General features: G+C 43.9%; 4 protein-coding genes across 6 annotated transcripts; 1 reads left to right on the top strand and 3 right to left on the bottom strand.

The window, feature by feature from the left end:
- Positions 1-2,653: 2,653 nt before the first annotated feature.
- On the bottom strand, positions 2,654-6,039 carry LOC139390931 (transcription cofactor vestigial-like protein 2). Of its 2 annotated transcripts, XM_071138331.1 has the most exons (5): positions 5,935-6,038; positions 5,773-5,837; positions 4,506-4,717; positions 3,957-4,352; positions 2,654-3,688 (listed from the first exon to the last, which is right to left on the bottom strand). In XM_071138331.1, exons 3-5 carry the CDS (start codon positions 4,696-4,698, stop codon positions 3,651-3,653), a joined length of 627 nt encoding a protein of 208 aa, XP_070994432.1. In that variant the 5' UTR covers positions 4,699-4,717; positions 5,773-5,837; positions 5,935-6,038; the 3' UTR covers positions 2,654-3,650. The 2 variants fall into 2 exon arrangements, with proteins under 2 accessions (XP_070994432.1, XP_070994431.1); XM_071138330.1 differs by having other exon boundaries at positions 5,773-6,039.
- A 1,578-nt stretch (positions 6,040-7,617) lies between these two features.
- Positions 7,618-19,788, bottom strand: LOC139390896 (adhesion G-protein coupled receptor G2-like). Its single transcript, XM_071138284.1, has 20 exons — positions 19,714-19,788; positions 19,546-19,604; positions 19,128-19,182; positions 16,415-17,052; positions 15,696-15,732; positions 15,416-15,441; positions 14,371-14,513; positions 13,970-14,099; positions 12,636-12,742; positions 12,236-12,440; positions 11,918-12,083; positions 10,637-10,786; positions 10,010-10,129; positions 9,764-9,916; positions 9,536-9,657; positions 8,911-9,179; positions 8,535-8,640; positions 8,138-8,424; positions 7,898-7,999; positions 7,618-7,778 (listed from the first exon to the last, which is right to left on the bottom strand). Exons 1-20 carry the CDS (start codon positions 19,786-19,788, stop codon positions 7,618-7,620), a joined length of 3,111 nt encoding a protein of 1,036 aa, XP_070994385.1.
- Positions 19,789-34,476: 14,688 nt separating this feature from the next.
- LOC139390522 (ensconsin-like) lies at positions 34,477-82,085 on the top strand. The gene is made up of 21 exons (XM_071137688.1): positions 34,477-34,554; positions 49,457-49,612; positions 50,175-50,255; positions 50,618-50,781; positions 52,520-52,628; positions 53,402-53,482; positions 54,617-54,724; positions 57,521-57,625; positions 58,147-58,245; positions 61,591-61,713; positions 65,114-65,256; positions 70,951-71,081; positions 71,232-71,524; positions 73,658-73,784; positions 73,871-74,051; positions 74,141-74,245; positions 74,506-74,553; positions 74,701-74,791; positions 77,864-78,041; positions 78,155-78,438; positions 78,577-82,085. The coding sequence occupies exons 1-21, from the start codon at positions 34,509-34,511 to the stop codon at positions 78,582-78,584; spliced, it is 2,661 nt and encodes an 886-aa protein (XP_070993789.1). The 5' UTR covers positions 34,477-34,508; the 3' UTR covers positions 78,585-82,085.
- Positions 82,086-82,129: 44 nt separating this feature from the next.
- On the bottom strand, positions 82,130-104,315 carry LOC139390521 (four and a half LIM domains protein 1-like). 2 transcript variants are annotated; one of them, XM_071137687.1, is made up of 6 exons: positions 103,496-104,315; positions 88,758-88,939; positions 88,127-88,304; positions 87,817-87,986; positions 83,111-83,297; positions 82,130-82,911 (listed from the first exon to the last, which is right to left on the bottom strand). In XM_071137687.1, the coding sequence occupies exons 2-6, from the start codon at positions 88,911-88,913 to the stop codon at positions 82,757-82,759; spliced, it is 846 nt and encodes a 281-aa protein (XP_070993788.1). In that variant the 5' UTR covers positions 88,914-88,939; positions 103,496-104,315; the 3' UTR covers positions 82,130-82,756. The 2 variants fall into 2 exon arrangements, with proteins under 2 accessions (XP_070993788.1, XP_070993787.1); XM_071137686.1 differs by lacking the exon at positions 103,496-104,315 and adding an exon at positions 92,454-92,680.
- Positions 104,316-106,648: the final 2,333 nt, after the last annotated feature.

Genomic DNA, 106,648 nt, shown 5'->3' with positions numbered 1-106,648 from the left:
CCTGCCCGTCCTCTTCCTATACTACTGCCTCATCTGTCTGTCCTCTTCCTATGCTACTGCCTCATCTGTCTGTCCCCTTCCTATGCTACTGCCTCACCTGCCCGTCCTCTTAATATGCTACTGTCTCACCTGCACGTCCACTTCCTATGCTACTGCCTCATCTGTCTGCTCTCTTCCTTTGCTACTGCCTCACCTGTCTGCTCTCTTCCTATGCTACTGCCTCGCCTGCCTGTCCTCTTCCTATGCTACTTCCTCATCTGTCTGCTCTCTTCCTATGCTACTGCCTCATATGTCTGCTCTCTTCCTATGCTACTGCCTCACCTGTCTGTCCTCTTCCTCTGCTACTGCCTCACCTGTCTGTCCTCTTCCTATGCTACTGCCTCACCTGTCTGTCCTCTTCCTATGCTACTGCCTCACCTGTCTGTCCTCTTCCTATGCTACTGCCTCACCTGTCTGTCCTCTTCCTATGCTACTGCCTCACCTGTCTGTCCTCTTCCTATGCTACTGCCTCACCTGCCCGTCCTCTTCCTATGCTGCTGCCTCATCTGTCTGTCCTCTTCCTATGCTACTACCTCACCTGCTCGTCCTCTTCCTATGCTACTGCCTCACCTGCCCGTCCTCTTCCTATGCTACTGCCTCACCTGTCTGTCCTCTTCCTATGCTACTGCCTCACCTGTCTGTCCTCTTCCTATGCTACTGCCTCACCTGCCCGTCCTCTTCCTATGCTACTGCCTCATCTGTCTGTCCTCTTCCTATGCTACTACCTCACCTGCTCGTCCTCTTCCTATGCTACTGCCTCACCTGCCCGTCCTCTTCCTATGCTACTGCCTCACCTGACAAGACTCTTCCTATGCTACTGCCTCATCTGTCTGCTCTCTTCCTATGCTACTGCCTCATCTGTCTGCTCTCTTCCTATGCTACTGCCTCATCTGTCTGCTCTCTTCCTATGCTACTGTCTCACCTGCCCGTCCTCTTCCTATGCTACTGCCTCACCTGTCTGCTCTCTTCCTATGCTACTGCCTCACCGGCCCGTCCTATTCCTATGCTACTGCCTCACCTGCCTGTCCTCTTCCTATGCTACTGCCTCACCTGTCTGTCCTCTTCCTATGCTGCTGCCTCACTTGTCTGTCCTATTCCTATGCTACTGCCTCACATGTCTGTCCTCTTCCAATGCTACTGCCTCATCTGTCTGTCCTCTTCCTATGCTACTGCCTCACCTGCCCGTCCTCTTCCTATGCTACTGCCTCATCTGTCTGTCCTCTTCCTATGCTACTGCCTCACCTGCCCGTCCTCTTCCCATGCTACTGCCTCACCTGCTCGTCCTCTTCCTATGCTACTGCCTCACCTGCCTGTACTCTTCCTATGCTACTGCCTCATCTGTCTGCTCTCTTCCTATGCTACTGCCTCATCTGTCTGCTCTCTTCCTATGCTACTGCCTCACCTGCCCATCCTCTTCCTATGCTACTGCCTCACCTGTCTGTCCTCTTCCTATGCTACTGCCTCACCTGTCTGTCCTCTTCCTATGCTACTGCCTCATCTGTCTGCTCTCTTCCTATGCTACTGCCTCACCTGCCCGTCCTCTTCCTATGCTACTGCCTCACCTGTCTGCTCTCTTCCTATGCTACTGCATCATATGTCTGCTCTCTTCCTATGCTACTGCCTCATCTGTCTGCTCTCTTCCTATGCTACTGCCTCATCTGTCTGCTCTCTTCCTATGCTACTGCCTCACCTGTCTGTCCTCTTCCTATGCTACTGCCTCACCGGCCCGTCCTCCTCCTATGCTACTGCCTCACCTGTCTGCTCTCTTCCTATGCTACTTCCTCACCTGCACGTCCTCTTCCAATGTTACTGCCTCATCTGTCTGCTCTCTTCCTATGCTACTGCCTCACCTGCCCGTCCTCTTCCTATGCTACTGCCTCACCTGTCTGCTCTCTTCCTATGCTACTGCCTCACCTGTCTGCTCTCTTCCTATGCTACTGCCTCACCTGCCCGTCCTCTTCCTATGCTACTGCCTCAACTGTCTGCTCTCTTCCTATGCTACTGCCTCACCTGCCCGTCCTCTTCCAATGTTACTGCCTCATCTGTCTGCTCTCTTCCTATGCTACTGCCTCACCTGCCCGTCCTCTTCTTATGCTACTGCCTCACCTGTCTGCTCTCTTCCTAAGCTACTGCCTCACCTGCCCGTCCTCTTCCTATTATATTGGCTCATCTGTCTGCTCTCTTCCTATGTTACTGCCTCACCTGCCCGTCCTCTTCCTATTCTATTGGCTCATCTGTCTGCTCTCTTCCTATGTTACTGCCTCACCTGCCCGTCCTCTTCCTATTCTATTGGCTCATCTGTCTGCTCTCTTCCTATGTTACTGCCTCACCTGCCCGTCCTCTTCCTATTCTATTGGCTCATCTGTCTGCTCTCTTCCTATGTTACTGCCTCACCTGCCCGTCCTCTTCCTATGCTAATACTGAAACACAATGCAACACCCCTCTAGCTGTCGTTCCTCTCTTTTAGTATCATTGGATAAAGAATTTGACAGTTATTTTTGACGCCTTTTAGCAAAGTACCGTTCAAAAACATTTACAGGGGGGGAAGATGCTTTGTCATGGCCACTTTGTTCTAACCAACATTTTAACAAAAATGCTCTGCCCAGTTCGGAGCGGAAAAAATATTTTATTTGTATTACTGAATATAATCCACTATGCATCAATAAAATATCCACACATGAAAAATGAATGAGAAAACAAAATAACATTTTAATAGTCTAATATTCATTTCTAGTGACATTTTGTACATTTGGCACCTCTTCCCTCTTCATGTTTTCAGCCATATGGTGGCAGTATGGTCAAACTTGTTCTAAATGGCTCGAGGTCTGTTCCTGTGAGAGTAATGTACACTTTCCAGGCAAAAGATATTTAATCTAATCCAGATCAATCCAGATGTCCAGATTTTTTTGCACTTCATTAAGATGTAGCAGATAAAAGTTTTATGTTTAATCCAAAGTCTTACAACTCAATTATTACAGTAAAAGAGGTTTGTGTCAATGCCTACAGTGCAATGCAGATTGCTGCTGAGCATACAAAGTAGGCAATCTCTGAATAACCTATTTCAACAACCTCTCCATAAACCCCTTTCATTTTCATGACAATCATAAGGATATCAACTGCATTTCATTAATTTGCTATGAGCTAAACCTTATTAGCTGGTTCCACATCACAAATGAAGATCACATCAAAAAAAAACTCCTTCCGAAGTGCACACATTGAAGGAAGCAACAGCTATTCATAAACACTCGTATTTCAATAAATGTTTGAAATTGTTAAATTGTAAAAAAAAAATGTATTTTTTTTTTAACATAGGAACTTGATGTAAGTATTTAATGTAAACTTTCTCCACAGTCGAAACAGGTTATTTTTGACACTGATCCCCCACCCCCCGACTCCTTGAATTATAATCTGGTTTGCAAACAGGTTAGTCAGAAAGTGTTTTGTTTCTGAGAGGCCGTTCCAGCTGTTGCATTTCAAGGAACTGATATCCTTCTGAGAGTGGCTGTGGAGGAGGCAGGTTTGGCAGGAAATTGTCTGATTACCAGAGGAGGGAGCACAGCATGAATGTGTTGCAGACTCTTCTCTCTCTTCCCTGCGCAGTGACACTTCATTTAATACCAATACAGGTCCTTTTTCTCCAGAACTATTCCTGAAAGAGGGAGGAATAGGTGATGAATAACTCAAAACAGACCTTTTGAAAACCAACCAAACAATCAAATGATATGAAGTTGAGAAAAAGTACTGAAGCACAGGTACTGTGAAACCTCCCTAATCTTCACAACACCAATTCATTTTGGATGGTAGATTTATCTGACAGTGATCTAGGCTACAGTTCACTATCTAATCTGTGTAAGAGAGAAGTCTTCCTTTTCCTACACATGAATAGTGATAAGGGATCTGTGTTGAGGCAGCCATACCTGAGTCAGGGTTCATGGGTTCTCTGAAGACCGGGTGACCCGTCCAGCTAGGGAAAAGCTCTGGTTTGGAGCCTGAGACCATGTCTGCAGCCACCTCTGACCGGTCACTGTGGAGGAGATTGAGCAGGGAGTTGGTGTAATGCTGTCCAGTGACCCCCAGGCCCTCAGGGGACATGGCATGGGGATAGGCCATGGCGGGAAGGCCCAGACCACCATGTTGCCTGGAGGCAAAGGCCCAGGGGCTGGGGCTCTCGTCTGGGGAGTCGAGGGCGATGGGGTGGCTGGAGCTGGACTCCTTGGTGTTGCTCAGCTGAAGGGAACCAGAGACAGGGGCAAAGTGGCCTTCAGACCAGGACGGGGTTGAGACACCCCACCGACAAGACGTTAAGTCAGACTCTGAAACAGATTGAGAAAAAGTATCTAGAATTTTATTTCATTGTGTACATTTCACATGTCAGTGAACACCTGTTTTCTTGTTTGGTGCACACAGCATCAGGATGATAAACTTAATTGCACAGTATGAGATATTGTGCAATATTGTCTGCTCACCAGATTTGACAGCTTTGCGGCTCTTTTTGCCCTTCCCGCTGGGGGCCTTGTTCTTGCCGGCCTTGCCGAGGGCACGGGTGAAGTGTTGGTCCACCATGCTACCAATGTCACCCTGGAAGTAGGTGAAGATGACTCTATCGGACTGCACCTCTGTCTTTACAACTTCCTGGGGGCTACCTGAACGAACTGCCATCGCTGACTCAACTCAGATCCTGGTGGAACATAGTAGAGTACAGTGGAGGCTGCTGAGGGGAGGATGGCTCATAATAATGGCCGTAAGGAGCATATTGAATGGCATCAAACACATGGAAACCATTTGTTTAATGTGTTTGATACCATTCCGCTCCAGCCTTTATCAACGAGCCCGTCCTACCCAATTAAGGTGTCACCAGCCTCCTGTGGTAGAGCACAATAGTTGAAAGGTAGAGAACATTGATATTGTGAATAGCAAATCCATCTGTAGGCTAGGCTACTCATACAGCATGTGACTGTTTCATTCATTGGAATTATGCCGTTTGTAAGTCTATCATTTAGGATATGGATTTAATTTGCTTTGCTTTATCTTGGCCAGGTCGCAATTGTAAATGAGAACTTGTTCTCAACCAGCTTACCTGGTTAAATAAAGGTGAAATGAAAATAAAAACAATTTAATTTTTTTTATAAATCTCTTGGTTTGGATTGGATTTCCTGACTTGGATCCAGCATCCAGGGGAATTAACAAATCATCTCGCCATGAAGTAGTCAAATAGTTATTTTTTATTTTGTTTTCATCAAAAAAAGGAAAGTATCCTGGTGAACTTATTTGATTCACCGACAGTTGAGAAATCCCCATCAACCCTGTATGTATGACCGTAATAGAACGGGCAGGATAAGCTTTCCAAAACGTGACTGAAATGACATCTTTTAATTAGCAGATATCTGTTATTTAAAAACAATGTCTGCTTGTCAGTACACACATTATAGGTACAAAGTAAATCAACGCTCATTGCTGTCCACATATTACAAGCTACATACCTTTTTATCACAACTTTGTGATAGACAGATTTGTATCTTTCATTCAGTCAAATTGTATCAACAACCACCTAATATTGAATGAAAAAGTTCCCAAGTGACATAAGTTAGAGAATAATAGATAATTCACCATAAACGGTTATGGTGAATTATAATAATCAGACATGTATCTGCAAATATTGTTCAAACCATATATTACATTGACAGTATTCTTAGATTATATCAGAAGAAAGGAATACATGACATGTACTCTTACCTGAGCAGGTGAGCTCCTCTGACCAAGGACCAAGTTCCTGGTTGGATTGATTGAAGGAACCTTTGCTGTTGTTGATTACATGCAATTGCCAAAAATGAGTCAAAATATCATTCCTCTGACAACAGCACTGGCATTCTTCAAATGCTGCTGATATAATACAACCTTTGAAGATCGTCGTGCTCTTTCAAGTTTCCAGATTGACGGAGTACACATCAAACTATCTGCTTATTGGAGTCAGTCAACACGCCTCCCTACAACACATCCAGCGCTCCAGCTGCCTGCTGTGCAGTAGACGTTGGGAGGGAGGGTGTGACGCGCTATAAACTCGGTATGATGAGAATGTAACTCAACAAGTTCCTCCACACACTTGCAGCACCTTATAAAAACATTCCTTAGTGAACTGCACTGCCAAAAACGTCTGTTCACTTTTAAAGAAGAGTTTATGGGAACACATTCTATATGGGAAGGGTTGGTCAGTTAGAAAGTTTGGAAATATCTGCAGTTTGACATTGGAAGGGTTAAAATAAACAATAGCATGGTTATAGAAGGCTATTGCTTTGTGATATTTACATGATCTTACTTTCTGTGCACTGTGCAAGTAATAATCCTCATGTCAATCTAAGACAAGCATTTTATGCTCAGTATAGATGTTTTCCTATGGGCAGAATGCAGACAGCTGACCATTTTCAGACAGTAAGGTAATTGCAATAATGCAATAAATAAATATTCTATATTAGTCTTGAAATTCTAATTTGAAACAGCTCTCTTTAGAAAAGGAGACGGTATTCCATATTCATACAGAGAACTACAATGAAAGTCACAGCCACCAATGAAGATGTGATGCAGACATCTTTTCACTAGTCAACACAAGGACACATTGCCTTGTAACCATACAGCTGAAACAACATGAGATGTTATGCTGTCATATGCTTGACACAGATCCTCCTTGTCAGATGTCGTTCCATTGAAATGTCCCCAAGTTTACATTCGGCACCTTTTGAATGGACCACGTAGCCTTATCTTTCTGTCAAAATGCAAGTGTGGGAAGAGTGCTATTCATAAGGTGTATTTTAGATGGAGAAATGGAGAAAAGATTCTCCGCTATGCTAAACAAACCACATTCATCAACCTTCAAGTCTTTTGGAGGTGGCGGTAAACATAACGTGTTTCATTAAAAGTCATGGATTGTTTCCTCTTAAAATGGTGAGAGACAGCCCAATGGAATGCCTACATTACGAGGCTTTGAAAATATATGTTTCTATGAAGTCGAGAAAGGTTTTGAAGTGTCGTTGACTCTTTACACTTCAAGGTTTTCATTCCTCTTCTTTATTTGCAAAAGTTTTTAATTTAACATCGTGAAAAGATAAACAGAAACACATTATGGAGAAGAGAAATGCAATTTACCAAATAGAATGCACAAGGTACCAACATATTGATCATTTACTACAACAATAGTCCACTTACAATACACATCATTCATAGAGTTTGTGTCCTTTAATGCACAGAACAGGCTAAACCTAGATTATGTTTATCTCCTGAGGAAGTTGAGACTGCACTGCAGAGAGACATACGACAGTGCAATTCAGAATGGACTGAACTCAGGTGTCTTCTATGATGTCCTGAGCTCAAGCTTTTCCCATTGTTTCAGGTGAAGGATGTTATAGCATATGTTGTGTAAAGTTCAGTGTCCCTGTCCTGTGAGCCATGCTAGACCCCCTGGTGGAGCTAGGCTAGGCCCCCTGGTGGAGCAAGGCTAGGCCCCCTGGTGGAGCTAGGCTAGGCCCCCTGGTGGAGCTAGGCTCCCTGGTGGAGCTAGACTAGGCCCCGTGGTGGAGCTACAGTAGACTAGGCCCCCTGTTGGTAGGGTGTGCCAGAGCTACAGCTAGCTGTAGTGGAGTCATCAGAGATCTTCCTAGAGGAGATGTTGACAGACTTGACAGATGGAGAGCGGTGCACCAGCTGGTTCTGCTTGGTCTTGCTGCCCATCGTCATGGAGTGGCTCCAATCTAAACCCGGGTCAAAGGCAAAAATGAAGCAACCTTCAGGAACACTCTCTATGAACCATATTTACATTTACATTTGAGTCATTTAGCAGACAAACTGCTTGCAAGTCCATCGACTGTACCTGAGTAGTCATTGAGCCTGAATCGGCCACAGCACAGATGGATCCTCCACTGCTTCCTCACATTCTCTTTCATCAGGCAGTGGAAGACAAAGATAAAGAACCCTGAAACACAGACAGAGAGGAGATAATGGGGCTTCTCTCTTTCTATCTCTCTCTCCGCCTGCCTGCTTACTTGCCTCTCTCTCTCTCTCTCTTCCATACCTTCTTGTACAATAGACACTATTATATTGGTTCCCTTACCTTGCAGACTGTTGAGGACTGAGAAGAGGTAGAGCATAGGGACCCTGGCTGGTCCCCAGGTAAAGAAGGCTATTGGCCAGGTGAGACCCAATAGGAAGGTGAGACTGGCCACTGCTCTCAAATCATGCATGGCACAGCGCTTGTTTCCTGTTGCTGCAGGCTTATTGGTCTGCATGTGGCGGATTTGAACCAGAACCACAATGAACACGACCACGTTAAAAACCAGGACCAGCAGCACGAACGACACGACCGTGACGTAGAAGAAAACATTACTCTGCATCCAACAGCTGAGAAAGGGAGAGGGATGATAAATAGCATGGATGTGATGAACTGCCACACACCCCTATCAATAACCTGTATCAGTAACACTGGTCAACTGGCCGTGCAGCACACTCACAATGGCTCAGAGCCCTGTAGAGAGTCAAGGGAGACCTCAGATAGAACATTGCCATAGGCATCCTTCTCTACGGCTAGGACCATGCTGACAATCACCAGAGGAATGCCTGTGTGGAGACAGAGAACTTTACCTCTTCATTCTATTCCCTCATCAAACATGGTCAGCTAATCCGTTAGATCAGGGCCTGTGTAAACGTTTCAATCACTGTCATTTACCTTGAATTGATTGATCTTTTTTGTTATCGACTCAAGGCTCTCAACACATATTAGAATGTTATTCCGAGACAAGCAAATAAAAAAATATTATTGTAGTCATACAATTCTTGCTCTAAAATATTTTAATACAAGTGTCCTTAATTTGCTTCAGACTGCCTTACCCCAGCCGAGGGCGCAGAACTTGTGGATGTAGAGGGGGACATAGACGTTGAAGACCTTGACCAGAGCGAAGTACATGTGGATGGCCTCCAGGCCCATCCAGGTGAATGAGGCTAACAGGAAGTAGTGCAGCGTGGCTGCCGTGCTGATGCAGAGACCGTAGCTGCCGAAGGAGGACAGCCAGGAGTCCAGCAGGAAGACTAGGTTCAGGCCCAGCAGAGCCACAGAAAGGTTGATGAGGATCTTAGATGGGTAGTCGCTACGCAGCTTCCTGTGACGGAGTGGAAGAGAGAGAGTGAGAGAGTGAGAGAGAGAGAGAGAGAGAGAGAGAGAGAGAGAGAGAGAGAGAGAGAGAGAGAGAGAGAGAGAGAGAGAGAGAGAGAGAAAAATATATTGGGAGATGAATGGAAAGAGGGTGAGAATGAGAAGAATAGTGTGAGTGGCAGATGAAGCACATGAGGAAATAAGCCAATGACACAGAGAGAAAGGAGGAGAGGTGGAGAATGTGATGTGAAAGGCTACAGAAAAGTAGAGAACATAGTGTGTAGTAATATCACCAAATAGTCTGCCCTGTCTGTCCCATCCATGAATCTGCCTCCTTGACTATCTGTCTAGATGCTGACTTACTCAAAGACCACGTAGGTGAGCAGGCTGATGCCCAGGAAGATGGAGGACACACCACAGCCCAGGTAAGAGATGACCGTCAGGATCTCCTGGTCAGCCTCACCGATAGGAGTCCTGGACACATCCTGTAGGACACCACAGAGGCCAAAGGTCAATAGGAGCCTCATATCAGTCCAGATGCAGTGCACTAATGTATTTTGTTTCCCTCAATCGACGACAAAAGTGACTCACCAGGAGCACGCCGAAATGGGTCAGGTGGTAGCATTGGCAGGTGGTCTGATAAGCGGAGATACTTGGAAGTGTCTCACAGCCGTTGCTGTCCCATCCACCGCTCCCATTGTTCTTCTGGAAGTCCCAGTACACACACTCCACCTTGTCGTTTTTCTGTTGGGGAAGCAAAGGGTGCAGCTAGTCAGGCTCTAAAGCAGAAACATCACTATGTTCAGTGGTAAGATGAAGCTATTTTTCATTCCTCACCTCTTTAGGCTTGAGGTGACGAAGTGTCACCACCACGGGTTCCCTGAGGTTGCTGACATTGCTGTTGTTGACACTGGCAGACACCACATAACTATTCAGCGTCCAGTTGGTTGCTGGGTCCTGTGAATGATCATAAAATTTTAAACACTGAACTACTGTATGTTTGCTGTAAGCTTCCCTTCGAAATAAGTAAACCATCCTTCCATAGCTTCCTGCAGTCAAGTGACCACACCGCCCTCTAGTGGCCTCATGGGTGGAACGTTATTAATATTGTTCATCATTTCCTAAATTACTTTTAAAAACTTGCTGTTTCTATGTCAAACGTTTAAAAATATATATATTTCAGTTTTCTGTGATATATATTAAGTGTAATATTGGGATGCAAACTCAAAATGTAATACATTTCAACTCTATATCTGACATGGAACAGGTGTCTTCTTTTTTTAAGCCATAACCTTGTGTGTGAGGTGTATACTTTTGTTTCGGAGTAGATTTGCTTAAGACTACCAAGAAACACTCTGTGTGACCATGATTTAGCCCACTGAGGTAAAAGGTTATTAATGAATAATTAAATCATGATGCACCTCATACGTTGTTAACGACATCAAGTCATTCTTAACCAGGTACCTTGAAAAGCTCTTGTATGCCATAGAAGTGGAACTGAACTCTCTTTTTTTTGTTTCCCTGGGGGAAGAAGTTGTGAAGGGACTGCGGAAGGGAGATGGATGCGACTGTGCCATCACAAGGCCGACTCAAGAACGTCTGGTTGACATAGGTCTATAAAAGAAAGTGGGGTACAAATAATCAAAACGCATGTACAATGATTTATTCAAGTGGACAGATATAACTACATTTCATCATGGAACTAAAGGTCATTGCACCACAATGAAAACAATGGACACGTGTTGGAATAAACAATGTTCTTGTTTCTGTTAATCGTCATCTTTTCATTACTATTTGCTGTTTCAGCACAGTTGAAATGAATGCTACAGATGTAGGATCTTAATTTGACCACCCTGTTGCAGGAGAGCTTTTCTGCAGTGCAGGAAATGTAAAACTTGGAATGTCCACATAATAATTCACATTTTCTGTTATGCAGGATTATTTATATTTTCCTTTTTCCATATAACATCTACATGTGTCATATAACATCTACATGTGTCATATAACATCTACATGTGTCATATAACATCTACATGTGTCATATAACATCTACATGTGTCATATAACATCTACATGTGTCATATAACATCTACATGTGTCATATATCATCTACATGTGTCATATAACATCTACATGAACCATATAACATCTACATGTGTCATATAACATCTACATGTGTCATATAACATCTACACGTGTCACATAACATCTACATGTGTCATATAACATCTACACGTGTCATATAACATCTACATGAACCATATAACATCTACATGTGTCATATAACATCTACATGTGTCATATAACATCTGCATGTGTCATATAACATCTACATGTGTCATATAACATCTACATGTGTCACATAACATCTACATGTGTCACATAACATCTACATGTGTCATATAACATCTACATGTGTCACATAACATCTACATGTGTCATATAACATCTACATGTGTCATATAACATCTACATGTGTCACACATTTCTCTGTTCCCTTAAGGACATGTCCTCATTTAAATGGAATAAAAACAGTCCAGTTAATTATGTCATTTATTTTTAGTACTAAGGGCTCAGTATATCACAGGGAGCAATAAAGAACGGGACATATATGGACATATTGACAGGACAGGAAATTGGCTGCGCTGCTGGAGCATGGACACTGTATCTCTGAGTTGTGATACTCACTGCTAGTCAAATCCAGAAAGTGCTTGACCAGACAATAGGGTCATGTTACAATTTTACCTCTGGAACAAGGCCAGTCGAAAACGAGGAGACACCAAACGTGAGGCCCTGGAACTGCTCTGGATCTACGTTGATCATGGAGAGGGCCAGGGAAGGGACGGTCACATTTAGTGACTCCTCAGGGAAATCCATCTGGTCCCCAATGCTGTCTGTGATACTCAGAATTCTGTTGGGAACATGATGGAAAATGTGAGTGACAAATTTGTCATAAAGAACAGCAGAGGAGGAGGAAAATACACAGGTGACATCAGAAAATGAGGAAAAATTACACGAAATCTTGCAACCATATTCCCTCTCCCCATTGCCCCTTCCCCTTACTCGTTGGCGACCGCTGACAGGTCAGAATTGGACACCAGGATGTCAGCGACGATGTTGACAATATCTCTGCCGAGCTGAGGGGTCACCGTGCTGACCCACAGAACCTCATCCAGCTTCTGGACCACGGTGGCCAGCTGGGAGTCACTCAGGTCCCCCTCGTCACTCAGGAGGTTCTTAATCATGTCCATCACATCTGCTGAGTTGTCTGGGAGGAAAATGCACAAAGTCCAATGTTATGTAGCACACTGCACTGTGGAATATTTCAATATAATACTACTGAAAAACACAGGGGAAGAGGCTAGGGAAGAACATGCATGCCATAGCTACAGTACAACATAACAAATGACTGTTATTTCACCAAAACCTAGTGACTGGAATTTAGACTGCACAAGGCACTCACTTGCTGTGACGGTGACTTTATCCAGATCAGAGATGGTGATTACCGGCTTGCATGCCTTCAGGTTTGGCTTAGCCCATTGGGCTTTCTCAGTCACTCCATCTAACTCACTAAAGGGAAGAAGGGGGCCAGGAGAAAAAAGAGATGAAGGTGAAATGAGCAGAAGACGAGAGGACCAGTCTTGTCTTGTTCTGATCTGTAGTCAATAAACAATTTGTTACTATTTTGCATAATTGCACACCTCTTTTTACGATGATTAAAAAAATATTTTGTGTATTGACGTTTCAGGGAGAAGGGTGGACTACGGAGGCATCATGGGAAACGTGAGTCAAAGGGCTTTCTTTCAATTATAGGTGATGGTCCTTTTCTTTCCCTTCAATGTTTACTTCCTACAGACAACCTTCCCCTGGTAGGCTTAATAAACATTGGCATAATGTATCACTGCTAGCATAATACACGCTAGGACAATGTTTACTTCCTGCAGACAACCTTCCCCTGGTAGGCTTAATAAACATTGGCATAATGTATCACTGCTAGCATAATACACGCTAGGACAATGTTTACTTCCTGCAGACAACCTTCCCCTGGTAGGCTTAATAAACATTGACATAATGTATCACTGCTAGCATAATACACGCTAGGACAATGTTTACTTCCTGCAGACAACCTTCCCCTGGTAGGTTTAATAAACATTGGCATAATGTATCACTGCTAGCATAATACACGCTAGGACAATGTTTACTTCCTGCAGACAACCTTCCCCTGGTAGGCTTAATAAACATTGGCATAATGTATCACTGCTAGCATAATACACGCTAGGACAATGTTTCACTCTGACACCAGAGGCGTTCCGTCCACCCAATTCAATTGAAGGAAATGGATTCTTGCTCGCACTGAGAGATCCACCAGAGTCATCTCTGTGACTGAGTGATTGTGTGCACATAGGTAAGAGCGTGTGTGACAGGGTTGCACTGTGTCTAGAAGACATTTGAAGGATCTCTTCGCTGAGCCGTCTCTATGGCAACGGGTGATTTTACCCATAGAAATATGATCTTGCCCTTTGACCGTAGTCACAGCTCTGGTATTGAACAGGTTAAAAGACATATTCTGAATCCTCAGAAAGACGTATAGCGCTAAGATGATTCAGCAAGAAACTGTTTGAATAAAGATAACAAGATCTACCATACCATGGAACATAATGCACATCATTTTACTTCACAGTATCTACTATATAAACCACCATTTATGGTACTCCCACCATCATCACTACAGCCATGAGATTTTCCGACCCCAATTAACAAGCATTATTGCAAATGTAACGTTAGCTGGGCCTTCACCATTTCCTGGAAGCCCTTGATCCAAGGTTCTTCTCACAGATCATAGTTATTGTCACCTGGACCTCTGTGATTGGCCATTTATACACGCCCCAGAAACTCTCATGGGTGTCCTTAGGACAGCTCCCAGGATCTGGAGAGGGGAAAATAGGTTAATAAGTCAGGCACGTTCCGTCCTCCTTTCTCTTTTTCCTCCTTTCCTCCTTTCTTTCTTTCTTTCTTTCTTTCTTTCTTTCTTTCTTTCTTTCTTCCATGCGTCATATGACACATATAGATGTTATTGGAAGTATCTGAGAAAGTATGATTGGTGACAGTAGTTGGGTGGACACCATTCATTCACTCTAAAATAGATCGGAAAAATCGAATACAGATGGAGGAAAGTTCAAAGGTCAGCCATACTGTACCTATATGTGAAACGTGGACATCTCTGCGGTCAACCTGGATCTCTTCATCAACATGGTTCCCAGACAGAAGGTCAGTGATGAGTGTTTGAGTGGTCGTGACGTTACGTGCATCAGCATCCTCAACCTGGAAGGTACATCTAAACCTACAGATAAAATGTGGGATGAAAACCCAAAACCAACCTGGTGACCAACCTTGGGCAGCAGGTAGCCTAGTGGTTAGAGCGTTGGGCCAGTAACCGAAATGTTGCTGGATCGAATCCTAAGCTGACAAGATAAACATCTGTTGTTCAGCCTCTGAACAAGGCAGTTAGCCCACTGTTCCCTGGTAGACTGTCATTGTAAGAATTTGTTCTTAACTGACTTGCCTAGTTAAATAAAAGGTACATTTAAAAAAACAGATTCAGTAAAAAAAAATGGTTACTGAAATGTCAACAGCATACTAAAACCAGTTGGGAAAAAACAAAACACAACATGTTTGTATCAATATCTATCAAGTCTACATAACAAAATGGCAACTGTTTTTGTGACTTTTTTTTAAAGAATCTCTTACCTTTTTATCCTCTTACCTTTTTTATAATCTCTTACCTTTTTTATAATCTCTTACCTTTTTTATAATCTCTTACCTTTTTTATAGTCTCTTTCCATTCTTATCATCTCTTAACTTTTTGATCATCTCTTTCCATTCTTATCATCTCTTAACTTTTTTATCATCTCTTAACTTTTTGATCATCTCTTTCCATTCTTATCATCTCTTACCTTTTTTTTTTATAATCTCTTTCCATTCTTATCATCTCTTAACTTTTTTATCATCTCTTAACTTTTTTATAATCTCTTTCCATTCTTATCATCTCTTAACTTTTTGATCATCTCTTTCCATTCTTATCATCTCTTACCTTTTTTATCATCTCTTAACTTTTTGATCATCTCTTTCCATTCTTATCATCTCTTAACTTTTTGATCATCTCTTTCCATTCTTATCATCTCTTAACTTTTTGATCATCTCTTTCCATTCTTATCATCTCTTACCTTTTTTATCATCTCTTACCTTTTCTCATGTCTCAGCTCAGCAGTCTAACAGAGAAGACACCACAATGAAATATGCACTATACATCTTACTTAACCAAACACAATTCATGGCTAGTGGGCAATAAATTTAATACTCATATTGAAAGCCATAAACTTACAGTGTGGTAATAAAGATTATGCTCATTAATTTTCGCAATAGTATAACTGGTTCCTTACTGCTGCGATTATGATTAAATGTAGTTACACCCTGAATCAATTTCCAATGTTGATACAGTCATTTGTTTTTAAAACAGCCTCACCATCTCCAGTTCTTGAATCTTTTTATGATCATTGACTCTACAACAAAAACACAAGGAACAAGAGGCACACCTCAGGGTCTTATTTTTCTTATGCTACACAGCATGTCATAATGCAGTTAATGCCAGGACTTACTTATAAGTCGAGTTTAAAATATTGATGTTTAATACGTTCATCTTGACTTTCCCAAGGTTTCTCTGAACCTGTAACCCAGACAAAAAGACGCTGTGTCGACCGTTAGGCTGAAGAGAATGTTGTTGTACGTTTATCATCCTCCAGTGCCGATGCTGTTGTTGTTGTGTTTCTTACCCACTTCTGAATGATCTCCCCTGGGTCGTTGCCAGTTACAGTCGTTGTCATATTCAGTTTCATATTAACTCTGTAGAAGGTGGATGCAATGCCTAATAACAGCATAACAGTGGAAATTATTGTACATTTGAACAGCCTTCATCTCTCAACCTAGGTCTTACACCTATGGAAAATAAACTTATTTTAGAGCCACTGATATTTTTCTATGAAAATTAAGCTTATTTGTAGCGTTAGCAGACAGGTAATCAAATGTGTCATATTGGCTGACCAGGGTCTACAGGAGAGCCAGGGTCTACAGACAAGAAAGGAACCAGCTTCTTTAGAATAGATTGGTGAAAATGGAATGGAATCCAATTTCAGGTCCTAGTGCATAGCAGTCCAGCATTTCTATTTTATGAAATAACTGTGTCACCTGATGCAGTAGTGCTGGTTGGTGAGCAGGTAGTAGTTCTGGTTGGTGAGCCAGCAGTGGTGCTGGTTGGTGAGCCAGCTGTGGTGCTGGTTGGTGAGCCAGCAGTGGTTCTGGTTGGTAAGCCAGCAGTGGTGCTGGTTGGTGAGCCAGCAGTGGTTCTGGTTGGTGAGCCAGCAGTGGTTCTGGTTGGTGAGCCAGCAGTGGTGCTGGTTGGTGAGCCAGTAGTAGTTCTGGTTGGTGAGCCAGCAGTGGTTCTGGTTGGTGAGCCAGCAGTGGTGCTGGTTGGTGAGCCAGCAGTGGTGCTGGTTGGTGAGCCAGTAGTAGTTCTGGTTGGTGGGCCAGCAGTGGTTCTGGTTGGTGAGCCAGCAGTGGTGCTGGTTGGTGAGCCAACAGTGGTGCTGGGTGGTGAGCCAGCAGTGGTTCTGGTTGGTGAGCCAGCAGTGGTGCTGGTTGGTGAGCCAGTAGTAGTTCTGGTTGGTGAGCCAGCAGTGGTGCTGGTTGGTGAGCCAACAGTGGTGCTGGTTGGTAAGCCAGCAGTGGTTCTGGTTGGTGAGACAGCAGTGGTGCTGGTTGGTGAGCCAGCAGTGGTGCTGGTTGGTGAGCCAGCAGTGGTTCTGGTTGGTGAGCCAGCAGTGGTGCTGGTTGGTGAGCCAGCAGTGGTGTTGGTGTCAGTGGGAGGAGAAGCTGTTGCATTGGGGAAAGCCCCTGTGAGGAATGAGCAAGATATTACACAACAGTGTGCATAACAGCGTGCAAAAATATGAATGTGCAATCCATTTGAATCCATGTGCATGTGTGGGCATGCTATTTGTAGGTGTATGTGTGAATATGTACAGTACCAGTAAAAGGTTTGGACACACCTACTCATTCAAGGGTTTTTCTTAATTTTTTTACTATTTTCTACATTGTAAAATAACAGTGAATAAATCAAAACTATGACATAACACATATGGAATCATGTAGTAACCAAAAAAGTGTTAAACAAATCAAAATATATGCTATATTTTAGATTTTTCAAAGTAGCCACCCTTTGCCTTGATGAAAGCTTTGCACACTCTTGTGCTTTCTCTCAATAAGCTTCATGAGGTAGGCACCTGGAATGAATTTCAATTAACAGGTGAGCATTGTTAAAAGTTAATTTGTGGAATTTCTTTCCTTCTTAATGGGCCAATCTGTTGTGTTGTTAAGAGGCATGAACAATGGTCATTAGACCGGTGGAAATCTATCTTTTGGACTGATGAGTCCAAATTTGAGATTTTTGGTTCCAACCGCCATGTCTTTGTGAGATGCAGAATAGGTGAACGGATGATCTCCGCATGTGTGGTTCCCACCGTGAAGCATGGAGGAGGAGGTGTGATGGAGCCATGCTGCTTTGCTGGGGACACTGTCTGTGATTTATTTAGAACAAGTCACACTTAACCTGCATGGCTATCACAGCATTCTGAAGCGATACGACATCCCATCTGGTTTGCGCTTAGTGGGACTATAATTTGTTTTTCAACAGGACAATGACCCAACACACCTCCAGGCTGTGTAGGGGCTATTTGACCAAGACGGAGAGTGATGGTGTGCTGTATCAGATGACCTGGCCTCCACAATCACCCGACCTCAACTCAATTGAGATGGTTTGGGATGAGTTGGACTGCAGAGTGAAGGGAAAGCAGCCAACAATTGCTCAGCATATGTGGGAACTGCTTCAAGACTGTTGGAAAAGCATTCCAGGTGAAGCTGGTTGAGAGAATGCCAAGAGTGTGCAAAGCTGTCATCAAGGCAAAGGGTGGCTAGTTTGAAGAATCTCAAATCTCAAATATATTTTCAACACTTTTTTGGTTACTACATGATTCCATATGTGTTTTTCATAGTTTTGATGTCTTCACTATTATTCTATATGCATAAAATATAAAATAGTAAAAATAAACAAAAACTCTTGTACAGCTAGGTGTGTCCAAACTTTTGACTGGTACTGTATGTGTGTGTATGTGTGTGTATGTATGTGTATGTGTGTGTGTGTGTGTGTGTGTGTGTGTGTGTGTGTGTGTGTGTGTGTGTGTGTGTGTGTGTGTGTGTGTGTGTGTGTGTGTGTGTGTGTGTGTGTGTGTGTGTGTGTGTGTGTGTACCCACCTATGGGGCGTACACTGAGGCTGCTGGGGTCTGCAATAAGGGTGACTTGGCCAGAGGTGAAGGCTAGACACAGCTTTCCAAAAATATCCTTCTGGGCCGCTCCAACATCAGTCTCAGGACTAACACTCACATAGACCAAACAGCTGACACTATGGAGAGAGACACTACAGTGAAGCAACACAACATCAGACTAGAAACTATAATGTCCATTATGCATCCTCATGCTGGCATATTATTGACTTTCCTGAGGAAGATGACTTATGCATTCTCCTCATACCACTTGTCAGAAGTTGAGTTGAACTCCATTTTTCTTGCTTCCTGGAAACAAACACATATTTATGATTTTAGTTCTAACTTGTAAGGTCTCTTAATTACAATTCTCCCACTTGTTCATGAGTTTACCTTTCCCCTCGTCTGTGACCTGACAAAAGGGTTTACGATTAAAGCCTGTCTGCCAGTTTCCTGCCTGTCCTGTTGAATAACAACGTTATCTGGAGCCCTTCAGTGCTGTCCCTATCAGCACGGTGCTTCTCTGAGGATATTGCAATCCTCGTTATGGAAAATCAAATTGAGGCACTGGACAGTGACGTACCTGAGCTTTCTCTGTGTTTCGCACACTAGGATTATAGCCCACTTGACAGATCTGGCTGTGTGGGAACACAGATAACACTAGAGATTAGGCTAAGGGGCATGTGTCCACGCAGTGTTCATTTCAATGTTCTAGGTTGCTTCAACACACACATACACACATCATCTATATTCACACAAGATGTGATGTATGTTGAAAGTCTAGACAGTTTTGTTCTTTATGTTGGTTTCTCATATAGATATGGCTTCGCTATAGTACACGCACATACAAGCACCCACAAACATACACGCACACTTTCACACATGTACGCACATACGCATGCACACACACACACACACATACAAAAACACCCTCCCCATTCAAGCAATGCTGTACATTATATTCCAATGGACAATTCCGTTCAATTGACACATGAAACTACCTTGGAGATGACACAAAGATGTCACGCACAGAAATGTTCCCAGGAAATATGGTCCCCAGCTGATGGAAAATGACAAAAGAGACAAATAGGGTTCATATTCAACTGGGATTGAATATCATGGCACCTTTATGTAATGGAAAAAGCAATTCTTTATCACATTCTTCTTACCCATTTGCGTATGATGTCCTCTGGGGAATTGACAGGCTTGTCAAGAGGGTGCCGTTGTGCTATGACGGCCTTCATTTTAATTTTGAACATTGACCATGCTAAGAAAGGTGACCGAGACAATCCAACCGGAGAAGACAGGGCATTAACCAGATATTCCATTATAGAAATCACATACAGATGCTCCCTCACATTACCTACAGATGTTCCCTCACACATTATATCAAGAGGATGAAATCTCCCTACTTACTCAAAGAATACATATTTTGTCACAATCATTTTTTCCACTTCACTGTACATTTGTTCAGTGGGGCCCTTTGAATAGAATAGAATGGTGCCCAGGGCTGACTTTCTCAATAGGACTCAAAATAGAATACAGTAGAAGACAATAAGTATGGAAGCTAACCACACTGGAGGCTAGTGTCATCTTCAGGTAGGCAGCTCTGGTAGTCCCAGTCACGGGTGTCCCAGCTCACCACGTTCCCATCGGCACAGCTATGGGCCATCACCTCCTCAGCCGTTTGCTCCTGCCCCCACATCCTGAACAGGCTTATGTCCCCCAGGAAGTTCTTCCCATCCTCAAACTCCATCACCCCATCTACTATGTTATGGGACACCCCCAGGGTCAGGGTGCCATTGTGGGCCAGTTGCCGGGACAGGCTGGCGTTAACGTGGGCGTCCAGGCGACTGCTCCCATTGATGTAGAGTCTGAGCCTCTCGGAGTTGCTGGACCAGGTGAGGCATACGTTTTGCCAGTGTTCCAGGGGCAGGTCCTCTGGTACCGACCACTCCTGCCCAAACAGCCATGCCACCAGGAGCCCTCCCCGGCCTGCAAGCCCCAGCTCTACCTGCCTGTTGCCAGGTGCCTTGTACACAAAGCCGGTCCACTCAGGTGTCGCGATCTTCCGGCACAGGTGCACACACACACTGAGCTCTTCCAGGAGGGGCATTACACACTCCTTACCCAGCTGCCACACACATGGACGGCCCAAGAACACCGCCTTCTTACCCCACAGGCTGGGGCTCTGGGAGCCTGGCACAAACACAGAACCAACGTCACACACTGACATTGGACATTTTGGGGACAATTGGACAAAACCTCCTCTAGTGGAGTTCAGTCTTCAGCCATAATGCATTCTATTGACACTACTTTTACACTAGCGTTTATACAATTGCTTCATAATCACTTCATTAAATATTTGTATATGACCAATACAATTTGATTTGATTTATTTATGGCCATACCGGAATATGGAAGACAGGTGGTTGCCAGTACCCACAAACACACGGTTATGAAACAGGGCCTCCTGGCAGAATCCATCACCAGTCTAAAACAAAAGATGAATATCTCTCCATGTAAATATCATGTCAGAAAAGGGGAACAATGAAGTCTATCTGCAAATAGAACCGTTATCAGACAACAGTACAATATGCAGTACCAGTCAAAAGTTTGGACACACCTACTCATTCAAGGGTTTTTCTTTATTTTACTATTTTCTACATTGTAGAATAATTGTGAATATATCAAAACTATTAAATGGAATCATGTAGTAACCAAAAAAGTGTTAAACACATCAAAATATATTTGATATTTTATATTCTTCAATGTAGCCACCCTTTGCCTTGATAACAGCTTTGCACACTCTTGGCGTTCTCTCAACCAGCTTCACCTGGAACGCTTTTCCAACAGTCTTGAAGGAGTTCCCACATGTGCTGAGCACTTGTCGGCTGCTTTTCCTTCACTCTATGGTCCAACTCATCCCAAACCATCTCAATTGGGTTGAGGTTGGGTGATTGTGGTGGCCAGGTCATCTGATGCAGCACTCCATCACTCCCCTTCTTGGTCAAATAGCCCTTTCGTCCTCCATGCTTCACGGTGGGAACCACACATGCAGGGATCATCCATTCACCTACTCTGTGTCTCTCAAAGACATGGCGGTTGGAACCAAAATCTGAAAGTTGGACTCATCAGACCAAAAGATAGATTTCCACCGGTCTAATGTCCATTGGTCGTTTTTCTTGGCCCAAGCAAGACTCTTCTTCTTATTGGTGTCCTTTAATAGTGGTTTCTTTGCAGCAATTCGACCATGAAGGCCTGATTCACACGGTCTCCTCTGAACAGTTGATGTTGAGATGTGTCTGTTACTTGAACTCTGTGAAGCATTTATTTCGGCTGCAATCTGTGGTGCAGTTAACTTTAATTAACGTATCCTCTGCAGCAGAGGTAACTCTGTGTCTTCCTTTCCTGTGGTGGTCCTCATGAGAACCAGTTCCATCATAGCGCTTGATGTTTTTTGCGACTGCACTTGAAGAAACTTTCAAACTTCAAGAAATTTTCCAGATTGACTGACCTTCATGTCTTTATTCATTTTTTTATTAACCCCTCTTCGGAGGACAAATATCTTAAATTTTTTTTACATCTTTTTTGCAACATATATATTGCTTATTTGAGCTGTTCTTGCCATACTATGGACTTGGTATTTTACCAAATAGGGCTATCTTCTGTATACCACCCTTACCTTGTGATTGGTTCAAATGAATTAAGAAGGAAATAAATTCCACAAATGTACTTTTAACGAGGCACACCTGTTAATTGAAATGCATACCAGGTGACTATCTTTTTTGGTTACTACATGATTCCTTTTGTGTTATTTCACAGTTTTGATGTCTTTACTATTAATCTACAATGTAGAAAAATGGTAAATGGTCAAAAAAAATTAAAAAAATAAGAAAAACCCTGGAATGAGAAGGTGTGTCCAAACTTGACTGGTACTGTACATGCAAACAAAACTATGACTTACCTGTGTCATCCCCCAGTCCAAAAAGCAATGTCCTTCGCCAGATAAAACAAGCAAATTAGAATTGAATAAACTGTCTCTTACATGTCTATAACACCAAATGGAAGGTTAAGAGAAAAGGTTGACCTCCTGGGATAATAGTCTTTGTTGAATGAGGGAGACTACAATGTCTTCCTCTTTAAGAAGACCTCCACGCCCTCTCCTTTTGTATCCTGGCTTACTTATTAATCAGACACAGAGCAATAAACATAACTAAGGCAACAGAGGGCAGATTGACCATGATATCTACAACTTTAGTTCTTCAAATATGGAAATAGGTATATACAACTTCTACCCAATTTAGAATTCTACTAAATGTATGTGAAAGGCTTTGGGTGAATGGTTTTGGATGATTTACTTGGTCCTGTCACTATATTCTGACTATAACACATGTTCCTTTTGATTGGTATGGAGCTAACAGACAGACATGTCCAGAGAATCAGTAAGGAGTGTTGGGAAACTGACTGATGCCTTGACATCTTACACAATGTGTGTTTCTAATCCTGGGTGCTGATTGGTTAAAACCGCATTCCAGACGGTGTCTATTCCACAAGTTACCACCTGCTAAACCTATGACCTTAAAATGCCTATTTACTCTGTTCCATCTGACTGCGCAATCCACTGTCTCATCAACTCAGCCAGGCAATTTATATACTAGATATACATTGTAAAAAGCATCTAGACATTATCTACCATTTCTTTTAGATTAGCATTTGGTTGTCAACAGCAGAGATTTGTAATAACATTGCTCTCTGTATCGCTGAAATTGGCAGCATTGCTTCAGTATTGAAATTTGATCTCCGCTAGCATGTCGTGGTACACACCTTCCACATCCATCATTATTCTCCATAGAACGCAAAGCCTCTTGCTGATCATCCCTTATGTAATGTACAGAGCGTCTGCGTTTATCCCTTACTTATCTAGTCACTTTGCCCTACTATAACTAAATACAGTGCCTTCAGAAAGTATTCAGACCCCTTGACTTTTTCCACATTTTGTTACGTTACAGCCTTTTTCTAAAATGGATCAAATAAAAACAAATCTTCAGCAATCTACACACACAAAAATGTTTTTTTAGAAATATTTGCAAATGTATTAAAAATACCTTATTTCAACAAGTATTCAGTCCCTTTGCTATGAGACTCAAAATCAAAGTCAGGTGCATCCTGTTTCCATTGATCATCCTTGAGATGTTTCTACAACTTGATTGGAGTCCACCTGTGGTAAATTCAATTGATTGGACATGATTTGGAATGGCCCACACCTGTCTATTTAAGGTCCCACAGTTGACAGTGCATGTCAGAGCAAAAACTAAACCATGAGGTCGAAGGAATTGTCCATAGAGCTTCGAGATAGGATTGTGTCGAGGCACAGATTTGGGGAAGGGTACCAAAATATTTCTGCAGCATTGAAGGTCCCCACGAGCACAGAGGCCTCCATCATTCTTAAATGGAAGAGGTTTGGAATCACCAAGACTCTAACTAGAGCTGGCTGCCCGGCCAAACTGAGTATTTTGGGGAGAAGGACCTTGGTTTGGGAGGTGACCAAGAACCCGATAGTCACTGTGACAGAGCTACAGAGGTTCTCTGTGGAGATGGGAGAACCTTCCAGACGGACAACCATCTCAGCAGCACTCAACCAATCAGGCCTTTTATGGTAGAGTGGCCAGACGGAAGCCACTCCTCAGTAAAAGGCACATGACAGCCTGCTAAGTGTTTACCAAAAGGCACCTCAAGGACTCTCAGACCATAAGAACAAGATTCTCTGGTCTGATGAAACATGAATGCCAAGCCTTATGTGTGGAGGAAACCTGGCACCATCCCTACGGTGAAGCATGGTGGTGGCAGAATCATGCTGTGGGGATGTTTTTCAGCGGCAGGGACTGGGCGACTAGTCAATATCGAGGCATGGGTGAACGGTGCAAAGTACAGAGAGATCCTTGATGGAAACCTGCTCCTAAGCTCTCAGGACCTCAGACTGGGGGAAAGGTTCACCTTCCAACAGGACAACAACCCTAAGCATACAGCCAAGACAACACAGGAGTCAAATTGTATTTGTCACATGCTGTCACGTTCGTTGAATGGAGGAGACCAAGGTGCAGCGTGATGTGAATACATTCTTCTTATTTAATGAAACGAAGAACACTTAAACTTACAAAACAACAAAACAAACGTGAAGCTATATATGATAAATGCAGACACAGGCAACTGACACATAGACAATAACCCACAGATAACCTAAGGAATATGGCTGCTAAATAAATATGTTTCCCAATCAGAGACAACAGAGACAAAGATAAACTGCTGCCTAATTGAGAACCAATCTAGGCAACCATAGACATACATAACACTTAGACTAGTAAACACCCCCATAAACATACAAAACCCCTAGACAAGACAAAACACAAATCACTCATCACACCCTGACTTAACCAAAATAATAAAGAAAACACAGAATACTAAGGTCAGGGCGTGACACATGCGCCGAATACAACAGGTGAAATGCTTACTTACAAGCCCTTGACCAACAATGCAGTTTTAAGGAAAATACATAAAAAATAAGAAATAAAGTAACAAATAATTAAAGAGCAGCAGTATAAAGCAATAGTGAGGCTATATACAAGGGATATCGGTACACAGTCAATGTTCGCTGGCACCGGTTAGTCGACGTAATTGAGCTAATATATAGGTTGAAGTCGGAAGTTTACACACACTTAGGTTGCAGTCATTAAAACTTGTTTTTCAACCACTCCACAATTGTTTTGTTAACAAACTATAGTTTTGGCAAGTCGTTTAGGACATCTACTTTGTGCATGACACAAATCATTTTTCCAACAATTGTTTACAGACAGATTATTTCACTTACAATTCACTGTATCACAATTCCAGTGGGTCAGAAGTTTACATACACTAAGTTGACTGTGCCTTTAAACAGCTTGGAAAATTCCAGAAAATTATGTCATGGCTTTAGAAGCTTCTGATAGGCCAATTGACATAATTTGAGTCAATTAGAGGTGTACCTGTGGATGTATTTCAAGGCCTACCTTCAAACTCAGTGCCTCTTAGCTTGACATCATGGGAAAGTCAAAAGAAATCAGCCAAGATCTCAGAAAAAAATGGTAGACCTCCACAAGTCTGGTTCATCCTTGGGAGCAATTTCCAAATGCCTGAAGGTACCACGTTCATCTGTAGAAACAATAGTACGCAAGTATAAACACCATGGGACCACACAGCTGTCATACCTCTCAGGAAGGAGACGTGTTCTGTCTCCTAGAGATGAACTTACTTTGGTGTGAAAAGTGCAAATCAATCCCAGAACAACAGCAAAGGATCTTGTGAAGATGCTAGAGGAAACAGGTACAAAACTATCTATATCCACAGTAAAACGAGTCCTATATTGACATAACCTGAAAGGCCTCTCAGCAAGGATGAAGCCACTGCTCCAAAACCGCCATTAAAAAGCCAGACTACGGTTTGCAACTGCACATGGGGACAAAGATAATACTTTTTGGAGAAATGTCCTTTGGTCTGATGAAACAAACATAGAACTGTTTGGCCATAATGACCATCGTTATGTTTGGAGGAAAAAGGGGGAGGCTTGCAAGCCGAAGAACACCATTTCAACCGTGAAGCACGGGGGTGCAGCATCATGTTGTGGGGGTGCTTTGCTGCAGGAGGGACTTGTGCACTTCACAAAATAGATGGCATCATGAGGGAGGAGAATTATGTGGATATATTGAAGCAGCATCTCAAGACATCAGTCAGGAAGTCAGTCAGTTAAAGCTTGACCCCAAGCATACTTCCAAAGTTGAGGCAAAATGGCTTAAGGACAACAAATTCAAGGTATTGGAGCGGCCATCACAAAGCCCTGACCTCAATCCCATAGAGAATTTGTGGGCAGAACTGAAAAAGCGTGTGCGAGCAAGAAGGCCTACAAACCTGACTCCGTTACACCAGCTCTGTCAGGAGGAATGGTCCAAAATTCACCCAACTTATTGTGGGAAGTTTGTGGAAGGCTACCCGACACGTTTGACCCAAGTTAAACAATTTAAACGCAATGCTACTAAATACCAATTGATTGTATGTAAACTTCCGACCCACTTGGAATGTGATGAAAGAAACAAAAGCTGAAATAAATCATTCTCTCTACTATTATTCTGACATTTCTCATTCTTAAAATAAAGTGGTGATCCTAACTGACCTAAGACAGGGAACGTTTACTAGGATTAAATGTCTGGAATTGTGAAAAACTGAGTTTAAATGTATTTGGCTAAGGTGTATGTAAACTTCCGATTTCAACTGTACATGTGGGTAGAATTATTAAAGTCACGTATGCATAGATAATAACAGAGAATAGCAGCAGCGTAAAGGGGGGGGGGGGGGGGGGGTCAATGCAAATAGTCTGGGTAGTCATTTGACTAGATGTTCAGGAGTCTTATGGCTTTGGGGTAGAAGCTGTTTAGAAGCCTCTTGTACCTAGACGTGGCGCTCCGGTACCGCTTTCCGTGTGGTAGCAGAGAGATCAGTCTATGACTAGGGTGGCTGGAGTCTTTGACCATTTTTAGGGCCTTCCTCTGACACCGCCTGGTATAGAGGTCCCATATGGCAGGAAGCTTGGGCCCCAGTGATGTACTCTGTAGTGGCTTTAGGTCGGAGGCCGAGCAGTTGCCATACCAGGCAGTGACACGACCAGTGGGACCCATAAGGTTTGAGTGAGAACACACTGGGAATAAGCATACGGGGAATTTAGCATGATTATTGTTGTTCTTTTTAATACTGGCTCTTCTTCTTCTTTGGTGTTTATGGTAGTGTGCAGACCAACGTTAAGGTGCATTAATCAAATCAAATCAAATCAAATTTATTTGTCACATACACATGGTTAGCAGATGTTAATGCGAGTGTAGCGAAATGCTTGTGCTTCTAGTTCCGACAATGCAGTAATAACCAACAAGTAATCTAACTAACTATTCCAAAACTACTGTCTTGTACACAGTGTGAGGGGATAAAGAATATGTACATAAGGATATATGAATGAGTGATGGTACAGAGCAGCATAGGCAGATACAGTAGATTGTATAGAGTACAGTATATACATATGAGATGAGTATGTAAACAAAGTGGCATAGTTAAAGTGGCTAGTGATACATGTATTACATAAGGATACAGTCGATGATATAGAGTACAGTAAATACGTATGCCTATGAGATGAATAATGTAGGGTAAGTAACATTATATAAGGTAGCATTGTTTAAAGTGGCTAGTGATATATTTACATAATTTCCCATCAATTCCCATTATTAAAGTGGCTGGAGTTGAGTCAGTGTCAGTGTGTTGGCAGCAGCCACTCAATGTTAGTGGTGGCTGTTTAACAGTCTGATAGCCTTGAGATAGAAGCTGTTTTTCAGTCTCTCGGTCCCAGCTTTGATGCACCTGTAATGACCTCGCCTTCTGGATGATAGCGGGGTGAACAGGCAGTGGCTCGGGTGGTTGATGTCCTTGATGATCTTTATGGCCTTCCTGTGACATCGGGTGGTGTAGGTGTCCTGGAGGGCAGGTAGTTTGCCCCCGGTGATGCGTTGTGCAGACCTCACTACCCTCTGGAGAGCCTTACGGTTGAGGGCGGAGCAGTTGCCGTACCAGGCGGTGATACAGCCTGGTACGGCACCTACCGACACCTACCTGGCATAAGTCTGATAGAGACTGGACTTTGGATATAACCGAAATTCTGAAATCAAATCAATATTGGCTTCAATGTAATTCATTATGAATTCACCTGTCATTGACAGAAAGTTTGTGACATTTTGTCAAAAACACGAGTTGAAACCCCTAAAGCAGGGGTATTCAACACTTTCCTGTCTTCCACATTTAGCAGCCAAGACTGCAGGACCACGGAGGGTCTGTCTATGGAGGGCAGTGTTTCTGCATCTCTGCTGTGTTATGTTGTGGAGGCATTTCACCGTAGAGTTATGCCAATGAATGGTTTGTGTGTGTTGTGTTTCTCCACAGGCATCTTGTCTGCTGGCACTGTGTGAGTTCAGCTATAATGAGACACAGTTTCTGCACTTTAATGGCAGTTATGTGGTCTGTCCTGTCTGTGGACCTGAAAACAGACGTAACAAATAGAGTTACTGTGTCTGTCTGTCTGTCTGTCTGTCTGTCTGTCTGTCTGTCTGTCTGTCTGTCTGTGGACCTGATAACAGACGTAACAAATAGAGTTACTGTGTCTGTCTGTCTGTCTCTGTCTGTCTGTCTGTGGACCTGATAACAGACGTAACAAATAGAGTTACTGTGTCTGTCTGTCTGTCTGTCTGTCTGTCTGTCTGTCTGTCTGTCTGTCTGTCTGTCTGTCTGTGGACCTGATAACAGACATAACAAATAGAGTTACTCTGTCTGTCTGTCTGTCTGTCTGTCTGTCTGTCTGTCTGTCTGTCTGTCTGTCTGTCTGTCTGTCTGTCTGTCTGTCTGTCTGTCTGTCTGTCTGTCTGTGGACCTGATAACAGACATAACAAATAGAGTTACTCTGTCTGTCTGTCTGTCTGTCTGTCTGTCTGTCTGTCTGTCTGTCTGTCTGTCTGTCTGTCTGTCTGTCTGTTAACCTGTCCCTGACTCTACACCTGTGCTTACTGTCCCAGCACTGTGGTTATGGGGATGGGGAGAGGGGGCTGCTGTGTGCCGTGTGCTGAGGGGCAGTTCAGTGTCTAGACTGGGTTAGCCTCCTGCTGGCAGTGCATTCAGTGTATTCTGCTAAACCGCCAGGAGAGTGCAGCGTGCTCACCCACCAACAATGCCCAGTGTGACAACTTCCTCCCAGGGTTCGATATCTATAGGGGGCTGGTGGCACCTTAATTGGGGAGGACGGGCTCATAGTAATGTCAGGAACCGAATAAATGGAATGGGTTCGAACACATCAAACGTATAGTTTTTTATTCCAATAACTTAAAGATAACCGAAGCCACTGTAATCTTAGAGGGCAGTAATGAAACAGGATCGGTCATGATCATCCCCATAGGCCTTGCTGCGTACATCATCATGTGTGGTGTTTATGTGTAGGGTTTTTGTGTGGTGTTTATGTATGGTGTTTATGTGTGGTGTTATAAGCTCCTGATGTGGACCTGTCGTGGACCTGTTGTGCATGCCCTCACAGCAGGCAAGGTCAACAGCCAGCCAACCAATTAATGCTGTTTAGCAAACAACTACAACATCACCGTAAGCTTTCCACTGGTAGATCCTGTTGATTTTCAAATTATTCTTCTCAGAGTGAGAATTAGTCAACAGAATTTAATTTCATCAGAATTGGCCATCACTATTTCCAGAAGTTCCAAAGTGTAACGATCTGGGTGTAGTGGGTGCGAAGTCAGGCGCAGGAAGCAGAGAGTTCAGGGTAGTGCTATTTAATGCACAAACGGTGAACATAAGCCACCCCACAAAACACAGGGCGCACACAAAACAAATGCCCCAAACACGGGGACTTATACAGTCCAGCAAAAAGCCCAAGAAATGGGAAACACGTAAACCTCAAACGTGCACACTAGTCACACAAACAATCCCGCACAAAGAGCAGGCGGGCCTACTGGTTAACATAGCCCGACTAATCAGCCTAAAGACAAAACAGGTGAAACCAATAAACAGAAAGGGGGAAAAGGATCAGTGGCAGCTAGTAGGCCGGTGACGACGACCACCGAGAGCCACCCGAACAGGAAGGGGAGCCACCTTTGGTAGGAGTCGTGACACAAAGGAGTTACAGAGAACAGAGTACATGACGTTGTAAAACAAGTTGTGTAGATGAGGGTTATGTGTGTATTGTTGAGCTACAGTAGTGACACTGGATACGGTTCATGTCTCCATGGCTCTTATTGGTTCAGTGACTTCCACATCGACCTTTCTACTACTTCTGTTGCTCTGGGCCCTTCTGCTGTTCATCTGAAAGATTCAGTGATTTTTGCCTTTACTGAAAAGAGAACACTTGTACCCCCTCAGAGAAACAACCAGTATCCCCTCAGTGAGACAACCAGTATCCCCTCAGAGTCCACCAGTACACCCCTCAGAGAGACCATCAGTATCCCCTCAGAGAGTCCACCAGTATCCCCTCAGTGAGAACACCAGTATCCCATCAGTGAGACCACCACTATCCCCTCAGAGAGTCCACCAGTATCCTCTCAGTGAGACCACCAGTACCCCCTTAGTGAGACCACCAGTACCCCCTTAGTGAGACCACCAGTACCCCCTTAGTGAGACCACCAGTATCTTCTCAGTGAGACCACCAGTACCCCCTTAGTGAGACCACCAGTATCCCCTCAGAGAGTCCACCAGTATCCCCCCAGAGAGTCCACCAGTATCCTCTCAGAGAGACCACCAGTACCCCCTTAGTGAGACCACCAGTATCCCCTCAGAGAGACCACCAGTATGGGAGAGAGAGAGAGAGAGAGAGAGAGAGAGCTTTGCCCTGTTCAAATAATACACCACTGTGGCCCATTAAATGCTGTTACACAATCAATTCATGTCCTTGGATTTTTACATGAACATTCAACCAACTGTATGTTTTCAAAAACTGAAATCAGGTTTTCTGTGTCAAACTGTTTTCAACTCTTTATCACTGCGCTGACACCAATATTTAAGTAATTGACTGACACTGAACTCTTCTCTTCTTGTCTTCTTGTTGGTCCAGGTGAAGAGGCTGGGCTATTCCCTGGGTTTCTCCCCTGAGGTCCTTTCTAACCGCCATGGGTTCCATGATCTGTTCCAGTACCTACACCCTACTGTCCCAAGCCGCCGCCCTCCTGCCCCGCCTTGACATTGTTGCTAGGATACATTGCGCTCTGGTGGCCACTCACACGGTGACGTCCAGGCCCTAGGGACATGTTGCCATGACTCCAAGCAATCCAAGCTCAACTTGGCCTTTGTGACATATACACTCTCCTACATATTTATTTGTACAGTGAAGCTAAAATGTTTTATTTGTCTCTATATTGCATTATTTTGGATTTGAGATCAAATGTGTCATATGAGGCGACAGTACTTAATGTCACCTTTTGTTTGAGGGTATTTTCATACAAAACTATTTTACCATTAAGAAATGAAATCACATAATGTATCTTGTCCCCCCATTTGAAGTATTTGGACGAATTCACTTATATGTGTATTAAAGTAGTCAACAGTTTAGTATTTGTTTTCATATTCCGATATATCAGCAAAATTATACTCCCAGAAATATGACCCTCCCCTGTTATTGGTTATGGTGAGAGGTTAGCATGTCTTGGGGGTATGATGATTGTGTGTCTAACTTCCTCACTCATCATTATTCCCGATTCATTCAGGATTATCTGTAATCATGGTAGCATCCACATTAATGTAGAAGTAGTCAAAAGTTTAGTATTTGGTCCCATATTCCTAGTACGCAATGACTACATCAAGCTTGTGAATCTACAAACATTTTGGATGCATTTGCAGTTTGTTTTGATTGTTGCAAACTATGCTGTGCCCAGTAGAAATGCCATTTTGGACTCACTTTACGGAGAATCCTGAATGAATTGTGAATAATATTGTTTGAGAAAGTTACAGATGCACCAATATCATATACCCAAGACATGCTAACCTCTCACCATTATTATAACAGAGGAGGTTAGCATTTTATATCATACCTCCAAGACATGCTAACCTCTCACCATTACAATAATAGAGGAGGTTAGCATTTTATATCATACCCCCAAGACATGCTAACCTCTCACCATTACAATAATAGAGGATGTTAGCATTTTATATCATACCTCCAAGACATGCTAACCTCTCACCATTACAATAACAGGGGATGTTAGCATTTTTGGGGGAGGGGGTGGGGTATGATCTTTGAGCCTCTGTAACTTTCTCAAACCTTCATATTTACTCAATATTTACTATTGATTCATGATAATCGGTAATCATGGTAGCATCCACATTAATGTAGAAGTGTTCAGAAACGTATTCACTCCTTATTTACAATAAAAGTGACTCCAAAACGACACTACATTATTTACCATTAATTTCTGTTGGCCAACATAATCTGAAACACAACCAAAACAAACTGCAAGTGCTTCTAACAAGTTTGTAGAGTCACAAGCTTTATGTAGTCATTGCGTGCTAGGAATATGGGACTAAATATAAACATTTTGACTACTAATGAGTGAATTTGTCCAAATACTTATGACACCTTCAATTGGGGGGACTAAATACAGCACAGAAAGTGGTTTCATTTCTAAAAGGTAGAACAGATATGTATGAATGAAAATATCCTCAAATAAAAGGTAACATTCTGTACTGTTGCCTCATACAGTATGAACCAGTTTAACTCAATTCCAAAATGCTGGAGTATAGAGCCAAATTAAACTCTTTAGCTTCACTGTACAAATAAATACGTAGGGGAGTGTACTGTATGTAGCATCATGGTATGCCACACCATGGGAAAGGGACACCAGTATAGTGCAGAGTTTGACATGAGACTCCTGGATAATGTTCTAGTTCTGCAACGTATTGTTAGACAGTGGGGCTACCAGCTTGTTATATGATATCCAATTATGTCAATGTTCCTTTAGTAAAACAACTCAAAGGGAAAGGGAGCGGAACTTGACCGTTTGAAACTAGATTTTTTTTTTTTTGGGGGGGGGGGGGGGGGCTAGAAACTGCTATTGCTTGTTCACAGTGGGTTAAATCAATCCATTCAATGTATAGCCATTATATATGTAATACCCTTGAACTATTTTCTGTTGCATAAGACATAATGGTATCATTTGTCTGCATACTGTAAGGTGTGAATAGTCAGCATTGTAATGTGACCTAGATTACTTTTTCATCTGAGTCACAGGATGCAACGCACAGAGACTTGGCAATGAGGCCCTTTATCTACCTCCCCAGAGTCAGATGAACTTGTTGATAACATTTGTATGTCTCTGTGTCCAGTATGAAGGAAGTAAGAGGTAGTTTCGCGGGCCAATGCTAACTATCTTTAGTGCAATGACTGGAAGTCTATGGGTATCTGCTAGCATGCTTTTCAATGCGAAGCTAACTCTAATTTCCTTCATACTGGACACAGAGACATACAAACACTATCCACAAGTTAATCTGACTCTGGGGAAGTAGACAAAGGGCCTCATTGCCAAAATCTGCCAAAATCTTGAAGCATCCCTTTAACCATGTCAATGGGAAGGCTATTTGCCTATGATGAATACCAGTATAGGGTTTATGGTATCTCACTGCTATACCGGACCAACCTCTCACTAACACTTCCATTATATGTGATGGTTGTTAGTGTTAAATAACCTCTTCTGTATTGTTCAGTGCAGTATAACTGAACCCACAATATATTTTTGTTTACCCTGTTTTCCATGTAAAATGAATGAGGGCCCCGCTGGCTAAGGCATGTGAGATGGGATAGGACAGAAGCGTTAGTTTTGGATGAAAATAGACAGAACAGAGCACAGGGAGGATGTGGTGTTTTCTTTATTTGTAGGGGTTGGTTCACTACTGCTGCAAAGCAGTTCCTCCTGAAACTAACTCCTTAGACTCTTCAACTCTTTCCATAAGGTAAGTCCTCAAGGAAGCCAATGCCTTGACTTCTCTAAACTGCTTCTCTAATGTAATGTTATGACAGAGACAGAACAATATGATTGACACAAATGCATCTCTAACTTTTATAGTGCATCTGACAAAGTTTAGCTTTTATGTTCTGTCATAAATATTACTTCCTGTTTGAGTTCTAATTAATTGTATTCCCACTATCATTCCCTGGGTGGTTTGATTACACTTTATATTCAACATGGCAAACTTTGATAAGCAGATGTTGCCTTCTCACAACCATAGATTTTCACGCTAGGTGGCGCTATTGCCTATCGATGGCCCGTTCCCTACTTTTACTTGGATGTCCACGTAACCGCGTACGTATTATGCGCGCCTCTGTTGCCCCCAAAAAATTGAGAAGGAAAACTTCATAGAAATGGCGGAGGGTGCAACATCTCTGAAGGGTTTGCGAGCTCAAATGGGTAAGGAATAGACTTAGCATAACTAATTAATGATGTGCCAATGTAGCTACTTAATGAAGTCGAATTTCCTCTACGTTGCTTGCTAAGTGACCCCTCTACCGGTAACCTACTCATTTTGAACATGTTTTGTGGCTAGCAAGCTAACCTTATCCGCTGACAAAAGGAGTTGGAAGTCCGCAACTCTGATCCCCTCCGGCCAGTTTGAAAGCTAGCTGTACAACCTACTAAGCTAGCTGCATGAACATCAACGTTTACCAGGTCATTTATTTTGCACTATATGTAACTAGTACAACGTTCCTATTGAATGTACTTATTGTAAAATCACATTAAAACCTACTCTAGCTGAGCCATAGTAGCAGAACCAGAGAGCCAATCATTGTTGGATCCAAAATTAAATGTAATCACCGGTTGGAACGGATCTGCGTGCGCGCTGCTGAGGCGCCATACATTGCTACCTAGCTAACGTTACACATCAAACTTGTTGAAATAGTTGCCTAATTAGCTAGCTAATTATTAACTAAATCATTAATTTGCCAATAAGCATAGTTTACTTAGCTAGCTGGGTAGTTAACTTATACAGTTAGCGTCATAACCGTGCCTATTTTCTGACTAGCTAATTTAACTAATAATACTAGCTACAGTAGCTACTTTATGGTCATCTTTGACATCTCCAAGTTCAAGCTAGGAGGTAACGTTAGCCAACGACTTGCTAGCCATTGTCTGCAAAGGAGCAAACCGTATTTTCTGGTTGGCTAGCTAGTTTAATCAGATTTACCCTGGAGAGGCTGCACGAAACTGTCGTGTAAACTACACAAATTGTCTGTTGGTATGTTAAATGACGCTAGGCTAATTCTAAAACATATTTTATTTATTTATTTTTATTGCTATTTTTTTGTGCCTGTCTTAATGCCCAGAAAAAACGTTTTGTGGTATTCCTGAGGGCTTTGAATGAGAGTATTCCCGTGGGCTTTGGATGTTGACAGGTTTTGACCTGGAACTGGGAGGTGATTGGTGGTTTCATGGGATTTGAGAGGAAGTGATGGTGGTTTTTGTGTGTTGCATGCCTAGCTAGCTAATTCCTCTCTAGAGACAAGTCACCAATGCACAGTTTCCCCTCAATGCATGTGGCTCATTGGTATTCAAGCAGTGAAGAGAATCTGAAATTAAAACTATTTGTCTAAGCTTGTTGACATGTGACAGATTCCGTTGTCTTGGCAAGGTAGCTAGCTAGCTGCTACATTTATTTTATTTAACCTTTATTTAACTAGGCAAGTCAGTTAAGAACAAATTCTTATTTACAATGACGGCCTACTGGGGAACAGTGGGTTAACTGCCTTGTTCAGGGGCAGAACTACAGATTTTACCTTGTCAGCGCGGGGATTCGATCTACATAACGATGTCTGACATGGTTTTGCACTGAGTTCCACAGACACTGAACCAAAAGTCCACAAAGCTGCTCATGGGATGATGACTGTCCATTTACGGCTAGTTTTCTTGGATGTAGTCAGTGATAAGGGGTTGTTTTGTTTCTTGTGTATTTGGTTCCACTTTTTCACTCTACAAAATTGCTGTATAAACCAACACTTTTTCTGTCTTAACATTGTTAACAGAAGTTATTTTACGTCGTAAGCTGGGCCTCTTCCTGAGTGGCAGCCAAATGCACAGATGTTTACAGTTTGTCTGCATCAGAAGGTCTGAATGCCCAGTTTTGTTTTGTACTCAAACTGTTGGACTGGGCTGAAATGCTAGTGTTTCTTTCCGTCAACATACCAGGCGTGAAGGGGTGTTTCTGAAAGTAGGTCATATCTTTTCTTCATCCACTTTCTCATTCACTATTTTCACTCTGAAAGCTATATCTACTGAAATATGTGTCTTTGTGAAAGTATTTTCCAGAGATATTCAATCTTGCCTGTCAGTGAACTGCTGAGAAAGAGGGTGATGAGGGGAGGTTTGAAAAACCCAACCGCACTGTGTTCATAGATAGGAAGGGTAACAAAAGAATGGCTGGAATCCAGTACAGTGTTGAAACACACATACTTGGTTATCTCCGCAAGATTGTGGGTTGTACCTACACTGTCATTATGAGTGCAGATCAGATGCCTGTGACTGGAACCTAGCAAGGCTATCTGAATCCTGGCTCTGCCTGGCCTGAAGAATCAAAAGCATGAAAAATATTTCCGAATTGTTCTGAGGGAACCGAAGGAGGAAATTGTTTAGCCTTTTTTTGTTCGGAAGCTTGAAGCAATGAAAGAGAAACAACTAGTTAGGAGGAGTTCCTCTCATCCCTGTCTTCTACAGGAGGTTAACCCTGAGTTCAGAGGTCATGACATGCTACAGTTTGAGATTGCAGAGCCCCCGACAGTGACACGGTTTGGTTTCATGGCAGGCATTACAGCACAGAGAGAAACGAGCCCCAGGCAGGTCAACTCTTTTATCGGATGAATAAGAGCTGATTCATGTGATGCAGTAAAATATCATGGAAGTTGGATGTACCCACTCATATAATACATCAATAAAAAAGAAAGTAAAAGTGCAATATGTGCCATGTAAAAAAAGCTTGCTCAGCTTTTGCTCAGAACATGAGAACATATGAAAGCTGGTGCTTCCTTTTAACATGAGACTTCAATATTCCAAGGTAAGAGGTTTTAGGTTGTAGTTAATATAGTATTTATATGACTATTTCTCTCTGTACCATTTGTATTTCATATACCTTTGACTATTGGATGTTCTTATAGGCACTTTAGTATTGTCAGTGTAACAGTATAGCAGTATTGCAATGTCCGTACTGTGAGACGCTTAAGACAGGGCGGACAGCTGATCGTCCTCGCAGTGGCAGGCCACTAGTAACATCTGCACAGGATTGGTATAGCCGAACATCACACCTGCGGGACAGGTACAGGATGGCAACAACTGCCCGAGTTGCACCAGGAACGCACAATCCCTCCAGTTCTCAGACTGTCCTCAATAGGCTGAGAGAGGCTGGACTGAGGGCTTGTAGGCCTGTTATAAGACAGGTCCTCACCAGACATCACCGGCAACAACATCACGTATGGGCACAAACCCACCGTCGCTGGACCAGACAGGACTGGCAAAAAGTGCACTTCACTGACGAGTCGTGGTTTTATCTCACCATTGGTGATGGTCAGATTTGCGGTTATCGTTGAAGGAATGAGCATTACACTGAGGCCTTTACTCTGGAGCGGGATTTCTGAGGTGGAGGGTCCATCATGGTCTGGGGCGGTGTGTCACAGCATCATCAGACTGAGCTTGTTGTCATTGCAGGCAATCTCAACCCTGTGCGTTACAGGGAAGACATCCTCCTCCCTCATGTGGTACCCTTCCTGCAGGCTCATCCTGACATGACCCTGCAGCATGACAATGCCACCAGCCAGGCTGCTCGTTCTGTGTGTGATTTCCTGCAAGACAGGAATGTCTGTGTTCTGCCATGGCCAGCGAAGAGCCCGGATCTCAATCCCATTGAGCACGTCTCGGACCTGTTGGATCGTAGGGTGTGGGCTAGGGCCATTCCCCCCCCAGAAATGTCTGGGAACTTGCAGGTGCCTTGGTGGAAGATTGGTGTAACATCTCACAGCAAGAACTGACAAATCTGGAGGAGATGCGCTGCGGTACTTCATGCAGCTGGTGGCCCCACCAGGTACTGACTGTTACTTTTGATGTTGACACCGCCCTTTGTTCAGGGACACATTATTCCATTTCTGTTAGTCACATTTCTGTGGAACTTGTTCAGTTTTTGTCTGTTGTTGAATCTTGTTATGTTCATACAAATATTTACACATGTTAAGTTTGCTGAAAATAAATGCAGTTGACAGTGAGGACGTTTTTTTTTTTTGAGTTTAGATGCTTTGTATCAGTTGACTCTATAAGCATTGAGCCTAGGCCTATCCCCTCCATTGTGCTTGTTGGCCTGCCATGAGTGATGCTGATGAAATGTGATGTGTGTTACACATCTGATACAGTCCTTGTGTGAGCCCAACTCTGGTCAGGGCATTCTGTCATTAGCCAGTGAGAATGGAGCTCAACCTGCTGTCGTCAAAGTGTCATCATCCCGGTGGCTCTGGAAATAGCCCCGGCTTACCTCTGAGTGAATGTGTCCCCAATAATCCTGGACAAGATCTGCTGTGTATGTGTGCACCCTCATCGCAGCTGTGCCCGGTGAAGACTGTCATTATTAGACAGTGTGGACACATTCCCCTCCAGGCATCTGCAGTACTGCACTTCCTGCTTGCCAAGAAACACCCAACCATTGCTACTGCTGGGCCCCAGAGGGAATGAGAGGTCACTTCACTGACCCACTGAACTCACTATTGTCTCTGACTGATATTTGTGTGTGTGTTGAGTGGTGGATGGTTGTGTTAAGGGTGCTGACTGCTGCGTTCGTGCCTCCTGTCCAAAGCCACAGTGAGATTGACACCTCAGTGCTCAGTACCAGTTTTGTCTGTTGTTTTGTCTTCTTCAGCAGTGGCCCAATGTAAATTTATTGTGAATAGTATGTAATTTATGAACAAAAGGATTATATGCCTCATACTCTTTTATATTGGTGTTCATTACCCATAGTGCTTTGAAGTTAGACATTTCCTGTTTGAACACTGGTGGTTTTGTCCGGCTGTGAACAGAACTGCAGCTGCATGATGGTGCAGGCTGGCCTGCTTCCTGTTTATGACCAGTGCCTGCCCTGTCTGTGGAGCCATGATGAGTGTTCCAGGACAAGACAGGAGCCCCCTGATGAGTTGGATTTTACTGCCTCCCCTAACTGCTCTGCCTGGGGGATGTTTCCTAGCCTAGCTAGCCTAATCAATATAGCCAGTCTATTTACTATGTTGTGTGTGATTATAGAGTGCAAAGCTGTTGCAGTGCATACTGTAGCCTAACTGCCTAATAGGATAAGTTAGGTACCACAGACTAATCAGTGAGGTGTTTCCCCCATCACAGCAATGTAGTGCCGCTGTAGCTAGCAAGCATAGGCTAATTAAAATGGCATGTCCACTATGGTTTGATGAAAAAAAAGTAGGTTGTTTTTAAACATATTATATTTTAGTTGTGGACATAAAATAAAACATATTTTACCAGGTTAGTCTCATTGTTCATCTGTCTGTTTTACAAGAGAGACCTGGCCAAAATGGCAGCACACAAAGTTGCAGACACATTTACATCATAAAACACGAAGCGCTACAGTTAAAAAAACAACATACATTTACAGACAGAAAAGCAAGTTGTTTTGGGGAAGTGTGGTGCAACTGTGGGTCAGAACATTGATAGCCCTCTCTTATTTTCCATCATAGTGTTCAACCTAACTTTAAACACATTTTGAAATGGGATGAGCTCCTGTCGTTTTCGGACCTTTTCAAGCTCGTTCCAAGTGGAAGGGGCAGAGTCCTAAAAAGCTTTTTGCCCTAGCTCTGTACGGGCCTTAGGCACAATCAGCTAGACACAGTCATCTGTGCACAGACAATAGTTCATTCATTTGACTGCTAGACAATGTAGTTACAAAAGTAAAATGGTAGCTGTCTCAAAATGGCCTTATAAATACAAATGTACCAATGATTTAATCTCTGAAGAGCTAACGAAGGCCAACCCACTCTCATGTAGAGGGTACAGTGATGTGAGAGCTTTGGAGTTAGTAACAAACCTCAGCTCCTCATGGCTTTTATTTGTATTTATTTTTTTATTGCAGAAAAAACAGACAATGGCAAAATAAATGCAAAACTCTTTCTGGATGCTCAACACAAAGTACAGTTAATGTATCATTCTGAAAGAGACCTTTGACCTTGTTAACAAGCAGGTATTTGTGTGGTAATAACCAGACTTTTTTTCCCCAACAGATATTATTGACAAATGTATTCCAGTAAGTCGTGACATAAGGAATTGATTCTATATCCCTTTTGCATAAAGCAGGGATGTTGGGATCAGGGATCTGTTGTTCTGAGGGAGCAAGGAGAAACACATTTTCCCTATTGGAGAGTCAACTGGATTAAGCGAGGGCAGGTCAAGAAGGTGAGGTCTGGTTACACCTCTAAATAACATGAGAGTTCCAGATGGAATAGCATCAGACTATGGCGAACTCTCTAGGTGTGACAGGGATATTGTAAAGAGTAAAATTCCTTATAATGATTGACAATCCTTCTGCATTAAAACGTTGACTCATCAGCAGGATATGATTATTAAACCAGTTCTTAAAAAAATAGACTTGTTTCTATACAAAATATCCTTATTGTTCCAAATGAAATACCTATGTGGGGAAAAATTGTTTATTAACGACCACGCTAAGTATACTTGTCTATGAAAAGCAGATTTTTTTTAGGAATCTAATCATTGTTATAGTTACAAAGTAACATAAAATTTAAGCCACCAAAACGGGAGAAGATATGAGGGATGAAACTCCAAATTGAAGTTTTTTTCTTTAGGAAATGTTTAGCCCAATTTATCTTAAGTATTATTCAAAGTATGAAAATCGGAAAAAATATGAGACCACCATATTCATGTGTTCATAGCGACAGATTTCCTAATACAATGTGTATGATTTTTCCAGGCAGTTAAAGCATCTGGTCAACCGGTTTACTTATTTTGTGAAGATGTAGGGACTGGGCTGCATAAGTAAGTCTGGAGATGCCTTCAGCTTTAGAAAGCAATACTTGACCTTTTCAAGGATAAATCCCTCAGCAACCAATGGTTAAACTTTTCTTTTCAAAAATAGGTATGAAATTTAATGAGCATCTTTCCTGTTGATCCTTAGATATGGTAATCCCAAGGTACGTTACTTTTTCCTTGACTGGAATATTGCATATAGAGGGTATCACACAGTCTTTAACAGCAAACAATTCACACTTATTAAGGTTTAGGCAAAGACCAGATGCTTTGGAAAATATATTTATCACATCGACTGATCTGGGAATCTGGTCAGCATCTTTCAAAAAGAGGGTGGTGTCATCTACAGGCTTACTGGTGATGATATCTCTGTCAGCAATAGAGATCCCTTTTATATTGCTGGATTTAACAAAACTTGTAAAAGTTGGGTTGCAAGCAGGAAGAGGTAAGGTGAAATTGGGCAACCTTGCCTAGTTCCTCTTTTCAATTCTAGGAGGAGTGCCATGCTCTAATTTAATGTAACTGTTCCCATTCTCCTCATGTTAGTGTCCAGCATGCGTTATGATGTCACAGGGACAAACATGTACAAGATATCACCATACTCAATTACAGGCACAAAAATAGCGGAAACGAGCCTCTTTCTCTCTTCAAAAGAAAAACATGACTTATTATGAAAATCAAAACCCAACTTGAACCTTCGATGTGGGTTTTAAAGGTGAGACACTCATCTATCAAGAGACCCAAGTACTTGTAAGTTGCTTCTCTTTATACTCTATCTGCATAGTGACTATACATGGGAGAGTCTGAGGTTTCAACTTAGATTTTGTGAAAACCATAAACTTTTTCAGCATTTTAAAAGCCACTTCAGCTGACAGAGCTGAGTCTGGACAATAGTAATAGTAGTTGCGGCACAACAATAAATAACTGTTGTCAGCATAAAAATGAAAACTAGCATTTGACACGTCATTATTATACCAACATTATTAAAGGGATTCTTCGGGATTTTGGCAATGAGGCTATTTATCTACTTCCCCGTAGTCCGATGAACTCATGGATTCCATTTGGTCTGTGTGCGGTTTGAAGTAAGTTGCTAACTAGTGATAGCGCAAATGCTAACTAGCATTAGCGCAATGACTTGATGTCTATATCCATAGATTTCTAATTGTGCTAAAACTAGTTAGCATAATAATAATAAAACTTCCTCCAACGTTCTTCATATTGGACACAGAGACATACAAATGGTATCGAAGTTCATGTGACTCATTGCCAAAATCCATAAGTGTCCCTTTAATATAAATAGAGAACTGTGGTCCTGCCCCCTTCTGGACAGTTAACCTATCTGGTGTCTTGCCATCAGAACTCTATGTCCAGTTTCTGACACACAGCTTTTGAACCAAGAGACTGCCTGATCAGATAATTTGCAAGGTGTCATGATCAACTGTGTCAAATGCCTTTGATAGATCGATTTAATAAGGGTGCCGTTTCTTGTCCATGACATCAATGTTATAATTAACAACATTTGTTGCTGCAGTAGAAGTGCCATGCTGTTTTCTGAAACCTGATTGAAATGTAGATAAAATGCCATTGAAACGTAACTCACATTGACATTGGCTAGGCAGGCAAATTTGTTGTGTGTGCTAATGGTTTTGCTTAATACCTTCACTCCGTCACCATTGCTGTTGTCCCCATTGACATTACTGTTATAAAAACGCCACCCACGCTCTTGTCCGGCTTTGTGCTGCGTCATCCAGTCTGTCTGATTTACTGCAGCCAGCCCACTCGGGTCTAATGTATGCTTATCAATGCAAATCTCCATAGTGATGGATGCAGGTGCCCTCTCCCTCCTCTCGTCAACTCTCCTTTCAGTATGCACAAGGACACCTGGCTCTTTCAGTTCTACAATACGTGGTCCTGTGTGGCTCAGTTGTTAGAGCATGGCTCGAACCCAGGATTGTGGGTTCAATTCCCACGGGGGACCAGTACGAAAATGTATGCACTCACTTTCAGTTCTACAATACGTGGTCCTGTGTGCCTCGAACCCAGGGTTGTGGGTTCGATTCCCATGGGGGACCAGTACGATAGCAACAAGTCGCTCTGAATAAGAGCGTCTGCTAAATGACTAAAATTTAAAATATGTGTAAGTCTGTGGTGAAAAGACCCGAATAAAAGCATTATATTCAATTGAAACCCCTATTGCATTGTCCAGTTAATGTAGGCTAGTCTATGACCAATATTAACTTTGGATAAATTGATGGTATCACTAGCCTCCCAGGTGTGGCAGAGTTAATGGGTATGGACTGGAGCATAGGTGGTGTAACCAGGGACTCAGTCCTTTTATTGTTGCTATGGTGTACTGTTATTTGCATGCTTTGTGCTGGAGGAGAGGGCTCACTGTTTGCCCACTGTCCTCCTTTGTGAGTGACCGAGAGGATGAGGACAGTGACTCAGACAATCCCCTTTGCATATTCTCTATATCCTCTGGCCTGCTCTTTTAATCTGCGTCTGTGAGGGTAGGCTGCACCTACTTCTAATCACGCTATCACACAAGCGGGGAATTATTTCAACTTCTTTTAAAAATGACTGTCTTCAGTGGAACTCTTTTTGGATCGACAATCTGAATGACCACTGCCTGGGCCAAGAGTCTGTCTATGAATAGTGTGAACACTCCAAAGGAACTCAGACCCCTCATGTGAATTGAACTATCTCGAGAGGTTGTCTGAGTTTGGTTCGCTTGAATTCTGTGCCCCAAAAAAGGGACCAGATCAATGTGAACACAAGGCTCTCCACGTTCGCTTGTCATTATTCCCACACCACACAGTAGACTACTGCAACACCATTTCCCCTGCCATAACCCCTCACATTGGTGAGAGAAGATGATGTGCAGGTTCGTGGGAAAAGAACGTGTGCTGTTTATGGATATTGATTAGAGATCGTCAAGGATGCACAGAAATTCAAATATACAGTTTTGTACTGACATGATGTTCAGATTATTTTTTATTTCACCTTTATTTAACAACCCTCCAGGTGAGCTTCAATGCCATACAACTTTCCTTCCGTGGCCTCCAACTGCTCTTAAACGCAAATAAAACTAAATGCATGCTATTCAACTGATCATTGCCCGCACCTGCCTGCCCATCCAGCATCACTACTCTGGACGGCTCTCACTTAGAATACGTGGATAACTACAAATACCTAGGTGTCTGGCTAGACTGTAAACTCTCCTTCCAGACTCACATTAAGCATCTCAAAATTAAATCTAGAATCGGCTTCCTAATTCGCAACAAAGCTTCCTTCACTCATGCTGCCAAACATACCCTCATAAAACTGACCATCCTACCGATCCGACTTTGGGGATTTCATCTATAAAATAGCCTCCAACACTCTACTCAGCAAACTGGATGTAGTCTATCACAGTGCCATCCGTTTTGTCACCAAAGCCCCATAGACTACCCACCACTGCGACCTGTACGCTCTCGTTGGCTGGCCCTCACTTCATACTCGTCGCCAAACCCACTGGCTCCAGGTCATCTACAAGTCTTTGCTAGGTAAAGCCCCGCCTTATCTCAGCTCGCTGGTCACCATAGCAGCACCCACTCGTAGCACACGCTCCAGCAGGTATATCTCACAGGCCACCCCCAAAGTCAATTCCTCCTTTGGTCGCCTTTCCTTCCAGTTCTCTGCTGCCACTGACTGGAACGAACTGCAAAAATCACTGAAGCTGGAGATTCCCATCTCCCTCACTTGCTTTAAGAACCAGCTGTCAGAGCAGCTCACAGATCACTGCACCTGTTCATAGCCCATCTGTATACAGCCCATCTATCTACCTCATTCCCATACTGTATTTATATATTTTGCTCTTTTTGCACCACAGTATCTCTACTTGCACATCCATCTTTTGCACTTCTACCATTCGTGTTTAATTGCCATATTGTAATTACTTCGCAACCATGGCCTATTTTTTTGCCTTAACTCCCTTATTTGACCTTATTTGCACTCACTGTATATAGACTGTTTAATTTTTTTCTACTGTATTATTGACTGTTTTGTTCATTCCATGTGTAACTCTGTTGTTGTAGGTGTCGAACTGCTATGCTTTATCTTGGCCAGGTCGCAGTTGCAAATGAGAACTTGTTCAACTAGCTTAACTGGTTAATTAACACAGTGTCCAAAGATGGACCAGAAGTATACAGAATGGTGTCGTCTGCGTAGAGGTGGATTAGAGAATCACCAGCAGCAAGAGTGACATCATTGATGTATACAGAGAAGAGTCGGCCCGAGAATTGAACCTTGTGGCACCCCCAGAGACTGCCAGAGGCCCAGACAACAGGCCCACCGATTTGACACACTGAGCTCTATCAGAGAAGTAGTTGGTGAACCAGGCGAGCTAATCATTTGAGAAACCAATGTTGTTGAGTCTGCCAATAAGAATGTGGTGATTGACAGAGTCGAAAGCCTTGGCCAGGTCAATGAATATGGCTGCACAGTAATGTCTCTTATCGATGGCGGTTATGATATCGTTAAGGACCTTGAGCGTGGCTGAGGTGCACCCATGACCAGCTCGGAAACCAGATTGCATAGCGGAGAAGGTATGATGTGATTCAAAAATCTCAGACGATACAAAAGAGAGGTTGCACAGGCTAGGAATAGGGGTTGCAACAATTTCGGCAGATAATTTAAGAAAGAGAGGGTCCAGATTGTCTAACCTGGCTGATTTTGTAGGGGTCCAGATTTTGCAGCTCTTTCAGAACATCAGCTATCTGGATATGGGTGAAGGAGAAATGGTGGGGGCTTGGGCAGGTTGCTGTGGAGGGTGCTGGGCAGTTGACCCGGGGTAGGGGTAGCCAGGTGGAAAGCATGGCCAGCCGTAGAGAAATGCTTATTGAAATTCTCAATTATAGTGGATTTGTCTGTTGTAACCGTGTTTCCTAGCCTCAGAGCAGTGGGTAGCTGGGATGAGGTGCTCTTATTCTCCATGGACTTTACAGTGTCCCAGAACGTTTTGTACTGCAGGGTGCAAATTTCTGTTTAAAAAAGCTAGCCTTAGCTTTCCTAACTGCCTGTGTATATTGGTTCCTAACTTCCCTGAAAAGTTGCATATCACGGGGGCTATTCGATGCTAATGCAGAACGCCACAGGATGTTTTTGTGCTGGTCAAGGGCAGACAGGTCTGGAGTGAACCAAGGGCTACATCTATTCCTGGTTATACAATTTTTTGAATGGGGCATGCCTATTTAAGATGGTGAGGAAGGCACTTTTAAAGAATAACCAGGCATCCTCTAGTGTCGGGATGAGGTCAATGTCGTTCCAGGATACCCTGGCCAGGTCGATTAGAAAGGCCTGCTCGCAGAAGTGTTTCAGGGAGCGTTTGACAGTGATGAGGGGTGGTCGTTTGCTCGCAGAACCATTACGGATGCAGCAATGAGTCAGTGATCGCTGAGATCTTGGTTGAAAACAGCAGAGGTGTATTTGGAGGGTCAGTTAGTTAGGATGATATCTATGAGGGTGCCTGTGTTTACGGATTTGGGGTTATATCTGGTAGGTTCATTGATAAATTGTGTGAGATTGAGGGCATCAAGCTTAGATTGTAGGATGGCCGGGGTGTTAAGCATGTCAAGCATTTGTTTGCAATATTTTGATCTATAGGCCAAGATAGCTTCATAAGCTGTTTATTGATTGTGGGGTTTGAATAGTGTGAAGACAACATATTTGGTGAGAATCCATAACATGGTTGTAAAGTCCATTCTAGCTCTTAAAGGGGCAGTAGCCTACATTGGGTGTACAATTTTAAATTATTTAATCAGCAGTTATTCTACTGGTATTTTAATGTTACCTATACTATTTACAGTTCATTTTATCTTCTGATTACATCTTTTAACAAAATGCTATCTATTAGCTTCCAAAATGTAAGTAGGTAAGTATATCTAGTTGTCTGATAGCACATTCTAATGGAGTGGCTTGTCCTGTATTTTTACCCAGAGTGCATTGAGTGAATGTTGGAAAAATACACTGAACAAAAATATAAAATCAAAATGTGAAGTGTTGGTCCCCTTGTTTCATGAGCTGAAATAAAAATATGCACAAAAATAATCTCATTTTGTGCACAAATTTGTTTACATCCCTCTAGGTGAGCATTTCTCTTTTGCCAAGATAATCCATCCACCTGACTGGTGTGGCATATCAAGAAGCTGATTTATACAGCATGATCATTACACATGTGCGCCTGGGTAAAATAAAAGGCCATTCTAAAATGTGAAGTTTTGTCAAACGACACAATGCCACGGACGTCTCAAGTTGAGGGAGTGAGCAATTAGCATGCTGACTGCAGGAATGTCCACCGGAGCTGTTGCCAGAGAATTGAAAGTACATTTCTCTACCATAAACTGCCTCCAATGTCATTTTAGAAAAATGTGTCAGTAGGTCCAACTGGGCTCACAACCTGTAACCACACCAGCCTAGGACCACCTCATCTGGCTTCTTCGCCTGCGGGATCGTCTGAGACCAGCAACTCAGACAGCTGATAAAACTGAGTAGTATTTCTGTCTATAATAAAGCTCTTTTGTGGAGAAAAGCTCATAGTTGGCTGGGCCTGGCGCCCCACTCTTGCACGGTTGTGTGAAATCCATAGATTAGGGCCTATTGAATTCATTTAAATTGGCAAATTTCCTTATATGCACTAATTCAATAAAATCGTTAACTGTTGCATGTTGCGTTTTTATATTTTTTGTTTAGTGTATCTTGGTTCCTTTCTAATCATAGCAATGTAAATGCATAGAGTACTCGGACCTAACGAAGTTGAATTTAACCAGAGTCGGATGAACTGGTGAATACCATTTTTATGTCTCTGCGTGCATTTTGTAGGATGTTTCTATCTTGCGTTTGCGCAATTGCTAACTAGCATGAGATGGTGTGTTGTAAGAGTCCCTTTTAGGCCGATGCGATGAGGTTTTGAAGTTCGTCTAGTGGATGATTCCTTATCTGCACCAACTTGGATTAGATTATTTATTTTTCCTCTGTTTCATACATTCAAGAGCTGTATAATGGCCTACCTTAATCTAATTTCACACCCTCTCATTGTGTTTTGTTATTCCCCTGAGGGAAGGATGGATGTTAGTCACTAGCTCATGAGACACCACTACTTAACCATTCACCCCAAATGTGTAATCTAATACTAAGCACCCCTCAGTTTCTAAAGAGGCAGTGGGTTAGCTCATTTGTGTATTAGACCTATCTGAGTCTTATGAAGGTAGGTATCAGATAGTCAGTCATAAGGCCATTAAAACTTTTCACTTAACCTAGGATTCCCACTCTGTGAAGCGTGATGAGAGAAAGTAAACTGATGTCCACTTCCTATAGGATTATCAGCAGACTTTGACCGAGTCATTCATCTGTGACGACCTGAGTGAAATATATTGATGCTGTTCCATTGAAGACTATGGTATTGATGCAGCTTTGTTTGTTTGTCGTGTTGGTTTTGTCCTCCCGTTGACTTTTGCAATCTGCTCTGTAAAGGCCAATGGCTAAAGATATACATCAATGCCAGTCCGTTTGGGAGTGGAAGAGTGTTGAATTTACAGATCCATTGTCTGTTGTTTTGAGGTTTCTCTTCTCCAGTCAGAACCACACTGAAATGGGCTAATGTAAAGAGCTGTAGCATAGTCCTCTTCTGTAGTCCACTTCCTGATTTGGAGTTTCCACTCAATGATAACCTGCCTTTGGTTTTTATTGTGTTCATATCCGGATGAGTTTTCTCCCGCAGATTCTCGTCCTCTGTATATGAGCTTTCCTGTACTATGCACTCCCACTCAACAAACAGCATGGCAGATAGCAGTGAACACTGAGCACCATCAGGGTCTTGTAAAGAGGGCCATTGTCACCACTCCCCATTGGATAATGCTTTAGTGTTGCCATACTGTCTCACGTTAGGGAGAAGCAGAGGTGCTGTGGGGAGTAGGGTTCATGGTTCCCTTCTGTTGCACTAAAGTTGTTTGTATGTGACATAAAGGCATTTAGACAGGACATGTTTTTTGTTGACGTTGTTATCCGCTGTCTCAGACTCAGATATTTAAGCATGATGGCTACTTTACCATCCCATGCACTCATGGGGCTTTGCTAGCCTATAGCACTGAACTGCAGAGACAATGTTGCTGTTTTAATGCTAATTTCATCCAATTCTGCACATTTTGCCATCGGGAAGAGAATATTTGACTTTTATTTTTTAAATTCTAGTTTCCTGTAATTCTACACATTTGTCATGTGGCTGTGTGTGTGCTTACAGCTGTGTGTGTGTGTGTGCTTACAGCTGCAGCTGCGCAGGCACAGGCAGAGGAGCGGCGCAGCCTAGCAGGGAACAGCCCAGGGCCAGCAGCAGTAGCAGCAGCTAACACGCCATCCCCAGCAGCAGTAGCAGCAGCTAACACGCCATCCCCAGCAGCAGTAGCAAAGTCTCCCCGACCAGGTAACAAAAAGCCCCTGCCTTCTGCATCTGTATAAACCCACACTGTCACACACACGAAAATAGAGTACACACACATGTATATATTATGCATAGGCATACATACCACCAGAATGAGTCCTATGTCACCCTAAGCCTCTGCCGTATTTCAAGGAGGCCTAGCTAATGTTATGTTTTTATCATGCGCTAACATGATCTTAACCTCAGTAGTCATAAATTAGGCCTACCTGCTATAATTCATTGCAGAGTAGCCTAATCAGTCCCTCTGTGATTCCACGATCACTGTTTTATTTTTGTGCAAAATCAATCATTCCCTGGAAATGAGGGCTTGGAAATTTGACCGATCTTCGCACTTTTTCCATGTAACAGTTACAGTAATACGACTCAAAGTGCATTAATGTGAGGTAGGCACATGATGGACACATCTGCCTGTCAGGTCATTCACTCAGCGACACTGCAGCTCATTATAATCCACCAACGATGCTCCACCCATGTTAACACTTTCTCCACCGCGTGTGAAGGTGAGTGTGTTCCCACTTACCTGTGTGTCTGTGTGTGCATGCAGTCATTGATGGTGCTGCACTAAGGATAGACGAGCGTCTTCGAGTGGCGAAAGAGAGACGAGAGGAGGCCGATAGGCAGCAAGGTAAGAGCTCAGTCTGAATGGTGGTTCAGAATCCAACAGAACATTCTCGTAGCGGTCTAAGGAAACCTGTACACCATCCTCTTTAATGGGCCCAGTCTCGGACCCTGACCGTTTCAGCCCTAATCAAATCATTGGATTAGCAACATACACAAGTACATACATTTCAAGTCCTCAGAGGCATTTCCTGTTAAGACAGGAAATGCCTTCTTTAGAGTGTAAAGGGACCTTACTGGGAGATTTAATGAGGTGACCTCTGGGCTGGTCACAAAGTAAACGAACCAATGTGTTTTCCCTCGGTTTTTTCATCACACCCTTTCACACTGACACACACTTGCACCCTCACAACCCCGCCCCATCTTTAGCTACGAAGGAAACTCAGATCCTGGAGCGGGAGTGTAAGGCCAAGATGCAGGTGGAGCGTCAGATGGAAGAGCGCCAGAAGAAGCTGGACGAGCAGCGCAGGAAGGAGGAGCAGAGACGCTCAGCCGTGGAGGGGAAGAGGAAGCTAAAACAGGAGGAGGAGAAGGTACAGGCCCCTGGGGTTATCCTCAACACCAGGGCGCACTACAGATACAGCTGGTATTATTGGGATATATTCTAGTTAACTGGTGTGTGCAGTGCTGGGCATGGAACCTTTTGGTCCACCAGCTACTGTGGCAGGTAGATGAGAAAAATAATTGATCTGCTACAATTACTGCTGCATTTATTTTGGTGATAAATGTTCTCATAATTTACTTAATTCTTATTTATTTGCTAATGGGAGTGAAATGCTTGCACTGTGGGTCCCAGACCACCTGCCAATGTGGCTGGAATAGACATCTTACTCGCCGATGTCAACACCGACCCGTATTTGGCATGTGTTAATTTTAGCCCCTGAGATGCAGTGGTTTGGGAATGATACAAATGTGTCTGAATCAGGCTATGCAAATGTACAAGTAAGCAAGAAGAATGTATTTCAATTGGTACTGGTGAACTTAACTCATCACGAGGTGGCTATGCTCACTGCTCAGGTCTGTGGTATTTTATGGTGTAGCCTAATTGGCAGAGTTAATGCTATGTCTCGGTTAGAGCATGGGTGAAGAACTTCAGTGAAGTCTGCATACTTTGGTACGTGTTATGAATGAAACCATATCCTGTTTTAGCTTCTTTTCATGGGCGTCTGCTGCAGGAAGCTCAGACACTCAGAGTTCTTATTCCAGACACTTTATTAGTAGCCTGCTGCTTTTCACCACTACAGCGGCCCCAGAACAATTTAGTGATGGTCGTGACATCTGAAAGATTTTAGAATTTACAATATATTTTAGGGATATGTGTTTTTATTTCAAACAGAACAGACTATTTGGCTTGATCTATCATATGACGTTATCTGACATCTTGTTTGTCTCTCAAAATGATCTCCCTCACTTACCCCCTCTCCCATCACTATGGTCATATTATAGTGAACTGTTATTGTCAGCTAGTCAGACAGAAAATTGCATTTCATCTTGAGTTACCGACTCAAATCATTCTGGGACATATGTTCATGTTATTTTTGTCCCATTGTCTGTTTGACATTGTTTATTTTGGTTTGAGAGACCAAGATTATTTCTGAATGACTGCATTCTACCAATGTGCCCATCTCTCTCCATATCTCTCAATCTCCCCCTCTCTCTCTTTCTCCTCTCCTTTCCCCCCCTTCTCTCATATCTCTCGCTCGCTATCCCCCCCTCTCTTGCTATCCCCGCCTTTCTCTCAATATTCCTCTCCTCTCTTTCGCTCTCTCGCTCCCCCATCACTCTCTTTCGCTCTCTCGCTCCCCCATCACTCTCTTTCGCTCTCTCGCTCCCCCGTCTCGCTCTCTCGCTCCCCCGTCACTCTTTCGCTCTCTCGCTCCCCCGTCACTCTTTCGCTCTCTCGCTCCCCCATCACTCTCTTTCGTCTCACTCTCTTCGCTCTCTCGCTCCCCCGTCTCGCTCTCTCGCTCCCCCGTCACTCTTTCGCTCCCGCTCCCCCGTCACTCTCTCTCTCGCTCCCCCGTCTCTCTCTTTCGCTCCCCCGTCTCTCTCTTTCGCTCTCTCGCTCCCCCGTCTCTCTCTCTTTCGCTCTCTCGCTCCCCCATCTCGCTCTCTCGCTCCCCCGTCTCTCCCTCTTTCGCTCTCTTGCTCCCCCGTCTCTCTCTTTCGCTCTCTCGCTCCCCCGTCTCTCTCTTTCGCTCTCTCGCTCCCCCGTCTCTCTCTTTCGCTCTCTCGCTCCCTCGTCTCTCTCTCTGTGTGTTTGTGCTGCAGGAGCACTATGAGGCGGTGATGCGGCGGACCCTGGAGCGCAGCCAGAGAGTGGAGCAGAAGCAGAAGAGGTGGTCCTGGGGGGGGCTTTCAGAGTCAGACAACCGACCTGGTAAGGAACCCTCCATCATACCATTCCCACTGCTCTCTATACCATCTAGATAGGACTACAAAGTGTATAGGACTCCACCTGTGTGTGTGTAAGAAGTTTCTGTTTCTGCTTGTCTGACAGCGGGACGCTGAATGACACAAGTCGGTTAAACTTGCTGATGCATCCTCACATTGACTGGCTCGTTATTGGTTCTCTGTCAGCTGGAGTTATGTTGATTGGCTCTGTTTCTCAATGTTTTCTGTTTTTATTTGAAGTCTTGACTGCCTTTAGTTAATGAAGCATACTATTAATGTGCAGTGACACAGCTGCCTCACTCTATCACAAAAAAAGTTTAGTGTTTATTTCAGGCAAGGCATTTATTGTACATCTAGGGGCAGTTTCCCAGGAATAGATTACACCTGGTTCTGGATTTAAAAACATGATAGAAGATAGTCTCCATTTGAAAGTGCTTTTCAGTCCAATTGTGCTTAATCTGTGTCAGGGAATCCAACCCATACTGTATAAAACCAATGTACTTATTAGTATAGGTCCAAAATATGTACGTTATCAGTCTATTTATTTGACATTTCTGTGGTCCGATCCCATAGAGCCTCATCCAAGTCTTATTATGTGAGCCTGTTTCTCAGCAGTGTTGTGGGCTCTGATGGTCAAAGAGGTGAATCTATTGATGTTTGTCAGCCAGCCCTGTTCCTCTTCCACTCTGTCCATGTGGGGAGAGGGGGGGTGGTGTTGTCTTCTCCCCTCTCCCTGCTGAGACCCTTTCTCACCCACAGGAGACCCTGACGCAGGCGCCTCCTCTCCAGTAGCTATAGTTATCTCCCCCGCGTCTCCAGAAAAGCCCCCCAGGACACAAGGTGCTGGTTGATACCTGTACTATACCTACAGTACAGTAGCATGGACTGGCACTGTTATGTTAACCACTAGCCCTTTTCTTAGTCACTCACTGCCTCACTAATATCTTCCTGTTCTCCCAGGGATGGGTTAATGTTGCTTGTATGCACAGATCTAGGATCAGCTTACCCTCCTCCAATCCTAAAATGAACCGCCAGGAGGGAAAATGCAAGGCTGACCTTAGATCAACATGTAAGGGGAACTTCACTGTTGCTTCTGTCCCACATGCCTTGGGCTCGCTGAATGGAAATGCAGCCTGTGGGCGTCCCCACCTTCTTTCACTCACTCACACTTTAGCACTTCCAGGTCAGCTGTCACATGGAGGCACTGAGCTCTCTGAGCAGCACTACTGTTGACTGTTTCACGCATGTGCCAACTAATGTCCATGTTCTCTTGACTGTTCACCTGTGGTGTCTATTCAGTTGATATTTTCTGGATTTTCAATTCTTTCCACTAACTGCTGTGCCTGGCTAAGAATTGTTATGGCTTTGGTCTGGCCCTTGATGTTCATGTATGCCTCACTTTTATATCCATGGCTGATCAAAAACTCATGCTCTCTTGTCTCTCTGCAGCAGACATACAGGCTGCATTTAAACAGGCAGCCCAATTCTGATATTTTTTCCACTAATTGGTCTTTTGACCGATCACATCAGATCTTTTTCAGAGCTGTTCTGATTGGTCAAAAGGCCAATTAGTGAAGAAAAAAACCTGAATTGGGCTGTCTGTGTAAACGTAGCCATAGTAAGCAATATGTTTTGGAACATCAAATTACAGTATCTAATCACAATACATCTAGAATCGTGAAAGTCACAATACATTTCTGCACCAAACTATCGTGATAATATCGTACTGTGAGGTCCCTGGCAATTCCCATCCCTATTGATCAATGTTTGGTTTAAACATTGCCCCGCCAGTGCAGTATACCATAGACATGAGACTAAATGAGTGTTGAATATTAGCTGCCGGCAGGGCATTCGGAAACTGCAAGAACCCTGCCCCTATCTCCCTCTTTCCTCTCCCCCATGCCCAGTCTCCTAGTGGTCCTCCTGTATATCTCCCTCATCCCTCCCTGTCTGTCTGTCCCTGCCTCCCCTTAGCTGACAAGCGCTCTACCTCCACCATGAACCTGAAACAGCCGGCCGATTCTGGCATCAACAAGCGCCTGTCCTCCTCCTCCGCCACGCTCATCAAATCACCTGACAAAAGTAAGTCCCTACCCACCCTCATGCCCAGCAACTGTCACAGTTGTTGTCAACCTTGTTGACCCTCTTCTTCCTATGTCCAGGAACTGAGTGACAAGCCGATCAGAGGAGCATTAAGAGACTGGTAAACAAATGCTGTGGCTCGCTGTCTCTGATCTCAACCAATGACAAACCCAGCATGAACCTGTGATTCCATTGCATCCATTTAGTGCTCCCTTCTACTTTTTAGTGCACTTTGTGACACAGGGAAGTGTCTCAGAATCATAAGGAGGGGTACCAAAGGATCCGTAATCTGTTTATGATCTACCTTCTCTCTCTCCTCTCCTCTTCAGTAGTCATTGTACTGTACCTTCCTTTCTTATCCTAATGCAGTTCATCCTGATTTGATTCACAAGGAATTGCACTGTTTCTGTCCTTTGAGAAGAATCATCATTCTGGGTCCAATCTAGGCTTGGGCAGTATAGCATATATATACCATATACCGGGGTATTTTGAAATACCCGTGGTATGATTTTCAATACTGTCCCTATTTATTATTTTATTTATTTTTATTCACAAATCGAGTCAGTCACATGGTATGCTTGTTTTACAAAGAGCACGTGTAGCCAACTGACATTTCCTAACGTGACGCCCACTGTTGAGCAGCACAAGAGGTGATCAAGTTGCACTTGAAATTCAATCCTATTGTTTTCCAGCTAAATATCTTAAATTATAGTTAGAATTCTCAAAGTGCCAAATCATTTTCTCCAGTTCAGGGCTCCTGCTATGCATTTGGTTTGCTAACTTGCTAGGTATAGGTGGCTAGCTTGCAAAGCCAAACTTTTGGGATACAGCAGGGACAATCAATCCCATCCTCGATCAATTGTGAGTAGCCTTTTGACAGTTTATTTTTGGGCTGGGTGGTCTTTCCTAGCATTTACTTTGTTCTCTTGCGCTTGTTAGCATTTAGCTACCGTCCGCTATAGCAATTTGTTCTAATCAATATAAACAGTACCAGTCAAAAGTGTGGACACCTACTCATTCAAGGTTTTTCTTTATTTTTACTATTTTCTACATTGTAGAATAATAGTGAAGACATCAAAACTGAAATAATACATATCATGTACAGTTGAAGTCAGAAGTTTACATACACCTTAGCAAAATACATGTAAACTCAGTTTTTCACAATTCCTGACATTTAATCCTAGTAAAAATTCCCAGTCTTAGGTCAGTTAGGATCACCACTTTATTTTAATAATTTGAAATGTCAGAATAATAGTAGAGAGTGATTTATTTCAGCTTTTATTTCTTTCATCACATTCCCAGTGGGTCAGAATTTTACATACACTCAATTAGTACTTGGTAGCATTGTCTTAAACTTGTTTAACTTGGGTCAAATGTTTCAGGTAGCCTTCCACAAGCTTCCCACAATAAGCTGGGTGAATTTTGGCCAATTTCTCCTGACAGAGCTGGTATAACTGAGTCAGGGTTGTAAAGGCCTCCTTGCTTGCACACGCCTTTTCAGTTCTGCCCACAAATGTTCTATAGGATTGAGGTCAGGGCTATATGATGGCCACTCCAATACCTTGACTTTGTTGTCCTTAAGCCATTTTGCCACAACTTTGGAAGTATGCTTGGGGTCATTGTCCATTTGGAAGACCCATTTGCAACCAAGCTTTAACTTCCTGACTGATGTCTTGAGATGTTGCTTCAATATATCCACATAATTTTCTCCCTCATGCCATCTATTTTGTGAAGTGCCACTAGTCCCTCCTGCAGCAAAGCACCCCCACAACATGATGCTGCCACCCCCGTGTTTCACGGTTGGGATGATGTTCTTCAGCTTGCAAGCTTCCCTTTTTTTCCTCCAAACATAACGATGGCCATTATGGACAAACAGTTCTATTTGTTTCATCAGACCAGAGGACATTTCTCCAAAAAGTATTATCTTTGTCCCCATGTGCAGTTGCAAACCGTAGTCTGGCTTTTTTATGGCAGTTTTGGAGCAGTGGCTTCTTCCTTGCTCAGCGGCCTTTCAGGTTATGTCGATATAGCACTCGTTTTACTGTGAATATAGATAGTTTTGTACCCGTTTCCTCCAGCATCTTCACAAGGTCCTTTGCTGTTGTTCTGGGATTGATTTGCACTTTTCGCACCAAAGTACGTTCATCTCTAGGAGACAGAACGCGTCTCTTTCCTGAGCGGTATGACAGTTGCGTGGTCCCTTGGTGTTTATACTTGCGTACTATTGTTTGTACAGATGGACGTGGTACCTTCAGGCGTTTGGAAATTGCCCCCAAGGATGAACCAGACTTGTGGAGGTTTCCAATTTATTTTCTGAGGTCTTGGCTGATTTCTTTTGATTTTCCCATGATGTCAAGCAAAGAGGCACTGACTTTGAAGGTGGGCCTTGAAATACATCCACAGGTACATCTCCAATTGACTCAAATGATGTCAATTAGCCTATCAGAAGCTTCTAAATTCGTGACATTGTTTTCTGGAATTTTCCAAGATGTTTAAAGGCACAGTCAACTTAGTGTATGTAAACTACTGACCCACTGGAATTGTGATACAGTAAGTTATAATTGAAATAATCTGTCTGTAAACAGTTGTTGGCAAAATTACTTGTCATGCACAAAGTAGATGTCCTAACCGACTTGCCAAAACTATAGTTTGTTAACAAGACATTTGTGGAATGGTTGAAAAACGAGTTTTAATGACTGCAACCTAAGTGTATGTAAACTTCCGACTTCAACTCTAAAGAGAGAGCTGTGTCACAGCTTCCCGTTTCACCGTGGGTGTCTCCTCGTTGTCTCTCAGGTGCTCGTGTGAGGAGTTCGTCACTGAACCGGTTGCCTAGAAACAACAAAGTCGACCTAGACACTCAGCCCACTAAGGAAGGCAGAAAAAAGGTGGAACAGACAGGTGCATATTAAGCCCCCCCCCTCCCCAGTACACCACTATCCTCACCCAACTCAGCCATCCTCTTCATGCTCCACACTCCATTTGATAGGTCTGAGCAACCATTGCCTGATGTGGCTCTGAAGCTTTTGACAACGCCCTCATTCTGCACAGGAAGAGCAGATAGAGATGAACATAATTGATCTGGAGAGTACTACGTGTCTAGACATTTTTTGCTTGTTAGAGAAACAAATGTTTCTTTAAGCCTGAATAGTTGGCAGATGCAGGCTAACGTCATACAGTACTGTGGTGCTAGACATCATGTATCCCTCTATCGAGAGAGAGCAAGTAATCAGATTATGATCATAGTGTCATTTAGCCACACAGTCCACTAACGTAGAATTCAAGGCATATTGATTTGTACTGTAATGAGAGAACAAAATGACTGTTAATGAAATCCATGTGTTTCGAGAGGCCCTTTCAGGGGAAATTGCTCCTGCCCCCTCTGTCCTTGATAGGCTGTAACCCCACTCTCCTGTCTGTAGGCCCCTCCCTGAAGAAGAGAAGCTCCTCCCTGACACGAGCTGGGGGGGGCAGAACGCCGACCCCCTCCAAGCTCGATAAGGGGACGTCAGACGACAAAGGTGGCTAGCATGAACCAAGTTTATATTTTCTTGTCCTTGTCTGCATTACTCGGGCCTCCTCCTTTTGTAATAACAAGCACGCATCTCCTCCACATTTGTCTGCTAATTCACTTACCTCTTATTCAGCTCCTAGTACTGATTTGTATGCGCAAGCTATGGAGGTTTAGGCAGTTCAGGCTACTGTTGGTGCAGTGATTGTAAAATGCAGCAAGCTAGTGATTTAAAACTTCCAAACCGGCCTTTGTCCCTTTCCTCCACTCTTTCCTCCTCTCTCTATAGGTGTGCTCTTTTCCAGCCAACACTACACCCTCGACTGCCCCGAACTCCTGTGCCTTTGTCTGTCCCTGGTCTTTACCAGGGGTTCTCTGGTGCCTCGTGTCACTAACCCACCCTGCTCTTTCTCTTACAGATCTCTCCTGTATTGTTGCTCGCCTGCTGTGTTTAACGCCCAGCTAATCTTGTCTTAACCTCTCCCCTCCACCCTTCTCTCTCCCTCTCTCTCATTCATTTGAGCTGCTAAGCACCAGGAATGGCTCCTAACTAACACAATGTTTTGTTTGTTGGTCACGTTGTGTTTGTTGTTTTGCCTGCAGATGACGTTTGTAAGCATTGGATTTGACACATGGTCTCGTGCACCGCGCTGTGTCTCGGTGCCATCCCACTGTAGCTCCTAGGGTTTAGAGAGCACTGACATGGCCTCTGTCTGTGTTAACCATATCCCACTGCATCCAACATACTGCATGTCAATGTGTTAACCATGTCCCACTGTATCCAACATACTGTATGTCAATGTGTTAACCATGTCCCACTGTATCCAACATACTGTATGTCAATGTGTTAACCATGTCCCACTGCATCCAACATACTGTATGTCAATGTGTTAACCATGTCCCACTGCATCCAACATACTGTATGTCAATGTGTTAACCATGTCCCACTGCATCCAACATACTGTATGTCAATGTGTTAACCATGTCCCACTACATCCAACATACTGTATGTCAATGTGTTAACCATGTCCCACTGCATCCAACATACTGTATGTCAATGTGTTAACCATGTCCCACTGTATCCAACATACTGTATGTCTGTTACTGTATATCAATGTGTTAACCATGCCCCACTGCATCCAACATACTGTATGTCTTGTAGTAGTTGTTCAAAGTGACTGTATTTAGAGTATTCTCATTTACAGGGCAAATAGTTTCTCAGTGATATGAGACGCCATGAACTGTTTAAACATCCTTTAGCCTTTTTTGTTAATCAACTCAAACTTTGAATCTCCCATACTGAGAGGAATCCCACAACGAGCCATCCATGTCTGTCCTTAACCTGGATCCTTTCACTAACCAGACAGGGAAAACTCTCCCATCCCCAACCGTTCCTAACCACGTTCCCTGGCCGACCCTGACCCCCAATCAGTCTGGAGCTTCACAGCTGGATCTGAAGAAGTTTAAGGGTCTGGCTCCATGCTATAAGAGGCTGGCCCACTCTACGTCTAACATGAGTGTCTGCAACAGATGTCCCCTCTCTGTCAGGGAGCCTGAAGGAGGCCTCGACGCAAATCCCTTTATCCAAAGTGCCAAACAGGAATATAGAGCAATGGCCGATTTACTTCAACGTTTCTGTTGTTTATCGACCTTTGTTACTGGGATACTGGTCTTCCATAGGAACCAAGGGGGAACTGTAATCCTTCATTTTGTGAGATCAAGAGCTCCTGCTAATATGTACGCCACTGTCTATTCACATACAGTGCGTTCTGGAACTATTCAGACCCCTTGACTTATTCCATATTTTGTTAAGTTACAACCTTATTCAAAAATTGATTGGAGCAAAAATAGAATGTTTGTTTCATTCTGTTTCTACTTTTTAAAATTTTATTTAGCACAAGTGCAATATTTAGATGTGTGTGTGTGGTCACACGCGTTCTATTATAAAGGCTGTCATGACTAACTGCAATATTAGTGTATTGTTTTTTTTCTCAAGACTTGAGTGTCATTTGCAGTCAAGTCTAGGAAAAAAATAACATTGGATTGCTTTCTTTATTTTTTTTTTAGCTGTGAGTTAGGTTCACATTAACCACTTATTTTACACAAAGAGACTGCTCATGTAGATCATATTCTTTGTTGATTAGTTAGTTAAAGCCTGCATTTCTCCCTAGCAGGGTTTTTTTTTTAATGTTTCGGTGCAAAAAAAAAGTCACCTTTTTGGGGCCCTCACCAGTTTGCATCCCTGAGGAAGAGTCTTGGTGGTTCCAAACTTCTTCCATTTAAGAATTCTGGAGGCCACTGTGTTCTTGGGGACCTTCAATGTTGTTGACATTTTTTAGTACCCTTCCCCAGATCTGTGTCTCGACACAATCCTGTCTCGGAGCTCTATGGACAATTCCTTCAATCTCATGGCTTGGTTTTTGCTCTGACATGAACTGTCAACTGTGGGACCTTAGACAGGTGTATGTGCCTTTCCAAATCATGTCCAATCAATTGAATGTACCACAAGTCGACTCCAACCAAGTTGTAGAAACATCGCAAGGATGATCAATGGAAACAGGATGCACCTGAGCTCATTTTTGAGTCTCATAGCAAAGGGTCTGGATACTTATTTCTGTTTTTATTTTTATATATTTGCAAACACAAAAATCTACAAACCTGTTCTGCTTTGTCATTATGGGGTATTGCGTGTAGATTCATTAGGAAATTGTTTTATTTAAGCCATTTAGAATAAGGATGTAACAACAAAATGTGGAAAAAGTCCAAGGGTCTGAATACTTTACAAATGCGTAGTGGGCAGGGCCTAGAGTTACCATCTTGGTTTGTCAATTTCAACGTAAGACTTTAAGTTCTTGTTCTTTCCAATACAAAACACTACTATAGTCTGAACAGTAGAAACCACTTACTTTGAGCCCTTAGCTCCATGTTCCCGGTACGTCCTATCCACCCCATAGCACACCCCCTCCTGTTTGTGGGCGGAGTTCACTAATACCCTTTTTACCCCTTAGCATCCCCTCTGCACCAGGAACACACCTTGATTAAACCTCATTTGTAGTACTCTTCAGTTGCTTGACACTCACTCTGGGTCTGTGTACCAATACTCTTTCCTGTTCTCCTTGTCTTCATTCCCACTGGGTGGAATTGGTGAAAGGACTCCCTTTAAGACTATTGAGACACAGCCTTGGTTTCTTATGTGGATTCTCTCCTGTGACTGGTTGAAATCATATGGTGACCCCCAAATCCCGCCCCCTTCTTTGTGTTGACACCCCCCCCCCCCCCCCCCCTCTCCTCCTTCTTTTCTTCTTGTTTTGGCTTCTCCATTTTTTGGGGGGGTTGCCTTGTTCCGGCCGTGTAGCTCGCAAGCCCCTGGTGAGCCCCATGGACGGAGGCTTCCTCAGTCGCCTTCTCATCCCCACCCAGGCCTCAATAGCTAGGAGCAAGAGCGCCGCAGCCCTGTCCGAAGGAGGCGAAGCCCCAGGTAACCCCCACAGAGGAGACCCCCTGTAGAGAGTGAGGACCCAGCAACGCACAGGGACCCACCCCACTGCTGTCCTCCAATATATCACTAGATACAGTATAAGATAATTCCACCTCAATCCACACCCCTGCCCCCATTACATCACCAGTTAATAGCTATAAAACACCCACCCAAGGTCCCTGCTATGCCCCTAGCTGTATAGACATATATCTCTATAGCCCAGAGCCCTACTATGTCCTTAGCTGTATAGACATATATCTCTATAGCCCAGGTCCCTACTATGTCCCTAGCTGTATAAACTATATCTCTAGCCCAGGTCCCTGCTACTGGCTAGGCAAATCCTTTGAAAAAAACTGACCCTTTTCTGGTTAATTTTTTTTGTGGTAGTAGTCCAGCGGTGTCTAAAGGCTGTAGTCCAGTGGTGTCTAAAGGCTGTAGTGTCTAAAGGCTGTAGTGTCTAAAGGCTGTAGTGTCTAAAGGCTGTAGTCCAGCGGTGTCTAAAGGCTGTAGTGTCTAAAGGCTGTAGTGTCTAAAGGCTGTAGTGTCTAAAGGCTGTAGTCCAGCGGTGTCTAAAGGCTGCAGTCCAGCGGTGTCTAAAGGCTGTAGTGTCTAAAGGCTGTAGTCCAGCGGTGTCTAAAGGCTGTAGTGTCTAAAGGCTGTAGTCCAGCGGTGTCTAAAGGCTGTAGTGTCTAAAGGCTGTAGTGTAGTGTCTAAAGGCTGTAGTGTCTAAAGGCTGTAGTGTGTCTAAAGGCTGTAGTCCTGCAGTCGGTGTCTAAAGGCTGCAGTCCAGCGGTGTCTAAAGGCTGTAGTGTCTAAAGGCTGTAGTGTCTAAAGGCTGTAGTGTCTAAAGGCTGTAGTCCAGCGGTGTCTAAAGGCTGTAGTGTCTAAAGGCTGTAGTCCAGCGGTGTCTAAAGGCTGTAGTGTCTAAAGGCTGTAGTGTCTAAAGGCTGTAGTGTCTAAAGGCTGTAGTGTCTAAAGGCTGTAGTGTCTAAAGGCTGTAGTCCAGCAGTGTCTAAAGGCTGCAGTCCAGCGGTGTCTAAAGGCTGTAGTGTCTAAAGGCTGTAGTGTCTAAAGGCTGTAGTGTCTAAAGGCTGTAGTGTCTAAAGGCTGTAGTGTCTAAAGGCTGTAGTCCAGCGGTGTCTAAAGGCTGTAGTCCAGCGGTGTCTAAAGGCTGCAGTCCAGCGGTGTCTAAAGGCTGCAGTGTCTAAAGGCTGTAGTGTCTAAAGGCTGTAGTGTCTAAAGGCTGTAGTGTCTAAAGGCTGCAGTGTCTAAAGGCTGCAGTGTCTAAAGGCTGCAGTGTCTAAAGGCTGCAGTGTCTAAAGGCTGCAGTGTCTAAAGGCTGCAGTGTCTAAAGGCTGCAGTGTCTAAAGGCTGCAGTGTCTAAAGGCTGCAGTGTCTAAAGGCTGCAGTCCAGCGGTGTCTAAAGGCTGCAGTCCAGCGGTGTCTAAAGGCTGCAGTCCAGCGGTGTCTAAAGGCTGTAGTGTCTAAAGGCTGCAGTCCAGCGGTGTCTAAAGGCTGCAGTCCAGCGGTGTCTAAAGGCTGTAGTGTCTAAAGGATGCAGTCCAGCGGTGTCTAAAGGCTGTAGTGTCTAAAGGCTGCAGTCCAGCGGTGTCTAAAGGCTGTAGTGTCTAAAGGCTGCAGTCCAGCGGTGTCTAAAGGCTGCAGTCCAGCGGTGTCTAAAGGCTGTAGTGTCTAAAGGATGCAGTCCAGCGGTGTCTAAAGGCTGTAGTGTCTAAAGGCTGTAGTGTCTAAAGGCTGTAGTGTCTAAAGGCTGTAGTGTCTAAAGGCTGCAGTCCAGCGGTGTCTAAAGGCTGCGGTGTCTAAAGGCTGCGGTGTCTAAAGGCTGCGGTGTCTAAAGGTGTCTAAAGGCTGCGGTGTCTACATCACTGTTGATGGGGCCTGCTTGCTCAGTGGTTCATGTCTTGAACAGAATGTGCTATCCAGTAAAAGTACACTTGAGATCACAAAGTTGTGCATAGACAGGTGCAGGATCTGCTCACATGCACTCACAGCTCAGACACAATTGGCTGGGGTGTGTGTAGAGTCTTGTCTGGGAGCTGCACTTTCTTGTGGGCCCAGTGCAGTGCGCAGCTGGTTGCCTAAGAGATTGAGTGTTTGTGCTGGTAACTGGTCAATGAACCCAGGGAGCTGGAGACTTGCTAGACGGTATTAAGAACCGTATTAAGAGTCTCAAACCACAGACCAGCAGCTTACACTGACTCTGTATGAAAGACTTACTCATTAGCACCCTTCTAGAGGGGCTAGCTACTGGAATACGCAGGGTTGTGGCTGACGTACATCATTCTCTGTGAAGGATTTGTCCTATTCAACTTTTGGGTTTTTGATTTGGATTCGATTCAAGCTGGATATAATATTGTGTGTGGCATTGGCATACTAGACTAAGCCCCTAAAACTCTGTCTTTTAAAAAACAGAAAATGCTAGAAAGCCTGAAATGACCAGATGAAACAAAGAATATGATTGAATAGGGATGGGAGTTTTTGCAAGGGACCTCATGATACCATATTATCACAATACTTAGGTGCCGATACGATATATACTATATTGTGATTTTCACGATTCTATATGTATTGTGATTCGATATTCCAAACATTTTGCTCACCATATGTCTGCTGCAGATTCAAGCGAGCCATGAGAAAACGAGTTTTGATCAGTCATGAAAATAAAAGTGATGAAAACAATTTGGCTCAAAAAAATATATATATACTGGAGTTTTGGTGCAGGTCCAGCCATTAGAGCAAAATTATTGTGACATTGTCAAAAACAATATTGCTATATATCTCTCGCTCTCTCTAAATGTATACCCTGAAATGTAACTACCAATTTCTTTCCCACCCATCACCATGAATGAATACTAGAAATGAATGCACTCCTCCAGCGTGCTTGAGTATTGCTATTGGATAGTGATGGTTTAGGGTGTTTATAGACTACTGTGTGTGTGTGTGTGAGCGCTGCCAGCGTTTTCTGCTTTGATGTGATGATTTTGTGACGGTGGTGGGTTGTATGTGCGCTGTGTTCAGTGTCTGCTGTGGCGATGTGCTCATTGCCGTGTTGTGATGTGTTTTGCTATGAGCAGCACCGGAGCTTTGGCACCAATCAGGGGATGCCAGTCTGTCTGTCCTTGCCTCTCTCTGGCTCCACCCTCCAGCCCTTCCACTTCCAGTTTATCCCCAATGCTTCAACAACCAACTGCGTGCTACCATAATCTAACAATAGGTTGTTTTGTGCTCTTATCCCCCAAACCATTGTCTTCCTCTCTTTCTACTCTCTTTCTCTCCATCGCTCCCCCCCATGCCTCTGCTTTGCTCACCCAACTCGGCTGCTTCTACCCGTGCTCCCATTGGCTGGTTTCCCTGCGCTACGATGACTGTCTTTTACCAGAGTGTCACCTGTGTCCTCGTTCAGCCTCGCCCAGCCCCCTGCACCTGATGCAGCGAGGACCCGTGCGCAGCCGCAGCATCGACCGGCAGAAGAGCACCACCCTGCCCACCTCGGCCTCGGCAGACCAACTGAACCCCTCACTGGTAAGACGTCATGAATCTAGAAGACATAGAATTAGCATTAATAGAATGGACCAATGGAAGACACCGAATTAGTGGAGTGGTGCAAACGTAGAGCACTTAGAACTAATGTGTTCATGTGCATGATGACAACCTGTTAACTTCTTGGTGCACCCATCCCGGGATCATTTTCATCAACATCCGCTGAATTGCAGAGCGCCAAATTAAATTACAATTTTTATTTTTTATTTTCATGAATTCGCAATATAGCAAAACACAGTTTAGCTTGATGTTAATCCACCTGGCGTGTCAGATTTCAAAAAAGCTTTTCGGCGAAAGCTATCCAAGCGTTTGTGTTAGGACATCTCTCTCAGCAGACAAAACATTACAAACAGCTAGCAACAAAAAAAGTAGATTGTTCACGAAAGTCAGAAAAGCAATAAAATGAATCTCTTACCTTTGATCTTCGGATGTTTGCACTCACGAGACTCCCAGTTACACAATAAAGATTATTTTTAAATCCAAAAACCTCTTGGTTTGGTTGGCGCGTTATGTTCAGAAATCCACAGGCTCGAGCGGTCACAACGGGGCAGACAAATTCCAAATAGTATCTGTAAAGTTCGTAGAAACATGTCAGTTTTTGTCTGCTCCAAGCTGCTCGCGCATGCAAAACACCGCTGGCACCCAGCCTTCCACTGACGCGATGTGATCTTTTTCGCTCATTTTTCAGAATAAAAGCCTGAAACTATGTCTAAAGACTGTTCCACACCATGTGGAAACCATAGGAAAAGGAATCTGGTTGATATCCCTATAAATGGAGGGAAGGCATGTAATGGAACAGAGGTTTCAGGAAAAACAGCACTTCCTCGTTGGATTTTCCTCAGGTTTTCGCCTGCAATATCAGTTCTGTTATACTCACAGACAATATTTTGACAGTTTTGGAAGCTTTATAGTGTTTTCTATTCTAATCTGACAATTATATGCATATTCTAGATTCTGGGCCTGAGAAATAGGCAGTTTCATTTGGGTACGTTTTTCATTCAAACATCAAAATACTGCCCCCTACACTCGAGGTTAATGGGGTGTGATTAGGTTTCAATTGTAGCGACTTGGCAGTCGGCTATGCATGCATAGTTTTTGTGTTCTTAGCAAGTACAGTCCCCTCCCAGGTCATCAAAAATAAATGAAGGAGACAGTGGAAATGTAGATCATGTAAAGGTGTGTGGGTTGTCTTTCCCAGAAGCCCTTTGGACACCAGGATTTAGTAACAGGAACATGGTGATAACACTCTCGCCAAACCTGCAATGATGTTGGACAAAATAACTCCAGTATACAAATGTCACTCAGTTATATGCGTACATCCTCTATAATTTGCCAGTCAAAGCAGCCCTGTGGGTTATCCATCCATAATACTGAGCTGTTTGCTCAGAATCCCACTGCTCTCTCACAACTCAGACAAGTCTGAATTAAATTGAATACCTTCGTTGTCCATTGGGGAGAAGACCATTGTTCACTAGAAGAAATGCTTCTTTCACTCTTGTTGCATTAGAGATGTTTACCAAACAATTCAGTAAGACAAGGATGCCACTACTGCATTCAAGTGTTTTAGCCCCCAAGTAGGTTCATTGGGCATTAGCAGCGTCATGTTAGCCTCGAGACATGTTCCATGCAGCCTGAGGCAAGCTTTGATTCGTTCAGTGTCCTCCACTGCCTGGCTCTCTCGCCCTCTGTCCTTTCTCCATGGTCCTCCATGGATATGAAGGAGTGCCTTTGTCACAGACAGACAAAGGAGCCCACAACAGGCTGAGTACAGTTGGAGTGGCTGGCTGTGGCTGGTTCAGGCCATGCAGAGCAGGACAGACAGACGGCGCAGGCAACACCCTGGGCCTATCAAATCAAATTGTATTTGTCACATGAGCCGAATACAACAGGTATAGATAGATCTTACAGTGAAATGCTTACTTACAAGCCCTTAACCAACAATGCAGTTTTAAGAAAAGTAAGTGTTAAGTAAAACTTTTTTTTTAAATAACAAATAATTAGAGCAGCAGTCAAATAACAGTAGCAAGGCTATATACAGGGGGTACCGGTACAGAGTCAATGTGCGGGGGCACCGGTTAGTCAATGTAATATGTACATGTACAGTAGGTGGAGTTATTAAAGTGACTATGCATAGATAGTAAGAGTAGCAGTGGCGTAAAAGAGGGTAGCCCTTTGAGCTGTTCAGGAGTCTTAACGCTTGGGGGTAGAAGCTGTTAAGAAGCCTTTTGGACCCAGACGTGGCGCTCCGGTACCACTTGCTGTGCGGTAGCAGAGAGAACACTCTGACTTGGGTGGCTGGAGTCTTTGACAATTTTTAGGGCCTTCCTCTGACACTGCCTGGTATAGAGGTCCTGGATGGCAGGAATCTTGGCCCCAGTGATGTACTGGGGCGTTCGCACTACCCTCTGTAGTGCCTTGCGGTCGGAGGCTGAGCAGTTGCCGTACCAGGCAGTGAAGCAACCAGTCAGAATGCTCTCAATGGTGCAGCTGTAGAACTTTTTGAGGATCTGAGGACCCATGCCAAATCTTTTCAGTCTCCTGAGGGGGAATAGGTGCCCTCTTTTCAAATTTTGTGCCCTCTTCACAACTGTCTTGGTGTGCTTGGACCATGTTAGTTTGTTGGTGTTGTTGTGGACACCAAGGAAGTTGAAGCTCTCGACCTGCTCCTTTACAGCCCTATCGATGAGAATGGGGGTGTGCTCGGTCCTCCTTTTTCCTGTAGTCCACAATCCTCTCCTTTGTCTTGATCACGTTGAGGGATAGGTTGTTATCCTGGCACCACACGGCCAGGTCTCTGACCTCCTCCCTATAGGCTGTCTCATCATTGTCGGTGATCAGGCCTACCACTGTTGTCCTTGTAGTCATGAGTGAACAGGGAGTGCGGGACTGAGCACACCCCAAATATTGAGGATCAGCTTCGCAGATGTTGTTACCTACCCTTACCACCTGGGGGCGGCCAGTCAGGAAGTCCAGGATCCAGTTGCAGAGGGAGGTGTTTAGTCCCAGTGTCCTTAGCTTAGTGATGTGCTTTTAAGGGCACTATGGTGTTGAACGCTGAGCTGTAGTCAATGAATAGCATTCTCACGTAGGTGTTCCTTTTGTCCAGGTGGGAAAGGGCAGTGTGGAGTGCAATAGAGTGCATCATCTGTGGATCAATTGGGGTGGTATGCAAATTGAAGTGGGTCTTTGGTTTCTAGGATAATGGTGTCGATGTGAGCCATGACCAGCCTTTCAAAGCACTTCATGGCTGCAGACGTCGGTAGTCATTAAGGCAGGTTACCTTAGTGTTCTTGGGCACAGGGACTATGGTGGTCTGATTGAAACATGTTGGTATTACAGACTCAGGGACAGGTTGAAAATGTCAGTGAAGGCACTTGCCAGTTGGTCAGCGCGTGCTTGGAAATCACGTCCTGGTAATCCATCTGGCCCTGCGGCCTTGTGAATGTTGACCTGTTTAAAGATGTACTTCTCCTTAATGCAACCACTGTGTCAGATTTCAAAAAAGCTTTATGGAAAAAGCACACCATGCAATAATCTGAATACAGCTCTGAGACCAAAACAAGCCATACAGATATCCGCCATGTTGTGGAGTCAACAGAAGTCAGAAATAGCATTATAAATATTCACTTACCTTTGATCTTCATCGGAATGCACTCCCAGGAATCCCAGTTCCACAATAAATGTTTGTTTTGTTCGATAAAGTCCATCATTTATGTCCAAATACCTCCTTTTTGTTCACAAATCCAAATTCACGAGGCGCAGGCACTTAGTCCAGACAAAGTCAAAAAGTTATATTACAGTTAGTAGAAACATGTCAAACGATGTATAGAATCAATCTTAAGGATGTTTTTAATCATAAATCTTCAATAATATTCCAACCGGACAATTCCTTTGTCTTTAGAAATGAAAAGGAACGCTGCTCACTCTCACTGCCGCGCGCATGACTTGGCTCATGGCATTCTGCCAGACCTCTTAAACAGCTCTTATTCGCTCCCCCTTCACAGTAGAAGCCTGAAACAAGGTTCTAAAGACGGTTGACATCTAGTGGAAGCCTTAGGAAGTGCAATCGGACTAAACTTACACTATCTTGGATAGGCAAAGACTTGAAAACCAACAGACCTCAGATTTCCCACTTCCTGGTTGGATTTTTTCTCAGGTTTTTGCCTGCCATATGAGTTATGTTATACTCACAGACATCATTCAAACAGTTTTAGAAGCTTCAGTGTGTTTTCTATCCAAATCTAAATATATCTGGCAGGCAGTTTTCTCTGGGTACCTTATTCATCCAAGCTACTCAATACTGCCCTCCAGCCATAAGAAGTTAAAGGTCTTGCTCACATTTGCCAGACCTGCCACATCCGACGAGCGTCGGAGCCGGTGTAGTACGATTCAATGTTAGTCCTGTATTGACTCTTTGCCTCTTTGATGGTTCGTCAGAGGACGTAACGGGATTTCTTATAAGCATCCGGGTTAGAATCCCGCTCCTTGGAAGCGGCAGCTCTGCCCTTTAGCTCAGTGCGGATGTTGCCTGTAATCCATGGCTTCTGGTTGGGGTATGTATTAGAGGTCGACTGATAATGATTTTTCAACGCCGATACGGATTATTGGAGGACCAAAAAAAGCCGATACCGAAATCGTCCGATTTCAACAACAACAAAAAAACACTTTTTTTACATTTATTTGTAATAACGACAATTACATTGTCATTATTATAACAGGAATATTTAGACTTATGGATGCCGTCCGTTAGATAAAATACGGAACGGTTCCGTATTTCACTGAAATAATAAACGTTTTGTTTTTGAAATGATAGTTTCCGGATTCGACCATATTAATGACCTAAGGCTCCTATTTCTGTGTGTTATTATGTTATGTTTGCTTTTTTTGGTCCTCCAATAATCGGTATCGGCGTTGAAAAATCATAATCGGTCGACCTCTAGTCAAGATTGATTGATTGTTTTTTTATAAGATAAGTTTAATGCAAGCTAGCAACTTACCATGGCTCCTCGCTGCCTGCACTCGCATAACAGGTGGTCAGCCTGGCACGCAATCTCATTGTGAATTGCAACATAATCGGCGATAATCGGCGTCCAAAAATGCCGATTACCGATTGTTATGAAATCTTGAAATTGGTCCTAAATCAATGGCCATTCCGATAAATCGGACGACCTCTAATTTCTACCCCACTAGAAGCAAACAGTTTAGAACTAAATTCACCCTGCTCTTTTACTAAGCAGTGTTCAGATAAACCCTGATTTAAATAGTTATAGCTGTACACACACACCTCCTAAGTTTGGCATGCATGTCAGTTTACGTGTGTGACCCTCTGTGTTACCAGGTGTGGGTGTCCTTGCTGTGCCGGTCAGCATACACCTCTTGTGGTACGGGCTTTTTATAAATGGATATATTTGAATCAGACTTGCCCACACCTGTGATGTTATTTAAAGCCTGCTGTGTGCTGCAGTAGGGGGGGACACTCTGAGACCACATGGGGAGACTGTCTGTGTCATGGATCAGGTGCTATCTGGTCACTCCATGTTATCGATCCACTTCTACTGGTTCACTGTATTCTCATGAAGGGTTGCTGTTCTAGTGTTAATCCAACGTGTTATTTTAAGGATACCCTAGCCGGATGACGTAATGGACTGAATTGCCTCTCTCTTTGTGGAACGACAGAAGGAGAAACGGTTCTCGTCGCCCGGAGGGAAGCGCCCCGCCTCGCCCTCCAACATCGCGGGACGCCACCGCTCGCCCTCCCCTGCCACCCTCCCCGCCAGCAAAAGAACCCCCTCCCCCAGTGCAGCAAAGTAAGACATCACAGCTCTCCCCCAGAAAATGTGTTAACAATATTGTATATTAAACAATATTAGATGTTTCTTGTTTAATTGTGTACTATGAAATAGTTTAGATTTGTTGGATAATTGATAAAACTGTCAAATCTTGTCTCCCCTCTACAGGCAAAGCCCCCGTAACCGTCCCCCGTCACCCGGAGGTACCAAACATCGCCCCCCGTCCCCTCAACCCAGCTCGGCCAAGCCCCCATCCCCTCAGCCCAGCTCGGCCAAGCCACCACCCATCCAGAGACCGGCCCTCACCCCGACCGGCCCCCCCACCCTGCGGAAGAAAGACTCCAAGCCAAAGGACCTGTGTCCCATCCAGGCTGTGGCCCGCCAGTCCCCAGAGCCCCCCCAGACCAGCTCAACACCGACTCCTGCTTCCACATCCTCCACTAAGACCAAAGACAAGGACGGTGAGCAAAGAGAACCTACAACCTCACTGAGATGGCCTTTCTCTCTGAGCTGAGTTAGCTGTTTCCATCTGTTAGTACCACAGTCATGACATAAGGCTGAAATCTCACTTAAGTAAGGACTTTGCCGAGCTCAGATTAATCAAGAACCAACGCTGACAATCTCAGTCTTCTGAGACTCACTTTCTTCGAATAAGAAGAGAGGGAGCCTATACTGTAAGCCCCTGAGGCAGTGTGTTGGAAACCCTGTATTGTATTACTGAGTTCCCATAAAGAGCATCAGCCTCTGCTCTGTCCTCTATCCGGATGTATCTAAATGATTTATGGCAGTGATCATCAACTAGATTCAGCAGCATATTTTTTTTGTTGAGTGGATGGATCGGGGGCCAGAACATAATTATAAATGATTTGTAGACTGCAAATTGACCGCAAGAAGCCCAAACAGATATAATATGTATGTATATGATCTCTGTTATACGTGGAAATACTTGAAGAGATTTCCCAAATTAAATTAACTTGGACCTGATTTCCTGGTATAAAAAAATATACACATATGTCCAACAGAGGGCCAAATAAAAACCTGCGGCCTGCCAGTTGGGGAACCCTGATCTATGGCTTAATAGCTGTTTCAACACAGTGTGTTAGTGGGCTCCTGTGCGGTTCATTAGCAAGGGAAAGGGACATGGCAGCCCCAGCAGCAGCTTAGTGTGGAGCTGTAAATGCTCTGTGAACCAGCTGTAGTTCCATGCTGTTAGCCCTAGAGGTCTAGTACCCCGTTCTGGTTGGAGTCCTGTACTACTACTGTATAACTCATTAGGAGATAGTTAAGGAGAGGGTTAATGGATTGTGTGTGTGTGCGCTGAAGGCCCTCACTGCTCCCAATAGGACTTATTCTGCAGTATATGTTTTTATGACCAGAAGCCACAGAGATGGTTGTGTGTCGCTCTGTGTGTCGCTCTCTGTGTGTGCGTGTGTGTGTACTCTGTAATAGTGCTATGGCTGCTCTGTGGTTATGTTGTGGCTTGGTTATGTCAAAGGTTCACCCATTTTTAACGTTTTGTGGTTTTAGTGCATCTGAGTGATTTATCAATTCCTTGGGTCATTTCATGTTTTCATGTGTATCTGAGTGATTGGCGGTGAAGCAGGCAGAAATCCGTAGCGTTGTGATAGTCGCTATCACTACACTGGAAGTTCTAAGTTGCAATATTCCTACCTGGAGAAATGTCATTTAACAGAGGGTCTAGCACATTATTTCTGTTTGTCTGCCTCTTTAGTCCAGGGTGCATTGCATGGCGACATTGCCAGAGATATTATAGAAAGGAGATAGGAATCCAATGAATGAAGGAATGTATAACGCCCCACCCAGTAGACTTTTGACCAATCGCGTTCACTTTGTCATGCTGTGTCACGCGGTTGCTAAGCTAATCGTCATGCAATCCCTTTTCAGCCTATTTTCCTCAATGCCACGATTCCAAAGCTATACGATACCATAGATGGCAAGTTAATTCTCACATCTCAAAAAGATTTGTAATGATGTACTTCTTGTTGACGAAATTCGTGCTAATGTTGGGTTTTTGAGCTAGTGACCCAATAGACTCACATTCACTCCTTGAAGGAGAGCACACTATTGACGTTTCCCATCACCTCAAAAGTATATCGGCCGTTGTGAATGTCAGACTACTGTGAGGCACATCGATCTGCAGGTTGAACATGGTGAGATTGTAGACTCCTAAATTGATAGTGCAGTTTGTTTAGGCGATTTCTACAGCTAACTAGCTACTTTGCATGCTGATGTTGTCTTTCGAATTTGTGTGTAGCTACGTTTGCTAGCTAGATAGCCAGCCAGCCAGCCAGCCAGCCAGCCAGCCAGCCAGCCAGCCAGCCCATAGAGAGAACATTGCATTGTGGATTTTGTAGTCGACTTGAGCTGCAACAGATATCCATAACAATTCTCCTTGTTGCTACCAGCCTTCATTATAATGCCGAAATGAAACATTTGTTCACAAAAAATATTGTTCTCACATATATTAGTGTTATTTAACACTCTAAATTAAAGCAATGGTTTTGGGTGGATTTTTCATTTTAATGAAACAATACATTTACTAACCTCCTGTGTGGCTCCTATCGGTCTTTCAGAGAAGTCCATGGCGGGCACCAACTCTGCAGCCGAGGCCGCCATGATCCTTGCCGAGAACCGCCGTCTGGCACGGGAGAAGAAGGAGAGAGAAGAGGCACTCCGAGTACTGAGAGAGGAGGAGGAGAAGTAAGGAGGCATGCTGCTAGAACACTTTCAGGTGGTCTCCATCTTTCTGTGGGGGGTGGCATTGACCTTTCCTATCCTATCTACAGGCTGAGGAAGGAGGAGGAGAAACGCTTGGCCGAGGAGGCACGGTTGAAATGCCTGGAGGAGGAGAGGAGGCTGGCGGAGGAGAAGAAGAAAAAGGAGGAGGAGGACGCTCTCATGGCCGAGGCAGACCGAGAGAGACTGGAGGCTGAGGAGGCCGGGAGACAGGCTGAGCTACAGAAAGAGGTAGGGACACACACATTGACAGTGTTGTTGGTGTCATTTTATAGTTTGATTGGTTGCTTGTGATTGACCACCTGTTTGTCCAATCGCAGCGTGAAGAGGCGGAGGCTCAGGCTGCAATTGTTGCAGAGAAGGTCCGCATTGAGAGGGAAAGGGTAATGGCCCAGAACCATAAGGAACGCATGGAGAGGAAGAAGGTGGGTGGAGAATCACCATCACATCATGCATGCTTGATCATACACACTGCATACGTTGACTGGATGTTTCAGTAGCCTGTTCATCATGCACACTCAGTGAAAATAGCACCTGCATCCACTCCCTGTATACCAACACTTGAACTTAAAGGCAGCCCAACCATTCAAACATTTTATAACTTGTTTTACATTGAGCATGTCTGCAGGGTGTAATTTGCCAGAAATTGTTCACGTGAATCTCTCTGTTGCTCTTCGACTTGCAGAGAATTGAGGAGATCATGAAGAGAACCAGAAAAGGGGATCAAGAAAAGGTGAGTTCACATTTCTCAAGCTCTGATATCTCCATGGAAACTGCTTTCCACAATAGCCAAATCAGCTGGATTAAAACATCCAGTAATCCTCCCACATACTAGTTGATACATATTTTAACTGGCGCTCTGTCCATGTGTCCTGTGTAGGGAGGAGATGAGGATGAGGATGAGGATGAGGATGAGAAAGACATACAGGATGAGGAGGGCGAAGAAGAAACCAACTGTGTCGAAACCAAGGGTAACTGTCCTCACTTAACCATCCCTTTGACACAACGGGGTGTGTGTGTGAGACAGCTGGGCAGTATGGGCAAAAATCCCATAAATGGACTGAGTTATAGCGATAAATAGAACGATTAACTTTAATGAGTACTTGCTACTACTGCTACTTCAGATGTAACCATCAACTGTCTTGTTAGAAATTTCCCAAATTAGCAGACTTCTTTCATTTCAAACTTCACATTTCTCTGGTATAGGCTATTTATCCCAGTTATCGATATCAGTAAAATGCCTTTGGTAAGTGGTCGTTGTTAATCATTTTCAGTATGTCATCCCAGCTCTAGCGTGTGTTAGGGGTGTGAACGTTTAAACATTCAAATGTTTAAACACAGTTGGGATCCTTATATTTACAGTTTTTTTTATACCAAATTTAAATCACAATGCAGTTATCATATTATTATAACATATTATTTTCTGTGTTATAGCCTAACTAGATGGTTGGCTATGAAGGCCTGGGGAATGTTGTCCTTTAAATAAAAACAAAGTGGAAGGGGCCAACTTTAGGCTACTTTGGTGAGTTTGCAAGGCAAGAAAATCAAGACATTGTGAGACACAGATTTCCTAGACATTCTTTCTGCCTGCCCCCTCGTCCCTCTCTCTTACCCTGGCTCGCCTGCTCTTGGCCAGAGTTCTGTATATGATGACGAGACACTCATGTCTCCACCCTAACAATGGGAATTGTTGTCCCAAAGGTGGAAAGCAGGTGACGAGCTCAGGTCCAAAATAAATAAGACCTTTTTGGACAGATTTTGGCAAGAGTGAAACCTCTTTCTTTGCCTCTTCCTCTGTCTTCGCTAATGATGCTAGTGTGTGTGTGTGTTCAGTCTTCGGTCTTTTGCACGTAGAATATCCTAGCCAGGGCCTCCCGTGTGGCGCAGTGGTCTAAGGCACTGCATCTCAGTGCTAGCTGTGCCACCAGAGACTCTGGGTTCGAGCCCAGGCTCTGTCGCAGCCGGCCGCGACCGGGAGGTCCATGGGGCGACGCACAATTGGCCTAGCGTCGTCCAGGTTAGGGAGGGGTTGGCCGGTAGGGATATCTTGTCTCATCGCGAACTAGCGACTCCTGTGGCAGGCCGTGCGCAGTGCACGCTAACCAGGTTGCCAGGTGCACAGTGTTTCCTCCGACACATTGGTGCGGCTGACTTCCTGGTTGGATGCGCGCTGTGTAAAGAAGCAGCGCGGCTTGGACATTGCAAGCCAAGAAATTGTGGGATACAGCTTTTGATTGCCGATAGATAGGCCTAGTGCACGGTTCTGACTGTCTGGTGGCTGACCTGCCTATACTGATAGATAGGCCTAGTGCATGGTTCTGACTGTCTGGTGGCTGACCTGCCTATACTGATAGATAGGCCTAGTACACGGTTCTGACTGTCTGGTGGCTGACCTGCCTATACTGATAGATAGGCCTAGTAAACGGTTCTGACTGTCTGGTGGCTGACCTGCCTATACTGATAGATAGGCCTAGTACACGGTTCTGACTGTCTGGTGGCTGACCTGCCTATACTGATAGATAGGCCTAGTAAACGGTTCTGACTGTCTGGTGGCTGACCTGCCTATACTGATAGATAGGCCTAGTACACGGTTCTGACTGTCTGGTGGCTGACCTGCCTATACTGATAGATAGGCCTAGTAAACGGTTCTGACTGTCTGGTGGCTGACCTGCCTATACTGATAGATAGGCCTAGTACACGGTTCTGACTGTCTGGTGGCTGACCTGCCTATACTGATAGATAGGCCTAGTACACGGTTCTGACTGTCTGGCTGCTGACCTGCCTATACTGATAGATAGGCCTAGTACACGGTTCTGACTGTCTGGTGGCTGACCTGCCTATACTGATAGATAGGCCTAGTAAACAGTTCTGACTGTCTGGTGGCTGACCTACCTATACTGATAGATAGGCCTAGTACACGGTTCTGACTGTCTGGTGGCTGACCTGCCTATACTGATAGATAGGCCTAGTACGCGGTTCTGACTGTCTGGTGGCTGACCTTCCTATACTGATAGATAGGCCTAGTGCACGGTTCTGACTGTCTGGTGGCTGACCTGCCTATACTGATAGATAGGCCTAGTACACGGTTCTGACTGTCTGGTGGCTGACCTGCCTATACTGATAGATAGGCCTAGTACACGGTTCTGACTGTCTGGTGGCTGACCCTCCTATACTGATAGATAGGCCTAGTACACGGTTCTGACTGTCTGGTGGCTGACCTGCCTATACTTATAGATAGGCCTAGTAAACGGTTCTGACTGTCTGGTGGCTGACCTGCCTATACTGATAGATAGGCCTAGTACACGGTTCTGACTGTCTGGTGGCTGACCTGCCTATACTGATAGATAGGCCTAATACACGGTTCTGACTGTCTGGTGGCTGACCTGCCTATACTGATAGATATACCTAGTGCACGGTTCTGACTGTCTGGTGGCTGACCTGCCTATACTGATAGATAGGCCTAGTACACGGTTCTGACTGTCTGGTGGCTGTCCTGCCTATACTGATAGATAGGCCTAGTACACGGTTCTGACTGTCTGGTGGCTGACCTGCCTATACTGATAGATAGGCCTAGTACACGGTTCTGACTGTCTGGGGGCTGACCTGCCTATACTGATAGATAGACCTAGTGCACGGTTCTGACTGTCTGGTGGCTGACCTGCCTATACTGATAGATAGGCCTAGTACATGGTTCTGACTGACTGGTGGCTGACCTGCCTATACTGATAGATAGGCCTAGTACACGGTTCTGACTGTCTGGTGGCTGACCTGCCTATACTGATAGATAGGCCTAGTACACGGTTCTGACTGTCTGGTGGCTGACCTGCCTATACTGATAGATTGTTGTGAATTGACTAAACTGTTTAATTTTTCTTGGTTTTAACGGACACAGATACAAAAATGGCAGTTTAAACTTTAAGAAAAATTGTCCAGGCGTCACATCCCTAGTGAGTGCATACACTGTATGTGATTGATTGTTTGCACAGACACCACTCCTGTTTGTGAGTGTGCATATTGAGTTATCTGCTTATTTGTCCCCGTAGACGACGAGTCAACCCAGCCCGGTGATGTTGCCTTGGAGACGGACGACCTGGAGCGTGGACTGGCCCGCAGCGAACCAATGGGAGTGCGGGAGGAGCCGTTGGGATGCGTGAACGGGATACCGGAGGCAGACAACAAGGAGAACAACAGAACCACCGCTGAGGGGCCTCTGGCTGTTAGGTATGACACACACACCCACACAAGGTATACCACTCCCAAATGCTCTAGACACAATGATATAGGATTATTTTTGGCTATAGGCATCTTTCATTCACTCCCTCTCTCCCCTCCAGTCCAGTGCCTAAGGTTTGTTTAGTGGGGGGCTCAGAGTTCCTGAACGAGGACTCTAACAAGCTGGCCCCGGGGCTGAACGGTAAGCCTGGCCCCTGGAGCTTTGAGGAATTCATTGACCTGGGCGTCAACTCCAAGGGCCGTCCCCTCATCGATGCTGATGGCCGCAACCAGGGCCTCATCGACTGTGATGGGGCCCCCAATGGACCCAGGGTGGCCTTCGAGGACAAGGGGACCCCCGTGTCCACCCTCCACCCCTCCAGTCAGCCCATTGAAGCCCTGTCAGGTGTGAGAGTTATTTTGGAAACAACTGTTTGTATAGTTGATTTATTGTTACTGTACTGCACATGTTGTATAGAAAAGTGAATTACTTTGTGGATGTCAAATATTGACACTTGTTCTCTTTGTGTCTTTCTCTCTCTAGAGATGTGAGGCTGCAGCTCTCCCTTCAGAGGCTTGTGAATATTGCACTTCCAGAGTTCTTGTCCAGCTGAGCTCCAGACCCCCTTACCCCCTCCACACGTACACACCCGCCCTCAGCCAGAGGAAGAGCACAGGGATTGAGGGGGGGACAGGGACTCCCAGAACGCTAACTTTGCACCCCCACCACATGAAAATAAAAACGTTATATATATATATATATCTAAAAAGAGAAACAAAGCTTCAGGGGAAAATCTCTATTCCTCCTTCAATGTGCTCACTTCAAGGGCTCTCATCCTCCCATACTTACAACAGTTGACACTTGGTTATTTTTTAAATGTTGTTTTGTTCATACTGTTGTTTTTTAAGTGTTGTGCAGGGCGTGCGACGTAATTTATTAATTTTTTGTCTTCGTTAAATGTAATTGCTGTTATCTCATGTCTAGTTTTAGGGGGGGTATTCTGGTTTGAGAATATTCCAGGATCTATGTACAACACTTTGCTATATGATCGCTATGAGTTCACTACTTCTTGTGTCATGAGTGAGTCAGGAAACTCTAGTACTGATTGGTGGGCTGGGGAACCTGGGTATTGTAGTCTCTCAGGGTCTGCCTACATGATCCCTAAGTATCTCCAGTGGATAAGGGAGTATTTACACGTGTGTTACGACTTGCCGGTTCCCAAACCAGAAGCGGCACTATTTAACTCTAATCCCATCCTACCCAAATTGTAATCCGACCTAGAATTCTGGATTTGTCTGGGTCTGGTAAGACCCAGACTTGCTCTCATTTAAACTCTCCAGGTCCTATTCTCCCATGGTTTACCCCTATGCCCCAAAGGGCTGGTCAGAGCCCCTCCGCCTTCCCTTGCCATCTCCCAGTAGTCCCTCACTCCTGCTCTTCTCCTTATGGCCACACGGGGGCACTCAGGTCTATGAATCAAACAAATGGTATTATGAAATGACTGTTGCCTACTAACCTAAGGTAGCAGGCATAAAATAAATGCCTGAGTGGGGTCGTAAGAAACCGGAAGCATACGGCTTTCAAACTTCGCCTCTTCTCAGCTTTTCCCCTGAAAACCGGATGCTTCCGGTTTCTTCCGGCACTGCTGAGGGTGGTTGCCTACTATTTCAAATTTACAAACTGAAGGATGTAGGAATTTGACAAAGCTGGTGATTTAGTAAATATTTGAACTATTGCTGTTAACTTTCGGTTCCTGGTCTTTAGGTTTATGTCCTCAGATCTTGACATGTTATGTTTTTACATGTATGTAGACTTAATGTTTAACTAACTCATATCAATTTTGAATTTAATTGCATCCTGAGCGCTGAGGTATAACTTGACCCCCAGCAATGACTGCATGAATTTATACACTTACCATATGAATGGCTATAGCCCGTAGCGGATTAACGTGTGTGTGTATGTTGGTTAATTGCAGTCAGACGAGGTCCATGAGTTTCATTAAACTAACTTGAATGGTTGGAAGTTTTCTCTTACGACGCCCAAAGTTCCTTTTTCTAGGGCTAAAACACAGTTTTGACCTGGCTGTAGATGGATGTGTCTCCTACATTCGCTGTCTGTCTAGCTGTCTAGCTCGTTCCATACAAATTCCAGTGCTTCTCCACTAAGCTTCTATGTTACTTCTCCTGGAAAAAAAATAATTATTGTTTCAATTATTTGTGTCATAATTTGGCCGTCTGTTTATATACAATATACGAAAATATATTTCCTCATATTTAAGTGTTATTGTATTATGTATGTAATCAGTATTGGGCCAATGCGTCTGTGGGTGGGGTACTGCGAATGGATGTTACTTTATTTAAATGTTGGTTCTATTAGACTCGTGCCCTTTGCCAGGGTAGTCAGTGCAGTTACCCTATGCTCTGTTCTAAATTAAGCCCTGTCTCCTGCCCTCTAGGCACTTTAGTAGATTGGATTGGTGTAAGCAATATGGTAACGATTCCACAAGGTGAAGCTATTATATTGCTTAAGCCTGTCAAATGCTTACAAAGTGCCAAGGGATAGGGACTACGGGTTGGGGTGGAATTGAGTCAGGTCCGGTTTTGGTGTTACCCAGGAGGCTACAGGAAACCCTCCTGTTCTCCAGTACTCTGAGCCTAGGGCAGGGGATCCTCATACTGTAGAGGGAAGATGTCTGGGCACGTTGATTGAGGGCATTTTGTGAAGTTCTGACTTTCATCCCCCAACCACCTCTGACAATCGCCTTGGTCTCCGACAGGGGTGGACTGAGGGGGGGAAATGTTTCAGTGCTTTATCACAGTGTGAAAGTTTGCAGTCATATGGTGTCTGAAGGTTAACATGAACTCTGACTACTGCGCCACACACTTCTCTGTATAGCAGCAGTGTGACGGAGTGAGTCTACCGCTAAATGATGCTGATGGGAGAAAATGCGATTTGGTCAGTCTTGTTCTTGTCTCGTTTATGGGTTCTTTAAAATCTGTGTCGAGAAGCTTGAATTCCCTATGCTTGAATCGTCCAAACGGAGAGGTTTGGGGACCTTTGTTTTTTGCTTCATAATAAATCTGTTGACTCTGTCACATTTAATAAACCAGAAGGTTTCTCTGAAATAGCTTTATATTTTACATACCTTATGTCTGGACTTAGACCCATGAGCTTAGCTTTGAGAATGTAACTTTAACTAAACAAACAAGCCCTTAATCATTTAACATGCTTCTCTTTCTGAGGAGAAACCTTTTTTTGTTTTCATGTGCAACCAGTTTTATTATTCATCACAACATAAGACACTTTGCACTGTGGGAGGTTTTCCACTTCTTGAAAGGGTTGAAAAGCTTTCTAAAATGAATTACACAGGGTTGACTTGTCACCAAGAAGTAACTTTACTGTATAGTCCTGTTCGAGAGGTGTGTGTGTGTATGTGTGTGGTATTCTGGAAAGAAAGTTTTCTCTCTCCTCTCCGGTCTCCTCCCATCCAGGCCTTTTATGAACTCCCCTCCTTGACTTGACTAACCTTTTATCTTTTCAAAGTGCAGGGGATTGCTGTAGACTTGTTCAATATGAAACGCTTGATCCTTGGTCAGGTCTACATGTGCTTAGCTAATGGCAGTGGCGCTGGCACATCCAGTCACGGATACTGTAGATCGGACCAATACAGGACAGTCGCTGCTTTAATACTAGAAATGTTCCAGGTCCTGTTATGTTTTTTAATTCCGATCCCTTTCTGCATCTGTGGACCTGAATACAGAGCTAACTGTTCTTAATTGATATCATGATTCAGTTGCTATGACGGTAGAATAGAATGCCTTAGATTGAGAATAGGCTGTATTTTTATTTTATAGTAATTAATAACTGATCAAATGTGTCACGTGTCCTTACGTCGGCCATGACAATCATTCTAACCGACCAGGGCTACAATGTGAATATAAATAGCTTTTTCAGACCCTAACCCAAGCCATGTCCACAAATTATATTTGTAAATATATCTAAAGTGTTCTGAGAAGATATGAACTGTTAAAATAAAATTTTGCTAAATAAAAGTAGGCGTTTTTGTTATTTCTGTCTAGCAAGTGAAAATACTCAATTTTATCGCTTGCCTTTATTGACACATCATAATGTGCATTCACATCCCGAACTTTCCCTCCACGTCAAAGTTACATTATGAGTACATGATTAGATTACCATCTCATAACACCACTTGATACCTACAGAAGACCTAGTTTGTCCATACTGATTATTACAAGAAGCGTTCGTTATATGTGAAACCCTCATACGTAGCTCTGCAAACATCACTTCAGAGGTGCCGTGACCGATTTATTTAGTGAAGCTAGTATATAATTCAAGAAGCAATGTGAAGCGTTGTAACATGTAATTGCCATATTAGTATTATCAAAGCCGTGTTCCAGTAAGGCAGTGAAAATAGCATTCCCTAATATGGCTATGCAGTGTTCAAGCTTGTTAGTATTGCATATCGAAGGCCCACAAAAGCAAACCAGTTGACGTGTGTTAGTATTCAACAATGACAAAACACTGGAACAAGATTCCTATTTGGCTGCTGTTCAAATTCACTCAGGTAATTGACCTTTCTCTAGTTTTAACCCTTGGATTGACCTCTCAACTTTAGTTGGCACTAATTTATGTTCCTGACCCTGCCAAAACACCTCAACATGAATGACAGACAGAACTTTTTGGGCCTCCTGGCTGGCTGTGCTCACAGCTTCTTAGCACAGTCAGGGCAGTAGATGTTCTCTCCGTTGATGACAAAGCGCTTGTTGGCCAGGGAGAGGGAGCATTTCTTGCAGTTGAAGCAGTACTCGTGCCAGGAGTGACCCTCGTAGTTCACCACATTGGTCCCATGGCCAAAACCTGTATTATGGGAGATAGTATGTGGAGCAGTTAGCATAGTAATGGGACAGATATATGATGACCAGTGCTGCTTAGTCAAAATATAATCTCAACAAAACAGAATATCATGTAATTAAATCCTTTATCATAAAAACTGAGCATCTGTCCATGCAATATCAGGCATACATGTTCATGTAAACTATGTGTGTGGGTGACTGACCTGTGATGGGGTTCTTGCAGCCGTTGCACTGCTTGGCAACAGAGGTCTTGTAGCAGTCCACACAGTAGACGTGCTCCTCGTGTGAGGTGAAGCGGGTTCCGGCCAGGTTCTTACGGCAGGTACGACACACAAAGCACTCAGTGTGCCATGGCTGATCCTGGTAGCTTATACCACCTGAAGTGATGGGCTGAGGGGAGAGAAACATCATGTTAGTTCTATTGGAAGACAGACTTATTCTCTATGAATAATAACAGAAAGCATTTCCTTTAACTTGTACCTTAAGAATACAATAATTAGGTATACTGTAATTACACTGTCATAAGGGACAGGTTAAAATGCATTGGGAGGAGGAGTGGTCCAAAATAGTGGAGGGTTGTCAATTTCATTTATTTTTTGCTTTGGAGAGGGTAGTGTGTTTTTTGGGGAGGCACGGGAGGGTGGTGTGTTTTCTCCCTGGTTTACATTTGCTCTTCTGCTCTTATTCTCCATTAAAAAATGGCTTGACTTTTGATATTACCCTAATAAAGTTTAGAAACGTTTGTGAAGGTTTGGTAGGGTGTGGCTATCATTAAGCTTTAGCTACTGTAGTCCTATGATATGAAGACTGACTCCCGACAGTTGAAATTGAGGTGAGGAAGACTGTTTCAGGCCTAATAGAGTTACTCCTATAATCTAACAATATAATGCTTATCTTTATACAAACTATTCAGATTGAATATGTACGAATTACCCTCCTGTACCCCTCTGACAAAGAAAAGCATGTTGTCGTAGCATGCTGCCGGCTTATCTCGCTCTCTCTGGGGTATATAATATATCAAACCGTGGACACCTATGCCTATAGGCCTTTGCATGCAATGTCCTGATGCATTTAGGGCTCAAATCTCTGACAGCTGAACCGTGAGGTGGACAATTATTGTTTTTGGAAACTTTATAGCCTTTTGGGGGAAAAGGCTATAAAGTTTCCAAATGCTACACATCGAAACACAAGGAATAGTGCTTCTGTAATTGTGGCTCACTTGGCTAACATATGTTTCTTGATGTTTATTGATGGCGCTGACTGCGCCAAGTCGGATCTGAATGCATATAGATGTCCATTAAATTTCTCAATTGTCCAGTAAATTAAAATCTTCCCTGTCATGTTGTCCGGTGCCAAATATTCCTAAAGGAAACTGAAATGGCATATTGTTTTTATGAAGATTTTAGAATATTCACATCAATCTGTCTACAATCGGATGGAAACCTAGCTATAGACACCCTAAAGACTCTGGCAAGTGCACTAGTCCAGTGTCACTTTGATTCTGTCTGCACATCATGGTTCACCAGCAGCCCCAAACATCTAAAGATATAGACCAAGAATAAAGAATAGGCTACCAGCCAAACAAGCGTGTAAGAATTGAACTTAAACTCCCTCCTCATAATCATCTGGAGGTTGAGCACTTGTTCATCTGTGTCTCTAATTATATATGTATTTATGTCAAATATAGGGACCACAATGGAAATAGGTCCCTGACTTTATTGTGCAATCCTGGCCACTATTAACATGTTTGTGTGTATATATGTATTTTATTAACTGACAAATCAGATCAATCAATCAATTCAAACTGTGCAGCGGCCAATTGATGAAAGGAAAGGGACATCTGTTACAAGAAGTTGAATGACATTCGGAGATTCAAGCCAAGCCTTCGATACTGGGTAAGCCTACAATGTAGGGAGGGATGCATTTTCTGTTTGTTGACAGTCTATTTATTGTGGTGTTGAAAACCATGATATTGAAATGCTTGAAGTCGGTATACTTTGTTTATTGGTTGTATGGGGTATTGGCACAGAAACCTGTTGGTGGAAAATTTGTTGCATATACACTGCTCAAAAAAATAAAGGGAACACTTAAACAACACAATGTAACTCCAAGTCAATCACACTTCTGTGAAATCAAACTGTCCACTTAGGAAGCAACACTGGTTGACAAATTTCACATGCTGTTGTGCAAATGGAATAGACAACAGGTGGAAATTATAGGCAATTAGCAAGACCCCCCCCAATAAAGGAGTGGTTATTATATCCTTCCTGTTTGGCCCTGTCCGGGGGTGTCCTCGGAATGGGCCACAGTGTCTCCTGACCCCTCCTGTCTCAGCCTCCAGTATTTATGCTGCAGTAGTAGTTTATGTGTCAGGGGGCTAGGGTCAGTTTGTTATATCTGGAGTACTTCTCCTGTCCTATTCGGTGTCCTGTGTGAATCTAGGTGTGCGTTCTCTAATTCTCTCCTTCTCTCTTTCTCTCTCTCGGAGGACCTGAGCCCTAGGACCATGCCCCAGGACTACCTGACATGATGACTCCTTGCTGTCCCCAGTCCACCTGGCTGTGCTGCTGCTCCAGTTTCAACTGTTCTGCCTTAATATTATTTGACCATGCTGGTCATTTATGAACATTTGAACATCTTGGCCATGTTCTGTTATAATCTCCACCCGGCACAGCCAGAAGAGGACTGGCCATCCCACATATGCTCTCTCTAATTCTCTCTTTCTTTCTCTCTCTCGGAGGACCTGAGCCCTAGGACCATGCCCCAGGAATACCTGACATGATGACTCCTTGCTGTCCCCAGTCCACCTGACTGTGCTGCTGCTCCAGTTTCAACTGTTCTACCTTATTATTATTCGACCATGCAGGTCATTCATGAACATTTGAACATATTGACCATGTTTTGTTATAATCTCCACCCGGCACAGCCAGAAGAGGACTGGCCACCCCACATAGCCTGGTTCCTCTCTAGGTTTCTTCCTAGGTTTTGGCCTTTCTAGGGAGTTTTTCCTAGCCACCGTGCTTCTACACCTGCATTGCTTGCTGTTTGGGGTTTTAGGCTGGGTTTCTGTACAGCACTTTGAGATATCAGCTGATGTACGAAGGGCTATGTAAATAAATTTGATTTGATTTGGTTCTGCAGGTGATAACCACAGACCACTTCTCAGTTCCTATGCTTCCTGGCTGATGTTTTGGTCACTTTTGATGGCTGGCGGTGCTTTCACTCTAGTGGTAGCATGAGACGGAGTCTACAACCCACACAAGTGGCTCAGGTAGTGCAGCTCATCCAGGATGGCACATCAATGCGAGCTGTGGCAAGAAGGTTTGCTGTGTCTGTCAGCGTAGTGTCCAGAGCATGGAGGCGCTACCAGGAGACAGGCCAGTACATCAGGAGACGTGGAGGAGGCCGTAGGAGGGCAACAACCCAGCAGCAGGACCGCTACCTCCGCCTTTGTGCAAGGAGGAGCAGGAGGAGCACTGCCAGAGCCCTGCAAAATGACCTCCAGCAGGCCACAAATGTGCATGTGTCTGCTCAAACGGTCAGAAACAGACTCCATGAGGGTGGTATGAAGGCCCGACGTCCACAGGTGGGGGTTGTGCTTACAGCCCAACACCGTGCAGGACGTTTGGCATTTGCCAGAGAACACCAAGAATGGCAAATTCGCCACTGGCGCCCTGTGCTCTTCACAGATGAAAGCAGGTTCACACTGAGCACATGTGACAGTCTGGAGATGCCGTGGAGAACGTTCTGCTGCCTGCAACATCCTCCAGCATGACCGGTTTGGCGGTGGGTCAGTCATGGTGTGGGGTGGCATTTCTTTGGGGGGGCCGCACAGCCCTCCATGTGCTCGCCAGAGGTAGCCTGACTGCCATTAGGTACCGAGATGAGATCCTCAGACCCCTTGTGAGACCATATGCTGGTGCGGTTGGCCCTGGGTTCCTCCTAATGCAAGACAATGCTAGACCTCATGAGGCTGGAGTGTGTCAGCAGTTCCTGCAAGAGGAAGGCATTGATGCTATGGACTGGCCCGCCCGTTCCCCAGACCTGAATCCAATTTAGCACATCTGGGACATCATGTCTCGCTCCATCCTCCATCCTCCATTGCACCACAGACTGTCCAGGAGTTGGTGGATGCTTTAGTCCAGGTCTGGGAGGAGATCCCTCAGGAGACCATCCACCACCTCATCAGGAGCATGCCCAGGCGTTGTAGGGAGGTCATACAGGCACGTGGAGGCCACACACACTACTGAGCCTCATTTTGACTTGTTTTAAGGACATTACATAAAAGTTGGATCAGCCTGTAGTGTGGTTTTCCACTTTAATTTTGAGTGTGACTCCAAATCCAGACCTCCATGGGTTGATAAATTTGATTTCCATTGATAAGTTGTCAGCACATTCAACTATGTAAAGAAAAACGATTTAATAATAAGAATATTTCATTCATTCAGATCTAGGATGTGTTATTTTAGTGTTCCCTTTATTTTTTTGAGCAGTGTATTTTATATAATAATGAATATTGCATCAAAATGTTGAAAATGTGATTTTCCCCCTGGCTGATCATTGTCCGCAGCCGGCTTTGATCGTAATGTAATGAAACAGGCAGGGAGAGTGAGCTCATCTGTGGTGGTCGGTGAACCATCAACCTTCTGGCCTGTAGCCCTAAGTCAATATCCTCGTTAATAAAGACAAATTCACTACAGTTATTTGTGGTAGTAAACATACTTTAGATTTAATTCTATGATGGGAAGGATGTTCAATTTATTTTACAGTACAAGAGGGTCATGTGAAAATATTTACATTTGGGGAAGGGGGTGCATTTTTTTTAATGACATCTTGAGTTGGACCATTACTATCTAATAAAAAAGAAATCTGTATTTGGGTGTGTGAAGGGGAACATTTTGTTATTCACCTGCTTGCAGTGGAAGCATTTCTTGGCGAACTTCTTGTCATGGCACGGGCCGCAGTAGATGTCATCGCCCTTGTTCAGGAAGCTCTGTGAGCGGATTGGCTGCTTGCACTCAAAGCAGGTGAAGCACTCCTCATGCCACACCTTCTTCTTATACTCCACGTTCTGTGTGCCTGGCAATCCAAGATACAGAAGAATAGAATAAAAAATTTAAAATGTCAACATTGAAAACGTTAACAGCAGCCACGTGCACAGTGCTAGGTCACTTTAAAGAAAAGATGAACAAGTGCATTGTGGTTATGGTTAAGCCCACCTGGCATGACCACCTTGTAGCAGGCCTGGCACCGGTTGCCATCCTCGCGGGAGCCACACTTGCCACACATGATCTTGCCGTCGTCCCTGGCGCTGAAGGGCTCGTTGGCCAGGGGCTTATAGCACTTGGCACAGCGGAAGCAGTCCTCGTGCCAGTGGCGGTTCTTATGGTTCAGCTCCTGGACAGGAAGGAGGGGAGAGGGTCAAGAGTAAGATACATTAATACACACGGGCTTCATACACACCTCATTAAACTGAGGCTCATTTCCCTATCAATTGTAGGCTACGGTATTCAGAGGAGTTTGCCAGAAAACAGAGTATGTCCATCTGGAAAGAATTATTAGCATTGGAGATTAAGTGAATTTGAGTGCAGCGTAGCATGAAGGACTGACAGCCAATACAGGCAGACTACAGAAATGGTGAAAAAATCCTACGGGGTTAGTCAGTAATGATAGTGTCTATCAGACAATTGTCCGTGACTGAATGATGACTGTTATGTTGTGTAAGCTGCTGCTCCTTGAGGAAGAACAGATATGAAACACTGGTCTTAATCTGGACATATGAACTGAAGCCAGTCAGCCTACTGAACACGCACACTCACAAGGACACTCCTACACACACACAATACCCACCTTGGCATCAGCCCCAATGGGGCGACGGCATTCTGCGCAGGTGTTGGCGCAGAGCTTGTCGAAGCACTTTGTACACACGTGCTTCTCATCCTTCTTAACATACTTCTTCCCATGCAGGTTGTCACGACAGTAGTAACAGTCGAAGCGTTCAGTCATGGTGGAAGTAGCGTAGCTCCTGGGCCCTGTACCAACACACACAACAATCACATTTACTATTGGGGATCGAGTCACGTGTACATGATTAACTCGTCAAATTCATTGATTGAAAAGTAAATAAACGTCATTGGAGATGAATTGACTGGAAGCACGTGAACTGTCAAGGCTCTGGTTCAGCTGGATGTGATGTCTCAGAGTCACCACAGGGAGGCAGTGTAGGTTACATTTTGATAGTCAACCACTACCGACTTCTGCGATACGGATTGAATAGAGCCCTAGATCTCAATATGGTCCATGTGGGTCTAAGAGAAAGTAATACCTACATGACTTATTCATCATATTATTATACTACCATGATCCTCAGCTATCTGCAACCCTGCCCTGAGTAATTCCAAAAGTCCTCCCCTTTCCATAATCCAACATCCAAGCTAAGAGGAAGATATATTCAAGCTGGCATCCCAGCATGTGTTCTGTCCTCTAATCAGAACCAGCCAGGTGAGGGGCTTAGCACCGGCATGCCAAACAGCTGAGGGAAGTGGCACACAGATGTCTGCCTATCCTGAACAGAGCTTTAGCATGTAGTCATCACTCCATGTCGGACTCGATCCTACGGGGGGGGCTTTGCTGGAAAGTTTAGGCCATATTTTTAGAGTGCCTGGCTCACTCACTACAAAACACCCCATCCAACCAACTCCATTGGCTGTTAGTGTAAACAAAAAAGTCCCCCTGCTCCTCTCATCAACATACCAACATTCCCATCACAACGGGCAGAGACCTAGCTGTTCCCTGGAAGAGATTGGTGTGTTTAAATGTTTGTGCTCTTGGGTCTCCCTGGAATGAACTATGAACTTTCAGCCTTTTACTTATGTGTCATCTGGGTCATCTAAACTACGCCAAAACTACCAAAGGTCAATCAAACTGGATCTCTATGCTGGGGTTGGCCGTTTGGGAGCCAGAGCAAAAATATCTGTGATTTATGAGACACAACAGATGAGATATTATTGTGAGTTCTCAAGTATCTTAATCCAGTTGAATAAAATGAGTGTGATGGAGGGAAATACTAACAAGGGAAGGACATTATATCCTGGTAGCCATGGGAACACTGCAAATATTTACGAACGCCAATTGGTGCTCTTCGAGGTGTCTGGGGATGTGTGTGGTGAACTGAATGGGATGAGTTATAGACATTGTGGTATGTGCTCTCTCCCAGCTGTAGTGTCTAGTGAGGATGGATGGGTGGAACAGGGGAAAGAGACAGGCTTGTCTTCAGCTGTGCCAGAGGGATAAAAGAGGCAGCCCGGCTTAAGCCCCTATGCTGAGTCACCGGTGAGTCATCCCCATTCTTATCTCAGTGGTACGAGCCAGCCAGGATCAGTCCAACAGAATCTAACTTGCAGGATTGGATCAGTGGCTTGATTATGGGGAGTAGGGTAGCAAGGTATCACAGTCTCAGAAGCCCGAATCCATCTAAAACTGAGTAAACCATGCATTCCATTCTGAGTGTATAAGCACTGTGCACTTGTTTCAGGGACATCACTGGGGTCGAGCTTCCTGCCATCCAGGACCTCTATACCAGGTGGTGTCAGAGGAAGGCCCTAAAAATGGTCAGACTCCAGCCACCCAAGTTAGAGACTGTTCTCTCTGCTACTGCACAGCAAATGGTACTGGAGTACCAAGTCGGACCAAAAGGCTCCTGAACAGCTTCTACCCACAAGCCATAAGACTCCTGAACAGTTCATCAAATGGCCACCCAGCTATTTGCATTGACCCCCTTTTTTGCACTGGCTCTATGCACATTCACTGGACTCCACTCACACATACTACACTGACACTTACACACACTCACACACACACACGCTCACACATACTACACTGACACTTAAACACACACATACAAACACGCACACACACACATACTACACTGACACTTACACACACACACACACACTCACACACATACTACACTGACACTTAAACACACACACACACACTCACACATACTACACTGACACACACACACACACACTCACACATACTACACTGACACTTACACACACTCACACACACACACGCTCACACATACTACACTGACACTTAAACACACACACACACACACGCACACACACACATACTACACTGACACTTACACACACACACACACACACACACACACACTCACACACATACTACACTGACACTTAAACACACACACACACACTCACACATACTACACTGACACTTAAACACACACATACACACACACACACACACACACACTACATATGCTCACACAAAACACGCACATGCATATTGATGCCACACTCACACACAGACACAGTTTCACACTCTTTCACTCTCTTCACATACGCTGCTGCTACTTTGTTTATTATCTATCATGATTGCCTAGTCACTTTTACCCCTATGTACATATTACCTTAATTACCTCAACTACCACATATCCGTCCGTGTACATTGACTCCGTACCGGTACTCCTTGTATATAGCCTCGTTATTGTTATTTTATTGTGTTACTATTTCCTTTTTTATTGAGCTAATTTGTCTTACTTTTTAACTCTGCATTGTTGGGAAAGGGCTCATAAGTAAACATTTCACAATCAGGTCTACACCTGTTGTATTCAGCAAGTGACAAATAAATGTTTGATTTGATTTGATCTAGGCCCACAAACTCAGAGGAGTGACTTGAGGACACTGTGGGTGCCACTGTGCCACCGTGACCATTATGGGTCTAGATTCCTAATAAAAGGGCACAGTAATTAAACGCTAAGCCCTTCAGCTACCGCCAATCACATAGCACCCCCCGCAGAAACAGCTCTGGTATGCACCAGCGCTCTGTAGGAGGGGTTGGAGTATACCACTTTGGTCCCTGGGGTGGGAAGCACTCTACAGTGGAAAGAGTAAGAGTAAGAGCACACTGAGTGGTGAACCAGGATGGTGCCAGGGAGCCTGGCTCTCATCTCTCACTGATGGCAGATCAAAGCCAAACGGCTCCCAAAGAGAGAGTTATGGAGGTCAGGCAGATCAACTGTTAGTATCTACCATGTGATAACTCTGTCTGACTCATCATGTACCAAATCAATATTAAATGAAACCTCTTTGATTCACTACTGACAGCCTAAATGATGCTGTCCCAAGGACTTAACTTCCACGAAGTACATTAATCCTGCTGTAAATGGCATTGCCTTAAAAAAGGTCAAACTATCCCTTTTTTCCCCAAAAACACGTTCAACTTCTTTCTACCTCTACCTCTTCTTTCTGCTCCCTCTGTTGTGTCACAAGACCTTTGTTTTCTTTCCACACCCCAAAAAAAATCAATAATCAGATAAAATACTCCAGGTTCCCAAAATGTTTTCAATTCTGACCCACTAAACAAACCCATGTTTCTAACCAAGACCCAAGAGGAACTTCCCACAACCCACCAGTCAGTCTCTGACCGGACTTGAGAAAATCTCCCCAAACCACCACCACTATTCCAGCACTAGGTATCAGTAATGGAATAAAATCATCTATCATAATGATTTACCTGAAAGTCTGTAAGCCATGTTTAGGTCCAGGTAAGAGAGGTAAGGACAGAACCAAGGAACGGAGGAGAGAGTAGCATCCACACAGGGTGATCCACACACCCCACCAAGGTATAGGCTATATATACACCCCGTCTGATCCACGCCCTGAGGCTAACAGCTGCCCCTCACCCCGACACCCCACACCCCCTCACCCACACCCCCTAACCCCACACACAAACCCAACCATGAACCATTCCATTTTAGGATATGCATCAAAAGAATAGAGTGTAGGGGAGGGGAAGAGGGATTCCAAAGCTCTGGAATGAGGACCACGAGGGACAACAGATAGTATACCCCCACTACCCCTATGATATGTGTTTGTTAGTGTGTAGAATGTGTTTGCAGTACGTGAATGGATTAATGTCAAGCACTGAAGCACTGCAACCGACCAGTATGTGTATGTGCATGTGTGTATGTGTGTGTGTGTATGTGTGTGTATGTGTGTGTGTGTGTGTATGTGTGTGTATGTGTGTGTGTGTGTGTGTGTGTATGTGTGTGTATGTGTGTGTGTATGTGTGTGTATGTGTGTGTGTGTGTGTATGTGTGTGTATGTGTGTGTGTGTATGTGTATGTGTATGTGTATGTGTGTGTGTGTGTGTACGTGTGTGTGTGTGTGTGTATGTGTGTGTATGTGTGTGTGTGTGTATATGTGTGTGTATGTGTGTGTGTGTATGTGTATGTGTGTGTGTGTATGTGTACTCCCGTAACTCAATGATGTGTGCTCAAAACTATGTCCTAAAGCGCTCCCAGCCAAGGTTATTCAAGGCACATGCGGGTAATACATTTTCAAGCACTTTGTTTTTCAGTGTTGAATACCTCTGTGACCTCAGTGGCTCTCAGCAGAAATATTTCATTGAAAGTAGCGAAGACGACATTTGTAACACCAGGGACCATCAACTCGACTCAGCCGCGGGACGTTTTTTTCCCCCCCGAGCGGATTGTCTTTGGGGCCGGAACATAATTACTGATCATTTGTAGACTGTAAATTGAATGCAAGAATTCCAAACAGATATAACATTTGACTAAAACATAATAATTTCAAATTTTGTGTACGATCGCATAAACTGAGTGTACAAAACATTAGGAACACCTGCTCTTTCCATGACATAGACTGACCAGGTGAATCCAGGTGAAAACTACGATCCCTTATTGATGTCACTTGTTAAATCCCCTTCAATCAGTGTAGATGAAGGGGAGCAGACAGGTTAAAGAAGGATTTTGAAGCCTTGAGACCATTGAGACATGGATTGTGTATTTGTGCCATTCAGAGTGTGACTGGGCAAGACAAAAGATTGAAGTGCCTTTGAATGGGTTATGGAAGTAGATGTCTCATGCACCGGTTACAGTGTGTCAAGAACTACAACGCTGCTGGGTGTTTCATGCTCAACCTTTTCCTGTGTGTATCAAGGACATCCAGCCAACTTGACACAACTGTGGGAAGCATTGGAGTCAACATGGGCCAGCATCCCTGTGGAATGCTTTCGACACCTTGTGGAGTCCATGCCCTGACGAATTGAGGCTGTTCTGAGGGCAAAAGGGGGTGCAACTCAATATTAGGAAGGTGTTCCTAATGTTTTGTCCACTCAGTGTTTATCTCTCTATTATGTGTGAGAAGACCTTGGAACATATTTTGAGATGATTTTCTGGTGTTTTTACAGTCTTTTATGTCAAAAATAAATCAATAAAAACTTGCGGGGCCAAATACAATCCCCTGTGGGCCGCCTGTTAGGGAACCCTGCCATAAACAGACAGTACAACACTATTAACTCACATAAATAAGGTTTGGAGGAGAGGGAGGGGAAGAGAGAGAGAGAGCGAAATAGAGACAGAACAGAACAGAAAGGTATTGTAGGTAATTACGGAAACTTGGGTGGGGAGTCCAGTAACTGGATTGAATAATCAGGACTCATCATCAAGTCAATGACCTGAGTAAAGAGACCTGAGTATTTATTGTTGCCCTAATGAGTCTACCATGTCTCTGCACTTAAATGACATCCTATCCTCTGCAAAGAGCACTACATTTGACTAGAGCCCTATGGACCATGGTCAAAAGCAGTGCACTATATAGGGAATAGGGTGTCATTTAGGACAAGACCATATAAACCAGGAGAATAAAAACACTAGGCCAGACAGAGGACAACAGATCCAACAGGAAGGAAGAGAAAGCAGTGGATGTTTGTTTAAGGCATCTGGTCGTACTTGCAGATTTGATTTGTCCCATTACTGAGGATCGAACATCATGTTTTTTTCATTCATTGCCTGTCTGTTTATATCATCTGTCCCTCAAACTAAACCCACAGAGAAACATTAATGATCAGGCAGCAGCCATGGACACCACATCACACCACTTAAAGCCCCCTGAGGAAGAGTCCCGTCTTCTCTCCTCTGTTGAGTACATATATAGGATCTTCATTTGAGCCAGTTTGCTACAGCAGGAAAATAATCCTGCAGCAACAGGAAATGTGAATGATTTTGTGGATTATAATGAATGGACATTTTTTGTAGGGGTTGATGTTTTCGTAACCGAAAATCAAGTCCAAAATGTCCATCTTCAGAAGCCTTTTTAAAACCTAAGCACATTACAAGTCTCTTTACTCCTGCAACAGGGTGATCAAATTTAAATCCTACATCTGTACACCCATCCCACATACCCCCCCCCCCCTTTCTGCCTTGTACAGCCTCCATTAGTTATTCTCTTCATTTTTCTCTCCCTCTCTCTCCCTCCACCTCTCCCTTCATCTCTCCCTCCACCTCTCCCTTCATCTCTCCCTCCACCTCTCCCTTCATCTCTCCCATCATCTCTCCCTCTGTCTGGAACAGGCAGTTGTTTTGTTGATTAAAGCTTTAAAGCGGTCTATGGTTTAGTACTGTACAACAATATAAATCAGTGTTTGTGTTTTGTGTGTGTGTTTGTGTGTGAATGTGCGTGTGTCCGTGCTTATCCATGTGCACATGCCTGTGTGTAATGTTGATAGCGGTGTGACAGGCTCATTTGCAGGTACTGCTGATGAGACTGTGCCTACTATCCTGGTAGACAATAGCAGAGGAACGCACGCCCACCTGCAAGTCCCTTAGGTCCTGCCCTATACAAGACAGAAATAGCACCATACATACACTGGCTCCATCAGCAAAAACAAACCTCACCAGAACCACAAAGAGCTTTTCCAACTACAAGATGTACTTGGTTAGTTAGCCAAAAGCCATACAGACGTGACACATACTGTAGGAAAATTGGCTACCTTCAGTTTCCTATCTTTGTAATCTATTGTGTCATGTTGCAGTGTGTCAGCCTGTCCAACAGAGATGGGGACTCTTTAAAGTCTCAATACATTCAGAGTTCTCATGCATGGAAAGCTATTTCCCACACAAATGAGATGTAATGTGTGTTGATGGAGTGTTCCTCACTCTGGGGTGTGGCCTTAATCTCTACTCTCTCTAGGAGAGATCAAAGAGGCTGTTGGGAGGAAATCCTGGCAGCAGTTCTGTAGTGGTGGTGGGGGTGATGGATAATGTGAAAACTCTGTGCATTAACATCACATATCTAACCAGACAGAGTCTTATTGCTCATGTTACCAGGGGGTTTCAACAGGACACCTGGAATGGACTTTCTGACCAGAAGCAGGAATAGGGCCCATGCCTCCACAACCTAAGACCACCAGAGCCCTGTTCCCTGTGAGAAAGACAGATATATCACTGAGGTCCATTGGCAACAGGCATTATTCATCTGGTGTCAATCACACATTTACCGACCAACAAATGCCAGCCTCTGATCATGATATAAGAGTTAATGGATGGCTGTTATAGCCCAGACAGAAACAAAAGGACAGGCTTTCCAATGGTTCATTTCTCAGAATGTCCCCTCTGTGTGTCTCTCTGAGTTCTGTTATGACTCAGTCACCATCTGTTCCTGGTCCTGTTCTCTCTGAGTTCTGTTGTGACTCAGTCACCATCTGTTCCTGGTCCCGGGCAGTGGACAGGGTAGTGATAGGGCCATCTTATCTCTGTCAGGGGAGTACTAAAGTATTACTGACTCACCACCACACACAGGGAGACGGTGACACAGCCCCGGCACTACTGTACATCAACACACATTACCTAGCAACAACAGAGGTGAGGGGAGAGTTGTGAGGTGTAGACTGACAGGGTCAAATATGTGTGATTTCTGTGTGGACACAAGCCTAAAAGGCCACGGCATTTTGACAACAAATTGACATTGTCACATCTCACAACAGGACGTGGCTCTGACAAAATATCCACAACACTCGATTCAGGAATGACTCCTAGTCGTGCACAGAGGTGTGTGTGTGTGTGTACATCAAGGACAGCAGGGCACCAAAAAGGTGGGGTGGGTGGGGGGATTACTGTATGTGTGTCCTTTTCCATTCAACAGCCCCCAAACTTCTTCTCCCATGATGCAGAATTCAGACACACACACACACTCATTGATTAAGACTTCATGGTGGGCAGGCCAACACTTCAGGCTCCCTTTGCTTCTGCGTGACTCACAGCCCCCTGGAACTCTGCAAAGGTCAACTGCTCCAATAGCTCAGTCTGCTCGGTTGATAGGGATGGAGAAGTCTGTCCACAATATATGTCAAGTTGACAAGATAGGATCAGTAGGACAATGGAAAGAGCATGTAAAGAAGGACAGACTCACTTGTTCAATAGGTGTGAGGTTCCCACTGACTTCATCCGTCCCTATAGGCCAGCAGAACACACTTAAAAAGCGGTGAGACCCCAAGTTGCATAATATGGTTACATTCACAGTCATGGGATGGATAAGTATGATTACATCAGTTTAGGGTTTGAAGAGGGACACAGTCATGGGATGGATAAGTATGATTACATCAGTTTAGGGTTTGAAGAGGGACACAGTCATGGGATGGATAAGTATGATTACATCAGTTTAGGGTTTGAAGAGGGACACAGTCATGGGATGGATAAGTATGATTACATCAGTTTAGGGTTTGAAGAGGGACACAGTCATGGGATGGATAAGTATGATTACATCAGTTTAGGGTTTGAAGAGGGACACAGTCATGGGATGGATAAGTATGATTACATCAGTTTAGGGTTTGAAGAGGGACACAGTCATGGGATGGATAAGTATGATTACATCAGTTTAGGGTCTGAAGAGGGACACACAGCTAATGGGAAAGAGGGAGATCTGGTCTGGGAGAGGGTTATGAGCTCTCTCTTTCTCTACCTCTTTACCTCTCTCCCTCTACCTCTCTCTCTCTCTCTCTCTCTCTCTACCTCTCTTTCTCTTAATTCAATTCAATTTAAGGGGCTTTATTGGCATGGGAAACATATGTTTACGCTGCCATATCAAGTGAAATAGATAATAAACACAAGTGAAATAAACAACAAAAAATGTACAGTAAACATTACACTCACAGAAGTTCCAAAATAATAAAGATATTTCAAATGTCATAGTATGGCTATGTACAGTGGGGCAAAAAAGTATTTAGTCAGCCACCAATTGTGCAAGTTCTCCCACTTAAAAAGATGAGAGAGGCCTGTAATTTTCATCATAGGTACACTTCAACTATGACAGACAAATTGAGAGAAAAAATCCAGAAAATCACATTGTAGTATTTCTAATGAGTTTATTTGCAAATTATGGTGGAAAATAAGTATTTGGTCACCTACAAACAAGCAAGATTTCTGGCTCTCACAGATCTGTAACTTCTTCTTTAAGAGGCTCCTCTGTCCTCCACTCGTTACCTGTATTAATGGCACCTGTTTGAACTTGTTATCAGTATAAAAGACACCTGTCCACAACCTCAAACAGTCACACTCCAAACTCCACTATGGCCAAGACCAAAGAGCTGTCAAAGGACACCAGAAACAAAATTGTAGACCTGCACCAGGCTGGGAAGACTGAATCTGCAAAAGGTAAGCAGCTTGGTTTGAAGAAATCAACTGTGGGAGCAATTATTAGGAAATGGAAGACATACAAGACCACTGATAATCTCCCTCGATCTGGGGCTCCACGCAAGATCTCACCCTGTGGGGTCAAAATGATCACAAGAACGGTGAGCAAAAATCCCAGAACCACACGGGGGGACCTAGTCAATGACCTGCAGAGAGCTGGGACCAAAGTAACAAAGCCTTCAGTAACCATCAGTAACACACTACACCGCCAGGGACTCAAATCCTGCAGTGCCAGACGTGTCCCCTGCTTAAGCCAGTACATGTCCAGGCCTGTCTGAAGTTTGCTAGAGAGCATTTGGATGATCCAGAAGAAGATTGGGAGAATGTCATATGGTCAGATTAAACCAAAATATAACTTTTTTGGTAAAAACTTAACTCGTCGTGTTTGGAGGACAAAGAATGCTGAGTTGCATCCAAAGAACACCATACCGACTGTGAAGCATGGGGGTGAAAACATCATGCTTTGGGGCTGTTTTTCTGCAAAGGGACCAGGACGACTGATCCATGTAAAGGAAAGAATGAATGGGGCCATGTATCGTGAGATTTTGAGTGAAAACCTCCTTCCATCAGCAAGGGCAATGAAGATGAAACGTGGCTGGGTCTTTCAGCATGACAAAGATCCCAAACACACCGCCTGGGCAACGAAGGAGTGGCTTCGTAAGAAGCATTTCAAGGTCCTGGAGTGGCCTAGCCAGTCTCCAGATCTCAACCACATAGAAAATCTTGGGAGGGAGTTGAAAGTCCATGTTGCCCAGCAACAGCCCCAAAACATCACTGCTCTAGAGGAGATCTGCATGGAGGAATGGGCCAAAATACCAGCAACAGTGTGTGAAAACCTTGTGAAGACTTACAGAAAACGTTTGACCTCTGTCATTGCCAACAAAGGGTATATAACAAAGTATTGAGATAAACTTTTGTTATTGACCAAATACTTATTTTCCACCATAATTTGCAAATAAATTCATTAAAAATCCTACAATGTGATTTTCTGGATTTTCTTTTCTCATTTTGTCTGTCATAGTTGAAGTGTACCTATGACGAAAATTACAGGCCTCACTCATCTTTTTAAGTGGGAGAACTTGCACAATTGGTGGCTGACTAAATACTTTTTTGCCCCACTGTAAAGTGTTGTCACAATGTGGAAATAGTGGAATGTGGAAAGTACACTGGGGGAAATAAATAAACATACATATGGGTTGTATTTACAATGGTGTTTGTTCTTCACTGGTTGCCCTTTTCTTGTGGCAACAGGTCATAAATCTTGCTGCTGTGATGGCACACTGTGGTATTTCACCCAGTAGATATCAAATCAAAGTGTATTTGTCACGTGCGCCGAATACAACAGGTATTACAGTGAAATGCTTACTTACAGGCTCTAACCAACAGTGCAAAAAATGTATTAGGTGAACAATAGGTAAGTAAAGAAATAAAAACAACAGTAAAAAGACAGTGGAAAATAACAGTAGCGAGGCTATATACAGTAGCGAGGCTACATACAGGCACCGGTTAGTTGGGAGTTTATCAAAATTAAATTTGTTTTTTAATTCTTTGTGGGTCTGTGTAATCTGAGGGAAACATGTGTCTCTAATATGGTCATACATTTGGCAGAAGATTAGGAAGTGCAACTCAGTTTCCACCTCATTTTGTGGGCAGTGTGCACATAGCCTGTCTTCTCTTGAGAGCCAGGTCTGCTTACGGCGGCCTTTCTGAATAGCAAGGCTATGCTCACTGAGTCTGTACATAGTTGAAGCTTTGCTTAATTTTGGGTCAGTCACGGTGGTCAGGTATTTTGCCACTGTGTACTCTCTGTTTAGGACCAAATAGCATTCTAGTTTGCTCCCTTTTTTTGTTAATTCTTTCCAGTGTGTCAAGTAATGATCTTTTGTTTTCTCATGATTTGGTTGGGTCTAATGGTGTTCCTTGTCCAGTAACTGATATGGGCCATACAGGAAACACAAGGCCCTCCAGCAGGAAACACAGGGCCCTCCAGTAACTGATGTGGGCCATACAGGAAACACATGGCCCTCCAGCAGGAAACACAAGGCCCTCCAGTAACTGATGTTCGTCATACAGGAAACACAAGGTCCTCCAGTAGCTGATGTGGGCCATACAGGAAACACAAGGCCCTCCAGCAGGAAACACAAGGCCCTCCAGTAACTGATGTGGGCCATACAGGAAACACATGGCCCTCCAGCAGGAAACACAAGGCCCTCCAGTAACTGATGTTCGTCATACAGGAAACACAAGGTCCTCCAGTAACTGATGTGGGCCATACAGGAAACACAAGGTCCTCCAGTAACTGATGTGGGCCATACAGGAAACACAAGGCCCTCCAGTAACTGATGTGGGCCATACAGGAAGCACAAGGTCCTCCATTAACTGATGTGGGCCATACAGGAAACACAAGGCCCTCCAGTAACTGATGTTGGCCATACAGGGAACACAAGGTCCTCCAGTAACTGATGTGGGCCATACAGGAAACACAAGGTCCTCCAGTAACTGATGTGGGCCATACAGGAAACGCAAGGTCCTCCAGTAACTGATGTTCGTCATACAGGAAACACAAGGTCCTCCAGTAGCTGATGTGGGCCATACAGGAAACACAAGGCCCTCCAGCAGGAAACACAAGGCCCTCCAGTAACTGATGTGGGCCATACAGGAAACACATGGCCCTCCAGCAGGAAACACAAGGCCCTCCAGTAACTGATGTTCGTCATACAGGAAACACAAGGTCCTCCAGTAACTGATGTGGGCCATACAGGAAACACAAGGTCCTCCAGCAACTGATGTGGGCCATACAGGAAACACAAGGCCCTCCAGTAACTGATGTGGGCCATACAGGAAACACAAGGTCCTCCATTAACTGATGTGGGCCATACAGGAAACACAAGGCCCTCCAGTAACTGATGTTGGCCATACAGGGAGCACAAGGTCCTCCAGTAACTGATGTGGGCCATACAGGAAACACAAGGTCCTCCAGTAACTGATGTGGGCCATACAGGAAACACAAGGCACTCCAGTAGCTGATGTGGGCCATACAGGAAACACAAGGCCCTCCAGAAGGAAACACAAGGCCCTCCAGTAACTGATGTGGGCCATACAGGAAACACAAGGCCCTCCAGTAACTGATGTGGGCCATACAGGAAACACAAGGCACTCCAGTAGCTGATGTGGGCCATACAGGAAACACAAGGTCCTCCAGTAACTGATGTGGGCCATACAGGAAACACAAGGTCCTCCAGTAACTGATGTGGGCCATACAGGAAACACAAGGTCCTCCAGTAACTGATGTGGGCCATACAGGAAACACAAGGCCCTCCAGTAACTGATGTGGGCCATACAGGAAACACAAGGTCCTCCAGTAACTGATGTGGGCCATACAGGAAACACAAGGTCCTCCAGTAACTGATGTGGGCCATACAGGAAACACAAGGCCCTCCAGAAGGAAACACAAGGCCCTCCAGTAACTGATGTGGGCCATACAGGAAACACAAGGTCCTCCAGTAACTGAGCCCACTGATCTAACATGTCACAATGTGTTCCAATGGGCATCCTGTCTGTGGACATTGGGTCCTGCTGCTATTGCTGGTGTGTCAGGCTTATGCGACTAGTTGATAAGACTAAACTTTGCATGACCAAATTCTTCATGAAGGCACAAATGCTCACTTTACAAACAAATGGAAATTTGTCAATCAGTCTGATTAGAAACAGGAAACACAAGGCCCTCCAGCAGGAAACACAAGGCCCTCCAGTAAAGTATCATATCATTTATCTACCATATTCTGAAAAGCTATGGGCACTAAACCCAATCCAAAGATACTTTTTGGTATTTTATTGATTAAAATGGTGACGTCATTGTAACAATGAAAGCCAGTCACAGTAGCGGAGGAGGAGCCTCCCCGTGTGTTCTGAGGCTGCTGCTGCTGGGAGAAAATGACATCATACATTTGACTTGGCAGCTGGCCAAACCAGTAACGTGTAGCAGGGCTGAGGGCAACTTATTGTACTGTGTGTTTCCTAGAGGGTTTTTGGGCTGACCTTGAATAAATAAAGGTGAAATCAAAAATAAAAATAACCCACGGGGGAAAAGTAGGCTACTATTATGATGGTATCGTTGAGCACTAATGATTTTGACATGGGCTCGGGGCCCTATTCAATTAAAACGGGTTTCATTTCAACTACAGGATATGTCCAAAACAGCATTATTTGCAGTCGAGTTTCTTTTTGTGTCCCATTGTAAAACAATACTTTGCCTGAGGTAAACAAATGCTGCTTTTGACTTCTGCAAGAAACCTGGTTTCAGGTTTGATTGAATAGTTGACATCATGCATGTACAGAACCTAATAATCTGTCTATAAAAAAAGTTTTTCAGTGAATCATTTTTCCTTATGTCAGTAAAACTATGAAACTTGGAATAACAATCATTAGTAAATGTAATTTACTAAACTGCTCATGCTAGACCATTCAAATCTGGCCACATGGGCAACAGTAAATTACCAAGTCACACACTCCCCATTTGCATATAGACACTTAGAAATCCTTGGTTTCATCTGAAATGTGAAAATCTTTACATTTTTGGTCAGCAAAATGTATTGCAGCAGCTCCTTTACAAATAATACTTGTGATGAATGATTGCCAATAGGCTAAAATTCACTACGAATAAATAACAGCACATACCTCCAGGGAAGGGAAATTACTTTATATCACTGACTATTAAAATTCCAGCCCTCCTTATCAGACCTCTTAAACTGCTTCACCGCTATGCTGCCCACTACAAGGAATTTGATTCTGTAAACCAGCATTCAATGACCAAAATGCACATGCATGGACCCAAAACCAAAACCAAAATGTTACAAAAACTGACAACAAATTAAATTCAAACATTTACTTATGTCATAGACAACCGGAGTAAAGAAATATATGTTATAACAAAAAAAAGTTTACCTTTTACACACAACAGTCGTTCCACTGAACAGTCAAAGAAAAACTTTATTCAACCATTATAACATATTTTCACTAGGTTTTAGATTGTTTTTTACTTCTCAAAATATGGCATTTGACTCACCTATCTCCACACCGATGCGTCCAGCGGCAAGGTTTTTAGCGTGGATATACCAGACGCTCCTTAAAAGCGAGTGGAGCTCAGAAAAAAAACTGCAGGATATGATCCAAACCTCTCAGTTCATATCAACAATGACCTCAGCCAGGAATTTACAAGCTGCAGCTAATAGGTTCTCACTGGCTAACACCGGAGGTAATGGGGGCAATACTGTTGCATTCAAAAGGGCCTTTGCGTCACAAAGCGCAATAAGCTACTATTTGAGAACAGGTATATGACTCAAGAAACTCAATAGAAGTGTGTAATGTTTTAGTATGGCCTGCATCTTTTGGTTTAACACTAGCCCTATGCTTTCTTCATTACATAGATAGAATGAATGGCCTCATTAGGAGGATGGCTTGTGCTGTCCCCCCCAAAAAAACGAATTAAGGATGAACAGTTTGACATCTATATGTCATCTATGTTAACCCTACAGTGTGCATGCCGGTATTCCCCAGTGCATAAGCACCTCCATCTTTAGTAAGAAATATATTTTGCTGAGAGAGATTGCAACAAAGATGAGTCACACTCAGCCTAAGTAGATACAGTAGGTGTATCCTTGCTTACCCCTCCTCCACCCTGAACAACTGTGTTACTACAAAGGTATAACACAAGTAAATATTATTTAGGATCCCTTGGAACCACACAAGTTCTATCATGTCCGGACTGTATCAACGACATAAGAATAACCATATTTTATATTCTTTCAGTCATCATAGATAGAAATGGCTTGGCTTTACTATTGGCATTTATGGATGGGAAATCACAGGGGGGTTCACACCCCTCTCCCAGTGGTTCTGTTACCCTGCTGGAAGTGCTCCTGGTTGGGCTGCCAGCCGCGCTGCCAGGTCCTGTAGGATTAGCTGTCTCAAGGGCACGGCAGGAGGCTTGGCTGGGAGCTCAGCTTTTGTAAGGATCTACAACAACAAAAAATAAGCTAAAAAGCTAAAGTATCCAGAGAGACCTGGACTCAATTGACACTGAACAAAAATATAAACACAACATGTAAAGCATTGGCCCCATGTTTAATGAGCTGAAATAAAAGATCCCAGAAATGTTCCATACGCACTTAAAGCTTATTTCTCTAACATGTTGTGCACAAATTTGTTTTACATTCCTGTTATTGAACATTTCTCCTTGGCCAAGATAATCCATCCACCTGACAGGTGTGGCATATCAAATTAGCTGATTTAACAGTATGATCATTACATAGGTGCACTGTGTGTTGGGTACGATAAAAGGCCACTCTAAAATGTGCAGTTTTGTCACACAGTGTGGAATTGGCATGCTGACTGCAAGAATTTCCACCAGAGCTGCTGCCAGTGAATTTAATGTTAATTTCTCTACCATAAACAGCCTCCAATGTCGTTTTAGAGAATTTGGCAGTGCGTGTAACCAGTACGTGCAACCAATTTGGCAGTACGCCAGCCCAGGACCTTCTCATCTGGTTTCTTCACCTGAGGGATCGTCTGAGACCAGCCACCCGGACAGCTGATGAAACTGTCAGAAACCGTCTTAGGGAAGCTCATGTGTGGTCGTCGTCCTCACCAGGGTCTTGACTTGACTGCAGTTCCGACTTCAGTGGGCAAATGTTCACCTTCGATGGCCACTGGCACGCTGGAGAAGTGTGCTCTTCACGGATGAATCCCGGTTTCAACTGTATCAGGCAGTATGTCGTTGTGTGGGTGAGTGGTTTGCTGATGTTAACATTGTGAACAGAGTGCCCCATGGTGGCAGTGGGGTTATGGTATGGGCAGGCATAATCTACGGAAGACAAACACAATTGCATTTTATCGATGGCAATTTGAATGCTGAGAGATAAATGCCGTGATGAGATCCTGAGGCCCACTGTCGTGCAATTCATCTGCCGCCATCACCATCATCGCCATCACCTCATGTTTCAGCATGATAATGCACGGCCCCATGTCGCAATGATCTGTACACAATTCCTGGGAGCTGAAAATGTTGTGTTCCAGTTCCCGCCAATATCCAGCAACTTTGCACAGCCATTGAAGAGGAGCGGGACAACATTCCACAGGCAACAATCAACAACCTGATCAACTCTATGTGAAGGAGATGTGATGTGTCGAGCTGCATATGGCAAATGGTGGTCACACCAACTGGTTTTCTGATCCATGCCCCTACTTTAAAAAAGGTATTCCCAGTCATGTGAAATCAATAGATTAGGGCTTAATGAATTTATTTCAATTGACTGATATCCTTATGTTAAAATTGTTGCTTGTTGCGTTTATATTTTTGTTCAGTGTAAATAACTCCCATTTTATTTTTATGGTGTCTTTTACAATTTCATAGGCAATGGATGCCTAACATGTTGGCTAAGGCTCTAGTCCACTCCAGTCAGCTAAACTTACCAAAAATAATCAAATGTTCTCTCAAACAGTTGTTATGTAACTTGGTTTCAGTTTGTGTATATCTCTACTCCAAAGTCACTAATCTAACCATATTTACTCTTTTGAGATTTGAGAGTCATAAATGGTCATTTAAGAGCCACAGATGGGGATTTGAGAGCCACAGATGGGGATTTGAGAGCCACAGATGGGGATTTGAGAGCCACAGATGAGAATTTGAGAGCCACAGATGGTGATTTGAGAGCCACAGATGGTGATTTGCGAGCCACAGATGGGGATTTGAGAGCCACAGATGGTACTTTTCGCTGAGAGAAAGAGAGAGAGTTGGTCAACTGGAGTCTGTAATGTCTTCTAGGTGCCTGAGCTTACATAGAGCTGGTGTTCCTTTCTACTGAAGGGGAGGGTAAAGGCTGACACACTGCCATGTCTCTCTCACTCACTCACGCACGCACGCACGCACACACACACACACACACACACTCTCCCTCCCTCCCTCCCTCTCTCTCTCCCTCTCTCGCAGAAACAAATGCACAGTATGATACAGAGACAGATCCCATCTTCTCTAGGAGAGATTAACATCTCACTTACTTGTAAACAAGCTCTGGTGACACAGTTAATGAGAGTAAACACATACCTCTCTCTTGGCATGGCTATCAAGAAATAATGACACTTTCCTTCCGTAAACCGACGATGATGAGACCCTGCCATTGGGCCTCCTCTGTATGCCAATGAGGAGGACGATGAAGGTGAT

The sequence above is a fragment of the Oncorhynchus clarkii genome, chromosome 31 (genome assembly GCF_045791955.1).
Source record: "Oncorhynchus clarkii lewisi isolate Uvic-CL-2024 chromosome 31, UVic_Ocla_1.0, whole genome shotgun sequence".
Taxonomy (NCBI): domain Eukaryota; kingdom Metazoa; phylum Chordata; class Actinopteri; order Salmoniformes; family Salmonidae; genus Oncorhynchus; species Oncorhynchus clarkii.
This window is presented reverse-complemented; position numbering and strand designations above follow the sequence as displayed.

What these genes read in the sequence shown, in the direction of transcription:
- LOC139390931 (XM_071138330.1), bottom strand. Translation starts at nt 4,698, where the DNA reads ATGGCAGTTCGTTCAGGTAGCCCCCAGGAAGTTGTAAAGACAGAGGTG. An exon ending in CCGCAAAGCTGTCAAATCTG is followed by an intron (nt 4,353 to 4,505) that starts GTGAGCAGACAA and finishes AATCTGTTTCAG; the next exon opens with AGTCTGACTTAACGTCTTGT. An exon ending in ACCCATGAACCCTGACTCAG is followed by an intron (nt 3,689 to 3,956) that starts GTATGGCTGCCT and finishes TCCCTCTTTCAG; the next exon opens with GAATAGTTCTGGAGAAAAAG.
- LOC139390896 (XM_071138284.1), bottom strand. Translation starts at nt 19,788, where the DNA reads ATGAAGGCCGTCATAGCACAACGGCACCCTCTTGACAAGCCTGTCAAT. An exon ending in ATCTTTGTGTCATCTCCAAG is followed by an intron (nt 19,183 to 19,545) that starts GTAGTTTCATGT and finishes GTTCCCACACAG; the next exon opens with CCAGATCTGTCAAGTGGGCT. An exon ending in GAAACACAGAGAAAGCTCAG is followed by an intron (nt 17,053 to 19,127) that starts GTACGTCACTGT and finishes CTCACCAACCAG; the next exon opens with CACCACTGCTGGCTCACCAA.
- LOC139390522 (XM_071137688.1), top strand. Translation starts at nt 34,509, where the DNA reads ATGGCGGAGGGTGCAACATCTCTGAAGGGTTTGCGAGCTCAAATGG. An exon ending in GGGTTTGCGAGCTCAAATGG is followed by an intron (nt 34,555 to 49,456) that starts GTAAGGAATAGA and finishes GTGTGCTTACAG; the next exon opens with CTGCAGCTGCGCAGGCACAG. An exon ending in GAGGGGCCTCTGGCTGTTAG is followed by an intron (nt 78,042 to 78,154) that starts GTATGACACACA and finishes TCTCCCCTCCAG; the next exon opens with TCCAGTGCCTAAGGTTTGTT.
- LOC139390521 (XM_071137686.1), bottom strand. An exon ending in CCATTGGGGCTGATGCCAAG is followed by an intron (nt 88,305 to 88,757) that starts GTGGGTATTGTG and finishes CTTCCTGTCCAG; the next exon opens with GAGCTGAACCATAAGAACCG. An exon ending in CTGCAAGAACCCCATCACAG is followed by an intron (nt 82,912 to 83,110) that starts GTCAGTCACCCA and finishes CCCATAATACAG; the next exon opens with GTTTTGGCCATGGGACCAAT.